At 45.4% G+C, this 127,895-nt stretch overlaps 1 protein-coding gene across 2 annotated transcripts; it reads left to right on the top strand.

The window, feature by feature from the left end:
• The first annotated feature begins 24,240 nt into the window (after positions 1-24,240).
• On the top strand, positions 24,241-89,306 carry LOC126535310 (sulfotransferase ssu-1-like). 2 transcript variants are annotated; one of them, XM_050182206.2, is made up of 4 exons: positions 24,246-24,344; positions 76,337-76,452; positions 79,545-79,793; positions 88,379-89,306. In XM_050182206.2, exons 3-4 carry the CDS (start codon positions 79,551-79,553, stop codon positions 89,090-89,092), a joined length of 957 nt encoding a protein of 318 aa, XP_050038163.1. In that variant the 5' UTR covers positions 24,246-24,344; positions 76,337-76,452; positions 79,545-79,550; the 3' UTR covers positions 89,093-89,306. The 2 variants fall into 2 exon arrangements, with proteins under 2 accessions (XP_050038162.1, XP_050038163.1); XM_050182205.3 differs by lacking the exon at positions 76,337-76,452 and having other exon boundaries at positions 24,241-24,344.
• The last annotated feature ends 38,589 nt before the right edge of the window (positions 89,307-127,895 follow it).

Consider the following 127,895-nt stretch of genomic DNA (forward strand, 5'->3'; position numbering starts at 1 on the left):
TGGAGCGGCTCGCATTCTTCCTGCTCTCCCTTCGCACCCTCCCTGATCCTCTCAGTCATCTCGCAGTTGGACGTTCCAAGAGACAGAATGACAGCAGGATAGCGACGTGTTCAGTGAAAATGCGCCTGTAGTGTCCGTATAATTGCTATGAGAATAAAATTGCACACTGAACATGATTTAACACAGACAATTTCCAAGTACGCAATGCCAATAAAAAGGGTAAGTAAGTTAAACTGTGCAAACAATTTCAGCAAGATCATCATTGTCGGCCATCAGGACAGGTCCAGCTCTGTCATTGTTCTCATTTACATATGCGCATTACATAATAAATACACGTATTTCATATTTCCAGTTTACATTAGAATCACCTCTCATCGCTAGGCCCGAAACACGCTATAGCTCCGGGTAAAGATGTTCTTTGAGAAATACTACTGTCTGCCAGTCTAAATTGAGGGCAGATCATCGACGTTCGAGGTTGCATACACTTTAAAAAAAATTGACTCACAGTTGTCACCAGACAAACTGATATAGATATTTTTTTTTACTTTTTGTATTCGCGATTGGCATTTCATAAATTGAATTGGATGTTCGCTAACAGGCACACTAATCATTTCACCAGTCCTACCAACAGTGCCAATTAGCTTCTTGAGCGGTTCTTTTGCGGAAGGCCCGTAATCTAAACTTAGAGCTGGTTTAGCGCAAAGCAAACGGCCACGCATGCAAATACGCAAGGAACGAGTGCAACACGTAGATCAACACTTTTTCCGACGATATCTATGGCAGATTCGGTGTATTCCTGCGGGAGCCGTGTACTTCGGTGGTGGTGCGATCAATAAGGAAAGCCTTGACAAAATGGAAAAGCCGCTGCCCTGTCCGATAGCCCCCGTAGAATGAAAGACTGTCCAATTTTATCGAAAGCTTTTTCCACATCAAGTTCAATTATTGCCTTAGTATTCCTTGTCCGCCGGTCAAGAAGCTGATGCTTAATCCTGATCATAGCATTCTGAGTCGAGAGGCCGGGCCAAAATGCTATCATCGTGTGCTCAACATAACGCGTTAGCCTATTTAAAATCACATGCTCAGAGACTTTCCCCAAACATGATGTCAGGGAAATGGGCCTCAGATTTTCAAGCCATATGGTCCTCCCCTGTTTGGGTATCAGAACAGTAGTTGCAAGTTTCCACTGTTCCGGGAAAGAGCCTTCCTTCCATCGGCTATTGACCTCCCGCGTAAGGAACTCAATTGACCCTCGTCTAAATTCCGTAACATTTTATCCGTAATGCCATCCGCCCCTGATACCGATCGACCATTAGGATTCTGCAGCGCCATCTTTATATCACTTTCAGTAAATTCTTCATCCATAACTGTATTTTCGTCCCCACTATATTCCAAAATCACGTCAGGTGTTTCGTGCCAGGTCTGCAGCGGAAGGCATCTCAGCCAAATCCTTCAGCAACTCCTGATCCGTGAAGTCCCGACATGCCTGATGGACCAGCTTACCTATCACAGTCCTCTGGTTAGGTTTAGTGTTTGTCTCATCTAGTAAATGTGTGAGCAAACACCAGGCGCCTCCCCTCTTATTGCGACCATCAATAGAATTCCATACTTCATCCCACTGCTGCTTGCACATGACCCGACAATTTAATTGTCTTCAATTTCCTGATTAACCACTGCTATTCGCTTTCTAAGTCTTCTATTAAATCTCTGGCCGTTTCATCTCGCTAACATAGACAGCTTCGCTTCCAACAAATGGGCCAGGCGACTATCCATATGTTCTGTGTCAATATCATCTGAACCTCTTCAGTAGACGCGTCAACGTCACGTTTAGGCTGACTAGTCCACTGTTCCAAGGTCAACTTATTTCCTTCATTTTCGATTCTCTGTGCTCTTCGTTTCCTAAAGGCATCCCAGTCAACCATCCTGAATATGCGCTTGTTACGTTTCGCCTACGACGCGCGGTATAGCCGGCGCGGATGCAACGGACGCCGGGGCTTCGTTCAAAGCGGCGGACATTTTGGCCCGTTCAGCGCCGCCGATACGCCTCCCCGCCACTTTCTTCTTCTGAGTTTTTGCCAGGCTTTTGTTAGTGTCAGAAACAGAGCTGGTAATTGCGGTTGTCGTTGCTGCCGGGTTAGTTTGCGGCAAGACAATAAATAGTAGGCAGTAGAGAAAGCAGCATTCAGAGCTGCCATGGATTTGAAGTCGTTGCGCAACCCGAAATTGCTGGAGCTTGCAAGAGAGTTGGGTCTGGATGTCTCAGACAAACTCAGAAAGCCAGAACTGCTAAGGGCTATTCTGGAGTTAGAAGCTGAGGATGATGAGCTGTCGGAATGCCTTGAGACCATTGAGGAGAGGGAGACGGCAAAAAGACAGGGGTGCGAACTTAAAGAGCAATAAGAGGAACAGGAGCGCGAACGAAAAGAACAAAAAGAGAAAGAAAAAGAAGAGCGCGACCGCGCTTTGGAAATGAAGCGTCTCGAGGTAGAGATGGAACGCGCTCGTAATGGAAGTCAGGCACACGGTGCAGGAGAACGAGTATTGTTCAAAATGACTGATCTGATGCGGCAGTTTAAGCTTGGAGAGGACATTGGTTTGTTCCTGGTTAACTTTGAGCGAACGTGCGAGAAGCAGGGGTTCTCTCGGGAAACGTGGCCACAGCGCTTGCTCACTTTGTCACCCGGTGAGGCGGCCGACGTAGTCGCTCGCTTGAAGAGAGAGGAGGCAGATGATTTCGACAAAGTGAAATCGAGTCTGCTAAAAAAGTACAGGCTGTCAGCGGAGGCGTTCCGTCGGAAGTTTCGGGAAAATGAGAAAGGCAAAAGTGAGTCATATACAGAGTTTGCCTACAGGCTTATGTCAAACATGCAGGAGTGGCTCAAAGAAGAGAAAGCGTTTGGTGACCACGAGAAAGTTCTGCAGTGTTTCGGGCTGGAACAATTTTATAGTCGGTTACCTGAGAACGTGCGGTACTGGGTCTTGGATAGGCCAGACGTTAGTACGGTGGCTAGAGCCGCTGAGCTAGCCGAGGAGTTTGTGACACGTCGGGCTCGCGGAGCTAAGGACGGTCAAAAGGGTGAATTTGGCTCCAAGTTTGAGAGGCCGAAGTTCACACCCATGAGAGCAAAGGGGGACACACGTAGTGCGGATGCGAAAGAAAGCAGTCCGACCAGTCCGACCAGTCCGACCAGCAGTCCAGTAAGGAGACGGCGGCAGCCGAAGCCGAACGCAGAAAGCGGTTCGAGATGAGGCAAGCGCGCGTGTGTTATACGTGTCAGAAGCCGGGTCACTTTTCGGCGCAGTGTCCGGAAACAAAAACAAAAGTCGTGTTTTTGTCATTATGCAGCACTGACGAGAACATGAAGCTTCTCGAGCCTTACATGCGAGACCTCCTCGTGAACGGGAAAGAGTGCCGAGTGCTTCGCGATTCCGCAGCTACAATGGATGTAGTTCACCCTTCTTACGTAGAACCCGATATGTTCACGGGCGAGTGCGCTTGGATCAAGCAAGCCGTGGAAGCTCATAGCGTGTGTCTGCCCGTAGCAAAAGTGCTTATTCAAGGACCTTTCGGAGCGCTTGAGACGAAGGCCGCAGTGTCATCTATGCTGCCCCCCCCCCCCCCAGTACCCGTACCTATTTTCGAACAGGTCCGATCACCTCCTGCGCGAGAAGGGGCTTTTGTTTGGTGAGCCTAGCGTTCAGGCCTTAACCAGATCGAAAGTTCGGGAGCTCGCTGCAAAGGCGGTAGTTGCGGGGCCGACGTTGTCGAACAATGAGAAAGGGTCAGAGGCGCAGCAAGCTGATATTCTGAGCACGTCCGAACTGAATACAATTGAGTCTGTAGCGTTGAAGGCACCAGATACTGGAGAGGAAATGCCCGACACGGGAAAGTTAGAAGAGCTATCTGCAGATTTGCTCATCGCGCCTACGTCAGACGGACTTAATAGGTTGCTAAAAGTCAGCAGGTCGGCTTTGATAGCCGAGCAAAAAAAGGATGGTAGCCTAGATAACATACGCTGCAATGTCAAGGAAGCTATCGCCAAGAAAAATGCTCGCTTTGTGGAAAGAGGTGGGGTCCTGTACCGGAAGTATCTAGACCGCAGGGGAGTGGAGTTCGATCAGCTGATCGTGCCTCAGTGCGACCGTCAGGATCTGTTGCGCTTGTCGCATGGGGGTTCGTGGTCCGGACACCTAGGAGTTAAAAAAACTAAGGACCGTCTCTTGCAAGAGTACTATTGGCCAGGGTGTTTTCGGGACGCAGACCACTTTGTGAGGACATGTGACACCTGTCAGCGGGTGGGCAAACCAGGGGACAAATCGAGGGCGCCGTTGAAGTTGGTACCTATCATTACGGAGCCTTTTAGACGGCTCGTTATTGATACAGTGGGACCTCTGCCGGTAACAGCCACGGGGTACAGACACATTTTGACTGTGATCTGCCCAGCGACAAAGTTCCCTGAAGCAGTGCCGCTTAAAGAACTCAGCTCAGTTGAGATAGTCAATGCACTACTGTCCATATTTGCGCGAGTTGGTTTTCCTGCGGAAATCCAGTCAGATCAGGGCACGGTGTTTACGAGCGCTTTGACGACAGCCTTTCTCGAAAGGTGCGGGGTAAAGCTGTTACACAGCTCAGTGTACCACCCACAGTCGAATTCCGTTGAGAAGCTCCACTCCGTCATGAAGCGCGTGTTGAGAGCATTGTGTTTTGAACAACAAACTGACTGGGAGCTGTGTCTGCCTGGCGTGATGTTTGCATTAAGGACCGCGCCGCATGCGGCTACGGGGTTTTCGCCAGCTGAACTGGTGTACGGTCGCTCGCTGCGGTCTCCGCTCCGCATGCTTCGAGAATCGTGGGAAGGCAGGGGCGACGACCCAGTCGTGGTGGAGTACGTGCTTAGGCTCCTCGAACGCTTAAGAAGGGCACAGGAGTTGTCAGGTGAAGCAATGGCAAAGGCCCAGCAGAGGGCCAAAGTTTATTATGATCGGACAGCCAGGGCCCGTCGTTTTGAGGTGGGCGATGAGGTCATGATATTGCGCACGTCGCTACAGAACAAACTCGACGTGCAGTGGGGGGGGGGCCCACCACGGATTGTTCAAAAACTGTCGGACGTTAACTACGTGGTGAGTCTGCCAGGAAAGCGGAAAGCACAGCAAGTTTACCACTGTAATCTGCTCAAACTCTATAAACAACGGGAAGCAGTGGTGTGCATGATGGTAAACGTTCCCGAAGAGCTTCCGGTCGAGCTTCCGGGACTAGGCTCAGTGACGAACAGGAAAGACACCGATCAAGTCATTAGTGACTTAATCAGTAAAGCATCGCTGTCGCCTGAGCAGAAAACCGAACTACACCAGCTCTTACAAGAGTTTCAAGGTCAGTTCTCTGAGAGGCCTGGTAGGACTTCTGTCCTTACTCATGATATAGAACTTACCTCCCCAGAGCCAGTACGATCCAAGGCGTATCGGGTGTCCCCCCGCCAGCACGATATTATGGAGGCTGAGGTAAAGAAAATGCTACAGCTCGGTGTTATTGAGGCGGGTGAGAGTGATTATACCTCCCCTTTAATTTTAGTTGAGGTGCCGGGCAAGGAACCTCGTCCTTGCGTCGACTACCGCAGGCTTAATTCCATCACTAGGGATCAAATTTATCCGATCCCTAACATCGAGGAGCGCATTGAAAAAGTTAGTAACGCTCAGTTTATTTCCACCCTAGATCTTGTCAGGGCTTATTGGCAGGTTCCACTTACAGAAGAGGCTAGTAGGTATGCGGCGTTCATTTCACCAATGGGAACGTTCCGTCCTAAAGTTTTGAGTTTTGGTTTGAAGAACGCGCCATACTGCTTTTCAAGCCTCATGGATAAAGTGTTGCGGGGACAGCAAGAATTCGCTTTACCGTATCTAGACGACGTAGCGATATTCTCCGCATCCTGGTCTGAGCATATGGCACACTTGCGGGCAGTGCTAACCCGCCTGCGCGAAGCGGGCTTCACAGTCAAGGCTCCCATGTGCCAGTTAGCACAGGCCGAGGTTGTCTACCTCGGTCACGTGATTGGACGGGGTCGTCGCCGCCCCTCTGAAATAAAGGTGGCCGCTGTGCGAGACTTCCCGCAACCGCGCACGAAGACCGATATTCGGTCGTTCTTAGGTGTCGCCGGCTACTATCAGAGGTACATCCCCAGGTACTCTGATATCGCGGCTCCCCTGACGGATGCTCTAAGAAAAACAGAGCCCCAAACAGTCGTCTGGGACGAGACAAAGGAAAGAGCTTTTAGCGCCCTAAAGAGCGCCCTAACAAGCCAGCCTGTGTTACGATCGCCAGACTACACAAAAGGGTTCGTTGTTCAGTGCGATGCTAGTGAGCGAGGCATGGGCGTTGTACTGTGCCAACGGGAAAATGGAGAAGTGGAACACCCCGTCCTGTATGCTAGTCGTAAGCTGACCAGTCGTGAGCAGGCGTATAGCGCCACCGAGAAAGAGTGTGCGTGTCTCGTGTGGGCCGTTCAGAAATTGTCATGCTACCTAGCCGGCTCGAGGTTTATCATTGAGACGGATCACTGCCCTCTCCAATGGCTGAAGACCATCTCTCCCAAAAATGGCCGCCTCCTGCGCTGGAGCCTCGCTTTGCAACAATATTCCTTTGAGGTGCGTTACAAGAAGGGGAGTCTCAACGGTAACGCCGATGGCTTAAGTCGAAACCCCTAACGTAGGAATCAGCCTCAAAGTTGTTTGTTACTGATGTTTTTCTTCCTGAGGCAGGATTTTTAACATATTGCTTTTGTTTAGTGTTTCAAAGTGATGACGTGCTTTCTAGTGCAATTTTCCAATTTGTGGACGCGTTCTGAATGCTGCTAGACTACTGTAAGGAACTAGGCAGTGGTATAAAAGGGGAAAGAGCCTGGCATGGCTTAGTGAGGGTTGTGTCGTGCTTGCTGACTGAGCGGTTGAGTTTCGGCGTAGTTCTAACGCTTGCCGGGAACGAGAACAAAAATGTCAACTCTCCCGAAGTCACTTTGCAGTGTCCTGTGTGAACCTGAACGAGAGAACGAGGACTTCTCTGTGCGCTGCGCTGAAGAAACGCCGAAGGACGCCCGACTTCGTTTATGAGCATCATCGAGCGACATCCCTCCGGAGAGCGGATGCAGTCCCCTGACCATCGGGATCTCCTTCCCCCGGCGGGGCGGTCTGTTACGTTTCGCCTACGACGCGCGGTATAGCCGGCGCGGATGCAACGGACGCCGGGGCTTCGTTCAAAGCGGCGGACATTTTGGCCCGTTCAGCGTCGCCGATACGCCTCCCCGCCAAGCGCGTCCAGGCATGTTTCAATGCCACGTGTCTTCAAGTGTGCGTGTGTGTGTGTGTGTGTGCATGTTGGTGCCCACGCTTGTCAAAGCGCGGCAGCCGGGGGGAGGAGCTCCCCAAGTGTGAAGCGAGGAGGTCTGACCGGCGCCGGCCCGGCGGATGCGTCACTACACTCGTCTCAACCTGTCTCTCAGCGTGTCCGTGCCCAGTCACGTGCGCATTTGACGAGACGTTCCTCCTTGCCCTCAACTGCTAGAGTATAAAAGCAGCTGCCCCCGGACGCCAAGAGAGAGGCTCCGATTTCTTCCGTTGAGTTACGTGCTCTCCCGTCTCTCCACTTCGGTCGACCTGACCGGCCGCTCTTTTGCGATGCTAGAATAAACAAGTTGTTCTGTTAGCAGTCGACTCATGCTTTGCTCGGACCTTCGGATGCTTCCAGTTGTGCCCCAGGCCGCCAGGCCAACGCTACCCTTGGGGCTTGCGACCCATTTGCAACAACTCGTGCCAGCGGTGCGATTGCAATAACGGGAGTCAGCGCTGAGATTCCAACAATATGCGCTACTTTTATTAGCCACAACCAAAGTAATCATGAGTATGTAATGATCGCCACCAAAATCTATATTAGAATTAGACCAGGACGAATCCACCCCCCGAACAAATTTGAGATCAGGTGTCGAATCTCTACATGTCGACGTGCCACATTGGGTGGGATGCGCAGGATCTGTAATCAGTGTTAAATTCAAGTCTAGTGCCTGCTGCAATAGCCTCTTCCCCTTAATAGTGCTATAAACATACTTCCACGCATGATAGGGTGCATTTAACTACACTCCAATAAGCAACGGCGCATCCTTAGCCAGATTGGTTGCCTTGGTCAAGTGAGATTTGCAACTCTGCTTCGTGTCCCGGGGGCTACTGTACAGGTTAAGCAGGTAAATGTTCCTCTGACATGACCTTTGCCGACCTAAAATTACCTTCACTATAATATATTCTATCTTGCAATCCGCCATGTGAAGATCATGTCTAATATACTTCAACCTCCTATTAATGAGAGTAGGAAGTCCTCTGCCCTGTTCATCATCTTTAACCTCCGCTTCGAAATCCGTTAAAGTTATGTTAGACGTCAGTGTTTCCTGTAATATGATAACTTGAGGTTTCACACCATGCGCTCTAACAAACTGCTGCAGAGACGCCTTCTTACGATTGAAGCTCCCACAATTCCACTGCGAAATACTAAATCAACTATTTAATAGAGCCATCTTGACCACGGAAATTCGGTGAACTAGTTTTGAGCTCAAGTCCACTCGGCGACATACCTTGCTGGGCTAGCGGCCGAGTGCACTGCCTCTCCATAACACGGACCACCGTCTCGTTTAGATATATTTCAATTTTGCCTTATTTCTGATCCGTGATATTTTGCCGCTCTTCTCTCCGCTCCAGTCTACTAATGATCTGATTTACACTTTATTGCAATGTCGCCATCATTGTTTGAACTGGCTTTGCCCTTAATCCGCACCGTCGAGGATAGGGCCCTATTTTTCGGGGCAGGCGTCTCCTCCTCAGCCATGTTCTTTTTTGCGACCTCCACAGACCTCGATACCTCAACCGAGTCATCATGTCTCCTAGCGTGTCCTAAGCTACCGTAGTTACCGGAAGGTAAGCCGTTCCTAAGCTCAGCCATCTCTTTGATAAGCCCGTCAATGGCTGCTTTTAAGCTACGATTCTCTCTCTCCAATTGCGCAATCCTATCCCTATCCTTATTACCATCCACATGCTCCTGGCGCTGCTTACGCGCTCGGCCGGCGCTGATGCCGCCCTTGACCTTGCCAGCCAAGGTGGTCTGGCCTCATGCTGCGCCGCCGCCTCCATCAGCCGCGGGAAAGCGCACCCGCGCCTCCCTAGAAACGGAGCGGCTCCTGGTGGTTGAAATCCCAGACGATGGCCCCTGCCTCGGCCTGGAACGCGAGCGCCCCTTAGAGCATTGGCGGGCATCCACCAGCTGCACCATCTCGGCTGCCTCCTGTTCCGCCGTTAGCTCCGCCCTGGCTCTCTCCTGCCGTTTAACACGCACGACGGAGGGAAGCTGGTATCGTTGTCTGCGTTGTTTATCCGTGGTCAATCGTCGTCCGCCACAAGGCTTGCAACAAGGCACACAGTTGTGATCCTCTTCAGGGTTCCGAGCCCCACATCCTCGGCATTAAAAACTAGCTTGACACAAACAAAGAAACATCCTAGTGCTTTTGATACAGGAAACACCAGACCAGGGTTGGCCCATATCTGACAAAATTGCGCATTTTGAAAGGGCCCCTGAAACGGTTCGGACAAATTTTGTTGACGCGTAGGGTACAACTTAAGTAGAACATTCGCACCACAATTTAAGTGAAGCGTTACTATTAATGGAGCTACAAGCGATTAGAAGTTACCCTCCTCCCTAGCCATGCTTTTCCTCAACTCGTTCGCTGAGCGATCGGGGCTAAGCTCCGCCTTCACTGGTTATGCGTCACGATGCGACGTCACATCGTCCACTTCCGCTTGCTTTGGAGCCCGCCCCCGCCCGCGCGAAACCTCTCCGCTAGCCGCTTGGCCGTCGACCCCAAGCTAGAGCTATCGAAGCAGCGTGCATTCCGAGCATTCTGTCCTAGCGCCGAACGTGTCTGGTATTCCGGTAACCACAGGCAAGCTGGTCATTTCGGCAAATGACTGGAGGCATAAACTCAAGCTGAGGAAGGAACCTTAGCATGGACGTACGTGAGCGACCTGATCGGTCTGCACGGTCCAGCCACTTGGCGCAGCGCTTAACCAGCCAAACAAAGCGCTAATGTTGCTCTAACCAAGAGTGAAACATTTTAAACAATTATAAAAACAACGTATTGATGATTACACTTCTGCGACAAATACACACCAGCAGCAAAGAAGAATACACTTCGTTACTGCTACTGTGTATGGTTGAGCTCTGTGCCACCAGGTGGCTGCACCGTGCAGACCATTCAGATTTGCGCCTCTGCTCATCTCACGGCTCATCCCGTTACGGCACAGTCAAGCGGCCAGACCCTGTCCCCTTGCGCTTGCGTTTGCCCTAATACCGGACTCGCGAAACGCTATTGCGTTAGTAATCTTCCAGTGTAAAGTGATCACTACAAACGCGCAAATCCTGGTGCCGATCGGATAGCGTCAGTCCGATGCGCAGCAGCCAGTTCGCTCGTATGCTGCCTTGCAGAGGGACACGATGTCACAGCTTGACATATTGCCAGTCGCTACGTTTGCAGTCTACAAGGCAACAAAGTCGAATCATAGTGCTCGCGAAAAGACTGAGACCGACTCTGACCGCGGAGCTCTCGTCAAAATGGAGTACTTTGTAACACAAGCAGACGACACTTGCTGTGTGCCGGAAGTGCTTAAGTGTACTGAAAAGTTGTTCTTGTGCATTCTCTTTATGTTACTTTCTTTATACAGAACCAAATGGACTAACATTCCAACTATTAGGAAGATCCTTTGTTTACCATAAGTAGCACAAGGTCGCGGGATCGAATCCCGGCCACGGCGGCCGCATTTCGATGGGGGCGAAATGGCAAAACACCCGTGTACTTAGATTTAGGTGCATGTTAAAGAACCCCAGGTGGTCAAAATTTTCGGAGTCCACCGCTACGGCGTGCCTCATAATCAGAAAGTGGTTTTGGCACGTTAAACCCCATAATTAAAAAGAAATTGTTTACCATAAGTTGGAAAACTTATCGATCACGCGCCCTGGTCAGCCAATCGGATAGCTCGCCCCACTGACGTCATATGGGTGATTTTTGTCATATAGGTAGGGGCGGCTTCAAATTCCGCCGAGCAGTGTGCTGCGATCGGCAGCGATGCGCAATTCAAAAACCTTATAGTAAATTACACGCTCTACGCGGAGCACTTAGATGTGTCAATTAATGATCAGGAGCACCTACTCTAACGACTCAGTACGTTTGTAGAAAATCGTCAAAATCGTTTCAGGCGCCCTGTAACCCGTCGAAAACAATGATAACTGATCCTCTGTTCTTAAGTCGTTTGACCGCCACAGCCAGCAGATTGCTTAAGTGTCGCTGGGCCACCCATAATGTCTACATTGCGAATGACCCGTTTACACGTAGTGTGTTGGGCCGTCTCGTAGGTACTCACTTCAAAATCCTTGCCCGCCACTCTGATTGACCTGTTTCACATGTTGTTCAGCCTTGCTGCTTTCTGGTGCACTAGCCACTAAGATATTTTGCACAAAGTTAGGGCAAATAACATCTTCCCTAATCTGCTCAATGCTGAGGCCTGCTGCCTCAACAATCGCCTTGCCCACCGCTGTAGGGCTAACTTTCTCCAAATTCAGTCCAACCCGTGGGCGAATGACTATTTTGATGTGTTCTTGTGGCATTGGTGGCATGCGCGACGCCTTCGAAATGCGAGTCTTGATTACCAAGCCTCCGCGCCGTTCACCTACGCCCCATCGATCAGGCATCCCACTTTGTGAACCTCCATCACCCAATCCAGGCCTCTTCATAACTCTAGATTTTCGGCTGGGCACTGTCCGCCATCCCAGGTCTGCAGGAAAATCCTCCGCCAGGAGCACTTCCCATTCAACGTACATTGCTGCCATGCCGCGCTAGGTCTACCAGACGCTAGCTGTCGGCCAGCGTGGCGTGAGCACAAAAGTTCCAATAAAGTCCAAAAAACGTGCATCGTACGTACATGACATTCATACACAAATTCAGTGACCGCCACTTTTTTTCTGTTTTGACAACTATTTTTGTTAAAAGTAACTAAACAAGCGCTAATTCCACACCATGACGACTCCGAATGTATCGCGTGCACTACAATTTGGTACGCACCATTTGTCAAGCGCGTGTCACAAGGTCTTGTTGTGAATGATTGTAAATAACACGTTTACGATCGAATGCCAATATCCTGGCCTCAGTAAGCCTCAGTAGCTTAAGTTATCCACGCCGTCCTTACCGCGTGAACTCGAGGCGCGTATCAGCTATGACGCACAAAGGCTGCCAGAGGGCGCCAACAATGGCTGCTCTTAAGGTTCGATAGAGTATTACAAGCTACAGTGCCACCAATGCGCGTGCTTCCTAAGATTCTAAGCGAACGCAAAGCTTCAGAGGTGAGTGGTGGTGCTATTATGTTTGCCGTGCCTCAAAGTTGACAGAAATACGCACGGCCGATCATCAAGTAGGGACTGTGCGTACATGGAAAATGCAGTCAGTTTTTTAGCATTCGTTCTCAAAGCGGGTACGTGGTATCAGCACTTCACTCAGTCTCAAACAAGAGCATAGTGAGTTTACGTTGAATAAATTCTTTTTTGAGGCTAGTGACTCATCACAATCAGCATTTTATCGTGCGTTAGCTGGCCCATTTACCAAATGACGTACTTCTGCCGAACCGATTTGCACTAAGGTGCATGTATTGAGGACAGTTGCGCTCGCTCCGAAATGGTATTTGCAAGATATGACTTTAGTGAAGGGATGAACGCATGAAGAATCGCCGCGCTACGACGCGGCCGAAGCTGCGGTAAGTGAAATGATGCAATAGATGATATTTAGGCACCACTTGTCACGTTACGTAACTAAACGCACCAGCCTTAGTGGCCTACACCAAGTGCGTTTCAGAGATCTAGTAGCCATACCAACTAATAGTAGAACGAACGAGCAAGCCAACGACTCAACGAACGAGCAAATGACTAAACCTACCAGCAAGCGAGCGGGCAAACGCACGCTTTTTCCTACGAGTTCTCCACCGTCGCATCTTAACCTTAACACATCTTAAAGCCGACGCTTATTAGCACGTATATCTCAGAGACCTATGATACTATCGTTGCGCGACGAACGCACCCCGTAACTTGGTTTTGGGAGACCACATACGATTTTCATCTGTGCCTTGGTATCGCAAATCCACCGGGCGACCACCAACAACGAACAGGAGCAAAAGAGACAAAGCTATTGATGTCAAACAGGGTAGTAAGTAGCCACAAAAGGCGGAAAGTTGCTTTGCTAAGATGAGTTTTCTCACTCGAGCCCCACATTTTGTCAAAACGACTGCGCTGAATCTTTAAAGTTTCGAAATTTTCACGCGCAGCCTCGCGTGCGAGCTGATTCAAGCCGGTTGGCGTATAAAAAGGATTTCACGCACCAAATAGGATCACGTAGTGCTTACGTAAGCAAAGTACCCGTCACGTAGAAATCGTGTTAAAGCTTGCAAACAAACGACAACATGTTCAGTGAACTGTGCTACTACGTCATAGCGCGCAATAAGTTACTCAAGCCTGACACATACAATACTATGAGAGACTCGTCCCTTACCTCGCATAGACCTGTGAAGGATGTTGGCTTGAAATTCCTTCTTCCATTTCGATGAACCCAAATGTTTCTTCTGAACCTCTCGCGCTTACCGGACGTTATCGAGAAGATCTTCCTGCCTTTACAGCAACTATTTTGACATACGAAGGTGCAGCAGGTCATGGTGATGGAAAATGCCGTGAAGCGATGTCGAAGTTGCTACAAAATTTAGTTCAAGGCGTTCGCAAACGAAAACAACACAGAAGAACAACGGCACCAACATGTGGTCCTTGCCAGTCGGCAACGCTTCTCAAGGTCCTTGCCAGTCGGCGCGAGGGCCCGCGTGATGTCATTAGGCTACTGGCGACGCGGCGTTGGCCTCTGCCAGGGTGCCTGAGAAGGAAGCGGGATTCTTCAAAGCGTGTCGCTACTTTACGAAGTTTGAGGGGCAAATAATTGACGGCCCAGATTACGTCATCTATAATTTTTATATCATTATGGTGGATAAATGTTGTTCGTATTATCTGGAATGTTGGTTTATTTGCTTCCATAAACAATAAGTAAGAGAAACAGAATACACAGCGACAATTAATCACAACGCTCAGGCACTCCGACATAGCAAGTGTCGTCTGCTCTGCTTCTCTTACAAAGGTGTCCATATTGATAAGAGCTTCACGTTTAGTCATGGTCTCGTGCTTTCTTTTTGCGAACACCTTTAAAAGCCCTTGTTTCGTCGTGGGCTGCAAATATAACAATGAGTGACATGTTAAGCTGCGACATCATGTTCCTGTGCAAGACAAAATGCGAACGGAGTAGCTGCAGCGCATTCGGTATCAGGTATTCGATTGGCACTACCATCTACAAACGTGCGACCACCATTTCCCGCAGAAGGAATATTGTCAAAATAGAGATCAGTGTTCGGTATTGAAAACGCAAGTATACTAGGCGTTTAAAGGGATGAGCGAAGGCGCTAACGTGGCCAGCCTGCACGGTGCAGCCACCTAGTAGCCCAGAGATCAACAAAACACAGAGCTAATATATCAGTAACCAAGCGTATTCTGCTTTGCTGCTGGTGCCAATTTTCTACAGAAGCGTAATCGTGAATATGTCGTCCTGTTAAATGTTTTACACTCGGTTATAGAAATATTCGTTCTCTATTTGGCTGGTTATGCTCTGCACCACGCCGTCGCTGGACTGTGATTGGCCCCTCAGGTACGTATTGGCCCCTATGATTGGCCGCTCACAGCGGTAGTAGGATAGAGGGGCTTTCGCTTACGCCTCCACCCATCCATCAAAACGCCCAGCTCAACTGTGCCACTAGTTATGTGCCGCTCTTCAATAACACTCTTTACCGCAAACTTTCACGCTCTCTCCTCAGTGATAAAAAAATTTTGGAGGAAGCGTAAGCTTCGCCTTCAAGAGTGGAACGCGACAACGTTCAAGGATCCCTGACTGCTTCTCATGCTTCTCGGCAACAGCTGCTGATGTAGCCGTAATATTTTCCGAGAAATGATGGCGGCGAACACTGAGCACGAAGACGGGCTTTGTGTTTTTTTATGTATCTTCATTTTATAGTGTTGCAAGGAACCGAGTGGATCGCGCCAATAAGAGAGACCTAAAGCTGCAGCTGGAAAAAGCTATCGCGGTAAAAAGGGTTTTTGTTTGAGTTTCCGCGTAACAGAGGTATATTTTCTTGTATATTCAAATTACAGTCTTACGTTATCATGTCTCTAGGTTGCGTGTAAGTATGGCTTTAAGAATTTTCGGAAGCATTTCACCTTGCGAAATTCACTTAGTTGAGTAACGCCTTTGTTCCACACAGAGGGCCTTTGTGGATAGGGATGATTGGTTCGAGATGACTTACTTTCGGCCGGTGACGCGGTCGCCGGCGCCAACACCGGATTTTCTGCGACAGGGGTCCTTTAAACCTGTCGTGTTAAAAGATCCTTTAAAACTTCTACGGTGCTTGGCAGAATTGAACTTGCGTTCGGTATGGACTTCGCGGCGGAGCTACTACATCGTGCAGCTCGTGCAGCTTGGAGTGTGAGAAAGGAGCCTCGCTGCATGCACGCTTCGGCGTTTGCTGTAAGGTGTGTCGCAACATAGCTACAATGCTAATCGCACTGATGTCGAAATTCTTCACGAGATGCGTTCAGCATAAATTGTGTTCTTCAATGTCCTTTGCAACAAACGTGGAAACATCGCATCTTGATAACGGATGAACTAACTCTGCTATGTCCAAGACACGCAAAGCGTGCCATTTACAGAAGACACAATAATAACTGTGATGGATCTCAAAGTTACGGATACCATGATAGAGAACCAGAGGCATCGGAGGAAACAATTGATTGCGGGAAGGCAGTACGTATAAGATCCTGCTGGTATAATGATGTCTAGGTGGACGTGTTGGAAGTGTTCTGCGGGATGGTAGACTGTTCGGAGTGGCGAAATGACGTACCGAGTAATTTTGGAACTATGGCGTTAATTCAGTTGCGCGCCCAGGTACAACAGTCACGCTGTATGAACAGCCGAACATAGCGGTCGAGCTGCTTGAGAAGACGTAAGAAATGCATTGAAGGCACGGAAGCTACGTTGTCCAGTGGATATTTCGTTGTGGACAGTAGCTCCTGACTAAGGGACGGGAAGTTGCTGTAGCTTCTACAAAGAGCCGCCGTTGAGCATCTGCTGCAGTTCGGCGTCAGTTGTCACAGCTTCGCCGAGTACGTCATTAGTGGCGGGCGAAGAATTGATAGTGCAGGCAATGGGCATAGCGTCACTGATAACATTAGAAAAACTGAAAACTAGGCGAGTTGCCATCTATTCATAATCATTATTTGCGTAGCGCCCGGTATACTCGGACGAAGGCAAGAACCAGACAACAAGAGCTCTCAACTGGTTTACTAAAGGAACGTTATTTATTCCGGATGCCACTAATTTTTATATAGGGAGAAAGAATGCGCCTATCTTCTCAGCTTGTGTCCGGGTACCAATTGATAGCAAATGGAGCCAACCTTTGTTTTCAATGTTTAGAATATCCGTTCTTTGTTTGGTGTTTTCTACGCCCAAGTGGTGCTTCCAGGGTACTTTAAACATTACCTCTACAGTAAAATAACCAGCTGAGTGTTCGCGCTCGGTTCGTCTTTTCCTTCGTCCGTTTGTTGCTTCTATATGCAATCTAAACTACGAAAATAACTGATAATATTATTTTGCCCGCTGAATGATGTCGGCAGTAAACTGGGCGGCAAACGACAGCGAATCCATCTGTACCAGCGGAAGTGTAACGTGGCGTTGACAAAAGGCACAATTGGGCAGTTCTTTCTTGGTATAGATGGGGCACTTCTGTGCTTCGAGAATATGGCGAAAATGTTTAACTTCCTTTTAGATGAATAGGAGCTCTCGGTAGTAGAATGACAGTTCCTCTACGTTGGTGTCATAGTTGTGTCGGTGGAACTGGCGGTGGTAGAGGCTGCCTTCCGGTTGGCGAATTGCATATCATCATCACAACATCATCAGCCTGGTTAGGCACATTACAGGGCAAAGGCCTTTCCCATACTTCTCCAACAACCCCGGTCATGTACTACTTGTGGCCATGTCGGCCCTACAAACTTCTTAATCTCATCCGCCCACCTAAGTTTCTGCCGCCCCCTGCTACGCTTCCCTTCCTTTGGAATCCAGTCCGTAACCCTTAATGACCATCGGTTATCTTCCCTCCTCATTAAACGTCCTGCCCATGCCCATTTCGTTTTCTTGATTTCAACTGAGGTGTCATTAACTCGCGTTCGTTCCCATACCCAGTCTGCTCTTTTCTTATCCCTTAACGTTACACCCGTCATTCTTCTTTCCATAGCTCGTTGCGTCGTCCTCAATTTAAGTAGAGCCCTTTTCGTAAGCCTCCAGGTTTCTGCCCCGTAGGTGAGTAATGGTAAGACACAGCTATTACACACTTTTCTCTTGAGGGATAAGGGCAACCTGCTGTTCATGATCTGAGAATGCCTGCCAAACGCACCCCAGCTCATTCTTATTCTTCTGGTTATTTCCATTTCATGATCCGGATCTGCCGTCACTACCTGCCCTAAGTTGATGTATACCCTTACCACTTCCAGTGCCTCGCTACCTATTGTAAATTGCTGTTCTTTTCCGAGACTGTTAAACATTACTTTAGTTTTCTGCAGATTAAGTTTTAGACCCACTCTTCTGCTTTGCCTCTCCAGGTCAGTGAGCATGCATTGCAATTGGTCCCCTGAGTTACTAAGCAAGGCAATATCATCAGCGAATCGCAAGTTACTAAGGTATTCTCCATTAACTTTTATCCCCAATTCTTCCCAATCCAGGTCTCTGAATACCTCCTGTAAACACGCTGTGAATAGCATAGGAGAGATGATATAAAATTTCATATAGAAGAATGCCAAGTGCTCCAGGTTGTCCACGCGTTGCCTTGGGGTTGCTCCTACGGCGGTGCTTGAGGCATCTGGGACGAGTCACACGGGACGCCGTCCTGGATGAGACATAGCGGCAGCGCAGAGACGATCTTCGCACTCCTGAAATTCTTGCGTGACAAGTGGTTTCAAGGCAACGAACTGGTCACCTCGGAGACCAGCCAAGGCCGCATGAATAGAATCCTGATAGACAGATGCTTTAGGAACGCACGCTGGTAGAAGTTAAGCATGACAATTAAGCGGCGCAAATCTGTGGCTTTGTTGGGCTGAGCATAATCTCGTAGGGCCAAGCTGCGATGCCGGCAAAAATTCAGGTCATTCTGCTCAGACATGGCAGCTCATAAAAGGTAACGACAGGTGCGCGAAGCGTAGTTTTCTGTACATAGATCAGTAAGCTGTGGTCAGCAATATTGACACGTGTACTTGTTTGTCTTCATCGGGCGACCCGTTTCACCGCCTAACAAATGTTATTGCACATTGCGGGACGCGCCTGCATGTATCGGAAGTTTCAGGAATGTTATCGATGCTTCCATCCGCTGTCTGTCACCGAACCTTGTGGAAACTGATCGCATGTGTGCCCGACGCGAATTATGTAGAACATCATGGAGGGAACGCGGGTCCCAGCGATTACTCTAGGACATTCGACGACTGATGTATAAAATTCACGCGCTTGACCCGCTGATCAGATTTTCAACGATCGCCGACTGTGTTCGCCGCTATTGTTGTTCTTGGAGCGTAGCCTGTTTTTGAGGGCACAAGTTCGCCCAATATAACGCTAGTTTTGTCTTTCCCAGTTTGGATGCTTCCTTCACCGGCACTACCACGTGACAATATGGTTGGAAAGTAGAGGAAGATACTGGTAGTGGCCATCATCGCTCCAAGACAAAACGAGTATGTGGTCAAGACAGAAAAAGAAATTATGAGGTTGTACGTGACAAAACCACTTTCTGATTATGAGGCGCGCCGTAGCGGAGGACTCCGGAAATTTTGACCACCTGGGGTTCTTTAACGTGCACCTAAATCTAAGTACACGGGTGTTTTCGCATTTCGCCCTCATGGAAATGCGGCCGCCGTGGCCGGGATTCGATCCCGCAACCTCGTGCTCAGCAGCCCAACACCATAGCCACTGAGCAACCAAGGCGGGTAGTCAAGACAGACGAAGTAGAAGTCGAGTTGAAAATAAAACGTCGTGGGAACCTGGTATGTTGTGGGTGAAGTATTGTATGTGACAAACGGGATAGCTGTCCAGAACAGTGCGGCATTCAGGGAACGACAATACCGTGAAGGTCGCCAGCCAGCCGTTGTCGTTGGTAGCAGGGGAAGCGCCGGGTGATTTATTTTTAAAGCAGATATTTGTACACAGCTTCGGGGATGCGCAGTTGTTCTGTAGCTAGGTAAGGATGCGGAAGGAAGGCGGAAGTTCTGAAGCGGTCCAGGTGTAATGTAGTATTATGCCTGCTTAAAGCCTGCTTGGGCTATTGAGGTCAGGAACTTTGGCAAGGAAGGCGTGATAAGGCGATGGATTTTTACGGAAAGTTCCTAATTGCTTAAAAGATTGGTAGCTTTACGCTAGGCTGGAGATGAAAGACGCTGGGGCGTCGGTGACGCGCTCGTTGCGACACTGAGGAATAAGATTTAAGCACTGAAGGAAATCGAAACTGATTATTGGCAAAGAGATCTCGGTAATGACAAATTCCAGCTAAAAGCATAGCATATGTTTTAAGGTTGGATGCACAGATCCAGCAAGCGGTCTTCATGGTATAGAGGTTCGATGCATTCAGCGAGAAAGATGCTGACGGACGGTTATCGTGTAAGTGGGCTCGTTGATAACAGCAAATGTCGGAGCCCCAAATTATTAGGAACCGCTGTCTTGTTATTTGGGAGAAAGATGCGTTGAACTGACTTGGCACTTTCACGCCGCAGTTGTGAATTGACGTCAGCTTCCTTGACGTGCAGCAGAAAAGCACGCTTAAAATTCGTGGACTCTATTCCAAAAGCGTCGAAGGTTGTGACAGCGGCCACTCTTATCTGGCTGTGATGAGTCAAGGTCAAGATCACAGGATTGAGGATGATAATGGGCGTTGCAGGCATTTATACACTCGCGGAATTCGCCAAGCTGCGCCATTCGTACGCAGTTTGTTAGCCAAAGAGTTCTTTAGCTGAGGGGCAACGTCCTTGTATTGACGTGCGCTACAGCACCGACAAGCCTCACCGCGCTCGCCTGTTCATTGCACGGCTGTGAAAGGAATGATAGCCGATGTGTCCCGCATTGTCCTCAAATTTCGGCGAGACACATGATTGATAGACATGTGGTGACATACTTGGCGCAGGAAGAGACGCTCACGTGAAGCAGTTGTCGACCAGGTATGCCAGGCTAACGCAGTCTGTAGCAACATTCCCATCACTGCTGCCACCCCATTACCGATACTTCATAGGGAAAGAAAAAAAACTTACCTGCGTAATAAAAATTGGGCATAGACACCTAAGACTGATTACGTTCGGGAATGCGAAAGCATTATAGCCTCTTTTGTGAAATGTATTTTTCTGCGCGTTCCTTTTCCACGCAAGCTCTCCCGGCGTTATAACTGCACCTTGGTAAGGCCAAATAAACAAGCGCCAAGCGTCTCAGGGCACTCGCTTGCCTGCGAAGGGTTCAGAGCTGCAACGACGCTCAGCGGCATTCAATGGGATATTAATGCTTTTATTTTATACACTCATGACATGGCGCCGCCTCCTATCCTACCCATTGGTTGCGCCGTCAGGAGCCCAACGACGCACGCACTACGGGACACCTTTAGTGACCCGTATGGCTGGGACGTGACGCGCGCAATGACTTACACACTAGGCTCACATTTAGTCAACCAGAACCCTGGAGCCCCCGTTGCGTCGGGGAAGCGTGCTCATCTTGCACTCCGGAGGCTTGAGCTTAATCCGCACCCATACCGAACTTCACGTAATTTTCTTATCAAAGGCTGAACTTTGTTCCAAGGAAGCTCGCTGCGGAATTTCACGTCAATTATAGTATTTCTTGATACTTCTTTTCTTTTCTCGAGAAAGAAATACCGAAATTTGGCGTCGGCCATTTTCGGCACCGACATTCGGTCACGCTGCCAACTACAACGCCGGTTTTAACCTAATGGGGCATGTAATGTATTCGTATTAAAATAGTTGAAATGGCCTCAAGTCAAAGCCAGCAGCACCCGTACCTCCATCTGGATGACATGTGATCACGCTTCACAGAGTTGCAGGTGCGGTTCTAAAGGCGCTCAGAGGATCAATATTTGCACTCTCGCTAGCCAGTACCGTATAAGGCGCTGATTGATTATGTCGTCGAGTGCCAACCGACCACGAAATGCGCACTCCCTTTGCATAGTATCCCTGCCAAAGGAACATGAGCTATGAAAACAGCCATGAATAACAGATATGCATCTGTACATGCATGTTTAACTGTCTAGCCCAGTTTGAGGTCGTATCGGACTTCATCACTTCTTGCCTTTTTCTTGGCTGAGAAAATATGATGATTCCTCGCACTAAATCAAGAGTGCGTTTTGAAAGTTCGGGCGGCCGCATCTCGAAAGAAGTGAAATTCACAAAGGCATGCACGGCAATTTCGGAGCTTGGCAATAAATCATAGTTTGGTGATGTGTAGTGTATACATTTAAGATGAAAAGGTATACAGTCGCCCTCGACACAAGCTGAGATTTGGTACGTTTTTTTCGTAAATCCTTAAATTTAGCAGAAAGACATGCAATGGTAATTGTAGGGGACTTTAATGCACCCCACGCGGCTTGGGGATACCGTTTGGAGGATGTCAAGGGTCGTAATCTATGGTTAGACGCTCAGCAGGAGGGTCTTACTCTCGTAACGGATCCACAGGAGCCCACTAGAATGGGTAACAGCGTGAGCAATGACACCACACCAGATCTAGCATTTACAAATAACACACCCGATGCAAAATGGATAAACACACAAGAAAACCTACATAGTGATCACTTCATTGTAGCAACAACTGTACACGCAGGCCCATCAAGAAAGAAAGGCAGGAAAATAACGATTCTCGAATGGGATCCTTCCGCAAAATGCGGGAGGAGGAAGCTGATGAAGTCATACACGACATCGAGATCTGGACTGAAAAACTTCATCGAAGTGTGAAACGAGCCACCAAGAATATTCCGGAAAAACCGGGGATAGAGGAGGCAGACCGCAAACTCCTAGATATGTGGGAGGCAAAAAGAAGCATGCAGAGAAGCTGGAAACAGCAATAACCTAATAGAAACCGGAGAAGGAAAATCGCCATGCTCCATAAGGAAATAGAGGACTATGCGAGCAGATTAAGCCGTCAATATTGGGAGGCCACGTGCAACACCATGCAGAGACAACTAGGGCTACCTAAAATCTGGGATCTTCTACGTTACTTTTTAGACCTGAAAAACAGCAAGTCCATCCAACGACATTGCCTGCACAAAACAATTCACAGATACAAAGGCACGGAAAAAGAACTTTCACAGGAATGACAAAGGCTATACGTAGAAAATACAACCAAAGAACAACACCATCAGTATACTGGTAAGGAAAACCCGGATCTTCACAGTCCCATAACCGAGGCTGAAGTTCGAGTGGAGCTCATCAGGCTCAACATGAAATCCACGCCAGGCCCGGATGGAATCACTAGCAAGATCCTGCGAAATCTCGATGATGAGTCTATCTCGACCCTCACCAAGCATATTAACAACTGCTGGGAACAGCGTAATATTCTACGCCAATGTAAAACCGTCCACGTTATAATGATTCCAAAGCCGGGAAAGGGGATGGCGAGCGACGCGAAGGAAATTCTTGTAGGTCAGCACGAGCATACGGTTGGGGTGAAGAGTGGCGTATTGGCGAAAGGGCTGGCTGCCGTACTGGAAGGGCCGAGAGGCGTCGCCGAACGCTTGAGGGCGACGGCGGCTATATCGGGCGACGTGTGCGGGAGTGCAGCAAAAATAACAAATGGGACGATTGTCAGGCGTCCTCCAAGGATTAGCTCTCGGGGTGGTCCAAGATGGAACATGGGCTTCCGGTGGCACCGGTTGGGACTGGGTCGCGAAAGACGCCGGCGGAGGCCTGCGTACTACTGCCTGCGCGTACGTAAAAGGCGCGGCCACAGGCAGGACTGGCTTCGCATAGGTGAAAGGCGTGGCGACAGGCTGCACTGCCAGCACAGAGTTCAGATTCGCGGCTGCAGGCGGCTGATGGTGTGCGGAATGGACAACTTGAGCGACCTCTTCAGAAATAAGAGTGCGGATCGTGTTTGGAAGACGGGAGGTGGGCTCCTGAGTGAAGGGTACTAAAGAAAATTGGCGGGCAAACTTCCTCACGCACGAAGTCCTTGACCCGCTGAAAGAATGAGGATGGGTCGTGCATGTTGTGAAGGCTCGCCAACGAGTCGTCGCGTCCCAGAGCACGTCGAGTCGAAGCGCGTTACTTCCTTAACTCAACGTAACTTTGGCAAAGGCTGACGACTTCGTACACAGTGCGCGGATTCCTGGCTAGGAGCATCTGGAATGCGCCGTTATCGATGCTTTTCAGTATATGGTGAATTTGCTCAGCTTCGGGCACTGCGACCTTTACTCGTTTAAAAAGATCCACGACGTCTTCAATGTAGCTCGTGAACGTTTTTGCCGTCTGCTGTGACCGGGCGCGCAGCTTGTGAATAGCGGATCGGCCGAACATTTCCGTAAAGGTTGTCTTCAAGATTGATCATATAGGTACGTCACTTTCATGGTTGTGAAACCAGAGTTGGGGAACACCAGCCAGATAAAAGATGACGTGTGTTAACTTCGCTCGATCATCCCACTAGTTGTGCGCGCTCACCCGTTCCTATGACGCGAACCAGTCTTCTACGTCTTCGTCGTCGGCACCGCTAAAGATCTCGGGGTCCCGTTGTCGTGAAACTCCGGTTCAGGTGACGGACTGTGGCGTCGGCGCCGTTTGGGATGAGCTGTCGGTCATGGCGGGTGGCAGCGTTCTTGATCGCAGCTCCAGGGTTTTAAGGAACGGGGTTTGAGTCCCAGCCCCCCCCCCCCCCCCCCCGCCAATTGAGAAGAGGTTTATTGGTGGCTGCAAAGGCACAGCGACCGGGAACGGCGAGACAGCCCGAAGCACTGTCCAAAAAGACGCCAGCAATCAACAGCGCGAGCCGAGCCGAGCCGCGCATTGGCGATGCGGGTGTGCCGCGAGACGCTTCTTCTTCACACTGTTCACCCAGCCCAATACTACTGCCACCAGGCGACGCCGCGGCTGGGTCCTTCTGCAGCCTGCTCCTGAAAGATCATCAAAAACGGTGAGTACACCCTTTCATATCCTCTTTTCAACTATTGGAAGTCGTTCGTGAATGTTCCAAGACAAAAAGCATCCATAAATCATCTGCGTAGCACCTACAGTCTCTTAATTACACCTGTTTTAATTACTACCACGTGGGAGCCACACGGTCAATATCACAACTATAAAAAAACTTCCATTTAAATCCCTTCCCATCTGAAGAAATTTACACCAATCTGAAATAACAACTATCGGAACATAATCTTTGAACCCCGGGCTACCTAAGTGCAACATTATTTTAGAGCTATATTGCTTAATTAGCTGTATTTTTACAAATTAGCAAACCCCTTCAAACAGGCCACTTGACACACCTCGAGCGCACGGTCACACAATCCGAACCCATCCAGCTTAATCACTCGTAATAAATAAATAATCTCCTGATCAGTATACCCGCTGAGACCCCGGCCAACGTAACCGCTAATAAGTTCACCGCTATTTTTGGTGGAAGAGCGATAATTTGCATTTTGAAAAGCCTTCACAAAGTGCTCAGTCAGCAGCCATCGGGGCAGCCATTTTTAACACAGAACCCCTCCATATGCGCGCTAGGCTCCATCAACCTACACAAAGCGAGTCAACACCGACTGCCGTCCAGCAGAATACAGATAACTTTTGTGTTATAGTGGCGAAGCCACCCTCACAGGAGAAATTCAGAAAATGTTTTCCAACGAGTGGAAAAACAAGCTCGAAAACGTCAAAATTGGGAAATCATACAAATCAAGAGCATGCAAATCACTAAGCCCCATATGAGAAACAATGGAGAGCCTCGAATGGCCAGCAATAAAAGGGAAGACCTGTGCAAAGGGACACTGAAACCAACCCCTAAACAACCCCCGAGCAAAGCAGACTTTTTCAAAAGCGCAAGCACTAAAAAAATCACCTGAATCATCACTCCCCAACACCAACTACCATCAAGATACATGGGGCGACCATGATGATTGGGACTCCACAAGAGAAGACCCTACTGAAAGTGAATGCGAACAAGTAGTGTTTGCCGGAAAGCATCACTACAAAAAATGCAAGAATCCGGCTCTAAGCAGCCCACTTGATTCAGACTCTGAAGAAGCAAGCTCTGACAGTAGAGTGACTAACAAACAACCAGAACACACTGCTGTTAGCGACGTACCCCAACGACAGACAGACAACTGCGGTATCATCCATCTAAACGGCGATAACGCTGATGTATCACGACCGAGAACCAGACAAGTCGTAATAGACATTCATGCTCACGAAGTAAACTTCTATAAGGCGCTTATTGAAGCCCAACAAGAAGGAGCACAACCCGACACATGTTCTGAACTGATGAAAGCCTTCCAAGAAGTTAAAACTTTGTTGTTTGACTCTGCATTACAAAAAGAAGCTCTCAAAGCAGAAGTTCAGCTGCTTAGGGACAAAAACCAGTCCCCGCGGGACACTCGATCCTGCGCGCAAGTGGTCAAACAACCTCATTCTGCTGGAGCGATCCAAACCGCTAATACCAAATTCCAATCATCTATCTTGCTGACAAGTTCAGACAACGCACTCACCTCAAGACAAATCATCGAAGCCGTGGCAAAGACCATTGACCCAGCCTCGATTAACCTTGCCAATGCTCAAATCAAAGCACACGGCCTTCGGGTTCGCATCACATCGACCAACAAAACCGCAATTGAGGCTCTTCAAGGAGAGATAAAGCGGCTTCCCGAAGCCTCCAAAATAGAAATCCATGTTAGTATATTTACTTCAAGTATCTTCTTCCAGTACTTGCTAAGCATGCATGACTCGAATAGGCATTGCCAACTAGAAAGTTATCCAGAGCAACCTAGTCTATAAGAGTGTGAACGTTTTCGCAAGAGAAGTGCACCCTGAACCATTTATTTTAACTCTACTGTCTTGTGATATGCTTCATCGTTAGCTTTGTTCGTTTAAATCAGTAGATGTCTAAGTCCTTAGCATTGCACAAAAGGAAAAGCTTTGATACTCTGTACATTGCGTGGCACAATTAAGAGGAAGCTTTAGCTCGGGCCCAACTCCGACGCGGCCTATTCAAATACATGTAAAATGCAAAAACGTTTTTATCAGATAACCCCTGGACCGATTTTGATAAAATTTGTTGCACTTGAGAGAGAAAGTGAAATTCTAGTGACTGTCGGAAGCGGAATTTTGATTTAGGGCTTGAGTTTTGTTAAAAGGATTTTCAAAAATTCAGAAGTTCGAAAAAAATAGAAGCACGAAGTTTACAAACTAATAGCTCTGCATCAAAAACAGATATCGCGATTCTGTAAACGGCATCTATTAGACCATTCAAAGCGGACAAATTTGATATGTCATTTTACATCTTACCTGAATTTTTTACGTTATTTACGAGGGTTCTGCAAAAGTTGTAATAACACATTGACACATTTTTTGAGGTTCATGTGTAACATATCAATTTTGTCCGCTTTAGATGTGCTATAAGATACAATTCACAGAATCGCGATATAATTTTTTTCTTGCCGGGTTACGGAGTTGTAAACTTGATAGTTTCGTTTTCTGAAAATTTGCGGTTTTTGCCAATTTTTTATAAAAATTTGACAACCTAAATCGAAAATTCGAAACTAACAGTCACTAGATTTTATGTTTTTCTTTTAAAAGCAACAAACCTCGTCAAATTTGGTGCAGTGGTTGCCGAGAAAACGCATTCTCTTTTTACATGTATTTAGATAGGAGCACCCGAGCTAAAGCTTCCTCTTAAGTTGTGATGTCATCGCGTAAGTACATGATGCTTTGTATTATATAGTGTCAATTTCAAGTGTATCGAAATACTCTTAAACTTGGAATACGAACTCAATACTACACACTAGCTATTCATGTTCGAAAATGAACTATTTGGTATATTCAAATATTTCACAACCACTGAATGTTACCTTCTGGTTACTGTTGTCCGTCTGCTAAAGAAAACATCAAAAATAATTAGAAGTTAGAACACAAGTGTTATCAAGCAATACAGAAACAAAATGAGCAATGCAAGTTTTTTTCACGATTTCGAAAAAAACCACAGCTTGTAATTTTTGCTTCTAATGTTGTTAAATGTCAGTTGATCTTTTTTTATAACAGCCTAGTTATATAGCAGTTTTATCTTTTAATGCTACAACACGGGATATTTTCTTTGCGAAGGGTCGTTTTTTATGGGTCTACAGTGTAGAAATCTTTCAGCAGCATTTTCTCCCAATATGATCTTTTTTCAGCAACCATTTATTTATATTTGTAGCTAGTCATACAGCAACCACTCTATTATGAAGAGCTTGTTTGCGCGTATGCCTTAACTTGTTGAGAGGCATGCATACTAGCTATTCACACCATTTTGTCTCACTTTTGGCTCTGTTTTTAGGTGACATCAGCATTATTGGTAAAATATTTTTACACAATATTCAACTGCTGTTTGCGAGACTATTTCACCTTAATCATTTTTATACTCTGTTTTCTGCAACATACTATGTTCGTGTTATTACTTTATGTGTGATCTAACGTTCTGTTTCTTTGAGACTTGGCTTATATTCATATTACGTACATCAAAGTGGGGCACAACTTGTACTATGACATCAAGCGCTGCTTTGTGTCTGGTTACAAGGTCTCTCTCTAGCTGCAGTAAACTCGGCTAATCATTCCACGATTGTATAGGAGAAAATAAAAGGAATTCTATTAGAAGATGGCTCTGTTGGCTAAAAGGTAACGAATATTGACGCATGGCAAGAAGATATAAGCTTGTTTTAGAAAGAAGTGTTCAATCTTTGCATCATACCAGTAATAAAATACCAGTAGGCTTCAGCATTTTTAATTGAAACTGAAAAAAATTACACCGACTCTTTTTTAGAATTCAGTCTTACTGAAAAAAGGTCAGAGAGCAAATTTACTCCCTAACTATAACAGTGATAAGTGCGCAGCGGGGATCCTAAACATGTTCTTGATGCAGGAAACCTGCCAAAGTCAACGTCATGTGCCAGCTTGCCTCAAAAGCAACCTTTAGTCCTTTCGTTGCATTTGTTTTGCCCGTTGCTTTAACGAAATAGATAGGGGGCTACATGAAGGAGTCGTGAGGGCCCTGGCCCAAGTTTTGTAGTCATTGCGCTGTGGGGGACAAACTAATGGAAATGCGGGTCATTATACGTAGTGATTTTTTTCTGTATTTGTTGGAGCTCTGTTGCTGCATAATTTCACTAATAAAGTGTTTTTTTTTCAATATCAAACATAGTCAGTGATCCGTAGATAGTCCCAACTTCACATGGTTTGTTCAATCTGAATTTGAATTTATTACCCTTAAACAAAACATACTAGGAGTAGCCAAAAATAGCTGCTGAGCTCAAGCTTGGCAGAGTGACTTACCCTTTACATGGCAGCTAGAGCGTACTCTTTTTACACACAACTGCGGAGAATGAAATCACAAGGTAAATAATGTGTTTTACTTAAAGCAGTGTTTTACTTAAAAGGAAAATCAGGGATAAATCTGTGTTCGTTGCTTGTAAGCCCAAAATGAAGGATTTTTCTCGCTAATATCACGAACAATTAGTACACGCAATGTCCTCTTTCTGAACACAAACATACTTAAACAAGTGAAATTACTCACGTCTAAATGTAATGGAAAAGAGCTGTTTGTAATTGATGGGATGAACTCCTTACACAAATTCTTGTTGGCAAGCACTATTTGCATACTAAAAGAGCCACGTATGGACGAACAATTAGACACGTTTGGCAAAGTGAAAGTAATTTTTCATGACAGCAATCTCATACAGGAGTATCCCAAACAGCAACAACAACGGACACATCAGCATAAGCAATACTACCTAAACGGTTCTTGGTCTTAATTTCCTCGCAGAATAACAGCGCGATGCGCATATTCTCCTGCAATATATTTTGCATTGGCATCGCAACATCTACGACCTCAATAAACTTAGGCATATATGTAAGAATGAAAATATTAAATTTGTTGTTTTACATGTCAAAACCATGATATAATTATGAGGCATGCTGTAGTGGGTGAGGGATTCTGGATTTATTTTACGACCTCAAGTACGTGTACGTAAATCAAAGTACACGAGTGCTCTTGCTCTCGCAGCTCCCCTATTAAAATGTGGCGGCTGGGGCTGGGAACCGAACCCACTTCTCGATCTAAGCAGCGCGACGCTTTGCCTCCTAAATTACCACGGCGTGTTGCACGTAAACATTATGCGGCTTCTTGTGTAATTGAAGCGTTTTTTCCTCGGCAATAGTATGTTTATTATCAGGGATATGCCAACTAAACAAACTTGGAAGTATGCTGCTCGACACCGACTTACTTGAATGGATGACAGGAGAGCGCTTTATTTGAACAATCAAAGGATCTCCTGATTTCTATGTTCAAAGGCGGCACTATACTACCGCCACGACCGAGCGTCACCACAAAGTCTCTGTAGCGCCTGCAGTGCTGCTTGCGTACGTACGTCCTTGCACTTTAGACGTCACCTTTTGCCAGCAAAGCATAATTTTAAACTACATCAAAACCAGCAGGATTTTGACTTCTGGCTCACAGTTATGAAACGGTGGATTCAGTTAAGATTTTCACAAGAGAGAGATGTAAATGAGGGAAAGAGTGGGAGGGTAACCAGAGTTAAAGCCTCCGCTTTACTACCGTGCACCAGTGGAAAGGAAAGGGTAATTGAAGTTGGCAAGAAGAGCGGGGACAAAAAGCAAAGCATGAAAAAAGGGGAAGGGGGATCATAGCCTTTCTAATACGCTAATAGGCCACTGCCACATAAATAGGTCAACAAAGTTATGACCGACTTTTGGTGCGACGACAGTTCATGTCGGCATTCCAAGACTGTTTGTTCTGAAAGTGGCATGTCGTCCATGCGCGCCATTACGGCTGCCAGCGACAGCCGGTGCGCACTGTATCCAGGACAGTGGCAAAGTACGAGTTCTATAGTCTCTTCGCCTCCACATTCACTGCAAGCTGCGCTCTCGCCCGTAACGACTCGAAAGGCAAAAGATCTTGTGAAAGCGACACCAAGACACAATGGGCAAAGTACGGTTGTATCGAGTCGAGGGAGTCCAGATAGGGGTGCCTCATAATCTGATCGTGGTTATCGCCGGTAAAACCCCATAATTTAATTTTTTCCAGAGGGTCGTCGACGTCGAAGGCACGGGTCCAATCGGTGCAGACGTGTGTGCTTCAAGCTTGGTGTGTTCCATAAAGATCTTATGGCTTCATTTGCAAGCACAATAATCTTCTATTGCTGCGTCTGTTCTTAAGATTGGTAAAGGTTTGCAGAACCTTATATCAGAAAGTATTGATGTCGACAGACTTAAAATACCTCCTATTACAGTGAAGATTTGGTCAAGGGCCCTGTCATTTCCCAAGGCAATAGTTTCTTGAGTGCTTTGAATACCTTCATTTTCTGGATCGCTCTTTCAACGTGAACACGTGCGCTAGCAATTTTCAGTGTTTTGCTTGCACCTGCAGCTGAGAATTGCTGCAGAGAACGCAAGAAAGGGTTGTATAACACCCAGCCCTAGCTTTGTGCACATTTCATCTACATTAAGTACCTTATCAACTATTACGTCATCCTGAAAGCTTGTCAACTTCAAAAAACGTCTGTGATTTCAATAGCAAGCTTTGTCGGATGCCATATACCAAAAGCACTCGTTACAAACGTTATGAGACCTGCAGGCGATGCACCCACATGGAATTTAGCACTATGTGTTCCCTTGTAGTGCGCGTACGTAAGTGTTCTACTTGAAGCACAGTGACTCTTTTCTATGTCAACCTCTGTGCAGTCGAGAATGACATGCACCTGTGAGAAATATGAAAAGCAAATGGCATGTTTTTTTCTTTATTTCTTCTGTTGTGGACCAAGAAATGGCACTTTCCAAGACTGCAGCAAGGCTGCGCAATGTGCAGTGAAAGAGCCTGTGCGCGGTTGTTTTGCTGATATTAAATAAGGCACCCGATTTTTTTTCGCACGCGCATAAAATGGCTACGCGAAATGCATTACTACGACCGAGGTAACTAAATTATAAATGGGACTGGTATTCTTCGTCTTCTTCGGGCTGTTTGAATCTATCTACCTATCTAACCTTCAGTTTACGACGACGCACTCATTGGTACTTTCCTCCAGCTTGTGCTATTATGTGCTAGTGGTCGCTGCATCTTCGTCATTCAACCGTCGCCATCGGACGCTCGTCGTGCCTTCTTGGTCTAGCCATTGTCCTAGTACAGTCACTCTCATCTCACCATTGCCATGCCCTCGTCATCTTGTTGTCGTGTGTCGCAGTCGCTGTCATCGCTACCATCGTTGTCATTTCAGAAATTTCACACCAATGTCTTCATGCTGTCGCAGTCATAACGCCTTCGTCGTTTCATCGATGTAATTCCTTCTTTTTCTTAATTCCAGCGTGATTATGCTGTCGTCATTCGTTTGTGAATGTCATCGTTGTATAGCCACCCTCGATATTGGACCACGGTCATGATACTGTCATACCGTAATCCTGATGCCTTCTAATCAGTCACTTGTCGTCAATCAGCCTCGTCTTCAGGTTCTGCTCATACAGTAATTCGTACCGCCGTCGTCGCCAAATACTGCTGTTCATACCACTGTCATAGTGTCACTGTCGTGACGGTGTCCTGTTTATTTATTTATTTATCTATTTATTTATTTATTTATTTATTACAGATAGTGTCAATTTAAGACCATAGTAGGTGGGATTATGATTGTATGATGTATAATTTATACAATGTATACAATGTAGAGAAATATACAATATGCATAAAAATACCACAATGTGCACGTTTACTAAGTATGTTCAACGCACATATTTATAACAATGTTCGTGCCCACAAGCTGTAAATGAAAAATATAAACTACAATATACCGCCATCAAACCACTTTCGCCGTTCCATCAACGCCATTTTTACTTCCTGATTCTGTAGTTGTCACTGCATTATAGTCACGCGCAATGGTCATGGACGACCCTGCCGAGTGTGGCTCACAGCATAGTGGATCTGTCTATGAGACAGTTTCTGTCGCATGAAACGAAGCAATGAAAATTTCAAAGTAGCCTCTACAGATGTTAAACAAAGGTGTCTTCAGCAGTAAGGTCTGTCCCTACACTGCTTGAATACTTATCGTAATGAAGTCGACTGAAATCGTGAGCTAGTTTTCTGTATAATTGTTTTGAAGTGAACCTTCTTTACCTCAGTGCAGATATCTGGGCTTGTTGGTGTAACATTTTGAAGTGTTTATTGTAGCGCAAAAAACACGAGGACGCAGAAGAGTAAACAGGCACACACAAGTACTTTGTTTTTCTGTTTACGCCTCTGCGTCCTCATGTTTTTTTTGCGCTCCAAGAAAAACTTCATTATACTCTACCTCATGTCCACACATTGCAGATATTGCTTGCTGCAGCCTTGCCGCGTAAAAGATTGAGGTCATTGCATAGGTAATTGCCACTGGCCCCATATCACTCGCATGTGCCCAACGAGCGGAACAAAACGCTAAAAGTGAAGAAATTGACAGCACAAGCTGGAATATTTGGCTACAGAAGTAGTGATGAAGAAACCGACAACAGAAGCATCTGAATATCGAGAAACAAGTGAAGTGGTCAAATCCAGGTCAGAGCGTTAGCCTGAGCGAGGATGGGTGAGCTACAGAGTCGGGATGGAGTCGGTTTAGGATAATTTAAGTAGGCTTCAGAGAAGTGCGTAAATTTAATTATACCTGCGTCGTTTCAAGAGAAAAGCTTCGTAATTACTGCTGCGTTTGCATCTTGATATCGTTTGGATTGACATTTGAGCAAAACATAAATACTTCACTTAACGCTGATTACCACCTAAAGGTGAGATCTGTCGAAATATGTTTTCCAGTGCACTCTTGCGACCTATATGAAATCATGGATCTTCGCACGTGCTTTCGCATGGCTTCTAATTATCGGCTGAGGAGTGTGTGACAAGATTACAGTTTGGCAGCTGAGGACTTAATGCGCCTCTTATACAAAATTGCAGGCCGAGTAATTATAAGCTAATGGTATCTTGAATGTGCATGCAAAGTTATGATCAACTCAGTTACCTACCACAGATGGCCTTTTGCACTGAGCCAAATAGACGTCTCAGGATGGAGCCCATATCTGCACTCATTTGGCAGTATTTTTTTTAAACTACCGTGTAGCAGAAATCTGCGTGCGCAATAAAAAATAACAATGATTTTGCACACAGACGGCCAAATTATATGACTGGTCTCAAGACGCAGATGCCACCTTAGTTTCTACTATTGATAGTAGATTTCATTTTGAAAGTTATTTACAATTCCTAGACGGGCGTCGTTTTAGGATGTTACACAAAGAACGCCAGCACAATTACGTCATCATGAAACACTGAACGTCTCAATAGAACCATTTATAATGGTTTTATGCAATTTACTGTAGCTCTGTAATTTCTTTGTAACAGATTGAAAATATTCTAGCGTTATCAGCCCAAGATGGCGGCGCGTCAATGCTTCGGTAAAGTCACCTATCAAAAGTGCGCTCGAATATAGTTATTTTGCAGTGTTCTTGCTTGTTCAGCTACATTCAAGCTACCAGCGTGAAGTGCCTTTTATCATACCACAAACTTGCTGTACCACTTTTTTTATTACCGCTGCAATTTTTCTGTAGGCAGGCATGCTGATACTTGTTTAAGAATGTACTATTTTTGTATCCGTTATTCAAGAGCGATGGATGTGCAGCGTTTGCAACAACACTCTAAGTGGACCTCCATTTACTTGTGTTGATGGAGATATGCAGCCTTTGAGCTAGTGGCGGAGAATATATCAGCAGATATTGGGCAGTGTTCCGCCGCTTTGTTGTCGCTTTACTGCCTGCGTTAGGTTGAAGGGTTCATTCTTCTTTGACGAGGTACAGGTTACAATCTTTTCTCTGATTGTGAGGCTGAATTTATATAAATGTTTTTCAGTTTGAACGTACACCAGGTGTTTGGCGGTTTTTATCCACCCCAGACAATGCGATAACTTTTTTTAATTGGGCCTCTCTTTTTTGAGCATCACATTCCTTGTGTCATAAACAGGCGCATGAACTGCATCAAGCACACATACCAGTTAACCGCGAATACGAAAATGTGCCAGATTTTATTTATGACTCTGCGCTCGCTATACCTGGACAAAATTGCGTAGGCATATTTTGTTCCTTTATTATTCACACGAGATTGCAGATATCCGAATGTCACATTAGGCCTGTTTCACATGCTGCGAATGGAGAAATATAAATAAAGAAATATCTATGCAATCGCACGCGTAGGAATGCATTCTTTAGACAGCTGGTGTGGCGCCCAGAGTTGCTTGCTGCCATGCATCGTGACAGACGCCACAAAATTATTTTAATGGAGTGAGAAAAACGTGTACGTTACAATACTATTGACCTGTCTTGATTAGGAGCAAATAATAGGCTTGTGATTTAAAAACGTTTTGAAGTTTAAATTTGTATAGGAGCGCGCAACCAGTGTTGGGCAGTACGAAAAATGCATGTGTCTTAAAATATTATCTTAGATACTGTTTGGATATCTTCTATCTGTATCATGATTGGTCCGGAAAGACGTGTATCAGTATCTGTATTTGCGATACATGAAAGTATGTATCGTGTATCTTAAGATACGAGGTACTGCTATCGTAGCATTTCCGCGCGAAACTATAAATCTTGGCTCAACTCCTCAAGCTGATACTGCTGCCTCTAAGTCCCCTGAATAAAACCAAAGGTAGCAACAATTTATCTTTCCCCCAGAGCCCTCCAGAGAGGGCAAGCGATAAGGACTGCGCGTTCCTATTAGTCGATAAGAATCACGTGCTGGCGCACGCGCCACGTCGACAAAAGCAAGCGCACGAACGTCTGCGCGCAGCCGGCCTTTTATTTTCTCGATTCCTCTTTTGTTTTGTTTTTGCTGGATTCGGTACCATGAACTTACGGTACCATGACACTTACTTGTAGCAACAATACTGTACCGCATACGCCAATGCGTGCGGCGTCTTTCGCACAAATTCTGATGCCGCTATAGTATCGTTATCGAAGTTTCTCTTGCGTGGTGCTTTAGTACAAAGTCTGGAGAATGCTAGATGTTAGGAAGGAGATTAGAGAAAGATTGTAATACCGAATACTGCGTTCTCATCAGCATCCACAAGAGCAGGTTGAATGTACTTTCCACAGGCATTAAATTTTCTATTGTCTGATTTTTTGAACACGTAAGTTGACACTTCTTCATTCTTATTTCATAACTAGTAGTTGTGCCGCCTGTATCGTGTTTCTACGTATTCATTGTGATTGTGTGATACGGAACAACCGTTCTATTTTACTGAAATATATGTTTTGTTTTTTTAGCTCACCTTCAAATTTCTTAACGTTACAAGTCACCAGGTAGTCGGAGTTGTAAGTGGTAGTAATGTAAATAGCAGCAGTATGCTGCAACGCTTTATGCCAATGCATCACATATGAAACGTTTCTGGTCTCCACACGTTTTCTCATCGAAGCAAAATCATAAAAGGGTTGCACTTAATGAGCAGTCGCTAACGAAAGCTCTACGCAAGTAGGTAAGTAGAATATGAAAGGTCATTCCAGCTTTATGTGCTCTGTATAAACGATGCGTCACAAAAAAAATGTCACTACCCTCGTTGCTGATGCTATACACCGTTCCGGTGACCCGGTATTGCATAAGTAGTAATACTGCTAGGGTAATATTCCTCTAGAGCGGCGTCGATGAAGAACACGCCTTTGATCTGGCGCGCGCATTCGACCACATGGTTCAGTGTTTGCTCTCCTTGTAAATATATTATAAATACGTCTCCCTGTTGTATCTGCCTTCACGTAACACCTCGGTGAAAGTGCTGGGGATCTGACGCAAGATGGAGCTCCGCAGTGGTCGCCAAGTCACCAGTCTAGACTAGTCTTCCGGCGGTGAAACTACCTCAGCGGCGGCCGCCATTCCAGCCATCGTGCTGGCTGCACCATGTGGTCCTGGCACCTTTTCTGGCGCTGATGGCGACGACGTCGACGATTGGATTCGACTCTGAGTGCGTAAGCGCACATTACACGTGGTACTCGAGCTTGCTGCTGGCGAACCTAATGTTTTACCCAAACGAAACTGCGGAGGCCTAGTTTGATAACACTGAAGATGAGCTCACAAGCTGGAGCGTATGTAAGGCCAAACTTCGCGAGTTGTTTGGCCAAGCTGCAGGCTGCCAGCAAGCCGTCAAGAATGAACTTGCCTCACATGTGAAGACTTCTACCGAGTCGTACCTGACATACATTCAGGATGGGCTGGCCTTTTGCCGAAAAGGTTACGTCACGATGCCAGAAGCCGATGAGGTCGCGCACGTTCTGAAAGGAATCGCGGACGTTGCGTTTAACCTGACCGTGTTTAAAGACTCCTTGATGGTCAACGAAATTACTACTGAATGTTGACGCTACGATGATGCTAAAAGCCGATGCACGCCCACGACTTGACCCGCCTTCCAAACACGGGAGCGACATCAACGTGTGAGGATGTTCGTATCACGTTTCACGGATATAAGAACAGGCTGTTTGCCAGCTTTTGACATCGTTGCATGAGTTTTAGTTGACGTTGCGGTAGGGTGCGTTGTCACTCTGCCACTATAGCAAGTCAATAATGGTATGTAACTGTATAGGTAATTACCGTTCAAAACAAGGTATAATACAGGTGCTGTAAGGGTACAAAATGCGCAACATATTTAAGGCTTATTGGTTTCTGTGTTGGCAAAAAGAAATTCTTCATCGAAGAAGAGATGCAATATAACGTGTATGAAATATTGGAAAACAAGTTGACGATGCTGCTTATTGAAGTGACGGATTGAAATATGCAATCGTTGACAATTCATTACGATAGCCGGCATGTTAAGCATATCAAACTTAATGAGTAGGTTAGGCTTGATAACACCATTGTCCTGCTCCCAGTCATCACGATTCGAATGCGTGGAGAACGCCTGACATGCCAATTTGCTTCCGATGAGGAGGTCTCTACACATTTCACCGTATTGCCGAAGTCCTTGGCCCACGACTTCTCGAACAAGCTTGTGCTGCTTGCACTATCTACCCCGAAACCATCACCAGGTGCTAACCCAAGGTGAACCAGAAACATCTTCCGCGAACACTACAACCGTGGCTCGGTACTGTCGCTCGCTCTGACCACGTCGCCGAGCTTCTCGTTCACCTTCGCCACGCCGTTCCTCGTCCCCGTCCTACTCCCGTCGTTCTTCTTCGGGGAACTGACGGCTGCAGGTCCTGGAGGTGACGCTGCTATTACTACCTGCCCTCAAATTCATCTGTTGACTCTCCCTACCAATCAAAACCTTCCATAATAATATTCTCATTCAGTTACCCTGACAAACAGTTTGATATCTTTACCAAACAAAGCAGCTCGCCTTATTCTTCTAGCAAAATAATTTACACTCTGGGGTATTACGACCCAGAACCACAATCTGATTATTATAATAAGATTATGACTCCAGAATAATTTTGACAACCTGGAGTTTTTTGACGTGCAATTGATGCACAGTGCACGAGTGCTTTTTCGGTATCCTTCCATTAAAATATGACCGCGGCGGCAGGGACCGCGACTTGGCTTAGCAGCGCAACGCCATAACCTCTAAGCCTCCACAACGGATACCGTTTTATCTTTTCCTTTTACATCGGGCAAGGCCCTATCTGATGTAAAGGAGGCTGTTTCTACAAGATATTGCTAATAGGTACTCTCTTCGTTCTTGCATAAGCGGTATTCACAATGCCCTCTATAAAAGTTACTGCTGCTTACCGCACCCTCATTTCTCGCATAAGAAACAACTCTTGCAAAATATTTTCTTTCTGCAGTGTACATGGTGTAGTGTGAGCATTCATGTCTTTTGACATATATAGATCTGTAGAACCAACTACGTGATGGAGTACTTACTATGCATTATCATGCTTATTTGTGCAGCGCTGTTGAAGAATGCATATTGACGCAGTGAATATTTTCCACATTCCATGTCTCGGAAAGGTGCTTCTGTTACAATTCGGCCCTTCGCTTTAATTTGTTGTATTGCGTCCTACAGTTTGCACAAGCATGACCCCCAAGAGCCTTTGGAAGTTGAAGGCTTCAATGAAAGATGAGAAACTAAATAAATGTGCAAGAGTGTTTTTTTTTTCTTGTGAACCTCATCGAAATGCCACAGTCACGGCTAGTAATTCAACCATCCATCTGGTGTTAGCAGCAGAATGACATAGCGACAGTAGCAGGCGAATAAACTAAAAAACAATTCGTTGTTGAAATAGTTTTTTCTTGTCGGTGTGAAGGCGAGAATTGCAATCAATGAGTGTGTCATTAAAAAAAAAAGCTATGTGTGGCCCTTTATTGGATCAACTGCATATTGTGTATACCTGAAATGCAAAAATCTTTTTCAAAATATCAGAGTGCATCCGTCTTCCAAGTGGCATGGTACTTTACTACTTATAAAGGTAGTAATCACAGAAGAGTATCCTTATATGGGTGTACACAATAAATATGTGGTCATAAATTTATTAGAAACAATATTTCTGCACACTTGATAAGCTGTAGACGTGCAAATAACTTTTATACAATCATTTAGATACAATCATTCACAGAAAGGGATGCAACTGGCTTGCTTCAGTGCATAGTTTTAATGTTTTTTTTTTCTTTAACGTATGGCCTTCTGCTGTTTCAGGGATATAAAAACAGGCTGTTGACGTTGCGGTAGGGTGCGTTGTCACTCTGCCGCTATAGCAAGCCAATAATGTTATGTAACGGCATAGGTAATTACCGTTCAAAGCAAGGGATAATACAGGTGCTTTAAGGATACAAAGTCGGCAGCATATATAAGGTTTATTGGTATCTGTGTTGGCAAGAAGAAGTTCTTCATCGGAGAAGAGATACAATCTAACGTGCACGAAATATTCGAAAACAAGTTGACGATGCTGCTTATTGAAGTGACGGATTGAAATATGCAATGGTTGACAATTCATTACGATACCTGGCACGTTTAGCATGTCAGATTTAATGAGAAGGTTAGGTTTGTAATCCTTTCAAGATGCATCGGGAAAATTACGCGCGACAGGAAAAACTATACAAGAAGAATGCAACTCAACCCTAGGGTGTTCACCGCAACGTTCACACTTTGGGTACATTGCTGTCTTTTCGTACGACATTGCACAGGTTGGCATTACTTAAACTGCTCTGTACGCGCAATTTTCCGGTACCGCTAAAGGGGAGCCACTCCTCAAAAAAAAAAATTGCATTAAATATTTGTACTGGAGATTTGAAAATCCACCCGGTTATAGAGCACTACAAGCAGCTTTCACATGTCATTAGTTTGGGTGTAGCCTCTGTAGTTCTTGAGTTATGTCATACACAATGACAAAATAGAGCAATTTTGTGGGCAATTTATTATGTGATACATTTTAGCAAAATCTTTGTGCTGTAGCTTATTTAGCTCTTTGCAGATCGCGAAGTGCCGATATCTATTCAAACAGCATCTAGAATTACTGCAACGATGAAGAAATAATTAGGACACATCAACAAATTTTTTTCAGTGACATGAAAATAACCTTGTACATTTATGATTGTCAGATACTAAGAAGATTTACCATATGTACTCTTGAAGATATGTACAGTGCTGATACGTACTTGAAATTGCAATATCGGCCAGTAGTAGTTGTGAGAGTAGAAATTTATATTTAAGATAATCGTGAAAAAAAATTGTTGAAATGCTCGAATATTGTTCTATATTTCCAGTAGTCGTACACGCTGTTTCGCTAGATATCGGCTCTTTGCGATCTACACGGAGCTGAACAACCAGCAGCACAGTAATGTCTGTGAAAATTTAGTACATTTTGCCATTGTTCATAAAATAACTGAACAACTATAACAGCTACACAAAAAGTAGTGAAGCAAGTTAAATCTGCTTTGACAACTCTATAAATAGCTTAAATTTGAAACCTCTAGTAAAAGTAACAAAAAAGTATTACGAGGAGCATCTCTCCTTAATAATTAACAGAATTGTGACGACCACAAAACGCCATTTCGTCTCGTGGGGATCGAATGCCTCGTTGCAATGGGAACTCGAAAAGGTGCGTAGTAAGCACTAGGTCTGTAGCATACAAAGCAAACGTGAACATGCACCCTATTTGCAACGTAGTATGTCAACGAACGCTTAGAAATGGGAGAACGGAGTATGCAGTACAAGCTTTTTTTTTTATTCTCGCTTCGCGTGTTGGTGCTACGTACCGGATTCGACAATTCACGTATCCGCCCATTGAACTTGTTAAGTGAGATGCCATTTCCCGAAACAAGCAGCGAAATAGCTCATGGTGCCATTTCGTCGAAAAATCGCAGCCGGTGTGACGTGTGACCGGTTGGTCGCAGTCGAAAACTGTAGGGGGGTATCGACATTGTGACGGCTATTTCCGCCGCATGCGGCAGAAACTGCACTTCCTGTGCGATGAAAATCCCACCATGTGCAACAGTCTTTAGCTACGCTCTCCATATGACAAAGAAATTAAAGGAGAAAAAGTGAGCAAAAATAAAGTATGAAAAGAACCGAAGCAAAAAGAAATTACCAGCCCTGCTGCCTATCGCTTATTTGTCTTTACGCTCGCGTTGTTAATCGGGTATATTGTAGCCTCGTCCTGATGGCAGGTAGAGGTTGTGCCTCTTTCTCTTTCCTTTCTCCTACAGCTGTAGCTATTTGTTTCACCCAACGCGTATTTGAAGCTATGCGGCGCTCTTCTGTGCCCCTTCCACGGCTTAAGTAAGCATTCGTGGCAAGTTGCGTGTAAAGGAAGCTTCTGCCTATCACTTTGAGACCGGGAATCTGCGCAGCAAAGCGTCGTTCGGCTGTCTCTAAAAGACAGGTACAGTTTCTCACTGAATGCATTTGAATTTTCTGGCCTACACGTTGTTTATTGCGTTCTCTGCACTTACTCATGGCCAATTGCAGTAAGCACTTTTGTTGCGCAGGAAAATTTAGGTATATATAGGTCCACAACTAGCTAGTTTTCTTCCTCAGTTTGCATTACCCAGATAACCCTTTCCCTGGCCAGTTTACTTACACTACACGTGTTTGTATACTGGCGGCATTAGGTGTCCAAATAATGGACTTCCTTTTCATTTCTTGGGGGTGGCAATTGTGGGTGAACCGCCTATTGCGTTGTACTTCAACGCATTTCATGGTGTGTTGAATGTGCATATTTTCTGGGAGGAAGCACAGACTTCAAGCTAGTTTGCGCTCCTAAAGTAGACAAAATCGAAGAATTCAAATGGACACAATTAAATTTTAATAAATTCGTTATGATTTGATTTATTCGACAGGATTGATACATGTACTTATTTCTTGCCGGGCACTCCATTTCACGCGCATGCAACTAAAAGCTAGTCCAATCGCTCCATGCAAGACGCGCCTCCATGATTTGGAATGGACTCAAATGTTATCCTTGATTCTATCTGTTATCTTCTAGTGGAGCTCTATGTAATCATACGGCATGTGCTGTACGAATTATGTAGTGCTTTCTGGAAGGCTCGTGGCCACGAGTGATTATGCTGGAACGTTTGACGAGTCATCTATAAATTCCCACGCACTTGTCCCGCACATCATATTCGGACGATCGCCCACTCTGCTAGCCGCTATCGTTGTGTTTTGAGTGCCACTTGTTTTGCTGAGCACAGGTTCGCCAAATAAAGAGTTAACGTTTTGAAGTGATACTGATGCCAGTGTGTTATTGTACGCCGCCATGGCTCCGTGACGTCTGGTGGAGGTGCTTCTGCGTTCCTTTACCGGACGCCCCACGAAGCCATAATGCAAGGGTAAACCTTGCAGACATCGTCCACGACATATCAGCGCGGATTTGTGAGCTAGACCAACTCTACAATTGCTACCGGTGCACGGGATTCTACACCAGACCCGTAAGCTCACGCAGTTAGCAGCCACAATGACAGCCGTAAGTTAGCAGCCACAATGACAGCCTCAGCGTCGTCTGCGCCTGTGATGCTACCGCAACCAAGGTAACCACGGATCAATGACGGAACACCCATATACCTGGCTGCATACATACAAAAGGGACGCGACGTTCAATAACTTCAACCCCGGCGGCACGTTACGGCATGTCTATTTCTCTGTTGACGCTCCTCGGACGTGGTTCTAGAACCGGGAGACCACTCTAACATCGAACGAGCTCTTTCGAAGCAACTTCGTGAAGACCGTTACGAGCGTCGTTATAAGAGAAAGGGCTGAACTTCTGCTGCAATCCCGAGCGCAGCTGCCCAAAGATAATATCACCACCGTCGCGGAAGGAATGACCCGTCTTTTCCACCACGCTGACACCGACCATGATCAAGAAAAAAAAAAGGTCCACTTTTTTGATGCACGACATTAAAGAAATATTCACCGGACTGAATAGAAACATGGCCAATCACCGTCGCGCAATTTCTGACACAAGCCACGACCATCAAATAGACGCTGGAAATGCGCAATAGGCAATATGACCGCCAAGTGCTCACGCTCAAGTTAGAAGTGCAAGAATTATATTCCGTCAACTTCTGAGAGACTATTAGGGCAATGGTGCGCGAAGAACTGCGTGAAATGATCTTGCATCGCAGCCTCAAATGGTCTTTGTCTCCGACATCGTCCGTGATGAAATCCATCTGTCGCTGGCATTTCCTGAAACGCCACAACTTCAGCTGGAATTGATAAGCTACGCTACTGCTGTGCGCCGCCATGTTCCTTCCCACAGCCACGCCAAGACCCCGTCACGCCACATTCTCGTCGTCCGCCGCCGCCACCACGCGCGCCCATCGCCTGGCGCAGCTATACTAGGGAATTGGACGTATGAGGCACTACAGGCCACTGACCGCTTTGTAATCACCGTGGAGAAGCCGGCCATGCCTATCACCGATGTCCATACCGTGACTTGAGACTACGAGGGTTCACCGTCAACGCTCCGTGCCCACAGGAAAGCGTACGGCCTTGATATCACGCCGACTACCTCGCTGCCACGCAATGAAGACCCTGGTGACATTCTCGTTCGCCGTCGAAAAAACGCTACCTGTCGGCGCACCGCCAACCACACACTAGCCGAGCCTGGGGCCGGCCCGGAAGCCCATAACCGAGAAACTAGAAGCAGCAACCGATAGAGGTGCGGTTGCTGTTCGTCGAAATGCCAGAGATCCTCCTCCTCCTCCTTCTCCTGCTCCTCCGACGATGACGACGACGTGGCAGGAGCCACCTCGACGATGCCGCAGCGAAACGCCGCCATTCAAATGTCGCCTCGAAGCCAAGCAGATGCCGCCTCAAGGAAGCTCGACGATGCAAAGTCACAGTACCGGGTCAACACGACGCAGCCATGATACGGCGCCATGGCCTGGCCAAAATGGAAGGCCCGCAAACACCGACCTCGACCTTCCTATAAATGGCCAGAACTTCAACATCCCAGAAGACACAGGCGCCAACTTCTGTCGTCAGAGGAAACTTCGCCGCCAAGTCAATTGAGTAAAGTAAAGATGGCCTGGGCAGTCCTTCCAACTCCGCATGGCTCGAGGACACCTGGTAACGCCGACTTAAATCTGCAGTACTAGAATGACCGTTCATGACCGGACCTAACCTGCGAGTTTCCTTATCCTCCAAGAGTGCTCACGTGACTTAATTCACGGTATCGACTTCGTGAACCAACACGGCGATATCATCGACCACAAGTGCCAGCCGATAACGCCTTCTGATGATCAAGTGATACCGCCGGAGACCTCTCGCTGCCACCATGCCTTGATTTGGCTCGAAGATCAAGGCGGCCTCACATTCAGCGTTTTCCCGGGATTCCGCCACCCGGCGTCGCTCGCTGTCGAGGCTGAGGGTGGCGCGCTCAAGAGACACGAGACCTCGCCGCTGCCGCCGGAAGCAATTCGATGAGCGCAGACCAATGATAAATCGTCCGCGTGTCGTTCGTGTGGCTGGGCGCTCTTTCTGGCGGCGTTCATGCGACGATGCCGAGTGACGCAACACCAGAAAATGCCGGTAGAAGCGATGAATATGGGGTGGCCTTTATCATTATTTACGACGGCACCAAAATACGTGCAGATGTAGAAGGCGTCGTCGAGGGTGACCAACTTCCAATGCTCGACCTTCAAGTTTCTGCGCAAGAGCAATCGCTCGACTGCTAGGGGGAAAGACGAAAGAAAGGATGTCAACCTTCAGTGACGAATTTAAACACCCGAACACGGGCACAAAAATTGCCTGCGTGGAAGGAGGGACAGCAGTCGACATTCCTCTCGTATTGAGCCGAACCTAAAACGACTGTCCGCGTTATTGAACCAGCCTCCGGTATAATTCCGAGTCTTCCAAGGCATAAGCAAGCACAGCTCAAACAAGTCCTGAAGGAATACAGACTTATTTTCATCGCCATACCCACATACAACAGTTGCTAAGCATCGCATAAAATTCGAGAACGCCCTCACCGAGTTTCCGCACGAGAACGAGAAGCTATAATGAACGAACTTGACGAAATGCTGCCCTACGTCACCATTCCGCCGTCGAAAATCCCGTGGGCTTCTTCTACTCTTGTTGAAGAAAAAAATGATGGAACTGTGCCTTTCTGTGTCGATTGGCGTCACCAGAACAAAATCATGAAGAAGGACGTGTACCCCTTCCCGCGGAAAGACGACTCATTGGACGGGCTCTGCAATACACAGTATATTTTGTCGATGGACCTTAAGACAGGGTACAGGCAAAATGAAGTCGACCAGAAGGACAGCGAGAAGATTGCCTTTGTCACGCCAAACAGCCTCTGTGAATCAAAGGCATGCCATTTGTTCTTTACTCGGCACCAGCAAATTTCCAGCGCGAAATGGATACGGTATTGGCCGTCTTGAAATTGATTTTTTTGCTTGAAGATATGGCGCGTACCAACGTTGAAGATTGGCAAAAAGAGAGTGATTCAGAAGCACACCCAACAAACTATGAAACATGTTAAAGACAAGAATTGAAAACTAAGCATTAGACAAGTACGTGTATTAATTAATTAATGTGTTTATTAATTAGTTAAATAATTTATTTATTTATTTTCACTATTGCGATACCTTGTGAGATTTTCCAGGGTGGTCGTATTCACAACACTAAAAATAATATATACAAACCACATACAAAGAGCGCAACATAGCTCTTCATAAAAATAAATAAACACGCAATTCAAATCTAACCATAAGTGATTCTAACTTCTTTTCTAAAATCTCGAGCGAGTTTTTACCGTCAAATATTTGTGAATTTAATTTTTGCACCCTAATATAGTATTGATTGGAAATGAATGTAAACATTAACTCTAGGCACATAAGATCCAAAAGCATATGCTTTACATTAGCGGGGTGACACTCTGCAGGGACGCCGCAAGTAGAGTTCAGGGTTTATATTTAGCTTGTCATTGATCAGCTGATAAAAAACATTTTGCCAAGGTATTTTCATGCGTGAACCAAGTTTGGGGAGGTTTGTCCTAACAAGCAACGCGGCAAATGATTCAGTCTTAGAAAGCGAAAATGAATGCTCCCACACGCCCACAGAGAGGTTATGATAAGAAGAGTGTCGCTCGCTTTTGTAGTTTTATATCTACTATTAATTGGGCTGACGTATGCAATTAAGCTGACGCATCTCGTGCGTACGATATATTTATTAAAGAAGTATTAGAATGCTATGACACTGCATTTCTGACACAAATATATCAAAAACCATAGGGAGGCCAGAAAAGAATAGATGACAGGTGCACTTTTCAAAAGCATTGAACAAAAAAATAAAATATCTCTGTCACGTACTTCAACAGATTGAGTCGTTAGAATCATTAATGCCTTTAGGAACACGTGCTCACCTGGAGAGGATGAAATTGCTGTCGTCCCTATTAAATGTGTTGTTAATATTGTTGCTGGCCCACTTACCCATATATTGAATAGAATGGTGCTCACTGGAGTATTCGCAGACAAAATGAAAGTGGCGCGTGTTACCGTTTTGTTCAATGCAGGCAGCAAACACGACCCGAGTATTTATCGTCCGATTCCACAACTTCCAATATTCTTAAAAGTAGCTGACGGCGTAATCTTTAATCGGCTAAACAATATCATGCAAGTTAAAAATTCAATTTTTCAACAGCAGTATTGTTTTCAATCAGGCAAATTGATTCAGCATTATGAAACATATCACAATCACAACCAACTAGCCCAGCTGTCCATACTTAGCGAAATCGATTCAGACAGCATTGTTAGCTATCAAAAATACCATTATTAACAATATTGAAAATAGATATTTGTAAAGCCTTAGGCTCTGTGAAGCATTCAATACTACTAAAAGAATTAGGTATTTACGGAATTCGCGGAGTTGTAAATGCACTTGTGAAGAGTTTATATAACTGGACGGCCACAGTATACACAGATGTAGGGTGTAAAATCTAATTTCGGTATGGTGAATTTTGGTTTCCGACAGGGTTCAATTCTGGGACCTCTTTTATTTACTGCATATATTAATGACATGTCAACGTTCCATTAACTGCCAACATCGTGCTGTATGCTGATGATACGAATGTATTTCTTTTCTGGTTCTAATGTTAATGTATTCGAGCAGCAGTGTAATGCCTGGTTGAACAAGCTATTCATTTGGCTTTCTGTCAAGCAGCTTCAAGTGAATGTCAAAAAAACGAAGTTTACGATCTTTCATCGAAAAACCAAACCATTAAGTTATCATATCCCATTACAATTCTATAACCCGTGTATTGAACAAGTGCATAGTTGCCGGTTTCTGGTTGTATGCTTCCGCGGAGACCTAGAGCGGACAGATTATGTGAACTATATTAGCATGAAAATGGCCAGATCTATTTGTTTAATCTATCGTATCAGGCATTTTCTTCCATAAGAAGTAACGAAACAATAAGTTTTTGCTCTCGTTTATTCCCATGTTGTATACTGTAACCTAGAATGGGGTACGTGCAATAAAACTGATTCCTTTAAATTATTTTCTCTTCGAAAAAGAGCCCTACGAGCGTTGTGTGCATGCCCAGCAGTCAAAGCAAATGTTTTCGAGACTTGTCATGTTCTCAATCTGTTTTTTTTAATTTTTATAACTTGAGTTTGGCAGTTTACATTTTCCATAAAATCAAGCAATATTTTGATACTCTCAGTAACACTTATTTGTCGAGGGATATAAGATATGATTTGCGTGCTGTCTCGTTTCCCACCACTATATCTAGTACCAATTATGGAAAACAATGTTTACATTACCAAATCGCAACCTTGTGAAATACGTACCAATCGATTGTGGAACTAGCTGTAGAAAGTATTAGTGTATCGATGTTTAAGAAAAGTGTAAAGATGCTTTTTCCTTCTGTATAATTTTGAAACACATCAGTTGGCATCAATTGGTTTGTTCTATCTTTACTGATTTAGTAATGAGGTTTTTGTTTTCGCCGCAGCGTTTTCAGTTTTTCATTCAGTGCTAAATATTTTGTGGAGTTCTTTATCATTAGTGTTGGTGTACATTTTTTTTCTTTTTGTGGTATTAATTTTAGTGAGCCACGACAGGTAATTCGGGGACAAGGCCTTGTCAGGTGGCATGATTTATCTGCTTCCTTTAACCTCTTCTCGGGGGCATATTGTATAATATGGCCCAACTAAATACTACTACTACGTATTTAGGAAAAAAAAGCGCACAGCAAGACGCTGTACTCGTTCGATTTTACTTATTAACGTTAGTCCGTACGGGCCCCACACTATACTTGCGTACTGCAAGGCAGGTCGCACAAGTGCAGTTTAAACCTTGAATATCATGTCACGAGACGCCTGTTACAATTTACGCCAAAGCATTTGGATTTCGCTGTGCAGTTCCGCAAATGCCTTGGTAGAATTCCTTTGTTTCCATTTTGTAATAGTATTCTAATGGTGATGTTTTAGATGAAACACTCCTGCAGAATGACTTATGAAAGTTAATTTCCATGTCGTGAGTTCCAGCAACAATGAAAAAATATTTAACGACTCATATAGCAAAATATGGACATGAACGCTTTTCACTTCACAAAATAAAAAAGAAAATAAAAACAAAAAGAGACATTCGTCTACGAGAAGGCGAATCTTCAGCTGTGGATGCACATCTTTAGCAAAATTATTTATATACAGAGGAAATAGCTGGGTTCCTAACGCACATTGTCGGGGCACCTAAGAAGTAGCAGGCAATGCAGCTAAGCGCTCATTGGTTATTTCTACAAACTGCGATCTGATATAGAAGTGTGCCTCAATCCATTTTACTACCATGGGACTGACCCCACACCTTTTCAGTTTTTGATAAGTGTTACGCGGCATATTTTACCAGATAATTTTGAGAAATTCAAAGCAGTAACATCAACTTCGTCGCCCTGGTGAAAAGAATTGAAGTGTAGCATTTTACGGGCATAAACCACGATGTGATTATGAGGCACGCTGTAGTGGGGACTCCTTTAACGTGCACCTATATATAAGTGCACGATTGTTGCTTCAATTCGCCCCCTTATATATGCACCTGCCGTGGCCGGGACTCGACCGCGGCCTCGGGCTTAGCAGTACAACATCAAAGCCGCTAAGACACACGGCACGTTCTCCTTCTGGTTAAATACTTCTGCGAAATTGCTGCGAAATGCTGAACCGCATCAAAACGTCGAGTGACTGTTGACAAGCGCCTATGGAAACAATGCTGCTTAGAATAGAATAAGTTATCATTTTCAACCTACTGGATCAAACATCTGCTAACTGCATGTTCAAGCAGTTTGCATAGGGCGCATGTTATTGAGGCGCCATGCTAGTTACCTATTTTTAACTTATCTCTAGCGGGACGAGTGCTACCACTTGCAAGTAACCAATCATCAGGCAAAGCACACATGTCGAGCGAAGTAGTAATCGTTTGAAAAAGGAATTTGGAAACCCATTCACAGTAACATGTTAAAAATTAGTTGGGTATTTTATCTGGGCACAACATTTTCTAACGTCTAAACTTAGCAGTAGCGCCACAATTCCTTCATTATAAATGATGACGTCACACTTGCGTACCTTATTTCATCTCGTATCTTCTACAGGATATCTTTTCTGTGAGGAAAATATTGTGACAAAGTAGATAAAGGCTTCAGCTCTTCTTACCGGTACGGAGCAAGCGGTTTGCTTGACTACAATGCTGTGTATTTTTGTCTCTGAACCAGACAAGTGTTTAAACATTTTTTTTGGGGGGCTGTGCACCATGTCATCAGCCAGCACGGTCGAAAAATCCGTTCAGGCATCTTTTCCCACTTCTCGTGCCTGCGTGCTAAGCCGTGAAATGGTCACAGTTTTACTTGGAATCATTTTTTGCGCACGTTGAAGTCGGCGCTTTAAATGAAAGGTATTGCGGGTTACCCGCCGGCTACCCCTTTCTATTTGTTTTACTTTCCTCGGAACAATGGAAGATTAGCAGTTCAACACAAGAAAGTGGAAGTGTTCTCAGAATTTATTCCCATCGTGTCAAACTTCCAAAGCATCCACATTTGACGAGTCCATCAGGTGGTTGAAAATTTTGCACGTAGGTTATTTCAGTTTTCGGCAGGATCCCATCTTCAACACTGATATCAGGGCTGAAGGCTTTATCAACAAGTCTCCGAATGGACTGGTAATTGTAATGGGTCCGTGTTGTGAAATCGAGTACTTATACTAGGCTGTGGTTTGCCACTATTCCTAGCATTACGTTGGCGTGCGAGCGATTCAAGGCACCTGAAATTCGGCTATGCCAATCAATAGATTGAGATCGCCCATTAGTATTATTCTCCTGCGTATATTTCTGATTGCCTTTAGACGAGCATCGTATTTTTTTTTCAGGAATCTCAAGGGAACTAGTTGATTCTCTGTGAAGGTGCCAATCATTAATCTACTCTCACCTAGAAATATTGTGCAGCAAGCATTTGCATGATCATTGATGTTTGGAGTGATTCACATTTTAATGTTCTTTCTAATCAGTAGGGCAACACCACCGCACCTGCTTATCATGTCCTTCCGGATAACGTTGTAGTAGTTAGAAAAGACCTCATCCTTCTAAATGTCACTTGGAATCAAGTTTCCGTTATTCCTATGAAATATGGATCCTACAACAATGACATAGTAGTCGTAGTAATAGTAGTAGTAGTAGTAGCAGCAGTATAAGACTTTATTCAGCCTAAAATTACAGGCCGACTGCCTAGGCGGCAAGTCGACGCTGTTCTTCTTCCCCTTGAGCCCCAAGGCACTCGAGCAAGGTGGCGATGGAAACGTAAGTGGGAGAATAGGAAACATTGCTGAGAAGCCGAGCAGTAGGATATGCAATGTGATAGGTCCGCATATGTAGATGGGCAGTTGGGACAGGAGGGGTCGGATCGATAGCGACAGAGAAAGAGGCGGGAGGGGGTAATCAATGTCTTCATTTGGATGTGCCGCAAAAGGTGCACCTCTGGCGCAGTGAGTGATGGATGAGGGGGATGATAGGAGCGCTTGTCGAGAGGGAGCTTGAAGTAAACGTTCTTGATGTTGCGGTGCAGGGAGAGTCTGTCATAGTCCTCCGAGGACTCGGGCCAGTTAATCAATAATGCCTAGTTAAAAGTGTCGTGGCCGAGCTGATGAGCCAGCTCATTGCCGTCAATCCTGGAATGTCTTGGGATCCAGTGGAGGAAAACGGTGGAAGCCTGCAGTGCAGAGACCGCTCGTTCGACCATCTATCAGAGCAAATATGGGACGGTGCGTTTCTGTATGTAGAGGATGGCGGCTTGGGAATCGCGGTATATTATATATTTTGGGAGAGAGGGAGGAAAAGGAAATGATTGTAGGGCATGGGCAATGGCTAAGACCTCGATAGAGAGTGCATCTGAATGGCGTAGGTGCGGCCCGCTGGTGTGCGTTTCAGGGGCGGGAGGGTGGATAGTAGCTAGCGTAACTGCAGGGGTCTTAAGGAGCTACGACAGCGGCATTTCTGTAGGCTACTCCAGGGGTAGTAAAGGGGGTTAATGTTACTGCAAAGCCGCGTGACGACGGCGGGCATGAGGCGAGTTACAGATTGGCAGATCATGACAGCGCGGTGGAGGGCTTGCATATTCTAGGCTGCAGCCATAAAGAAGCGAAGAAGTTTGTATCGGGATACGATAGAATTAGGAGAGCCTGAAAATAGAGGGAGATAAGCGAGTTGTAGGAGCGCTGCTATGAGGAGCGGTTAAAAATTAGAAGCCAGGATTCCTCCGGAGCAGAGAAAAGGCCATCAGTGGTGAGAAAGGAATGGGGTCTAGGCTGCGTTTCAGGGCCTCCTATACGTGACTGAGAGAGCCAGACAAATACCAGAGATTTGCCGTAGCTTCTGATGTCAGTCATTGTCACGCGATGCAGAAGCAGAGTCTTTAAGCCCTTTTACACGAGTTTGGGCGTGCTAATCTATATGTAGTTCATAGTAGTCGATTGATAAAACGTCTAGCGTTAACGAGCTTGACTTTTCCGTCAGCATTTCAATATGATTGCACTTAACAAAAGAGTTCTTCCCTTTTTTGCTGCGATTCACGTGACTAGTCTTGTGAAGTAGTTGTGTCTGCTTCTTTTTCATGTTTCAAATATCGCTTCCTTTTGCGGTTACAAACCTTACAAAGATCGCTTCCATCTGTGGTTACCTTTTTTTGTTACAAACCATCAACAGGTCTATCTGGATTTCTCTTCTGTTGTCCCAGCCGGTGAATCCTTTCTACTGACGTCACTTCCACATCGAAGTGATCTGAAAAAATACCCTTCCCAAATGTATTTTGAGTTCCTTCCTTGGTTTTATTCGGGCTTCACGAGACCCCATAAACAATTACGTTGTTCCACGTAGCCCTGGCTTCCAGTTCAACTGTTTTCTTGTCATGTTGCTTAACTGTGGGTTCCTGATTGCGTACAGCTGTTTCCAGGCCTTCCGATTTCGCGCACGTCTCCGCGACTTTATCAAGCTTTTGTTCTAGCGATGAAAGCATAAAATTCATCTGTGCTTGTTTCTCAAAAAGAAGCTGAAGCAGTTCAGCAGTAGGAGGAACGGGATCTACCTCCACATCCCCACAAAGTCCGTGTTTCGTATCATACCACAAGCTGATCATATCACTACAGTTCTGTGGGAGTGGCAGAAAAATTAGGCACAGAAAGTTGGTTTTAAATGAAACAGGAGAATAATAACGAACCTGTAACTGAAGCCATGCGAATTTAGGTGAGATGGCTGCTGTGCTCCTGCCGCTCCCACTGACAAAGCCATGATGCGGTGAAAGCTTTAGAAGCTCCGAAAAGTAACACGATGTGCCTTCGTTTGCCGAATCTCAGTTGCCTGGCCATGTGACGTCATCCTCTTCCAATCGCAAAAATGAAAAGTATGTGTGAGAAACGCGGCATGGTAGCTCAATTGGTTAGAGCATCGCAGGCGTAATGCGAAGACGTGGGATCGTTCCCCACCTGTGGCACGTTGTGTTTTCATCTACTTTCATTGCCATTAATTTATCATTTCTTCAATTCACTTGCCAAGTAAAATTTCCCCTATGTTTTCCTTTGTGTCTTTGTTTGTTGGCTTTTCGTGATATATATAATAAAATATCGGGCCCCTCGGTTAACCTTCTTTCTTCTCGTTCTAGCTTAGGGACTGTGCTTTATAAGAAGGGGGCATTGATACGTTTACTTACATATCATTTTTCCCGCCACTGCATTTTACTAGCTAAGAATTGAAATTTATCGCAGAGCCCAAGACGTGCTTGCACGATTGGAAACTTAATCGAATGTTATCGTTGATTGTACCTGTCGTGCATGTTCTCCACGAACTATGCGTAATTTAATTGTAATCCCGACGCGAATTGTTTAGCATTTTCTAAACACATGAGTAGCCCATGATTTACGCTGGGATATTTGACGAGTCATGTATAAAAGCCGACAAGCTTGACCCGCACCTCAAGTTTGGACGATTGCTGATTGTTGTCACCGCGAATGTTGTGCTTTGAGTGCTGCTTGCATTGCTGAGCACTAGCCCGCTTGATAAAAAGTTGAAGTATTGTAGTGTCGCTTCTGCAAAACATTATACTACGCCGTCACAACAACGTCAGAATATTGGAGATGTATGCGCTGGGTAAAAACTTACTTAAAGAGGTCGCTTAGCTCAAGGCTTACTTGAGACCTCTGTGAACTGGTACATAACATACTACACGAGGAACTGCTCTTTATGGAGCAATACAACATAATTCGATTATCAGAGCGTGGGCGCGGTTTTCCTTATATTCCATCTACTTTTTTTGAAAGGATAGAACAAGAAAATTCAAGTTTTTCTTTTTTTTTTAATACACAGGCACAGGTAATATCATGTCAAAAACATACAGTTGATCCCTGTTTCATAGGAACTGGTAGAATACAAAGCGAAACGTGTCTTCACAGCACCTGTGGCATGTTTGCTTCGTGATCTCACGGTAGGCTGCAGCGAAAGGAGCACGGCTTGCGGGTAGGCGACCATGCTGCTGGTTTGCTTAGCGCACCGCGTCTTTTTGTCGCGCGGCGTCCTGATACCGAGTTGCTTTGTCGGAGGTGCGAGCATTATGGTGCGGCTACGTAGTGTCTTGCGCAGCCAGTTGAGCTGCATCGCGCTCTGCTTCAGGAATGCGAGTGGCAGAGTTGGCAACGAGCGCGCGAAGGCGTTCTGCTTCGCGCAAGCATGTCGTTCGCCGGACCAAAGCGAAATTCACCCGTCGACGTCGTTTCCTTTCTGCGCCGCGTAGCGGAGCAGTTTTATTAGTTGATGCCATCGCGAGCGAAGCTTTGGGTGGCGTGTAAGCACTGCTCATGCATGTTGAAGCCGCACTCCGTAGGCGACGAGGCGTGGCAGGCTAACAGAACGCGTAAGACAAACCATGTGCGGAAGCAGTGCTCTCACATCAGCAGAAGGCCTATACCGTCTACTAAGCCTAAACCGCATTGGAGCCTCCGCTGCGCTGAGACTACCGAAGCGCTCTCCGTCGGTGCTTCGGTACTTCGCTTCACCTTCTCTAGATGATGGTCGCATCCCTGTCAAAAGCGAGTATATCTTACTCGTTCGTGCCAATGTCACATACGTTAGAGGAAGTTGATGGTCGAGCCCGCATAACACTTTCGTGTTAACATGCACCGACGATTACGTTACTCCCTAATTTCAGCGCATTCCTCTACGTGTTTTCATTTCGCGACATATTGAGGCATCGCACCGATCACAACACTGACTCGCAGAGCCGCGATGCGCGGAGCTATGTACTGGCTGGCCACACAGTTACCCCTTAATGGCGCCTGTGCCTTATGTAACCTTAATATTTACCGGAGCAGGCTTGCAGTAAACGCTATGCGCGGAGGCGAGCTTCCTTTTTCATTTCCTCCGGACGGCCGGCGCCATTGCGGACCTGAGCTTCAAGCTGACTTCCTCCGCTTTCCTCCTCACGTTCTCTTCGCTATCGCAGTTTTCTTATTTTCTCCAAAACCGTTAGCCTTACTCTCCTCCTTCGCTTTCGGCTTCATGCTTGTACTGCAGCTTAAACAAGGAAAGATCGCTAAAAAGACGAAGGACAAGAAGGGGAACACACAGCTCGGCTGTCTGACGACTCAATTACTTATTAAGAAGGAGCACACATATATACCCAAACAAAACAAAGGTGCATCACTGTAGCCTCCTCCTCCGCTTTCCTATCCGCGCTCTCTTCGCTATCGCCTTCTTTCAGTCCCCGCTGCGCTTCACGTTCGCTCGGCTTCAGCGAGGGAGCAAGAGGCACGCGGACGCTCAACGCAGGAACGGACGCCTAAGAGGCGCGCTATAGAATCGTCTTGAGTTGGCGATAATAGAGAGCTATTGCACATGTAATATTAAAGTGAACCGCCCATAGGACAAGTTTTTATATGGCACCATGGAATATCTTCTTTAATGCACTTCTGTAATACATAGTATTTATATCCAGTTATACGGGAGTGCCATAAGGAGTGAAGACCCAAGAACACAATTTTGCAGAAAAAACACTGTCATTATTGGTCGCTAGGTTCGTTGTTTGAGGTTCTAACGAAAATTCTCTTTTATTTATTTATTTATTTATTTATTTATTTATTTATTTATTTATTTATTTATCATACCCTCAGGGCCATTACGGCATTATAGAGGGGAGTGGTTACAAGCAAAACGGGTAAATTCAACAAACAGGAGTTACTTGTGCAGAAAATTATGTATATGTATAAATATGTAAAAACAAAACTATTTAACAAATGACACCTAGATATACAATGTTAGCTAAGGCATTTGTGAGTACAGGTTGAACAGTATGAAAAAATAGGTTCCTAGTTATACAGTGCTAGCTATGGCATTCTTGAATAATTGGTGATCTGCGATAGTGGCTATCGAGGCGGGGAGGTGATTCCACTCATTTTAAGTGCGTGGTACAAATGACTGCAAAAAAGCGTTGGATCTGCAAAATGAAATGCTGACCTTATGAATGTGGTCTAGTCTGGGTGATACATACGGAGGCGGAGAAATAAGTTTGTTGCGTAGCAGCGGATGATGAAATAATTTATGAAAAAGGCACAAACGGAACAATTTTCTACGTGATGACAAGGACGGTAGGTTAAGACTAGATTTCATGGCACTGATACTCGCGGTTCTATTATAGTAAGAAAGAATGAAACGAGTAGAGTTATTCTGAACCACGCGTCTTCTGTAGTACATCTAAAAAAATACCCTTTCCCAACAAAAAGTGCAGTGTGCTTCCTATGCCCCAGTAAACCCACTTTCGTTAGAAAAGTTCTCACTGGTAGATTCCCTGCATCGAACATAATTAAAGTCGTAGTTGCTCCCGCTACCACGTGCATTTTGTTAAGACTCAATGAAGTGCTAACTTAGGCCGGTTGGCGCATGCATCAAAAAACAAGTAACAATAAAATGCATAGGACATAAAAGGAGACGCGCACTGCTGACTCTCAGCATATTTTATTGCGCGCACAGCATAAATACAGGGTGTTTCAGCGGCCACCTTCAATTTTTTTTGCTTGGCTGTGGCAGATCGCACAATTTTAGTCCATGAGCGAGTCTGCTTGAAGAGACAGACATTACTGCAGAAAAAATTTAAATGCATAATCATATAATTGCGAAAAATGTAATAATTATACTTTCAAACTAATTCTCTGATGTTTTATCTTTGATGCGTTTGATTTAAAGCCAAGAAAGAATGTATAGTTATAATTTATGAACACATGTTCTCAAAAACTCCAAACATCGAGCTGAGAGGGTAGCCTTGACGCACAGAATGCTGAACTTTATTAGGAGCTCCCAAGCCTTTACTAAGCATTATTTGTGTTTCTGCAATTCTAGTACACTGCGGCTACTCTCTCTCTCTGAATATGTACCCAAGGTAATGCAATAACGAACATCGTACAAAAGGACATGGAGCACATTCAAACGCGTTCGAAAAGTCGATCTGGAGAACAGCTACGGCAGTTTAGATAGCTTCGCAGCACTCAAGCTTGCAAAGAATTGATGAATCTTTAGTGAATTGCTCCGCCTTTTCATGCCACACGTTTCTTGTGGGGGGGGGGGGGAGGGGGAGGCATCAATGACTCTTACAACTAACTCAACTTTTCTTGCAAGGACCTTCACTAAAATTTTCTAGTGAACATTAATAAGTGATTGGGGCCTGTATGATGTCACATGTCAAAAATGTTTATGCTGTTGGAATTCGGCATGTGTACCATATAGTATACTTTGAATGACAATTGCGTCGCTTTCTTCTCATAATCTTCAATAAAATGGGCAGTGTGAAATGGACAAAATTGTTTTAACGTTTGGTAATATAGTGTGTTTAGACCAGGGGGTGCGGGTGATTTACGGGGGTTCAAACTATCGATGGCACATTCCATTTCAAGAGCCGTTATTGGCATTTCTAATCAAATTTTAGATGCCTCGCTGAGCCGTAGCTTCTTTCAAAAAAGCTTTGAATACATCCATGGGAATGGGTCTAAGACGCTTGGAGTTCTCATAGAACACACGCTCTGTACTGTGAGCGTCTCTCACTACAAGCCCATCATTCTCGATCACGCCTATAGAAACCCTGCAGATGTAACTGAAGCTCCTACGAGAGCGCTCCTAGTGGTGGCTCGAATATACGATGAGATTAGAAGCCGCGGCAGAGACGGCATGTTTATACATTGTCCAGCCACGATCGTGGTTACGTTTCTTTTTTTTTATCATTTGCATGTCAGCTGAAGGCCGACGTTCTCGACGATTACAGCAATAAGCCCGCTTCGAAACCACAAGAACTCCTGTGCTATGAGGGGCACAAGTGGTTACATCAATGCCCCAGGTGCGAGGATTATTAAAGAGTAGCAGTAACGCAGTAGCCTTTTTCAATGGAGATAGAAAAGCTTCAAAAATGTCCCTGTTTTTCTGCGTGATGAATTTGCGCAGCACCCGTGCTTGCGCGAGAAACGCCTTGCATGCTGGCTTTTACGAGCAACGGCCAATGTGGTTGGCTAAATGACCACCGCCACTTAGTCAAGCAGCGTCCGTGCGATGCCCTAGCAAGTGTTAACTGAGACAGTGCCCGGTGTGGCCAATATAACATATCCCACAAACGAGGGGAATGCTATACGCCAGACCAACTTCAGATTGAAGGCGGGATTTGGTGTGCTTTAGTTTGCAGGCTGGCTTCTCCTTGTGATCGTTCACTAGGCGGCACATTCGCCCCAGCTTTTCCGGGGCGGGCTGAAAGCGCAACTCATACCGCGTACTTGTCACCGACTTTCTTGAGGTGGTGTGAAACCTGATGCCAGTAAGGCACAACGACAGGTCGCTGTGCCGGGCGTACGTATTCCCCAGTCGGAGCTTCCTGCCAAACGTTACCTTGCGAATCTGGCTTTTTACCACTGTGGCTACAATTTCTCTATGAAAAACAGCTTCGTTAAGACGCCTTAGGTGGGCGTGGATGCTATCATAAACTGGATGCTCGCAGGATCTGGCCAGAGCATAGTGGATGAAGTTTTCAGCTATATCTCTTTTTACGACCTTGGAATGGGCCGATTGATAATTGAGAATTTTCTTTTCGACCGTAGCATGTACTTCCAGTCCACACGCGTTTCGTAAAAAACGTCAAGTTCGTGATAGTATCCACGCTCAACTAAAACGTCTTGAGAAATCTAGTTCCCATAGAGAAATTGTGGCCTGAGTGGTAGAAAGCGAGATTCGCGAAGTACCTCCGACCCGGTACTGCCAGGTAAACGTTGGGCAGCACGGCATCCACTGCTCGGAAGTAAGGAGCTGACTCAGTTCCGGAGGAGGCGGGTTCTCGGAGCAATTCGAAACTATATGATTTGATTTGGCTCTATTGCCAAAACTAATGCAGGAGGGAGAGTACTGACCAGGGTATATGTGAGATTATACCGCCGGGTTGGGGAAATAGTGGGTCTGTAACCGACAACAGATGATTTCCTGCGTCTTGTGAGGCGGTGGGTAGAGTTGCCTATTAAGGTTATATCGGTTATTTATATCGTGAAATGAGACCTGCTTGTCTCTCGCAAAGTTCAGGCAGGAGACATCCACGGCCCGGCTAACGAATCCTTGGGCTCTGGGCTGCCTAGTTCCCCGGGTTGAAGGAGTGGGCTGGTAGCCAGGTCAGTTAAATCCCTCGGAGAGTACATAAGGTGCGAAGAAGAAGGTGGAGGGTGATTGAGGATATGTGGCGCTTCGCAATATAGCGTATGATGGCTTCCGAGTCGCTCAAAATCGTATTGGCGGTGGTGTTAGTATAGCTAGAATGATGACGCCTCAACCGCACTTTCGGATGAGGTTGAGTGTTGGGGCGAGTACTTACGGAGTCGCCATCTACCGGAAGTGCCTCGTATGCGTAGTACGTGGCGCCATCCTCATTCGTTTAGCTGTCGGCGCTGAGGAAAAACACTATGCGGGAGCCCTCTTAGACCCTACGTACGTACTTTCGAACCGAGGGAAGTTTTTACTATCAAACTAGTAACCTTGGCCCAGCAGGAAGCACAGAACGGTTTACAGACGTTATCCTTTTACTAAATATGTAGTGAACGACCATGGAGCGCGCTCGCCGCGATGGAGTCCAACGAATCAGCTTCTTGCGCTAAACGTAGGTAATCACTGAGAGAAAACTATGTGAAGTGTGGGCTTATAGTAAGCTGTCTCTATACTAAATGGAGCGTAAGAGAATGAAGCCTCAATGTAGCTATCGCACAGGTTCGTAGCAGCCGTCTGCGCTTCTTCATTTATGTCCGCGCATAATGTATTGCTTTCGCGGGCAGCCCATTTTCGCACCGCGGTCAATTTAGGCCGCGGAATATGAGCATTTGATACTACACAAGCAACCGTTGTTGCGTTCACGCTATCAGAGCTGTTGAAAAATAATTTTGTTATAACAATATGGGCTCCGACACCTACCGCGACTCCTGATGTGCCGTCATGACGATTCAACTTTTCTTTTAATCTAAATTCTTGGACGTTTCAGTATCATTTCTCAAGTTGCGTCGCTCTGCACATTTGTCGGTCTTCTCAGCGAGCAACTTCCCACTGCTTCTATTTCTCAATCCAGCACATTCATTGTTTGTATGAACACAAACATCAGCATGTGCAATTACTTTTATTTGATGTGCTTGTTACCGTACCCTTTTCATTCCAGTGAACTTGTCAATATCTAGTATCACCAGGTCCATAGACAAGAGTTTCATGACATTAGCCGGGCAGCACGCGCGTGCAAGCATCCCAGTGTGCATTTTCTGCTACTCTGCGCGAACATCGCAGCCCCGACTCCGTAGCAGAAATCGTCCCCGCGGAAGTGCTTGCTGCCCACACACAATTTGTAGCCGATTTCTGGTCGCCAGTTGTAAGTTTCGTGATCCAAGCTTCACGCAGCTCCTTGTTCTGCCGCTACGTATGAAGGCTGACAGCGGGCCCCGTTGCGCACGTCCGGCACTGCAGCATTGAGCAGTAGCCCACCGTGACGGACGCCTTGAAAGGCAGCCACGGCCTATTATAGCGCTTTGACGTGTTGTCCAGCAGACGCCCGGAGCGGGAAAACCTCCCCACTTAATCAGAACCGCAGCGCAAGTGGGACTTCGAAATTTCGTTTTCAGCTCATTTCGGCGCTTCCCAAGCAGCCGACGCGGAAGCTGTGTCCACGTGATCCATCATACCATGTCGCGCCGACCGTGGCGGTAGCTTGTCCAGTGGTGGAGCTCACCCCCAGTATGGTTGCAGCGTCGAGAAAGGTGCCGGTCCCACTTACCGCTGTCAGCGCGAACGCCTCGTAGGTATAAAATTCGGTTACATTGACGGAGTTCGAGTACTGGCCGTATTTGTCACGGAGGACACCTGCTCAAACCGTATGGCGTCCCTTATCATGGATGAGGGGCATATTTCTAACGCGTTGTGAATGTGTGGTGGTAGTTGAACAGGGCCCGGGTCGAAGCCTCGATGCCCATTTCAAGGCGGTGGAAGACAGCCCTGCCCGATCGAGTGCGAGTGAGGCGATTGTACTGGGAGGTGAGGCGGGCTTCGCACAGTCCGATAAGAGTGTTGTGGATTCCTACAATGAGCAGCTTTGCTGCGGAGGTTGTCAGTGGGAGATGTAGCGCCGACTTATATGCTTGACCAATGAGACCATCTACCTTTAGCTGCTCGGCTGGACTAAGGTACACATAAGGTAGGGTAGGGTAGGGTAGGGCTAGCTTTTATTTACGTATTTAATAATTTGCTTGCTTAGGTATTTATTGTACCCTCAAGGGCGAAGCATTACAGAGGGGAGTGGTAAAAAAGAAATAAAGAAAATTCTGTGAAAAAATCCACCAGTAAAAATCATCAAACTATAAAACATTGTAAACTCACAAGAACATCATACAGGTAAGCACAAGCAAAGAAATAGAAACAATGAACACGAGTTAAAAAACTATTTAGTTATTCTTAAAACTTTCTTGAAACGTTGATGGTCTGTAATGTCTGCAGTGACGGCAGGAAGAAAGTTCCTCTCCTCACAAGTCCTGCAGAAAAATGAATATTGAAAAGTAAAGCCCTACAAGATTGAATGACAACATGATGTCAGTGATAAATGCATGATGATAAATACGGCGGAGGAAAGCTGAAACCATCGTGTAGTGAACGATGTGAAATATGCGGTAAAATATGTCAAATTACAGTTCAAGATTCGATTTCATATTAGCCACATTTGCAGTTCTAGCATAATGAGATATAATAAAACATGCAGAGCTATTTTGAGCCATTAGAAGTGCGTAGATTAGATTTTCATGAAAGAGGTCCCAAAAATAGGCGGCGCATTCCACCTTTCAACGAATTAGTGTTTCATAAAGTAAAAGTTTAAAAACCTGAGGAGCGTGTGAGAAATTCCGATGAAGTTATGCAAGTGTTTTGTTGGCGCTGGCAATTATGGATTCAATGTGATCACTCCAGCTAAATTTTGAAAATATAGTGAAGGCAAGATATCTGTATGACCACACTACCTTCAAATGAAGATTGCCAAGATGGTATGAAACCAATGTATTTGTAGATGCGCGGGATCAAGCAAATGTCGCAACAAATGGCACGACTTTTTAGAGCCTGGCAGTCTGTTCATGCTGTCGCTTATCTGCCCCACTGCTGTTGCGCAACACCGAGGCTATAATCAATCCTAGGTCAGGCGCTCGAGTTTCCTGATCCTGCGACGCAGCTGCTGGTTGTGCCATTGATCATTCTAGCGTTTAAGAAGGTTGGCGTGCGCTTCCCACATGTGGAAGAGTTTGGCATGTGTTTCAGAGTTTGAATCAAAAGCTACCTTGTCTTGTTGTAGCTGAAATATCTTCTTTGAGCGTGTCCACCCACTAGTGGAGGTCATTAATTTGTGTCGGTGCGGTTTGGTCGCTTAGGCTTCTGAACTTGTCGCAATCTGTGACTTGGGTAAGGAGCGAGAGAGGTTTGTGAGTTGTGGTGTCGAAGGTAGAGAAAATAATATAGTGGTCACTGCCGAGAGTGCTACCACTGTTATTAGTTTTCTTCAATGTAAAGTCACTCTTCATCAGTGTTCCCGTGCATCTGGCAGCGGTGGTGTGCTCAGCTGCCTTACTCTCCGAAGATAAACTCAGCGACAGATCTACGACAGACGCGCCCACTCTTAAACTACTGAAGTTCTACCTTTAAAACACAAAGTTTGTGTTTAGGTATGTGATCTACAACCAAGTGTCTGAAATCGGGATGGGTGCTCCAATTTCAGTTACGGCTGCTAACCTCGCCATGGATGCTGGGTGAGGAGACATGGGCTTTGACTTCATTCGACCGCCCCCCAAACATTTTTCTGCGCTATAATGACTGTTTTTGCATCATGAAGAAGGAATCTCTGGATGCGTTGTCCGCGCATCTGAACAGGATAGAGACATCCATTCAGTTTTATCTGAAATTGACGTCGTATTCATTTTATAGACGTGCCGGTAGAGGGAAAAAATGGCCGCCTTTAATTTAGGGTCTTTAGGAAGGAGACGCACACCGGTCGCGACTTGCGTTACGAGTCTCATCAACCGGCCTGCGACAAACGCTTAGTTCCCTCTTCCCTGTTACAAAGAGCGCATAGGATTTGCTCCAGTGGAGGTGACCGTGCATCTGACCTGTCGAAGGTGCACTGAGAACTTTCCGGTTGCGGGTACCCTGTCAATTTTATTCGTTCCGTAGAATAGCGCGTACGCAACGGTGCTTCGTCGCGCGCGGCGCCACACTGGGCCCAGGCAGCCGTCTCCCATGTGCCAGGGGTCAGTTACGCGTTGGCATGGGTTCTGGGAACATTTGACGTAGTCGTGGTCTAAGCTCCCGCCAGTAAGCTAAAGCATGAACCGGTGAACGTAAAAGATCAGCTCAAGACAGAAAAGATTCCAGGCGTTGTTTATAGAATTCCTTGTGCAGAGTATGTTTATATCGAAGAGAGCGGAAATTGAGAAGGACGACTGAAAGATCGTATGCATAACGTCAGAAAGAATAATGTTCACTACAACGCACTTGCAGAAGACGCGGCAACTTCTAGTGTTGAGGTTCTTATCCAGACAACGAAAAAAAGAAAACGCTAGGCAGGTATGATGGCAATATTCAATAACGGGCCTTAGCGGAGCAAGTGCTCTTCTTTACTGGGCCTTAGTGTTCGCCATAAAAAGTTCTCTTCCTCCTCCTTCCTCCCCCTGCGCACGCTAGGCCCTTCAGTCACGTACTAAAACGGACATAAGCTCGCCTCCTGCAGCCGCTTTTCTGTGAACAATGCTTCGGTAAGGAAGCCGAAACGTCTTGAAAGCTTTAAACGCTTTTAGTTTTGGTCTGCGTTTTTCTGTTTTACTATTTCATTATAACATGGCTCTAAGTTCATTGTAGACGTTTGTGGAGGTCTTCGCTGAGGGTAGATATGTAGCTTTCCAGGGGAATTCAGACAATGCCTTTCAATGTGGTTCATTGGATTCAACCCATCTGAACGCCTTCATTCACTTTCAGTTATTTATTTTAATGAAGAAAATGGTTTGCTATGCAAGGAATGCACAGACGAGCGTAGCCAAGAATTATTAATGCACAGACAAACGCATATATTTAGTAGCCCAGCTCGCACACAGACATAAATAAACATGACTGTATGGTAACTAATAAGCATGAACACTGCGCCATTCAATCAGTGCGTTATTCAGAAGTGCAGGTCACATAAAACTAGAAAGGCTAATGCATGCACTATATGTAAAGAAACTATGATGTACCTATGCGAATTATTCCCACGGGGCTTTTAGTGTGCTTAAGCTCCTGACAGGGTGGCCATTTTCCAAAGTTTCTCTTTGATGAATCTAATTTTTCGCTGACAAGAACGCATAGGAAAAAGAAACAGAACACAGGACCATATTGTTGCTTTTATTTTCATGTTCATGTTATTTATTGCGTAATGTTTATTTTTCAAACAAGTGCAGCAGTGAAACTCTGTGTATTTTCGAAGTAGCCGAAATAACACTCGCAAGAAAAGACCCGATTCACGATTTCTACGCTCCAACAAAACGCTTGCTCGTCATTGTAGAAGGCACCTGTATATAACAAAATGGAAATCGACTTCAAAGAACAGTATGGCATTGCTGGTAGTTGACGAGTGTGCACGAAATGATCTTCAAGGGGAGTTAACTGTGATACTGCTGTATCAACCAGTAACCAGCCGCTTCCAGTCTTGCTTTCTTGGTTGTCTCGTTGTTGAACTGCAGTACCATCTTCTTCACGAGCTTTCGCGCCACCTTTTGCCTGGGGCATTTCACCCGCTCCCCTGCGACGTGCTTTGCGTTGAGACTAAATGATGTTCTACTGTTTGTAACCGCGCCAGCGAGCAATCACCGTGACTGTGTGAAGGTTTCGTAGACACGAGAATCATTGTGGCCATCTCGTGGTCTCGTGGGTCCATTTGCTTGCAACATGCAACGTTTACTACATGTTGAAAGCACGGCGGTGTATTTTTGTCGACGAGCAGTATTGATTTTACCTGCTCACCCGATATGTACACTGACACCCCCTAGTCCCATCTCGAGGATTTTAAATACCGCCAGTGATGTCTATACTGAGCATAATATTTACCCTAGCCCAAAAAATTCATCTCCGCACTATGCCGTCCCTTAAAATGTTGCCGCTAAAGTCCAGTACACCGCACAAGTTGCCCTACCGGAGATGAGCAGGCGGTGCAACTGCAAATCAATCACACCCGTGCGCACTTACCTTAGTAGAGACGAGCGGCGTCATTGAGCAGCATTTCTTTACCTCGGACTACATTCTGCATTTTGCTCTCATATGCGATGCCAATCACGTAGAGGACCGTACCATGTTCGAGGAGCCGCAATACTTGTCGCGGTAAATATATGAGACCTAAGGCGGGAGTATTGCAACATGGGAGCAATGCGAAAATGTTCTACCACTACGGTAGCCACGTCGCTAGCTCATTGCGCTGCTGAGCTCGAGGACACGGGTTGTGTCCTGGCAGCGGCGACCTCTTTTTTAGTGGGACGACTTGCCAAAACGCTCCCGCACTTGAATTCGTGTGCAGTGTAAGAACCACAGGCAGTCAAACGCCGTAGTCTTCCGCTAGGACGTGCCCCATAATAAAATTGCAGTTTGGCCACGATGAACTCCAGACTGTCTTAGTTCGTGCAAAAAACGTTCGTCTACCAATCTTTAAGCACGTTAGGGGAATGGTTTACTAGAAGGACCACCTCTTTGAGGCCAGTGCGTTGCTTAGGGACGTTATACCTGATGATTTATTTCTCGTAATGAGGTATGTAACAAAAGAAGTAATTCACTATAGCATTAACAGATTCACTCTGTAGCGCGGTACGACACTGCGTTGCACTTACGCTTCGTCAATGGAACGAGCATTCAGTGTTTCATGTGTTGCACGGAGCTTGCGGGTCCAGGATCCCGGTTGTGCACCGGCTACCTGATTACCCCACTTCACGCGGCGCCGGACGGTGGACGTGTGGATACGGGACACCAGTCGGTACGACGCGGTCATGCAGACAACAACGGCACCATGGAGCGGCGCTGCCGCGCCGGCGTGAGTAGTGCTCCTGTATATGGGAGCATATACAGGAACACAGGGCGTGAGAGCGCCGTATGCGGGGTAAAATTTCAACCAGCGGGTGTACGCCTGTCGGATCTCTCCTACACGCCGCCGTTTTTGCCTGCGGCACGGCACGAATTCGCCCAGGTTTCGCACCGCGCGCGCGTGAGCCTGTGTGTGGACGTCTCATTCGGAGGGCATGTGCACGATGCGCTCGCTTCATCTGCCTTTAAGAAGATGTGTGCGGTTGACGACTGTTTTCGTGGCTGCAATGTGGCGAAAGGGCAGCGTCTACTTAGCCATGTAGGAGACGCTGAGCACTTAATCTGAAACGACATCCCATGTGCCGCCGGAAAAGTCGTCGGCACAAACGATGCGTGTTGTCGAAAGTCATTTTTGCAGTTTCCCACACAATTACTGCTACAAATTCGGGTTGTCTCTGTTGGCGACCACGTACTTCCATCGGCACTGTGCGGACATATTTATTTATTTATTTATTTATTTATTTATTTATTTATTTATTTATTTATTTATTTATTAAGGAACCCACAGCGCCAAGGCATTACAGTAGGAGGGGGGGGGGGGGTTCAGGAAGAAATACATACGACACCTCTGCTCCTGGACAGCGGTGAAAATTGTAACAAAAGAGGAAAAATGAAAAAAAAAACACTAAATACACAAAATATACAAAATATATCACCGCGTAGCGCAAATACAACGTGCGTACACAACTTTAACTAGTACATACCCTACAATGTAGGCTAGAGGCAGGAGCGTAAATAGTTTGGTAATTTTTTAACAGTGGTCAAGAGACGCATGTTGAAACCATTAGTAAGCATGTCTGCTTCAGCAATACCGGCGCGACCAAGACGCGAGCCTGTATCTTCGAGCAACTCGAGCGATCGGTGCAGCGGTGATGCAGGAGTGAACTACGGTCATGTTCAATGCATCGCATACATATTCGATTCCTCGGTACGCGTAAACTGCGACCACTGATAGCGCATGCAAGAGAAGTTTCTATTGTTGGGCAGCGCACACACAAACTAAACACGATAAAGAAGACAGCACAACGCTGGTTCAACAACTGAAAGCTTTTATTTGAAGAAAGAGATCATGTACCCAGTAATCACGAAATCCTTGTGGATTACATGTAAAATCATCATATGCTCACGAGCGATCATTGAACGAGATCTCTTCGTTTGTCAGTTGTTTAATACGTTTTTCAGGGCTCCGCACTAATCCAGGTCTATCGCCTGGCTTTTTCGTACCATTTTCTTAGGAATCGGTAGCACTTCACTGGTGGTATTAACCTTATGGCGTTTACATTGCTGTTGCAGCAGTTAACAACACATCAATTTAGAGCCTTCCGATGAGGCGCCACAGCAAACAAGAGACGTTTCGCACGCAGCGCGAGTTAAGCGAGAGCGCGACCTTGAAGGGAAGCACCGGAAACCTACACCGTGTGAGGTGAAATCTTCCGCCAGGGGAGAAACGAGCGCTGGCGCCTACGATGAAACTTGACGTGCGGTCGTCAGAGCGCGTGGCGATGTCTGGAAGAGTCGTCTTAGGTAGAGCGCTGGGGACGGACGCGTCGGAGTGGCGTGCCTAAGGGACGTAAGTGCCTACCGTTCTTTCTAGCATTATAATTTTACCGATAGTCCAAACCCTTTAGCGATAAAGGAAGCCTGAGTAAGCATTCACAAACTTATGCATTCTTAGAAAGCGTCTTAAGTGTTGAACGTTTGCTTGACTTTTTCTACTGATATGCTTTGAGATTGTTCGCTTAAATTGTCTCGATATCGTCACCTTCGTGATGGCTCAATGCATTGCGCAAGATTGGGTCAGAGCAAAAAATACTACAGCTCCTTTTTACTTTATATCCTAAATATTCTGAAATATTTTTACGTTACAAAGCCCTGTTATTTATTTATTCGCTCATATCTTTGTTTGATCCCTGCCAGAAGAGCTCACGTGTCTCTTTAACGGCGGTGCCGATATCTTGTGGCTCATACGCAAAACGTGCCGAATATACCGGTGAACGCGACAACCAGCAATCCAGCAAATTTTCCAGTAGTTTCAGGAGGACAGACTGTTTTATACTGCATTATAGTTATGGTAGATTAGCGCAAACCGCTTAGCCACTGTTTCACAATTGTTGTGACGAGTAGCTTCCTTCACGACCTTCAAGACGGTGAGTCTATGGAACATGTAACTTAGTGTGTGAGAGTGTAGCTACTATGATCCGGCGTCTTCATGCCAAACAAGCGAAAATCAGCGTGCAAGAGTAACAGCACCGTCTAAACGGCACCTCCCATCACATGCTCTTACATCCGTGAGACCGCTTTGGACTTCCTGCTGTGAGAGATGAGTGTGGCGACATTTTCAATCCGTCCCCACGGAGGCCTTGAGGTTATCCCTGCAATAGAAACGATTCTTACTGCTACTGAGTTGCCTTGCAACTGAAATAATACGGCGTGACGATTGCAAACTGGTTTGGTGCACTTTGATGGATCATGTTCGTAAAGCGTTTTCCTCAGCTTCACATTATCGTAAGACTTCTTATGTGTCCTACTCAGCGTGAAAAGCGTCGAAAGGAAACAGGGAAGAATGCCCTGTTCAGGTGCGAAATTCCTTATAGAAGACTAACGACTGAGCAAATGGCGGGTTTCTGCATCTTCGCAAGTTAGGTTGTCAATGCACAATGTTTAGGACGTAAGAGAGATCGCTTTTTTTGGTAGCGAATGCAAGAATGCAGGTCTTCTACTGTTGAACTTTACAAACCCATTGGCTATAGCGTACTCTATTTGCACCAAGTCGCAGGTGTCATTCTTATTTGTGGATTCTGGTTCGTACGAAAAGCGGCATGGCATACCCCCCCCCCCCCCCCCCCCCCACATTCGGAGATTTCGGTGCACAGTAAAGTATAACCCCGCATGGTGCAACACGATACTCAGGTATGGAGAGGTGGGCAAGTTCATACGACTCCTAATTTTTACAAAGCGCGGAATGACAAGACTTACTAAGACTAAAAAAGCAACAGGACAAGCGCCTTTTCCGTGGGAAGTGTTGTCTTTGTGTACTGTGTTTTCCCACTGTTGTTAAAAAAAGCCGTCATTTATTATGTCCAGCCTTCACAATGGCATCACAGTACAAGAAGTGAGATGGAGAAGACTACAGACAGAAACATAGATCGTATTATGCAACATACCTGGGTATACATCATAGTGAGTGCGAATTCTGCACATACACACCGAACACCCAGTACCACATCGTATGGCGGGGCGGGGGGGCGGGGTGCACGAACAACCCGAAGGCACCGCAAGTGCAGCCACCATGATAAGACAAGTGGGAAGCTCTACCAACGTGCCCGGGCCCTTCAAGCCCGCTTCTGCTGGCCAAAAGGTACAAGCCTACGGCAGAGTGGCATGGTTTCGTGGTGTAAAGAGCGTACCCACCTAAGCCAAGACGATCCTCGACATAATGAAGTTTATTCCATCCATTACTTCGCAGACGATTAAAATTCCAATCACAGATCATTCCACCACATGTTATGTGCGTGTCCTGGATAATGTATGTCGGGTACAATTGACTGCCTGAACAATAACAAAATAGTCTCCAAGCATGTGTAACATAGACATTAACTAGACGCAACAACCTTTACACATGATATGTGACAAGATATACGCAGGTGTGAAACGATTATCCGATGTACATAATAAATGGGAAGTACATTGCATACTTTATGATGTGGCTTAAATAAAACCAGTTTTATGTATTTCTTTCGGTTTATAATACTTCGCTCATTTAGCTATTCTGATGAAGGCAACCTTCGTGCATGTGTAAATTATTGTTTCCGCAAGCAGAAGTGCAAAATACAATAAGTACCGGACCCTGGTACGGCATTGCAGAATAACGGCTCGATTTCCAGCCAAGTTGACCATTTCGACCATTTTCGGCAAGAAACATTGCTATTAGTAATTTATACGCACAATTTCAAAAGTTACCCGCATATTACTTGCCCGATGAGGCATACCGAGCATATAGCGCTTTCGGGTAGTTTATGAAAGATGTAAACCAAAGCCCGAATTTGACATTCATACCGTTACCTTCTAATGCACTGTGATAATGTCGCCCCTGTTTTCACCATGTTTCATCTCGGTGGCACTTTCTATGTTGCTAGCTAGTTCCTTTAACGTTACTGCTGCACGACTGAGGAACCCTTGCAAAAGTAATTAAGTGCAAGGTGTATTATTATCAACATGCCTTTTTGCTTGCTCCCTACTCTTAGCATGGCCCCTCTTTCTAGAAAACATGTATGTGCCTCATTCAGCTCACAAAGTACACCGTAGGTTCTTTTGTAAAAGGCATGAAAGCAGGGACAAAAAGCAGGGTAGGGAATTATTTGCATACCCAACAAATGAGTCAGAAACGTACAAGTTTCTTCACACATTACACATACGATGCCAGTGGCGTACCAACTTTGCTTCGAGGGAGGGAAGTAGCAGTCATCTCTCTCTCTCTCTCTCTATATATATATTTGAGGGCACTCAATGACGACAGCCGGACCACGGCCGAGACGTCAACTAAACGGAATCGTTCCGTACATTCATTTGTTCCTTTTGTGTGATTTTAAAAGGTCTGGATCATCCAGAGCAACGTTCAGCTGTCACATATTGACACGTGCATCTGCTCATCTTCATCGCCTGATGTACCGCGTTTCACCGCCTAATAAATGTTATCGTACAGCGCAGGACGAGCTTGCATGTATCGGAAGTTTCTCGAAAGTTATCGATGGTTCTATGCGCTGTCTGTTGTCATCGAACCTTGTGCAATCTGATTTCATCGCGCGACAGGAATGGTGTAGAACTTTCCGGAAGACGCGCACGTCCGAGCGATTACTTTCGAACCTTCGATGACTGATGTATAAATGCCAACGCGCTTGACCCGCTGATCAGATTTTCGACGATCGCCGACTTTGTTCGCCGCTGTCGTTGTTCTTTGAGTGTAGCTTGGTTTTGAGGGCACGAATTCGCCCACTAAAACACTAGTTTCGTCAATCAAAGTTTCGCTACCTTCTTTACCATCACTGCTACGTGACATCTGGTGGAGGTGCACTATGTTCATGTACCGAACGCCCTCACAAAGCCGCGATCCAAGCCCGGAACCCGAATACAACACCAAGGTTGCCCAAGACCAGTGAGCTAGCGGCAGACTGCAAGGACTGGCCCTGGAGCACAGACTTCTGCCTGATACGAGCACGAAGAACGTGGCTAGCTCGACAGCCACAATGACACCTCCAGCATCCCCATCGTGATTCGACAACCCAGGGAGCCCCCTACCTTCCGTGGAGCTTCGTCGGAGGATCCATAAACCTGGCTTGAAAGGTTCGAACCGATCTCGGTCTTGAAAAACTGGACCTCTGAGGACAAGCTGCCCCACGTGTACTTCTCCTCGGGAGATAGCGCGATGACATAGTTCGAGAGCCGGAATCCACCCCTACAGCGTTGTAGTTGTTCCGAAGTAACTTCCTGAGAACCTTCACAACCATCGTGCAGAGAGAAAGGGCAGAAATTCTATTGGAAGCCCGTGTGCAGCTACCGAACGAGAACGCTGCCATATTTACGGAAAAAGTATGCCGTCTATTCCGCCATGCCAACCTAGAAATGTCTGACGAGAAGAAAGTCCACCTACTCATGCGTGGTATGAAGGAAGAACTTTTCGGCAGAATGATACGAAGCCCACCAATGACCGTCGACGAGTTTCTCAGCAAGGCCAGAAGCTTCGAGAAGACACTCGAAATGCGGAACCGGCAATTCAACCGCCCCACAAACTCAGCAAACTACGCCAGATTTCAATACCTGGTTACCGACGGTCTGCGCGAGGCTATCAGAGCCTTCCTGCGGGAAGAGCTCCAGAAGTTATGCACAAGGTCGCTGCCTCCAGTGGCCTCAATCGCCGAAATTGTCGGAGGTTCAGCGATCGCTCGAACTTCCTGAGGTGCAACCACAATCATCGCGGCCCTAGCCAGAAGCGATGATCTAAGCCGCCGTCGCCCTCCCTCAAGGTCCCCCTCCGCGACCGCACCAGGGCCCTTTAACGCCGAAATTCTGTCGTTTAACGCCACCACCGCTAGCACACCCACCCGTTGCCCAGCAGCGCAGCTACGCGAGGTGAAGACAAGCATTTGGAGGGCCCCTGACCACCGGCCACTCTACTACCACTGCGGGGAAGCCGGCCATGTGTACCGCCGATGTCCATACCGCGCCTTGGGACTACGAGGGTTCGCCGTCAACGCACCGCCCCCTCGGGAAAGTGAACGCCCTCGTGACATCGCAGTCTACCTCGCCGCTACTCAGTGCAGCCCTCGACGACCGTCCCGTTCGCCGTCACTAGGCCGCTACCTGTCGCCCAGCCCGGGGCTGGTCTGCAAGCCCATATACAGAAAACTAAAAGCAGGAACCGAAGGAGGTGTAGTTGCTGTTCGTCGAAATGACGAAGGTCATCCGCAGCCGACAAGACGCCGACGGGAATATCTCGACGACATGATAATGACACGCTGCCTTCACGAGGAAGCCTGGATGCGCAGAAAGCACCAACCAAGGCCCTGATGCCACGACGTAGCAGCCACACATCAACGCGACGCAGCCGCGATCCGACGCCGAGACCTAACTGCAACGCTAGACAACGAACCACCGACCTCGACGTGCTTCTCTATATTCATGCAGTCACCGCCTCAGCGGATGCAGGAGCCGACTACTCCGTGGTGAGTGGACCTCTTGCTATCCAGTTGAAGAAAGTTCATGACCGTACTTACCCTGCCACCTGCGTTATTCTCCAACAATTTTCACGAGACGTCATTTTCGGCATGGACTTCGTGAACCGACACGGCGCAATCATCGACATGATGTCGATAACGCTGCCGGATGATCAAGCGATACCGCCGGAGAGCTGTTGTGGTCACCGCGCCTGGAGTGTACTCGAGGGTCAAGTCAGCACTCCGCCCCACTCCAGCATTGTTATTACTGTCGGCATCAAAAGACCTGCAGACGTAGAAGGCGTCATCGAGGGCGACCAACGGCTACTGCTTGACCGTGAAATTTGCGTTGCAAGAGGGATCGCTCGACTGAACGGAGCAAAACGAAAGTGATGCTGACAAATTTCAGCCTGGAGTTCAAGCACACCAAGAAGGGCACAAAGATCGCATACTTCGAGTAAATTCTGGAAACAAACAATGCGCTTGTCCTTTCGGATTCTGCCGCATCTACCCCGACGACCGTAGTTCCCGAACCAGACTTCGATATAAAGGGCGAAGTCTCCCCATGATTAAACAGCAACAGCCCAGAAGTCTGCTCAGATGACACAAAGACTGCTTTTCGACGTCATCAAGGATTCGGCAAACACCAGTCGCAAAGTATCTCTTAATAACCGAAGTGTGGGCTCGACCACTCCGCCAGAGCCCCTACGGATTGTCGACGCGAGAATGTGAAGCTTTAAGAAACCAAATCGATGAAATGCTACGCACGACGACATCGTCCAGATGACGAAAAGCGCGTCGGCATCTCGTGTTGTCTTGGTGAAGAAAAAGGACGGAAGGCTACGTTTCTGCGTCGATTATGGTCGACTGAACAATATCAATAAGAAGGACGTATACCTCCTCCCACGGATAGACAACGCATTGGATGGGCTCTGCAAAGCTAGATACTTCTCGTAGTTGGATCTCAAGTCTGGCCACTGGCAAATGGAATTCGACGAGAGAGATTGCGAAAAGACGGCGATCATCACGCCAGACGGCCTATACGAGTTCAAGGTCATGCCATTCGGACTGTGCTCGGCTCCTGCAACGTTCCAGCGCGTCATGGACACGGTGTTAGCAGGACTGAAGTGGCAGACCTGTCTTCTTTACTTAAAATAGTTACATTACAAAAGACGCTTTTCCGACACGTTGCAAATATTGAAGCCCGATCAACAACAAAAACCTTGTCACAAACATACCAAATCACATGGGTAGATGGATACTACGAATATCGTCTTTTACAAATATTTTATTTTGCAAGGAAAGAATGGAGATATTTTCTTACATCACTAGCGACCTTGCAACACCATGACATAGCTGTGCATCTCAGAAACCCTGAACCTTGGCTTGTACCGCGCTTTCGCACGGAGTATGAGTTACAATCTATTAAACACAATTTGCCGAAAATTCTAAATAACCATGTTCACGCTAATAAATTCTCTCGTAAAGAGTTGAAGATGTATTTCGTTAACGTATAACACGTATATTCATGTATAACGATCCATATAAATGACCATGTTTTTCTTTTTTTGTGCCTTTTTTGTTTTAATTGTACAAAATTGTCTTGTTGATTCTTACATATCCTGTCATAAGCATGTATCTGAGTTTTCAAATTTATGTTTAGTTTATGTTTAGTAAAAGTCTGCTTAAGTTTATTGTACAAAAAAGGTTTTCTGTCATCGCACTGCCATGTATAACGCCTCCTGGGTCCAGTCAAGCTGCTGATGGCAGCTTTTAGCCCGGGAGGATGTGTCTAGTCTGTACTAGAAGAAGAATAAACTTGAACTTGAACTAACTTGAATGAAGTCCTCGCCCTGGCCCGAAATTTTGATGATCACCTTAGGTAGCTTGCGACAGTACCAGAGGCCATCGAGTCATTGGGGCTTACTTTCAAGCCGGAAAAATGGCTTTTCGCTTACGATGAGCTGCTGTTCCTTGGCCACGTCATTAGCAAATCTGGAGTCCGCCCCTACCCGCGCAAGACAGCTGCCGTGGCAAAGTTCCCGCACCCCATCGACAAGAAGGCAGTGCGTAGATTCCTTGGCATGTGTGCATGCAACAGGCGCGCTGCCAGGAACATTTCACGCATCCATTAGCCGGTGACACATCTAACTAAATGTCAAGGCCAGTGTAAGTGGGAATCGCCGCAGGCGGACGCATTGAAGAGGTAAAACGATGAAGATGAAGAAGGCTGACGTGGCCCACAAGGATCGAGGTGGCAAACGGTAGAACACTGCTAGAGGAGAAGAAAGAAGGAGTCAGCTAAAGCACTGGACGAAGAAGGCGCTGAACCAAGGACGTCGAGATCGATGAGTTGAGCTGGAGGAGGACACGGGTGGTTCTGCACCAGCCAGGTTCAATCCTCCACGACTGCGGCTGTGCACCATGGTCGCCAGCAAAGGCTTGGTCCGAGGACAACGGTCCCGTCTTATGCTACGGATACAGCCTTGCCCTCACCGACGACAACGCTCGAGAAGTCCGACCTGTTCTGAGTAGACGGCCCTCAGCAGAGATGCCAGTGGTGCACTGAGCAATGCGGAGGAGCTGCACGGACTCGTACATACACAGGCATATTACCCACTACACGACCCATGCAGTCGCCGCCGGTCCATGCGCACTTCGACGAGGACGCCGATACCAAAATCCAGACTGACGCCAGTAGCCAAGGCCTTGGTGCCGTCCTAGTCCAAAGGAAAGATGGACTTGAATCGGTGATAGCTTACGCTAGCCGGTCGCTGTCCAAAGGGGAAGGTAATTATTCTACGACCGAAAAGGAGTGCCTCGCCATCGCTTGGGTTACAGCAAAATTTCGCCCTTACCTACATGGCAGGCCGTTCAAAGTCTTAAGCGATGATCACGCGTTCTGTTGGCTAGCGAACTTAAAGGATCCTTCAGGACGGCTGGCCAGGACGGCTGCCCTCTGTCTTGTCAAGGGCACACAAATACGTCATTCGCATTTTCTTTTCTGTTTCCACAAATTTTGCTTTTTCTTCGACTATTTGCTTTGCATTTCTGCAAATTTGGTCGCACAGCAGCCCGTCACTATTGGAAAGCTTGTTTGCCACCACGCTTTAACGGTGTCAAGTGGCTTTTCGTACAGTTCTTTTCATGACGGTTGTAGTGACCTTGTTTTTAAAACGACCCTAATTGCCTTCGATAGTTGAATGTCTATACAGTGCGAGCGCTTTCCTAATAATGTCGAAATAAATATGCCTGCTCTAAACATGAGCGCCTGCGCTTGTTTAGTTGATATTCAATACTCGCTATTCGTTCTCGATTCGTATTCCAGAAGGTCGATATTCGATTGCTTACATTAAGTATTTACATGACGGATAATGGAAGCTTATATTCTTTATTACGTACAGATTGGAGGGTTACAAATACAGCACGATTCAAAAGAACACACACAACGCTGTATTCCTAGCATCAAGATGCACCTAATCTATATGATATTAATAAATTTTCTTGCGGCTCTCGAAATTCGTGGTAGCAGAAATAGGTTCTGCGGAACGCGCTTAGCCGCGTGTTGTCAACACGGCGATGACAATTACCCGTCCTTTTTACAGGTCTGATACAACATTTCCGCCTTGATCCACCTGAAAGCCGCCGTGAAGCACTGATTGGTCCGCAAGCCGTGGGAAACGGACGCGATCTCTTCAGGGGCACGCAGAAGGACTCAACCGTTCGTATATATAGGCCTTTTTTACGCAGTCGACATGTCTTGTTCACCTGCTGTGTTCTAAATCTGAAGACAAAATTTATTTCATTTGGTTTTGGTAAATTAGCGCTCTGACACGCTTTTGCACTTCTTTTTTTTTTATTCAGATACCCTAAAGGCCCTTTCGGGTATTACATAGCGGGTGGGGGGGGGGGGGGGGGGGATAACAACAAGATATTTCAAACACAATTGCAGGGCTAAGACAATATAGAACACCGTAGTATACTTTATCGAACACAACAAAAAATAAAGAAGGAAGAAGAAGAAAGAAATGCATACAACATGAAAAAAAAAACTCGGTACAAAGAATGTAAATGCACTTACAGTGGATCAAAAGCACAACATTCTGTGTTTACCCGACATCCGTATTGAAACTGCGTTTCATATGGCTTACAAGCGAGTCATGATAATGTATAGAAGTAACATCTTTTGGCAGCTTGTTCCAGTGATAAATAGCAAGAAATAGCGGTGATTGTCGAAGGCGATTCGTACGCGCAAACATGGGACGCACTTTGAAGGGATGGTCAAGGCGGGGGAAAATTCTTCGCGGGGGTTTGATATGGGATGCTGTAAAAGATGACGGGGTATGATACAATCTGTGGAAGTGGGAACGCAGTGCTAACAGTCGTGGTTTTTCTAGAGAGGGAAATTGGAGCGACTATTCGGTAGCCGTGATTCTGGATGTTCTAGAGTAGGTCTTAGTGGTGAAACGTGCTGCTTTATTTTGTCGATTCAAGCTTGTTTAATAGGTATGCCTGATTTGGATTCCAAATAATGGAAGCGTATTCCATCTTTGAACGAACTATTGCTGTGTAAGCTAATAGTTGAATGATTTGCTAAATACAAATTTCGCCTAATGAATCCAAGTGTTTTATTTGCTTTCGAAATTATTTCATCAATGTGATCATTCCATGTAAGGTTAGAAGTTCAATGACGCCCAAATATTTTAACGTAGACACATTCTGTATGCACATATTGCTCATAAAATATGAACTTAACGTTACTGGCTCCGGTAAATGTCATTGTTTTTGTTTTAGAAACATTTTTTTCCATTTGCCATGGCTCTGACCACAGTAAAATTATGTTTAGGTCTGTCTCTAAAATATTAGTATGTTCAGAGGTAATAATTTGTCTGTAAAGAACGTAGTCGTCTGCAAACAATCGAAATGTTGAAGTCATGTTGTTACTGATGTCATTAATATAAATTAAGAATAACATTAGTCCAAGTATGGAGCCCTGAGGAACGCCAGATTTGACTTGCGCTAAATTGGAAAACTGATCACTTATGGAAACAAATTGGTAGCGATTGGTGAACAAACTTCAGATCCAATTAACGATTTTACCAAGTATAATAAGCCAGATAAGTTTCATCATTAGGCAAAAATAGGGAACATTATCGAATGCTTCCTAAAGTCAATAAATATGGCACCGATTTTTATGCAATCATGAACAGCTTGATGAAGGTCAACTATGAGTTCAAATAATTGTGTTTCACAAGAGCGTCCTTACTGAAATCCATGCTGAAACCATGCTTCTACCAAACCAATGGATTAAGTGACACTGCCCAACCCGTAACGTTTAAGCGCATTCAAACAGGTTTTTCCTGTTTAGTAAAGAAACTTCGATTTTGTAAACAGTCTGAACATGCCCGTTTTTTGACGAAATATACATCGAATGTGTCTTGTAGTTCATTCGGAGGGCTGGAAAACAGTGAATAGCGGCTGTATCGCGTCTTCGAGCACTCCCTGAAAGATTGCTGCGCAACATCTGTATATTATCTACACACGTCACTTTGCCTGCACATCCGCACTTATATTCCACCTGTATTTAGTAAATTTTATTTCGGTTACAATTAGTTGCGCATAGCAGTTTGTAGTTGAGAATCACGCTTATAACACTCCAGAGCGATTAGATACAAAGGTCCCAATTATCCCAAGAACTTTTAATCTTCCTTTTACGTCACTTTTATCTAACCTTATACGTAACAAATATACCTAAGGTTAATGGCTTAGCTCGACTCTGACATCGTGGATGCCTACTACGAAGCTCACATGATGGGTGGAATTTTCAGAAAACGCGTATTTAGAATTATATAAGACGATCAGTATTAGGTTTAAAAGGTGAAATTTACTACACACAGCTTCTCTAAGTTGGCCCGCATGCCCGCAATATGTTCTACACGTCGGTAAAACAGCGCAGGTAAGAGTGCACATGACAGACGGCTTCCGAGCGCGTGTTTAATGCGTTTTTTTTTTTCTCGAAGCGCTTACTTCACTGCTGCACTTGAAACCTTCTCGTAACCACACATTGCTCATAAGGTACCTCGCTTAATATATTACTGTCTGGTTCATATTTACTATTTAAAAACGAGGTACAGCGCTTCTATGAGCTTTCTTTCTTTTTTTGCAGAAGCTGTAATAGCTCATTTTCTCCTCGTGATGTGCACTAGAAATTCGTAACAGAGCCGATTTTCTCACAATATAAGATTGCGTGTAATAGTGTTTCCGCAGACCAGCGGGAAACGTAAAAAAAAAAATATTAGAGCAACTCGAAACAGGGAGGAAACAAGTGCCTGCTTATACCGGAGGTGCTAATGCAAATAGACTTTAAGCGTTATTTGCGTGTTTTCACAGTGCCCTGAAAATAACATTGTTCATTTTCCGTTTTTGTGTGTATAGGAAAGAAGGAACTCTTTGAGTTAATGTGAACACAAATTTTACTGTATTTAATTTATTTAGGCGGTGATTAACATTTCTTACCAATTTTAATTATACCCTAAATAACTTTGATAGTGCAAAATTCGTCTGCACATCAACCCGAAGAGTCGCTCCCACATTTTCTGTAGATACAATCACACTAAATGAAATGGGAATTTTTTTTTCAGGACACTGTCAAAACACGTATATGGCAGTGTAAAATGATTCTAGTACCACTAGTACCTTCTGTGTAATATACTCTTGTTGTAAGGAGCTAGTAGATTATCACACATCTTATAGAAAGACTGATTCTCTTTATCTTTGTTTGGTGCCATCTGAACTAACACCTTTGTCTTGCAGTAAGCCATGCCAGGGAACAGTAACCCAGAGGGCGAGATCAGTGCCTTCATTAGCAAATTCTACCCGGATGAGAATGTACGCTCGGCGCTGTCCTACCAGCCTCAAGCCGACGACATCTTCGTCGTGACACATTTTCCCTTCTGCGGAGGCACCTGGGTGCAACTGATAATCTACCACATTCTCCACAAGAGGGCGCCACCATCTCCTCTTATGGAACGGGCCGCGCACCTACCCCACCTCGAATTGCAGGTAGGCTTGACATTACTGTAGTCGCAAAAAGAAGGCGATGAATGTGTTCTTCGTAATATGAGGCATGTTATGCATGTGGGTTTTAAACGATTTGTGTGATAGTCCACAGTAAGGTTGGTTTCGTGAGCACTCATCAATTATCCTACACCAGAGAAACGTACTGTAACGAAAACTTGTATACTACTTCATAATAATATAAGTCGCTCAAATAGCTCCTTTTCGGGCAAACTAGTCCAACCTCCTGTTAGTACAGCGTATCATTGAACAGAAGCGTCTGAACTTGAGCTTGTTGAAACAACTAAATGATGTGAAAACAGCCACAAAATTGGGACCAGACTTATTCCAAAATCTTCGTCTATCCAATAGATTCTCCTCGCTTACGTCACGTCATTCCATTTGCACTTGCGGATCTAACTCTGTTCGCAACTGTTCAAGTCCGCGTTTCGTATACCTATCAACTTAGCGTGAAAATGCTTTATGGTGTACTCTTGAATCGAGCGCTCGGCCAAAGCAATGGTTACAGGGATTCTGATGGCACTCTTTAATTTCGTATGTGACAAATTAACTTGGTTCATTGCTCGAAATGGCTCAGGGCATCTGAAAAAATTAATAAGTTGACACGGTATGAGTCCTTTAGTAAAAGATGGAAATAAGCCGGGATTTAACGAAGGAAGTAAAGAACGCAAAGGCGGAATATAGGAGACACATATCATAGATGTTAGGTTCCCAGTGAGGCTTTGTATTCTATTATTTTAGCTAGAAACGCTACGTATCGTAACGCAGCCCGTTCTCGAATCTATTATGTGGGCGAACTTTTCCCTTGATGAGATCTGTGCTCCGATCGTGAAGCCCGAAATAAGCTAGCTGTGGAGTTACCCCGCGAACTGAGCTAGACAAAACTAGTGAGCTTACTTCTGGACAAGTCATAGGCGCGTAGTGCTGTACTTCACCGAAGGAATTACGTAAAGGTTGCCCTGCGCTTGGAGAACCTGGATGACCTAGTTGTTGAACCGGTGCATCAAAAGCATTCCGTCTGGGACGAAAGAGGTGAGGATCTTTATCAAAGCTTTCGAGATACAAGCTACGGCAAATTGTGCAAAAGAACCAACTGGCGACTCCGCTGATTAGGTCCCTGAGTGCTTAAAAGATCACAAATAAACTTGTGCAGCCCGGTGCGTTGGCCAGCAGGTCATCAAGTACGAACATGTGGCTTGCATTTTTTAAATATGTCGCTGGCAAGAAGGCGCACTCTGATGGAGACAATATTGCTAACATACCTGTTTACGTCAAATGTGTTTCACAAAAGTGGTAGCAGCTCACATTATAGAAGAAGCAGGCAACGCTTGGAAACAGTGGGCGGAACAATTCCTGGCGACAATCCCGAGCAACCTAGTAAATGATGGAACATCACTAGTAGCTCGATTTTCAGGCACTAAGAATGTAGGTTTTCGGCGCATAAGACAGGCACGTAAAGCCTCATTTTAGGCAATATAGGGGCAGAAATAGGCAGTATAAGCTGTTCTCAAGCAACGATCTGTTTTACTTTATAAATGCGTGTGGGCCATTTTCATGGTGTGAAACTGACCAAGCGTTCACTTGTCAGATCTAAAGATAGCATCCATCGATACCAGGATTTAGCTGAAAAGACGAGACACTGCTTTTGTGTCAATTGGCATACTGCAGCCAACAAGTGCGATCCATTTGTTCTCGCACTATGAGCAAGTTCTCACAATTAACTTGTTATGACACCATGGGCATTAACTCGCACCTGCTGCATAAAGCGGGCGGCCACGATCTCATCGCGCTTACACTTTATATGGAACCTTACGGTGACATTGACGTCAGTGCCGGCGAAGAAAATTGGCTGGCAGTGTTTCTTTAATTGGTATCGCGATAACAAAATGTCCCCAAAAAAGCACTTTTGTTGCTGAAAGCAAAAATATGTACATACAGGCGCAAATGATGTAAATAGGCAGTTATAAGCACTACAAAACTAATCATAGGCTGCTCATTAACCCATGATTTCTGCTCATACACCAAAATGGTGGGTACTTGGCGCGCGGCCATAAACATGAATTTACCAAAAATCTGGTCTCAGACACCTTTACTTTAGGTTCAGAGTTTGCTCGTCGACAACTTTTTAGAATAACGCGGCCTGTTCATGCTAGCTGGGCCTACTCGTTCCATTTCTGAAGTGGTAGCCTTCCTGATGCATAGACTGCATTCTCCTGCCCTGAAGTGATCCCCTGAATTTATAGGTGGCATACAGTGGCTTCAGAAGAACCATGTACTTGATGGTATCAAATCAAGACTAACTCGAGCAATCGCTTAAGATGGACTGACGCGAACTGGTGCAGCCGTAATCAGGCAGAACCAAGCAACCGTAGAAGTCACACAGACAACTTGATGTGCTACAGCCAATCGGGTGAATAACCTAGGCAACGATGCCCAAGGCCTCCCGTGCACAAAAACTAACAAACGAGAATGATCGTACCGATCCGGTGAAATAAACACGACAGTTTAACTTCCTCTAGCTTGTTTCGCATCTTCATCAAAGTGGAATGAAGACATGTGGTAGATTTGATAGACGGCGGCATTTCTGAGTCTGTAATAAATTCCAAGATGCTAAGCAGATCTCACCCACCTATACTCGCCAACAACTTTCTGTGGCAATGAAGTGAAAGCTACGGGCACGTGCCTGCTGCACATGTGCTACCACTCCAAGTAGTCCGGCAGCGTTTGACAGTGCTTTTGGTTGCTTGGAACAGTCGCTTAATTGATGCAGCTTCCACGTGCCATGGTATCGCGTTTTCCTAGACGCGGAAGGGAAAAGCCGCAAAATAAGTAACCATTTACACTAAGTGGTGTATTCTGTCTTATTTAACTATTGCTAATAAAAAGTTTGTTTTCTCTACTACTGCCTAATGACGTGGATTAAAACGTGGGACTCTTCGGAAGCGCTGTCACTTGTGCACACTTTGCCTCGGTAGCTTTCCCTTCATTGCCACCGAAAGTTGTCCACGAGTATAGTTAAATGAGCTAGGTATTCAAGGTTACAAGGCGAAAGTGGTATCCTCTAAACAGTTGGTGTTTAACGCCGACTTCTGCTTTAACCAAGTTAATACTCAGGTACTGGCTATCCTGTTTATGACTTAAAACTTCGGTCTCCACGAGTTACAAATAGGCATGAGATATATAATGTATATTGAGATGCCGCGGTCTTATTCAAACGACTACCAAGGCAAAAAGCACTGCTGAGTAGACAAGTGCCTTTGCGGATTTTCAAGTGTGTGGGGGATACTTCAACTAAGTGTACTGAATTTGTAAAATTTGCAAGTTATCAAAGAGAATGAAGCCTCACAAGGTTCCACAAGGCCTGCATCCGAAAACCCCCTTACATCACGTCTAAAGAGCGATGTATATGGTTCAAGAAAGCTGCGCTGATGATGGTGGATGTTGATATGATCCGACCTTCACTGTCACCCTTGGATTCTTCCATAACATTCGCGCCTCGGAAGAGTCTCAGGGTGCGCATTGAATACTGGGTTCTTAATCGTCACGCAGAACTTTTACCGTTACTCAAGCCGGAGTTTAACGCGGCCGTAAATAAAAGTTGTTAATGTCGACATTTTCACGCATTCACTTATTCAAAGATTTCTCACAGATCACGATGGTCAAAGAGACAAAAATGAACCCAGCTAGTGTCAACTCTTTCATTCTATGCTAGTAGAATTGACTTCTGTTCAGTTAGAACTTCCCAACTTGGTTTTAAAATACCACAAATGACGTAGAAGCCTTGCCTGTATGTATGTGGTCAGGTAGACATTGTGATCCTTTGCTTTGAAAGAGCGGATGAGCATCGGTTCACCTGTTTCAGGTAATAAATGCCATGAGCTTAGCCCACCGCAAAGTAAATTCCAGGAAAGCATCCTTCTTTTAAAGAAAATTGGTATTTCTTGGCAGTATATCGCGGGACAAATAAATGCGCAAAACAAAAGCCAGTCAATATGATATCCTCAATGGGAAAAATCAGATGACGTCCACTCAGTGCACACCTTTTGAGGGACTAGCAGACCATTAAAAGTTTTTCTTTGAATGTTCAGTGTTAAAACCATATGCCTAACACAGAAAAAAGTTTGGTTTGAGCATACCGCGATTAAGTGCGTAAAATATAGGCTGACTCAAGCAATCTCCGCTGACTGCACCTTATTTCGCACATCACAGGTTTCACTTTAACCTTTCAATTCGATACCCGCACCTCTTGCTATCCAAGTGGTGTAGTTTTGCCTTATCGTTCTTATTCGGTGACAAAGATAGTTGCCTGAAGATGAACATTGCGGGCTGTTCGGTATATCGGTGAAGGAGAGGTCTAAAAAAAGATATCTGGGAAGCTGAAATAGTATAGTCCGACCAACAAACGACGAAGAAACCCAAGAGCTAGGGGAATGTAAAAAGGCAAACGACAGTAGAATAAAGCAGAGATAGCGTGCAAAACAGGGGAGAGAGCAGCACAAAAATAAATGGTCATGTAAGCTGTCACCGAGTGTTACTCTGACAAATGAGATATTTCGGCAAGCGTTCTTTCTAAGAGAATGCATTACCTAGTGCAGCGTTCCTAGAGGGGGGGGGGGGGGGGCATAGGCGTCCCTTTTGTATGCCGTAGTTATGGGCTACCAAATTCAGCACTACTCTACTCGCAGCGTAAAAATCACAGCAAATGGCGTCTAGGGCTGCAAACAAACATTCCACGTTATAGCGGTGCTGATAAAGTAGGCCGAACCAACGAGCCCTTGAGCTCATTCTTCACTCCAGACACTTTTTAATCGTAAATGGCAGTGTATAATAATCCTGCTAGGTGAATCGCACAGTCACGTGACAAGTACTCAACAGTACGTATCGAGGGCGGTAAATGGGTTCTTTGCGAGGCAGGTGGAGCTTTCGCAATATGGCTATTTGGCATGATTTTCTTTTTGTGATTGTATTTGTGCACGTGCATGTGGCAGGTTGGCGTGCCCACGCGTGGAATGCACTCTGCTACGCTACAATGCGCATAATGCTTCGCCACGTCATCATCACAAGTAAATTTGCTCAACTTATACATGCAACAATTCCAGTAACATAGCACGAACTATTTATGAAATATGTGTACTGACTGCGGCACATACGAACCCTCTGTTTGTTTCGTTTCATGAACCGTGTCTTTGTTCTCTTTTCACTGTGTGTCTTGACTATTTCTACAGCGCCGACCACTGCACTTGTTAGGTAAAACAATCAATCTCCTTTATATACATAATTAATAGGGTGTGCATTACCACGTATGGTACCAGCAATACACAAAACTAATTTTATTCGGGTGAATTACAGAGAAATAACAGAAAACCTGCCATAGTTGTTTTAAATAAAACTTTAATATTAGCACTGTGCTACGAATGAAAACTGGGACCAGTGCGTGAACAATACTTTTGTAGCCCCCCCAAAAATACACCGCAGAACCGCAGTTTGGGCACGGAATATTAGCGATCACGCAGCTTAAGAATATTACACACCTAGTAGCCAGGTAGGTTTAGCAGACGCTCCCAACTCGCAGGTTTACACACTAAAATATTTCTTTTACTACGCACCCAAATGACTTTTGTCAAATTGTGGTCTATTCAGGTAAAGTATCAGGTTGATGCCGAATTCCTATTCATCAGTCTAGTTCGCAAGGTTATCCCGTTTTACTGCTGAATTTATTTGGTTTTCAGCGTCTTGCCATGCATTTTCTATAAAACCTTGCGGCACGTTGACCACGGGTTAATGTTCATCAGCAACACTTTTTGTGCAGCGTGGAACCTAATATGGACTTAGTAAAGCAATGAAGGGGGCTAGTTGGTGAACGTTCATGGTTGTTTTGCGCTCAGTTTTACACAGACGATATTAAGGAAGGACAGGACGTGGACGGATGTTGCGCTACGTCCGTCCACGTCCTGTCCTTGAACTGAGCGCAAAACAACCATGAACGTAATATGAACGCAAGAAGGCATATATAAAAACAAAAGAAACAGCGCTACAATCAATAGCAATGTTTATTATGAAGACAAGACCGCATGTACACTACAGGTGCCGTAGCAGACATACATCACATGGAAGCACTAACAAACACGCGTGATGAAAGTCAACTATCGAATCATATTTATGGCCAGCGACAACCTACCAGAACAAATTGCTACCACTGACGCAGGAAAACTAATTTCTTAGGAGTCAACGCTCTCGACGACTTCTAACGCACAAATCACCAAGTGCGTCTATATGCTCTGCCTCAAGTATTAGGAGGATGAAATCTTTATATCGACCAACAATGATGGTTTTATCAAGCAAAGGTCGGGAACGAGATGCTTGCGTATGGAGGCCGAGAAACTCGTCAGGCGGCAGCTTTTTGTTTTTGTTGTTGTTTTCTTGTTGTGCTTGCTCATCCGCTGATGTATAAACCTACTGGTTTGGTCGATGAATTGTTTCCCAGAATAGAGGGGAATACGATAAATCACAAATGACTTGCAATCTACGAACTCGTTTCTATGCCTTTTGAGCACTCAAATTTTTCTGTCCTTGAAGTGTTCCTCTTCGCACAGATCCTTCCAAGGTCATCGGCTACTGGAAAAAGCATCCGAATGCTATCGCGGAGTGCCAGCTTCTTGAGATTATATGAAAGTTAGTTAATACAGGAAATTACGGCTTTGATTCTCGTTCGTGCACTTTGCCGGTGTTGAGTGTCAAACCGGCCTGAACTTCCGCGAATTATTTTGAGGTGCTTCTGGTCTCGAAAGGTCTAGATAGACCATCCTTAAGTATGAAGTCTGGTTCGTGAAGCTATGCTTTATTAAGTGAGCGCCAGATTTTTATTGACTGCTCATGGGAAAGCTTTCAAAACAAAATCAAGCAAGTGTTGAATGTGTTCCGCGATTGTCTTAATACTCTTGAAGTGGCACTTCAATGGCCGGTTGAAGGATGCATTAGATTTGCGGGCTTGAAACTCGTTTGCTCCGACAACCAGTTGCGCTGGTGCCAAGATCCAGGGCAAAAAAGGAATGTTGCCTTTTCGCTTTAACCACCCAAAACTAACCAAGAAAGGCATTGTGACAATGTGCCGCAGCACCTTATTAAGGAAATCGTGCCCTCACCTAATAAAGTACAGCTTCCAGAATCAGACTTCAAGCTTGAATGAAGCTTGCTATCCAGACCATGCTTTAGCGCCTGTAGCAGAGAAGCAGCTGAAATACAATCGCTGAAGTTCAGGCGAATCTGACACTTATTACGGTGCAAGTACAGGAACGAGAAGCACAGCCGTGATTCCCTATACTCACCAACTTTCACATAATCTCAAGGAGGTGGCACTCAACGATAACATTAGGGTGGTTTTTGGTACTCAGTAGGCCTAAAAGGTACGGTGTGAAGAGAAATGTTTCTATGACAAAAAAAAGTTCAGAGCGCAAAAACGAATGAAAAGTACTTCATAGATTGCGAGGCATTTGTAATTTGTAGTATTCCGCTGTCCTCGGGGAAACCATTCGTTGCCTAAAGCAGTAGGTTCATAAATGAGTGGTTGAGAGAGCACAATAACAAACCAAAAGGTTGCCGCGTAATAAGCTTACCGACCTCTATACGCATGCATGTCGTTGCCAACCTTTGTTTGATAAAGGCGTCATTGTTGGTGGATATGAAGAAGATTTCGCCTGAATAATTATTGAGGCAGAGCGTATAGACACACTTGGTGACTTGTGCATTAGGAGCCGTCGATAGCGTTGTCTCCGATGAAGTTAGTTTTTTCTGCGTCAGTGCTGACAATTGGTTTTGGTACGTTAACTCTGGTCACAAATATGATTCGATAGTTGACTTTAATCGCGCACGTTTCTTAGTGCTCCGACGTGATGTATGCCTGCTACGGCGCCTGTAGTGTATATTCGGTCTTGTCTCCATAATAAACATTGTTATTGCTTTTAGCGCTGTTCTTTTCGTTCTTTAAGTGCCTTCTTGCGTCCGTATTATGTTTCATGCTGCATAAAAAGTGTTCCTGACGATTCACCGACAAGCCACCATTTCTACCCTTCTTGAAGTGCACATACTTTAGCCCCGCTACTAATGTTTACCCCCCCCCCCCCCCGCCCCTGCTGCCATGAACAGGTTGTTACTGGTATACTGTGGTATAAAGGTTATAAACAGGATGAGGTGCCTCAGAAAGGCTGGCGAACGTTTCGATAGGAGGACTTACCTTCAGCTTTGACGACGATAAGTCCTCCTATGGAAACGTTGGCCAGCCTTTCTGAGGCACCTTATTCCTGTTTATAACCTGTATACCACACAGTGTGCTATTCCATCTGTCAGCCCGTTTCTTGATTTTGGATTTCTTGCTGGTGTAATAAGAGTTGAGCGCCGTATGCACAACTGTGCCATTATTGAAGTTACCTCTCCGCGTCCCTGCCATTCAATTAAGAATGTGTTCAGTACGTCAGTCGCTCTACTGGACACTACCATTTTTAATGTTTATTTGTTTCTCCAAATGTTTTACGCTTAGTAATCTACGGCATTCTTATATTCCAACACTGTCGCAGGGCTCCGATGCTGTCCAGGCCATGCCGAGACCCGGAAGCATACGCACCCACCTTCCTTTCCACCTTGTTCCTCAAGCAGACTGCGCAAAGTACATCTACGTCGCGAGAAACCCGTACGACTGCTGCGCGCAATTCTTTGAACAGATTTCCAGCAGCCAAGGGAAGAGCGTGGACGAGGCATTCAAGACGTTCCCCTCGTTTTTTGATCAGTTCGTCGAGGGCCGAGCCTTCTGTGGTGATTACCTCACCGACCTTGTGTCCTGGTACAAACGAAGGTTCGACGACAACGTCCTATTTCTCACTTACGAAGATTTGAAAAATGATAACATGACAACACTTTTGAGGATTGCCGACTTCCTGGACGAGGAAGGCCAGTATGGTGAGTGGCTGAGGCGGAACAGAAAGTTCTTGAGGAAGATCTGCGCCGAGACTCAATACGAGGGTGTTTGGGAGTGTGTGGAGGAGCACACGAAGCTGAAGATGAAGGAGGCAGCCGCCTTGCCTGATGAAGGCAAACCAGACTGGGTGAAGCAACTGCAGAAAGTCTCAGGGACCTTCGGACGGCTGTTCGGCATGAAGTGTGATGAAGGCAAAATCCGGCTAAGCCGAGAAGACATGTTTACACCTGACATGACCAAGAAGCTCGAAGAGCGCCTAAATATTGCGGCTGGAGGCAGCAACCACATCATGACCTTGTGGACGAGCATTGAGTAATACCTTCTGAATACCTGGCGTTGGTGCGGCCCGCTTATGCGATCTATAGGAGAAGAGTTCCTTGATGAAAATTTTCTAGAACGTAGTATGATCATTCAAAATTATACGTCGCCCACATAAATGTTGACTCATTATTTAACAGCCATGTATTAAGAAACCTGAGCACAAGAAAACAGAAGCAGTATTAATAAAGAAAAGGCGATGAAAAATTGAACGGAAGCTATTTATTCTGCTTTCATTGAAATACGCTTTTTACCCGGGAATAGTATACTTGCAGTAAAAAGGTAAGCACCACCGGAAAAAAATCGTATATCGAAGGTACAATCCAACTTGAATAGCACTCGCAGCATGTTTTAGTGAAGTGAAGTCGTGACTGGCGCTATTTTTCCTTTTTCCCTTTAAGTAGAAATAGAGGTCCCTGTGATGTCTGCCAAAGAGGCTTCCGGAGAACAGGCCGCACGCGATTGCATAAGCATGAACTTTTCATTACAATGATTTTGGAAACAATGCCTCTTGCGCTTCTAAACAAAACCATAGATAGCATCCCGAGCTTAGTCGCCACCACTAGAAAGAATTTATTCTTATGAAAGACGACGTGGCGTGTTGACTTCCTTCATGACTATTAATGGAAACGATAGCACCTGTTATTGTCTGCATTGACAGAAGCTGCTGGCAGCACGATCCACACATATTATTTCTTTCTACATAATGGACTTCTGCACATTGATTTAGAGCAATCATATGATTGGGTGGGAACAAATATAGAAACATTTCTAACGCCGGACTTCTTTACGATCTCAATTGCACGGTGAAATCGTGACTGCTCCTTTGTGAAAATTTTTTCGCTGAGACTCGTTCCCCACCTTGCTTACTTGGGGGAAATCAGCTCGAGTTAGCACAGGAGCATTTTTCATGTGATTCTGAGTTTTTCTAGGCCCATTGAGGAGAACAAGTCCTATTGCAAAAACCAGCACCTTCCAGTACCTTCCATGTAAAACCAGCGCGTTTTTGACAATGAATCGCAGAGGTTACGTTGGCGCTCGTTGGTAATCACGGGGACATCGGTGAAGTAACTGGAAAAAAGCAGGGTCACACTGGCCGAGGCGCTAGTTTCGCTGCTATTATGCTTGGATGCACTGGTATATGTTGCTAACGCGCTGGTTTTCTCTGGATTTGGCTGGCTCGAACTGGAAAGTGCGCTGGTTGCGTTGGTACTGCAATGTTACCAGTTCTAAAGGGGTGTAGGTGCTTCCGAGTAATAAACACTTCATACATTTGTATCAGGAGATATAGCCCCTTGTCTAAGTTAACGCTATATGTCGAGGTCATAAATCTCTGTTTCGTGTCTAATGTAAAGCTGCGTTAGCTGCTCCTTTTATCCATGCACTTTTTTTTATCCATGCACTTTTTTTATCCATGCACTTTTATCCATGCACTTACTTTTTCTTTCGTGCATTTCTCTGTTGATTGTGCGGATAGCTACGTTCTCGAACGAAAATTCGGAAGCGCAGATAACGCATCGCCTTTTAGTAGTTTGTATTTCGTTATATTGTTTTGCACCGGGTACTAAATTGGGGCTTATTCCTCATGAACAGTGCATCTTTAATTTCGTGCACGTTCACCGCACTTCTTATGTGTCTGTAACGTAATCTTGTAAAGGTTTTATATTTGTTTATAAGCAATAATGAAACCGATGGCTGTGAGTTGTCGCAGTGTTGTGTAGATGACCCGAAATAAAGAAATAAAGGTCGCTGAGACGCGTCCGAAGGACACCAGGAAGCCTGCCGCTAATTACTGTTAACGCGCCGATAAAAAATATGATGCACATCGTGCTATTTAGCTATTGTACTTAAACTTCCGGGTCGCCATCGCGACCCGGAAAACTGGATGTCCAGCGAACCTGTTGAAGGACACCACTACAACTACTCGGCGATGTATGCAGCGCTTTGTTTCTTTAGAATAACTGTAGACGGACGGACGGACGGACGGACGGACGGACGGACGGACGGACGGACGGACGGACGGACAGGCAAACAGACAGACGGACAGATAGATAGATAGTTTATTCGTGGCTGTTGGAAATGCAATAAAAATCAGGCCTACCAAAGCCTCAAAGGGAAGAACTGGCAGCACCTCGCAGATAGCGAACAATGAAAGAAATATACAAAAAAGAAAAGACAGACAGACGGCGTAGAGAACGTTCGAAAATGACTTAAATAGCACAGAAAATCAACAACAGAAAATATGTACAGAGACGAAACAGCTGCACTATAAAAAGAAATGAGGGCATTTTCGAATGATACCAATAACGGCAGATGAAAACACTTATTTATTTACACAATACTGCAGGCCCGAAAGAGGACCCAAGCAGAAGCGGCAAAAATACATAAAAATGAATCCAAGCAACGCGTACAAATAATAGCCTACAACACGATCATACACCTACAAAGAGGAGTAGTAATTGTAAAAGCGGAAAAATGAAAAAAAAAAGGCACGAACCCTACAACCATTAGCAAATAGCAACATGAAGTGCCGGGCGATGAAGTGTAGCGCACAATGATGAGTTTTATTACGCACTTAAAACACAACGTAATTGTCAAAATCATGTCACGCACGGAGATACGCAAAAAAAAAATTACGAGGCCGTTACTGCACGCCAACGAGACACAGGGTAACAGAACACAATAAAACAGATAAGTGCAGATATAAATCCGCAGCACATTAATGCTAGTGATGTTAAAGACTTGTATTTTCTAAAAAATCAGCATTAGATAACTGTGAAAAAGGTAGGTTGTTCGAATCGGTTATAGTGCGTGGAAAGAAAGAATATTTGAAAAGGTTAGTTCGGGTGATATAAGGTGTTAAAGAGTCAGCATGACGATGTCTTGTTTGACATGCTGTTAGTGGTTTTAAATAAGGATTTGGGCTTACAGACGAGAGATTCGAAAGAGTAATTTTAGTCTGTATTTCGTAACTGTATAGTCAATGCTATGCTGCGTCATTAGACTAGAGAGGGGAGTCACTTGTACGATATTTAGAATAAATGAACCTGACACCTTTGCGCTGTATCATTTCCAGAGAATCGATGTTCGTTTTTGTATGGGGATCCCAGAGAATGCTGGCGTATTCGAGTTTAGGTCGAATTATATATGTCTAAGCCGTTAACCTAGTTCTAGGAGGTGCATGTTTTAGCTCATCTCAGAGAAGCAGTTCCTGAACGAAGAGTTGAATATGTTAGAGATGTGAGAACTCCAGCTAAGGTTGTTGGCTATTGTGATTCCCAAGTATGCCCAACTCGCTGACTTCCGTAAGCAGTTCGGAACCTAGTTTGTTGACAAACGGCAGTTCTTTTTTCTTTTCTTTTTGGTTATTGACAGTTATACTGTATTACTCGTATTTAATTTCATGCTCCATTGACAACAGCATGAAAGAATGCTTTCGAGATAAGAGTTTAGTACTAATTGATCTTCCAGGCAGTTAATTTCATTATAAAGTACACAATCGTCGCAGATAATCTAATTTGAACCGGGGATTTAATTTCATTTGTAATGTCATTAATGTATATCAAGGATAGTAAAGGGCCCAGTACGCTACCCTGGGGCACTCCAGATGATACTGGAAGTTCGTTGGATGAGTCATCATTAATTGAAACAAACTGCATGCGGTTATTCAGACAAGTAGCCACCCAATTCACTAAGTAGGGTGGAAGGTTAATTGATTCTAGTTTATTAATCAGTCTGCTATGTGATACGAGATCGAACGCCTTTCTGAAATCTAAAAATATTACATCAATTTGACCGATCCTATCAAAAACACTAGCAAAATTGTGGATAACTGTTGTTAATTGTGTTCATGTAGAAAAACCTTTCCGAAAACCATGTTGGCAAGAATAAAGTAGGTTGTTATCCCCTACAAACTTATTAACTTCCTTAGCTATGACATGCTCAAGTTGTTTGCAACATCATCAAGTTAGTGATATAGGACGATAACTTGTTAATAGTGTGGCGTCACCTTTCTTCAGTACAGGTGCAGCACGTGCCAAGAGCCAATCTCTAGGCAGGGTAGCTGAAGACAATGACACTTGAAATATAATAACCATAAAAGGTGCTAATGCTTCGGCATACCTCCACAAAAAAACATTGGGTAAGTCATCTGGGCCTTGGGAGGATTTAGCTTTTTGTTGAGTAGCATTGAAACAACACCTCGTAATGACACAATACAGGCGCAGAGTTGCATCGAGTACAGTTATGAAGTTTAGTAGTGTCACAGATAGAAAAAACACTGTGGAAGTATTCATTAAAATATTGCGCAATATTGTGCTTTTTATTCATGATAATCTCCTCGTGTACAATATGGCAAATTACTTTGTTCTTTTTATTAGATAGACCAAAGATATTTTTCGGTGCGAAGCGAATAAAATTTGGCAGTGCATGTGGAAAGTACCGACGCTTAGCATGCCCCAACTTTTGTTTTAAGTTATTCTGGATTTCTTGGAATGCGTCACGTGGCCCACATCGCTGTCTTAAGCACTTAGCTCTTCTTTTAAGGTTTAAGATCTGTAATCCAGCCAGTAACTTTAGAGGTTCGCTTAGTTCTGCTCGGAATAAGATTGTTGAGGCAATGATTAACATTTTTTTAATGTGTCCCAAAGTACAGTAATATTATGCCCTCAGAAATTGTCATGGCACATTTCAAGGTAATCTAGAACGCTTTCATCATTGGCTCGAGAGAAGTCTTTAATAGTAATTGTCCTAATTTTGCTGACTTGACACGAGTTCAACGAGCATGTGAAATACACGCGTTCGTGGTCAGAAATGCCAGGTTCAACGGACAGGGAAAAAATTTTAATGGGTCGACTTACAAAAACAAGATCAAGGACCGTTGCAGACGTGTCGTGAACAAGTGTCGGATGTTTGACAACCTGTTGCAAGTTATGACAAAGCATAATATTGCAAAGGTAGTTCACGTGTAAGTTAGACTCGGTGAATGGATACATTCTCCCAATCAATGTGTGGGTGATTAAAATCGCCTATAAGCAGCACATTATCACTTGTAAACGATGCAATATGTTCACAAAGATCACCAAGGAATTGCGCAGGTGAGTCAGGGGCTCGATAAACGGCAAACAATAGAAATGTTTTACCACAGCGAGAAAGTTTCAATGTAACAGCTTCTAGGTTACTGGCTTGACGTTAAGGAACAGCAGTAATGTTGTTGCTTACCCGAATTGCTACTCCGTAACCCCGCGATGACCTATCATGACGATAGGCCTGATAAGACTGGGGAACAAGAACTGTCATCAATAGCGTCATGCAGCCACGTTTGGGTTAACACAAATACATGGGGATTGTAACTCAACATAACCGATTCAAGTTTCTCAGTTTTCTTAAGAATGCTGCGAGAATGAGGGTTTCGAACCTGTAATTCTTTGACTGCAACTGTAGTGCGTCAGTCATTCTTTGGAGCATCTTGATTACCACGAATTGGTGTTCTTGAATTTTTTTTGGTTTATACCAAACAAAGAACTTATTATCCTCTCGCACTCTGTCATTAATTAAGCTCACTTTCTTTCTCTGTTCCTTGTCAGCTTTTGCGCTGTTCCATAAAAGTCTTCACTTACTCGGAGTACTGAATAGTCATTCTGGACCGATATTCTGGTGCTTTTTAATTTGTAAGCGTTTTTCAACACAAGCTGTTTTCATGAAAATCCTGGAAATAAATTCTGACTGGTCTTTGTTTGCCCGGCCTTCCAAGGCGATGAATTCTACCAACGGAGGTACATTGAATGTCAAGCTTTGCCGCAAAAAGTTTGTCGAGAACTTTATTTTTTAGGATCGATTCTGTCTCATCCGGACCTTCAGGAATACCGAAGACCACCATGTTTGAGCCCCTAGTCCTATCTTCTAGGTCAGTTAATTTTGCTTCCAAAGATTTTGCTGTTCGTTCAAGGTCGTCGACACGTGAAACTCCTTTTTTCTAACTCAGCAAACCTGGTTCCGGGATCAACCACAACTTTTTCCATGCTAGTCTCTTGTTTCATCAGTGCTGTTACATCCGCTTAGAGTTTGTTTTGACCTGCCTATAATTCCTTGAGCATGGATTCAATGGGAGAGTTACTGTCGCCAGAAGGGCCGGGATTTATCTCAACATCTCCGCACAGTATTAGCAAACACACACAACACACATTTTTGCCAACAGAGATGCACAGTTGGCGGCATGGCAAGACCACAAGACCACGATAATCGCTCTTAATTGTGCTATAGTAATCACTAACCTGCATGAAGCAGAAGAATGGCTTATAAATCCACATGCTTGTTGGTCTGCGTGCCCACTGAAATTGCGCAGCTGGGGTCGACACTTTTTAAGGCAGCGCGCCAACGTCACGTGACGGGCAGGTGGCTCAGTGAAGGGGTGCCGTCACGAAGGCTGTGATGCGGCACCAATGGCACCGGTGAAGCAGTTGTGACCCGGGGGCCCACTTGACAGCTCAACAAATACGGCTTGTGCAATCCCGCGCTGGCTGTATGTACTTGCAGAATTCATGTGGCCAGACCAATATTGTACACCTGCATGAAGCAAAAGAATGGCTTATAAATCCACATGCTTGTTGATGGTACGCCGTGCCCACACCAAGAGGGACCGGGGCAGGAAACGACGCAGAGATGAATTGCAAGATTTTTTCAGGCCGTATTTAGGGTTAATGCGGAACACCCTAGGCGGTAGGCTGTGCAAACGAAATGCCACTTAGTATTCACGTGTGCGTTTTCGGTAACGGGTTGAGGTGCGAGGAATGCAATAGCGATATTTTTGCTTTAACGTGGAGGAACATATGGAATACTGAACAAGCTTTACCGAAAGTATTTTAATGCACCCGTTTCTATTAACATAGCCATAATGTTTGGAAGCACTATTTTCCTAAAAATGTCAAAGTCATAGCCAATGGGCAGGTCGCAGGCAATTTACTTTAGAATAGAAAGCAGAAGTGAATTCACTCATTGTCGCGAACGAACTGTGCAGTGACCATAAACACTGATACCATACCTAAGCACACTATACGTTATGACATGTACGACACATTTACGTAGGGAAAAAGGGTATGAAATGTCTAATGTTATATTGTCACCAAGCTATTACAACTAGAACAGTTTACCACCGACAGATTGACAAAAAAACGTCTGCCTTTTTCGATGGCTGGTCCTCGGAGAGAGCGCGCGAAACCACGAGCTTCGTTGTTCTTGCCTTAAGGGTCCCGTGTCATCACGTGCAAACTTCTTTTGTGTTATTGCTCCGCTCTCAAAAGCGACCGGCACGGTCGCTGCAAGAGTGCCAACATGAAAAGACAAAAAAAAACATACAGGAATGTACATAATGCTGAAGCGGTTTGTGAGGGTTGCTTATCCCTCGCGTGCGTAGTACGGCTCCATCCGTACTACGTGGACGACTTCAGCACGGGGACGGCGTCGGTTCGAACCAGGATCAGAGCTTTGAGGCACCACCTCGTAGTTCACATCAGTGAGGCCGCGTTCAACTTCATAGGGGCCGAAATAGCGGCGCAACAATTTCTCTGAGAGCCCACGGTGTCGGATAGGTGTCCACACCCACACGCCGTCGCCTGGTAAGTACTGGACATTCCGTCGGAACCGGTTGTAACGGTAGGCGTCGGTATCCTGCTGGGTGCGGTTGCGATTCCGAGCAAGCTGACGAGCTTCCTCGGCTTTCTCGACGAAATCCTCAGTGGTGTCATTCCTTGCGGCTCCGCGGTCTACCTGGAGCATGGCGTCTAAGGGGGTTCTAACGCGAGCGACGTCCGTAAAGAAGCTCCAGTGCTGTAAACTCGGTGGTCTCCTGCACAGCGGTATTGTAAGCAAACGTGACGTATGGCAAAATTTCATCCCATGTTTTGCGTTCCACATCAATGTACATGGGGAGCATGTCGGCTAATGTTCTGTTTAGGCGCTCTGTTAAGCCGTTAGTTTGGGGATGATAGGCTGTGGTCTTTCGGTGGTCGGTGTGCGTCATTGTGACGACTTGTTGCAATAACTCCGCTGTAAACGCGGCACCGCGGTCAATAATGAGTACAGCGGGTGCACCGTGACGAAGCACGATGTTGTGGACGAAGAAGCTAGCGACTTCAGCAGCAGTTCCCCGCGGCACAGCTTTAGTCTCCGCATAGTGAGTTAAATAGTCAGTTGCCACGATTATCCACTTATTTTACAAGGATGACGTGGGGAACGGCTCAAGAAGGTCCATTCCCACTTGCTGGAACGGCGCCGGAGGCGGATCCAAAGGCTGAAGGAGGCCGGCAGGCTTGACGGGTGGAACTTTACGCCTCTGACCGTCACGGCACGTTCGCACAGGCAGGCAGTAAGACGTCAATCCTCGTGAAAGTGGGCGTGGGACAAGAACGTCAGCTCGCTCGAGACATCGGATGACTGGAAGCAGCTCAGAGTCTGCACGTTGATAGTCAGCCATGCGCACCACGTCGACGACACCAAGAAACGGCAAATCTAGCTCCAAGTCGGAGGATGTCAAGGGAATAGGAGAACGTGACAAGCAGTCAGCGTCGCTAGGCTTATGGGCGGATCTGTAGACAACAGTTACGTCGTATTCCTGGATTGGCAAGCCAGCAGAGCGAGTGTTGATCACTGATCGCTCGAAATGGACCGGCCGTATAAGTATGGTCGGAACTTGCTGACAGCCCGCACGACTGCTAAGCATTCTTTTTCGGTCGTTGAATAATTAGCTTCTGCTTTTGTCAGACTACGACTCGCATACGCAATTACACCTTCTGCGCCATCTTGCCATTGAACCATAATGGCCCCGAGTCCTACGTTGCTGGCGTCGGTAGCTATTTCAGTTGCCGCGGTGTCATCAACATGCGCCAGCACTGGAGCGTATTGAAGGCGTTTACGCAATTCGGTGAAGGCCTGCTCTTGGTGTTCCGTCAACGCAAAGGGCACATCTTGTCGCGTCAGTCTCATGAGCGGTTCAGCAATCCTTGAGAAGCCTTCAACGAAACGACGGTAGTAAGCGCAGAGGCCCAGGAACCGCTGAACAACCTTTTTGTCTATAAGACAAGGAAACTCGGCAACGGCAGCGAGTTTTTCTGGGTCTGGTCGTACTCCTTGGGAACTGACCACGTGGCCTAGAAACTTGAGTTCCTGGAAACCAAAATAACATTTTTCAGGCTTGATCGTGAGGTTGGCCTTGCCTATTGCGGTTAGGACACTTCGTAGTCGGGTGAGATGTTCATCGAACGTGCTGGAAAACACAACAACGTCGTCTAGGTACCCTAGACACGTCTGCCACTTTAGTCCAACGAGTACAGTGTCCATCGTTCGTTGAAACGTAGCAGGAGCGGAACAGAGACCAAAAGGCAGCACTTCAAATTCGTACAGCCCATCGGGAGTCACGAAGGCGGTTTTTTCACGGTCATGCTCGTCCACTTCGATTTGCCAGTAGCCTGACTTTAGGTCTAACGAAGTAAAGAACTGAGCATGACGCAGACGGTCCAAAGCGTCATCGATCCGTGGCAGGGGATAAATAAACGTGGTGTTTGGTGAGTCGGTTAAGCCGTCTTTAGTCAACGCAGAAGCGGAGTGTGTTGTCTTTCTTTTTTACTAGTACGACAGGCGATGCCCAATGATTTGTCGACGGCTGAAGGACGTCATCATTTAGCATTTCTTGAACTTGACGCTTAATCGCCTCCCGCTCCATAGGTGACACGCGATACGGATGCTGACGAACAGGCCGCGCCGAATCCTCTGTAACGATCCGGTGTTGCGTAACGGAAGTGCGCTGGACTTTGGATTCCGTGGAAAAACAGCCGGAGAAATCTGTCAGTAGGCCCAGCAGCTGATCTTTCTTTACATCTGATAAGTCAGCATTAGTGTGGACGCGGGTATTCAGGCTGGCGTGAGTTGTTGCATCCGGTGAAGTCACTGGTATGTGCCGATGTCTGAGAAGTCAGCAATGTCGTTCGGGAATGCCACAGCTGTACCTTGAGGGACGTGCTGATACTCATGGCTGAAGTTTGTCAACAAAACTTGCGAGCACTTATGCTGTATTCGAACAAGGCCCCGGGCGATGCAGATGTTTCTTTCGAGCAGCAGCGGGATATTTGCCTCGGCAATACCCTTATAGCCGTCGAATGCGTCCCAGGTGACGAGGGTCAATACGCTGCTCCTTGGCGGCACCGTGACGTTCTCGTGAACAATCCTCAAGGTGTTGACATACGTGTCGTCAGTGCTGCTCCCTGCTAAGACCTCCGCTGTCGAAAATGTTACTCATGACTTTTGTAACTTAATCGCAGGTCCATTAGCCTGCAGAAAGTCCATTCCCAGAATTAGGTCCCTCGAACGGCTTGGGAGGATTACGAAATCTCCGAGGTACGTAAACCCACGAATGATCACTCGCGCTGTGCATCTTCCTACCAGGGTTAGCAGATGGCCTCCTGCAGTGCGAATCTGCGACCCAGTCCACTCGGTAGAAACTTATTTCAGCTTGCAGGCAAGGTCCATACTCATAACTGAGGTGTCCGCTCCAGTGTCGATTAACGCCGTTATTTTTTCGTCGTCTATGGTGACGGGAATGTTCGACGTTACTACCTCTCGTAAGTGTTTGACTCCGTCTGTACGTCTGCGTCGTTCTGTTTTCGTCAGGGTCGTCGTAGTGGAGGATCTTGCGTACGGTCGTCGTCAGCGGCCTCACCTCCGGAGGCCGCTGAACTCAGTTTTCCCGACCCGCCGGGATAGGCGAGCGGCGTCTCAGAGCGCCGCGAATAGAGGCTTGGCTTGGTGATGGTGACGTGTAACCAGCAGGAGACGACGAGCGGGGCTCCTGCCATCGCTGATCAACATTGCGACGATTCGCGGCGAACTTTCTATTTCCGGCGGCGGCTCACCAGGTCGTGGACGAGGTGCATTCGGCGAGAATCGACGGAGCCCCACATGACGATAAGGACACATTCTGTAGTTGTGTGCGGTTTCGCCGCAATGAAAACAAAGGGGCTTGAAGTCTGTGGTGCGCCAGACGTCGCTCTTCCTAGTCCTTGCTTCGGCGATGTGCGGTGGGCTGCGAGGCGGCCTGAAGCTTACGTCCATTTGTTGAGTGGGGTGTACCATGCTGCACCTACTTGAGGGTGGCGGACGGCGTACTGTTTCAGCGTAACTCATTTCGGCGTGCGGTCCCTGCTGTGGTGCCTCGTACTGTCCAGGAATATGGACGGCCTGTTGGACCTCGGCGCGCACCATTTCTGCAATGGAAAGTTGTCCCACAGGGGCAGTGGTCGTCTGCATCTTCTGCAGTTCCTCCTTGACGACAGCCCTGATGAGTTCTCACAAGGCGCCAACGTCGTTACCGAGAGTAACGGCAGAGCGCTCCCTTGAAATCATGGCGTCGCGGTTGTTTTGCCTGGCCCGCCCGCTGTTGAAGGGCCTTTTCCATAGTAGTGGCTTTGTCATGGAAATCTGTAAGTGTCGTCGGCGGATTTCGAATGAGGCCAGCAAAGATTTCCTCTTTGACGCCGCGCATGAGATGGCGCACCTTCTTTGTTTCAGTCATAGAAGGGTCCGCACGTCTGAAAAGCCGATTCATGTCTTCTACGTACGTACGCTGTCACTCGCTCATTCGGGCCTTGAATTCTTGCCTCCAACGCTAACTCTGCCCTCTCCTTCATGCCTGCCCTGGCGAAGGCATTGAGGAACTGTCTACGAAATTCTTCCGATGACGTCAGTGTCGCCTCGTGGTTCTCAAACCATGTTTTCGCGGAATCCTCAAGAGCGAAGTACACGTAGCGTAGCTTACGCTCGTGGTTCCAGTCGTTGAGGTTGGCAACCCCGTCAAAATGGTCAAGCCATTCATCGGCGTCCTCTGAAGCACTTCCGTGGAACAGATTCGGTGTCCGGATGTGATTGACGACAACGTGCGATGCTGCAAGAGTGGCAGGAGGTCGTTGCTTCGTCATTCTAGTTCATTCGGGTAGCAGACCGTGCTGTGGCTGGAGTGCCTGGAGACGTCGGCTGGCAGGTACGTGCACAGGGGCAAGCTCGGCTGAGCTACTCGCCGGATTTAGGTCTGGGGTATGCTCCGCAGCTGGTGAGGCACTGGAAGTGGTAAGGGAATACATATACTTAGGACAGGTAGTGACTGCGGATCTGGATCATGAGGCTGAAATAATCAGAAGAATAAGAATGGGCTGGGGTGCGTTTGGCAGGCATTCTCTGATCATGAACAGCAGGTTGCCATTATCCCTCAAGAGAAAAGTTTATAACAGCTTTGTCTTACCAGCACTTACGTACGGGGCAGAAACCTGGAGGCTTACGATAAGGGTTCTACTTAAATTGAGGACGACGAAACGAGCTATGGAAAGAAGAATGATAGGTGAAACGTTAAGGGATAAGAAAAGAGCAGATTGGGTGAGGGAACAAACCCGAGAGAATGACATCTTAGTTGAATTCAAGAGAAAGAAATGGGCATGGGCAGGACACGTAATGAGGAGGGAAGATAACCAATGGTCATTAAGAGTTACGGAATGGATTCCAAGGGAAGTAAAGCGTAGCAGAGGGCGGCAGAAGTTAGGTGGGTGGATGAGAATTAGAAGTTTGCAGGGACAACATGGCCACAATTAGTACATGACCGGGGTAGTTGAAGAAGTATGGGAGAGGCCTTTGCCCTGCAGTGGGCATAACAAGGCTGATGGTGATGATGATGCTCCGGAGATCTGAACATCGACCATACCCCGCGCCTCCGCCAGAAATGTCACCCAGCTATTACAACTAAAACAGTTTACCCCCAACAGATTGGCAAAGAAACGTCTGCCTTTTTCGGTGGCTGGTCCTCGGAGAGAGCACCCGCAACCACGAACGTCGTGGTTCTCGCCTTAAGGGTCCCGTGTCATCGCGTGCAAACTTATTTTGCGTCAATATAGCATATAAAATACCGCACGAAGTCTCTGGCATACAAAGGAAAGGTGCGCGTTCGAAGAAAGATCTCAGTCAAAGATGAGGTCAAGATATTTATTAGATTGCGCATAATTCACTGGTGCACGGTTGCACTGAAAACAAAGGCAAATCTGCAAATAAAGAGAGTAACTCAATTAAACTTGTTTTAAATGGTTATGAAAGCATATAAGCTGCGTTTTAGACTTATTAACAATAGTAATGCTATAATTAAACCAGTTGGCGGCTTCAATAGCTGCCTTTTGTCATGCTCTAAGTGCATCTATGTACTTTCTTACTCGTGAAACAATAACACTGTCGTCAGCATATTGGAATAATTCAACAGGCACAGTATTAAGAAGATCAGTAACATATAAGTTAAATAACAAAGAATTCAATATGGAACTTTGCGGGACACCAGATTTAAGTGCCGTGAAATCGCTATGAAATCCTGAAGTCGACACATTCTGACGCCCACCATCTAGAAAGTTACTAAAATATTGCGAAAATAAACCGCGAAACGCCAGTGCTGCAAGTTTATCACGCAAAAGAATCTGGCAGATGCTATCCAAGGCGTTGCTTACGTAAAACAAAGTGAGACACTACTTGATTGTCGTCAAAAGCAGAATTTAGCATATCGGAGATTTGTTCAAGAAGGTCTGCCTTCACTTTTCCTCGTATAAGGCTGTACTGACAAGGTGACAGCAGGCTGTGAACATTGCAAAAATTTGTCATAGTAAGTAGTAAGTGCTTTTTGAAAATTGGGCCAATGCATGGCAGGATTGAGACTGGTCTATAATTAGTCATAATGTTTGTGAAGCCTCCCTTTTACTGAGGTATAACTAACTATTTTCATTGAAGTCGGTAATAAACCCCCCGGAGAATACACTGTTTAAAATATCTGGCAGGACATAATATTTTGATTCAAATTTCCCCCATAAGTCTGAAACTGTGATGCCATCATGAGCAGGAGATTTCCTACGTTTAGGACTAGAAAGAATAAACTTCAGATTAAATTCCGTCACACCAGCGAGGAAGGCAGATTCCAAAACACTGAGAGGGATAAGATAGAAGATGGAGTCCGAGGTACAGCAAACACAAGAGAAAAGAGGCTATTAAAATCGCTTGCTTTGTGCTGTACCTCATTACAAACATGTGAGGTAAAACATGTAATATCAATAATATCACAGCTAATTCCTTTCTGATTATTGACAAGCGACCATATTTTCTTGCTGTTAAAACGTGCATCAATAAATTCACTCTGCAAGTTGCCGTGCTTAGCCAGGCGCATCATGGCCTTCACATGATTTCGTTCCTGTTTAAATTTCAATTGTAGGGCAGAGCAGTCTGGGGTATGTCTTGATAGGCCCCAAAGCAGAGGTTGCTATTTAATGGCCTCTAGTGATACGGGTGACATGCACTTATTGCCTAAATTTCGTCGCTTAACAAATACCATACGTGAAAACTCAGTTTTGTGTGAACGAAAAACATCGACGAAGCGGTCATATAAGTCAGCAGGAGACACAGGAGAACTAAAGAATTCAAGTCATGCTTTGCTATTCGCTCATCTAGCCGCTTATGATCAAGTACTGTTATGCGCATAGAAGCCTAGTGGCTAGATCTGTCCATTATCGAGCAGCAAACGAAACAGTGATCTGCAAGCTTAACCGCAGCCACAGTACACCGCATGTTTATGTGATCAATGCAAGACACGACGAGTTGCCCAGATAAGAATTCCTCATATGTTCGGCTGTGAATTTTCGCCTCCAGTCCCCATATTGATAAGTTAACCAAATAATATTGCGACCATGGTGGAGTGTAGAATATCGGTATCTATATCGCCGATTGTGCACAAATGTGCTTCGAGGGCGAATGATGACGTTGCGAAGTCAAGGTCAGCCAAAGCAAATCCTTTGTTTTAACACGGAGCGGGGTAAATTGTGAGAACAACAAACAAGCAAGGTGAGGTCTGGTGCATCGAAACTACTTCAGCATCAGTAAGATGAATACTAATTTCCGAAGTGGTACACGTGTTTTTAAGAAACACTGCAATTCCTCCACTTCTTCCTTGTGGACCAGTGTAAGAAAAACTTTGGTAACGTGGTAGCAGGAAATGAGATAAATCATCTGATGTACCGTTCGCTTCCGTGCGAGCAACTAAATCAAGAATTCAATGAAAAGGGGACAGTTACTGCAAAAAAATGGCGAAATGTTTCCGCACGCTGGTAATATTAACATAAGTGTACTGCAAGGAACTGCCTTTGTTTTTGTTGGAAGAACCTTGGAGCTTCAGAAAAATCCAAGCATTTCATGAAACCTGTATCAGACATTATTATGTTAGTTTTTCAAGGTACGAAAACATATTGATGCGAATGAGAGGTGCGCCTTCGGACGTCTTCGCTGGGAGTTGCCCATTTTTCGCGCAGACGAGCTTGAATCCTTATTTTTTGAAGCGAGACTTTGCCAATCGGGACAACTAACGATTAACGCGAGAGAGGTTATCGTTCAAAATGAGCCGAGGACCTTTTTAATCGTGCACAAAATCAGGAAGCCCCTTCCGAGCCCACACCCATTTCTGTTCAACTGCAGATATCTGAGTTTGAACTAAAATAGGTGAAATATGGTCACCTCTGGATGGCAGTCGATGTACTGCTGAGGTATCTGCCCACTTACATTCTGTCATGTTTAGCTTGCCGGCTAGATTACATAATAAGGAGGGCACTTGTTCACCAGGTTTGACCGAAATACCGTGAATCTCGTAGTTAGATTATCTTCTATATTGTTGCAGGAAGAAAGCAGGCCCACGAGTGTAAAATAACGTACACTTACAACTGGCGTATATGGCGTTCAGGCCACTGCCAGACTTCGTCTTCGTCTAGTCCAATCCAACTTCTTTGTTCCCTTCACCGTAACATCACCCTCCCGGTGGAGTAGCTCCGTCCCGGTGCAAATTATAGAGCCTCACTTAATGGGGGGACATAGGGCTTAAGGCTGGCGACGTGAACAACATCGCTGGTGACGTTGCGATGCACTGAAGGCTGACCGACTGGGGCGATCTCGTAGGTAACGTCGGACGGTTGGCGTAAGACTTGGTACGGACCAGAATACCGGGAAAGTAGTTTTTCCGACAAGCCGACGCGACGTGAAGGCGTCCAGAGAAGGACAACGGAACCAGGTGAAAAATGGTAGTCTCGATGCCGAAGGTCGTAGCGTCGCTTTTGAGAAGCTTGCGAGACTGTGAGGCGATGAGGGGCGACATCTCGTGCCTGGGTGGCAAAGTCAATAGCATCGCGAGCGTACCAGTGCTGGGTGATTGTACTGCGGAGGGTAGCAACGTGTCAAACGGCAAGGTGGGGTCGCGGCCATACAAAAGGTAAAATGGTCAAAATCCGGCAGAGTCGTGCCGGGACGAGTTGTATGCGAAAGTGATGTATGGTAAAGCGACGTCCCAGTCACGGTGATCGTCGGAAACGTACATGACCAGCATATCAGTTAGCGTACGGTTGAGTCGCTCGGTGAGGCCGTTCGTTTGAGGGTGGTACGCGGTAGCAATCTGGTGTTCTGTTGCGCAGGAGTGGAGCAGGCCATCGACGACCTTCGATAAAAAGTAGCGGCCGCGTTCCGTCAGCAACTGGCGAGGGGCGCCGTGGCGCAGGATGACGTCTTTTAGTAACAAGTCGGCGACATTGGTAGCGCAGCTCGTTGGCAGCGCTCGTGCGATGGCATATCTCGTGGCATCATCGGTTGCTAAAGCAATCCATTTGTTTCCTTTGATGGAAATTGGAAAGGGGCCAAGGGGGTCGAGGCCCACACGGACGAAGGGCTCTGTAGGTATATCAGTTGGTTGAAGCAAACCAGCGGGAGGCATAGCAGGGGTCTTCCAGAGCTGACACAGGTCGCAAGAAGCGACATAACAGCGCACAGAGCGATAAGTGCCGAGCCAGAAGAAGTGGCGCCGCAGGTGGTCGTAAGTACTACGAGTGATGCCCAGATGTCCAGCGGTAGGAGCGTCGTGAAGTTGCGGGAGCACGGCGAGTCGAAGGTGCTTGGGGACGACTAGGGGGAGCTCCGGGCCGTCAGGACGAACGCTACGACGGTATAAAGTTCCATCGCGTAAGGTGAATATCCGGAGGGACGGGTCATTCAGCGAGGAGCTTAGGCGTAGCATAAGTGTTCGAAGAACAGGATATTTGCGCTGCTCGTCGCCAATATGAAGGAAGCCGGAGAGAGATAGAACACTGATGTCCAAATCTGCATCGGAATCGTCCGGTTGATCCACGGGATTGCGGGACAGGCAGTCAGCGTCCTTATGCAGGCGCCCTGAGTTATACATAATAGAAAATGTAAATTCTTGTAGACGCAATGCCCAACGTGCAAGTCGTCCAGTTGGGTGCTTCAACGAGGAGAGCCAGCAGAGGGCGTGGTGATCGGTTACGACGCAGAAGCTCCGAACGAAAAGGTACGGTCGAAATTTCGCGTCCGCCCATACGAGCGCGAGACATTCTCTCTCAGTAATGGAGTAATTTCGCTCGGGCGTGGAAAGAAGGCGGCTAGCGTAAGCGGTGACACGGTCTTGGCCCTGATGGTGCTGAGCGACGACAGCGCCGATGCCATAACCACTCGCGTTAGTTCGTACTTCAGTGGGCACAGAAGGGTCAAAGTGTGAGAGAATCGGGGAAGTTGTAAGCCGCTCAATCAGGGTAGAGAAGGCTTTCTCCTGTAGTGGTCCCCAAGGGAAAAAGGCGTCTTTCTTAAGAAGGTCAGTGAGAGGGTGAGCGATGTCGGAAAATATTTTCACTATTCGCAAGAAATAAGGGCATAAGCCCAGAAAACTGCGGACATCATTTGTTGAACAAGGTACAGGAAAATTTCGCACGGCGTGAACTTTCTGTGGATCAGGTTAGATTCCGGCGGCGTTTACGAGATGGTCAAGCATGTTAATTTCACGGTGACCGAAATGGCACTTGGAGGAGTTTAGCTGAAGACTAGCCCTGCGAAACACGGAGAGTATGGTTGTGAGGCGCCGGAGGTGGCTCTCAAAGTTCGGCGAAAACAAAATCACGTCGTAGAGGTAACACAGGCATGTAGACTACTTCAAGCCGCGCAAGAGAGAGTCGATCATGCGCTCGAATGTAGCTGGCGCATTGCATAATCCAAAGGGCATGACTTTAAATTGGTACAGACCGTCCGGTGTGACGAAGGCGGTTATCTCGCGGTCCATCTCATCGACGCTAATCTGCCAATAGCCGGAGCGGAGGTGAATTGATGAAAAGCATTGGGATCCGTGAAGGCAGTCAAGAGCGTCATCAATGCGAGGCAGAGGATAAACATACTTCTTTGTTATCCGGTTGAGGTGACGGTAGTCAACGGAGAAGCGCCATGAGTTGTCTTTTTTCTTTACTAAGACAACCGGTGGTGCCCACGGGCTATTGGACGGTTCAATGATGTCCTTGTCCATCATCCTGTCTACCTCTTTCTTTATGATGGCCTTTTCTGTTTTGGAGACACGATATGGCCGCCTATGAATGTGCCTGTCGTCAGCGGTGTTGATGCGATGCGTGACAACAGATGTCTGGCTAAGTGGACGGTCGTCCAAATCAAACGTTTCCTGATAAGATGACAGGAGGTGACGAAGAGCTGTTATTTGCTCGGAAGGAAGGGCAGGGGCGATCGTCTTAGAAACATCGTCCGCAGGCGTCGAGTACGAAGGAGTGGGTGACAAAGGTCCGTTCATACTGAGGAATGATTCAGAGGTCAAGAAAGAAATCTGAAATTCTTCCAAAGGGGTGATATGCGCTATGGCGATACCGTGTGGTAGCACATGCAACGAAAATCCAAAATTGAGGATCGGCACACTAGCGCAGTTTTCGCGGTTCCGGAATAAGGTGTTCGGTAGGGCAATATTACGCGACAAAACCACGTCAGTAAGCGGCGACACGACGTACTCGCCATCAGGTACGGTAGGACAGGGCGTGAGGAGGACATTTGTAGCCGCCGGTGGAGACCGATTTGCAAATTCAGCAGAACATAAGCGGTGTGAAGCACAAGTGGTTGCGTTGGCAGGAAGCGGCAGATCCAACAGTACAACACCTGCGGAGCAGTCAATTTGGGCAGAGTGTTTCGAAAGGAAGGCGAGGCCGAGGATTATGTCATGTGGACAGTGTACAAGGACGAGAAATAGAACAACGGCATAATGGCCCCCAATGGTCACACGTGCTATGCACACACCAAGGAGAGGTGAAGTACTCCCATCGGCGACTCGCACAGTGCAGGGTACGGCGGGTATCATAACTTTTTTGAGCCTTCGGCGGAGAGCAGCGCTCATAACTGAAAGCTGCGCTCTTGTGTCAACGAGAGATCTAACAGGAATGCCATCATCTTCAATGTCCAGTAGGTTACCACATGTAGGCAGGGTCAACAGAGGATTTGTGGGCCGGGTCGGAGTTGCAGCTTCACCTCCGGGAGTTGCACCGCCTAGTTTCCCGAAGCGAAGCGAACGGTTGCACAAGGGGACGAAGAGCGGTGAACGAGAGGCGAACGGGACTTACGATCTTGCGGAGACGGGGAGCGGCTGGATCTTGGTGGAGAACTGTCGGCGTTGATGTTCCTAGTCGGCGTATAGGGCGAGAAAGTACGATTCTCTGGTACTTGGCGGTCGGTAGTGACTCGTAGACGACCACCGAGGAGGCGACGACCAATGGTTGCGGCAATGACGAGCGATGTGCTCAGTATCGGAACAATTAAAACAGATAGGTTTATCATGCGCTGTGCGCCAGTGAGCTGGGTTGCGACGAGGGGGCGGAAAGCTTTGCGTCTGGGAGCGAGCGGCCGGAGAAATCTGGTAGGTGTTTGTATGGCGGACCGAGCAGAGAGATGGAATGCCCAAACTTGCTATTTCCTCCCGAACGACCGCTTGTATAAGGGAGATAGCGGGCACGCTTTCCCGACAGTCAGAACGGACTGGAGCCGGAGCCATGGCCTCAAGCTCACGGCAAACGATGCGCGTGATTTCTTCCGGTCCTGTGGGCTGAACGAAGCGCGGCGGGTCTTCGCGAGATGATGTCGCGGCGGTATTGGGCAATCGGTCGAAAGTCTGAGCGACGCGGCGGCCCTTCGGTTGTTCGAAGCGCCGGCACTCCTTTATAATTGCATCCACAGTGGCACAATCCTTGCACATCAGGAGATTGAAGGCATCGTCTGCAATACCTTTCCATATGTAACCAATCTTGTCTGCCTTGGTGATGTTGTTATCAGCCTTGCGACAGAGGGCCAGCACATCCTGTATGTAGACGACATAGGATTCTGTGGACGTTTTAGCGTGACACACAAGTTCTTTTTTTGCCGCCAGCTGACGACCGACAGGTCTGCCAAACAGGTCTCGAATTTTTTCTTTGCAGACATCCCAGCTCGTTAGGTCAGCTTCGTGTGTGTCGTACCATTGCCTCGCAGTTCCCGTTAGGTATAATATCACGTTTGCTAGCATCATTGTTGGATCCCACCTGTTGTTGTCGCACACTCGTTCGTACATCGTAAGCCAGTCCTTGACGTCGGCGTTATCTGTGCCACAATATGTCCCTGGGTCCCGCGGATGAGTGACGATGACCGTTGGCACGGGCTGCTTAGGCGTTGTCGCTTTTGTCGGTTGATTTGCCATTGTGGCGGCAGGTAGATGACGTCCGCTGTAAAGTTGCGTGATTGTACCCCGCACCTCCACCAAAATGTTGCAGGAAGAAAGCAGGCCAGCGAGTGTAAAATAACCTATATTTACAACTGGCGTCAATGGCGTTCAGGCCACTGCCAGACTTCGTCTTCGTCTAGTCCAATCCAACTTCTTCGTTCCCTTCACCGTAACAATATTCTTCGAGATCATTTATGTCTCCGGTCATTCTGTCAATCACTTGTATCTGGGAAACGACAGCTGACGAGAGCGATTCAACCCGTGAACGTAGATGGGCAAGCTCAGCCTGATTAGCGGTCAGTGTAGAAAGAACCAAGCCATACCGCGGCGAAAGAAAACAGTAGAGGACTGTATGCCCTGGACAACTGAAGCAACCCTTTCGATAGTTTCATTCACCGACAATAGATTATAAATTTTCACCATCCCTGCTGAAACAGTTGGCGTCAGAGAATCAAGTTTCACAATTACAGCAAACCATTTTCTGAAAAAAAATAATCAACTGGGCTGAATGCTGAGCCAGATTGCTCAACCGACTCAGCATTGCATAAAGTACACTTCAACGTTTCGCATTTTGTTTTACTCATCTTTGTAAAGGCGATATCTGTAACTGACGATCAGTTTCTCCCCAGGTGAAATCCGCCCTGCAGGTATGTACAAGTCAGAAATATCCCATCTAACGGCATGGGTTTTGAGCAAGTAGTACAAGGAGAAGAGATGGTGCAATCAGTGGCAAAAGCGAAATAGTGAGAGAACAGCAGGCGCAGCCTACACTGACCAGCCAAATGCGAAAGAAAGGTTTAGTACGGGACAAAAGTTGACGAAGTTGACGGTCTTTAAGTAACCTCTGACCGGAGCGTGGGGGGCATCTTTGGCATCTTCAGAGCCAACGAAATCAGAGATGGCTTGATACGAGAAAACTACAGCTACCCGTAGTCCGCATGCGTAGATGAGTTTTCAGCATAGTTGCGAAAGTGATAGCGCCGTTGGAGATAGGAGCGTCCTTACCTCTTGATGCTGTCGCATGGTCTGGAGGACCTGACAAATGCAAAGGAAACGTTTAGTCCGGGACTAAAATTTAGCGTATCGGTACATTACTGGTATTTTGAGAGAATCGAATCGTGGTCCTGGTAATCTTTCTTTGTTATCAGGAGCGCCTTATCATCAATTATGGGGTTCTGATGCTTGTTTAGTGTTTGTTCTTTCCTGAAGCGACAGCTGTTCTGTATGTTGTATGCGTGTTTCCAAAGAACATATGCACTTTTCATTCATTTTTCTGAGTGTTTGAAGCCTGCTTCCCCTCCACCGCGGGTCGGCCCAGTATTCTACTACCTCTGGGACCGGCCCACATTTTTACCCACGGACATGTTTGTTTTTGGTACTCTCAGCTCATGATGGGTCATTACAAGAGTAAAACAGCTACACAAAGAACATGCAAAAGCGTTACATGCCTTGCCAGGAAGTGGAAAAAACAACTGTACAGATGAAGCATCGTACATCAAGGTTGATTTTCTAGTTGTAAGAATATTCTAAGAGTCGAAAACTTACTAAATACAGAAGTTCCTAGGTATACAAAATCAAAGAAAAGTGTTTTATACAAAGGCACACGAAATTGGCATAGAAAAGTGTTGCATAGACAGACATACAAGCTGTTCCAAACCCTAGCAAAAGGAACAAGTGGTATGGATTGAAACCGTGGTACATCTATTACTCTTTCCATAGTTGAACGAATATGCAATATGCATAGTTGAACCAATTGTACAATACTTTTTCTGTCACCCAAATCGTTAAGAAACCAACAAGAATAACCACGTCTGTTTCCAATACACTGGACCTTGTTTTTATTGCCCGACCCGATCTTATTTCCGACCTAAAATGCTTGCCACGTATCAGCGATCATTGCCTACTTTCATTTAAAGTTGGCATGGAGCGACCTAGACCGATTAAAAAGATCAAGACATTAAGAAATTATAACAAGACTGACTTTCTTTCAATTAATAATGAACTCGCAGTGTTCCTTGATGAATACCTGCGTGAATTTTAATGCTGTAATGTTCAGTCAAACTGGAGAATTTTGTTAATAAAGTGACTGAATTAACAGATAGGCACGTCCCGCTTTACTCGATCATTTCTAATCTACAAAAATCATGGCATAATCGTCAGCTAAAACGCTTGTCTAAGATAAGAAGCGCCTGTTTAAATTAGCTGAACTAAGCCGTGCCAATGCTCGTCGGTCAGCCTACAAACAGAGTGCCGATGATTACACGCAGGCCCTAAAAGACGCCAAAGATAACGTCCTAAGGAGCTCATTAGCTTCTATGAATAAAACTAGCCCTAAACAATGTTGGCGCATGGTTAATTATAAAGACAATAATATAATAGCGCTCAGTCACCTTAATGGTAACGCTATACCGGCCAACCAGTGTCCCGGAGTACTAACTGAAGTTTTTGCAAAATATTTTTTGTTACTGAGCAATTCCACTCCGCCACACCTACGACCACATGACCTTGATGCAATGTTTCCTCTCATTATCAGCTATGATGGTGTCGCAAGCATCATTAGATCACTAAAACCATCCTCTGCGCCGCGCAGTGATCACATTATTGTGAAATTCCTTCAAAGCACAGTTTCTTACATATCAATCATCTTGAGTAAATTTTTCCAGCAATCATTGCACGATGGTTTTCTTCCATCCGAGTGGATAGCCGGGAAAGTAATTCCAATTCATAAATCAGTCAATAAGCATTCTCTTCTAAATTACAGACCTATTTCGCTAACAAGTACACCTTGTAAGATACTATAGCATATCTTGGCTTCTCATCTTGCAACATTTTTGGAGTCGCATTCATTTTTCGCACCATCACAGCATGGATTTCGCAAATCATACTCGTATGAAACTCAACCAACACTTTTTGTACACAAACTAAACACCATACTGGACAATGGTCCTTGGCTGACTGCATTTTTCTTGACTTTGCTAAAGCCTTTGACAAAGTGTGTCACAAACTGCTCATCTATAAATTACGACTACTTAAGCTCGATCCCTGCATTTTAATCTGGATTCAAAGTTTTCTTGCTAACTGTTCTGAATTTGTGTCAGCTAATGGCGCGGATTCTGAAGAATGCACAGTCCATTCTGGTGTACCGCAGGGCTCGTTCCTCAGTCCTCTTCTTTTCCTCGTTTATATTAACGACTTACCATCCTGCGTTTCCTCATCCGTTCATTTGTTTGCCGATGATTGCGTAATTTTCCGAGAAATAACAAGTCCAAACGACGTCGCTCTTCTTCAAGCTGACATTAATGCAGTTTTTCAGTGGTGTAATACATGGCTTATGGAACTATACATTAAAAAATGCAATTTCATTCGAGTGTCTAGAAAGATTACTAGTTTACCCATTGATCACTTAAATAATTCACTACTCGACAGCGTATCTTCATATAAGTGCCTCGGAGTTCACATCAGTAGCAATCTAACATGGGATACTCACATCTCTCATTTTGTCTTCAACACTAATTGCATGCTCGGATATCTTCGTCATAACTTTGCAAAATCACCTTCGTCTCTCAAACTAATGCTATATAAATCACTCATTCGCCCTAAGTTAGAGTATGCCGCTTCCGTTTGGCATCCGCACTATAATAATTTGGTATATTCGCTTGAAATGGTGCAAATAATTAGATCCATTTTATACTCTCTAATTACAATCAAATCGCGAGCATCACGGTAATGAAAACTAACCTTCACCTACCTACGCTTGCTTCACGACGTGCGATGATTCGCTTACCCGATCTACTAATACTTCCTCCCCATTACGTTTCGCACCGTCTGGATCATGCTTATAAAGTTGGCATTCCATTGTGCAAAACAGAATCATTCCTACAGTCCTACATACCACGCACATCAAATGATTGGAATGGCCTTCCCAAATTGGTAGTCACAATTTCAGATCATGAAAAAGTTGTGACTTCATTAACCGATGCTCTGTAACATCTTGTTGTGTTCTGCCTCTTTATAGCTATTATTGTATAATTAGAGCAACGGGACTGCTTCCTTATATATATATATATATATATATATATATATATATATATATATATATATATATATATATATATATATATATATATGTATGATTTTCTTGTAACATGTATTTTGCCTCTTAACAACTACAATCGCATAATTAAAAACATTGTGCATCTTCTTGTAGTTAATTTTTGTTTTTTTTTCTGTATTTTGTACCACTCCCCTGTGTAATGTCTGCTGACCCTGAGGCTGTCATAAATAAATAAATAAATAAATAAATAAATAAATATCCTAACGGACGCACACTTAACTGAAAAAGGCACTGCAGAGGCACACTTATGAACGATAAAGGTCACAGGCGTCAAATTATGTAAAACATATAGACATAACTTTTTCTTGCACTTCACATATTCATGATAATTTCACTATAATGTCTGGTAGCCTGTTCCATTCACCGATGACCGGGGAATAAATCAATTTTAGGCAATCAACAAAGGCAGAGGGAAGGGAAATGTACATACCATGTCTGTGCCTCCAATAGGTGTGTGGTTGGATGTTAAAGTATTGGTATTTACTTATGCCAACGAGATCATAACTCATCATGACTGATCATGACTCATTTTAATATTTCAAGGGAAGTGCTAGATTCTATAGAAGGTAGATTGGCAATTTTGTTAAGCTCTGAAGGGCAGTCATGCCCCCGATACCTTTAAAAGATGCTTTATTCAAGGCGTTGACTTTTATCAAGTTCTTCATGGTTATATTGCGCTTAGTTTTACACAGACGATATTAAGAGGACAGGATGTGGACGTAAGCACAAAGTTAAGAGTTTTTATTTATTTGTTGCCGTGCAAGGGTACCATATAACTTTGGCGTACTCCAATGTAGGTATTTATGCTTTGTATGCCAGAATTTCCATTTCAGCAGTTGCGTAGTGATTGCGTGTTCTGAAGGGCCATAGCGCATGGCGTGACTTAGTACACGCTATCAATATGAAATTCCATATTAGGTCGGAGGTAATAGCAACACCAAGATATTTATGAGCGGAAACCCTTGTTAAGGAAATGTTGGCAATGGAATGTGTGACAGTTTTTCCTTGTGTTTAATACCATGTGTCATGTGTCACACCTGGTTTTATTTGTTTATTTTAATTTGAGAAAGGTCTGGTCATCGGGATTTTCTCCTTTCCTAAACAAGAAAAGTATAACGTTAAACAAGTATAACGTGTGAAAATTCCTTTATAGTTCAGCTTCTGGAACAGTGCTTTGAAATAAAGATTTTTTTCGTATCAAAAGTGTAATCACAAGAAGCGATGAGTGCCAATGTGACCCGTGTTATAAGCATACGTATGCGTAGTGTTGCCGAAGGATGCTACAACCCCACTAACCGACGCACCTCTAACGGAGATGTGTGGTTACTCCCGCATGCTGACTGAGGAGGCATTGTTGAACTAAGACAATGTTGCAGTTCCATTGCGTGAATAACAAGAGACGACTATCAAAATCGTCCGCAACAGCCTCTATACCGTCGTGGTTCGGTGATTCATTTAAGGCGATTTAATGCGTATGCATTCCTTGGCGAGTTCCCCAGCCTCGTCACACGAAGAGTGTAATGCCTCGTATCTGCAGAAATATGCATAATTTGCAAAGTTAAAAATTTTATTCGTTATTATGGTGTAATTCTAAATGATTGGTAGCTTTATTAGCAATAAGGAACAATATAAAGAAAAAAATAAAAAAAACGCCCATCGACACACATAGGGTTCCTTAGAAAAAACCATGCGGAAATTGATAATAGGGGTAGGCCAACTCAAATTTGAAGTTGGGTCATCTTGAACTTTGGATGTGGGCCAACTTAAATTGGACGGCGCGGAAACCTGAAATTTGGGACTGGGCCAATATAAACTTGAAGGGCCAACGTAAAATTTCGGGGATGGGCCAACTTGAATTTAAGCACACACCAAATAAAATTTAATGGTGTGCCAACCTAAATTTGGGGGCTGGCTGACGTGAAATATTCAGGTGGACCAACTGAAATTTGGACGTGGGCAAAATGAAATTCGAGTGTGCGCCAACTCAAATTTCAGGCGGGCAACTTAAATTTGGGGATGAGCCAACTTGAAATATGGGGACAGGCCAATTGAATTTGGGTGTGGGCCAATTAAAATCTTAAGGTCATCATGATCAGCATGGCTACGCCCACTGCAGGGCAAAGGCCTCTCCCATACTTCTCCAACTACCCCGGTCATCCCCTAATTGTGGCCTTGTTGTACCTGCAAACTTCCTAATCTCATCCGCCCACAATAAATTTCTGCCGCCCCCTGCTTCGCTTCCCTTCCCTTGGAATCCAGTCCGTAACCCTTAATGACCATCGGTTATCTTCCCTCTTCATTACGTGCCCTGCCCATGCCCATTTTTTTTTCTTGATTTCAACTAAGATGTCATTACCTCACGTTTGTTCCCTCCGCCAATCAGCTCTCTTCTTATCTCCCCTTAATGTTTCGCCCATCATTCTTCTTTCCATAGCTCGTTGCGTCATCCTCAATTTATGTAGAACCCTTTCTGTAAGCTTCCAGGTTTCTGCCCCGTAGGTGAGTACTGGTAAGACACAGCTGTTGTGCACTTTTCTCTTTAGGGATAATGGGAAACCTGCTGTTCATGATCTGAGAATGCCTGCCAAACACACCCCAGCCCATTCTTATTCTTCTGATTATTTCAGTCTCATGATCCGTATCCGCAGTCACTACCTGTCCTAAGTAGATGTATTCCCTTACGACTTCCGGTGGTAACTACCTATTGTAAACTGCTGTTCCCTTCCAAGACAGTTAAACATTACTTTAGTTTTCTGAGATTAATTTTTAGACCCACCCTTCGGCTTTGCCTCTCCAGGTCAGTGAGCATGCATTGCAGTTTGTCCCCTGAGTTACTAAGCAAGGCAATATCATCAGCAAATCGCAAGTTACCAAGGTATTCTCCATTAAATCTTATCCCAAATTCTTCCCAATCCAGGTCTCTGAATACCTCCTGTAAACACGCTGTGAATAGCATCGGAGAGGTGGTATCTCCCTGCCTGACGCCTTTCTTTATTGGGATTTTGTTGCTTTCTTTATGGAGGACTACGGTGGCTGTGGAGCCGCTATGTATATCTTTCAGTATTTTTACATACGGCTCGTCTACACCTTGATTCCGCAATGCCTCCATGACTGCTGAGGTTTCGACTGAATCAAACGCTTTCTTGTAATCAACGAAATCTATATATAAAGGTTGGTTATATTCCGCACATTTTTCTATCACCTGATTGATAGTAAGAATATGGTCTGTTGTTGAGTAGCCTTTACGGAATCCTGCCTGGTCTTTTGGTTGATGGAAGTCTAAGGTGTTCCTGATTCTATTTGCAATTACCTTAGTAAATACTTTGTAGGCAACGGACAGTAAACTGATCGGTCTATAATTTTTCAAGTCCTTGGCGTCCCCTTTCTTATGTATTAGGAATATGTTAGCGTTTTTCCAAGATTCCGGTACGCTCGAAGTCATGAGGCATTGCGTATACAGGGTGGCCAGTTTCTCTAGAACGATCTGCCCACCATCCTTCAACAAATCTGCTGTTACCTGATCCTCCCCAGCTGTCTTCCCCCTTTGCATAGTTCCCAAGGCTTTCGTTACTTCTTCCGGTGTTACCTGTGGAATTTCGAATTCCTCTAGAATATTCTCTTTTCCATAAACGTCGTGGGTGCCACTGTTACTGTATAAATCTCTATAGAACACCTCAGCCACTTCAACTATCTCATCCATATTAGTAATGATATTGCCCGCTTTGTCTCTTAACGCATACATCTGATTCTTGCCAATTCCTAGTTTCTTCTTCACTGCTTTTAGGCTTCCTCCGTTCCTGAGAGCATGTTAAATTCTATCCATATTATACTTCCTTATGTCAGCTGTCTTACGCTTGTTGATTAACTTCGAAAGTTCTGCCAGTTCTATTCTAGCTTCAGGGTTCGAGGCTTTCATACATTGGCGTTTCTTGATCAGATCTTTCGTCTCCTGCGATAGCTGACTGGTATCCATTCTAATGGAGTTACCACCGACTTCTATTGCACACTCCTTAATGATGCCCACAAGATTGTCGTTCATTGCTTCAACACTAAGATCCTCTTCCTGAGTTAAAGCCGAATACCTGTTCTGCAGCTTGATCTGGAATTCCTCTATTTTCCCTCTTACCGCTAACTCATTGATTGACTTCTTGTGTACCAGTTGCTTCCGTTCCCTCCTCAGGTCTAGGCTAATACGAGCTCTTACCATCCTATGGTCACTGCAGCGCACCTTGCAGAGCACGTACACATCTTGTATGATGCCAGGGTTAGCGCAGAGTGTGAAGTCTATTTCATTTCTAGTCTCGCCGTTCGGGCTCCTCCACGTCCACTTTCGGCTATCTCGCTTGCGGAAGAAGGTATTCATTATCCCCATATTATTCTGTTCCGCAAACTCTACTAATAACTATCGCCTGCTATTCCTAGTGCCTATGCCATATTCGCCCACTACCTTGTCTCCAGCCTGCTGCTTGCCTACCTTGGCATTGAAGTCGCCCATCAGTATACTGTATTTTGTTTTGACTTTGCCCATCGCCGATTCCACGTCTTCATAGAAGCTTTCGACTTGCTGGTCATCATGATTGGATGTAGGGGCGTAGACCTGTACAACCTTCATTTTGTACCTCTTATTACGTTTCACAACAAGACCTGCCACCCTCTCGTTAGTGCTGTAGAATTCCTGTATGTTACCAGCTATGTTCTTATTAATCAGGAATCCGAATCCTAGTTCTCGTCTCTCCGCTAAGCCCCGGTAGCACAGGACGTGCCCGCTTTTTAGCACTGTATATGCTTCTTTTGACGTCCTAACTTCACTGAGCCCTATTATAGCCCGTTTACTGCCCTCTACTTCCTCCAATAGCACTGCTAGATTCACCTCACTAGATAACGTTCTAGCGTTAAACGTTGCCAGGTTCATATTCCAATGGCGGCCTGTCGTAATGACGGCCTGTCATAATCAATGAAAGCTATATATAAGGGTTGGTTATATTCTGCACATTTCTCCATCACCTTATTTATAGTGTGAATATCGACTCTTGTTGAGTAGCCTTTACGAAATCCTGCCTGGTCCTTTAGTTGACAGAATTCTAAGGTGTTCCTGATTCTAGTTGCGATTGCCTTAGTAAATACTTTGTAGACGACGGAGAGTAAGCTAATGGGTCTATAATTTTTCAAGCCTTTAGCGTCCCCTTTTCCTATGCATCAAGATTATGTTGGCATTCTTCCTAGATTCCGGTACATTCAAGGTCATGAGGCATTGCGTATACACGGTGGCCAGGTTTTCTAGAACAATCTGCCCACCATCTTTCAACAAATCTGCTGTTATCTGATCCTCGCCAGCTGCCTTCTCCCTTTGCATAACTCCCTAGGCTTTCTTTAGTTCTTCCGGCGTTACTTGTGGGATGCCAAATTCCTCTAGACTGTTCCCTCTTCCATTATCGTCGTTGGGTGCCACTGGTACAGTAGAAATCTCTATAGAGATCTAGGAATAGCTTAATTTCCATCTACTTGATGGAGGAGGCTGCAAGTAAAAGCTGCTCCAGTAGGCAGCTTGACGAGGCCCGCAGCCCCCTCTACAGAATATTCGGGAACAGCATACATGCAAACACATATGCATCATACATACATATATACACATACACATATACATATGTATACATACAAATATATACACATACTCGTATATACTCTCATGAACCCACATACTCGCATATACACATGCACAGCCATATCCATACATAGCCACTGGTGACTAAACCAAAAATACTTAGGGTAGCTTGTGTGGTTCTCACGGTGAATACAAATGAGACAAGAATACGCCTTTGAACATTATATACACACATATATATATACACACACATGCATTCATATACCCGTATATGCATACGCACTCGTATACATATCTACACACACACACATATACAGAAGCATATATACACACGTTATATACATACTAGCCGAGAGGATGTACGCTCAACCAGTAATTTAAAAATCCTGCATATACAAGTCTCTCAGTTGTTGGGCCGTTATTTGGGTGATATCAATGCCTAGATTATTATATTTATTTACAAGCATTGGCATTGTGTGCGACAGCTTTTTCCTTAACTAATTTGTTCTGGGTGTGACCACCCGCCATATCTCTTTATGACGGGTAACATAAAATTTGTCATTAAGTTCAAGGTTAGAAAGTTCTTGTAGAAAGGAGCAGTTAAGTTTTACTTCCCGCCTAAATGCAGTTGTTAACTCGTACTGGTACAACTTTAACACAGAAATTATGTCGGCTTCCTGAAATAAGTGTATAGTATGGGAGTTGTAGGGGACATTAAAGAGTAGCCGAACAAACTTCTTTTGCAAGACAAGTAGTTTATGCAAATTAACAAAGGTAGTTGTACCCCATACCAATAAGCAATAATAGAGGTACGAATAAAAAAGCGAGTTATAAATGAGAAGTTTAACTTTGAACGGCAATAGTGATTTACATTTCCACGTCATGCCAATGACCCTAGATAACTGGATTGTGACTGCGTCAATGTGTTCGTCCCAGAGCATGTTACTCGAAAACGTTACGCCGAGAGTTCTCATACTAGTAACCATTTCTATCGTTTTTTCCCCGTACATAATGTTAATATTTGAATTCACGGGCTTATTTTTAGGCCTAACGAGCACAGCTTTGGTTTTGTTTGTATTTATTTCTAATTGGTTCATTATTGACCAGTCCCTCAGCTTAGAGAGCATGAGGTTCGTTTCATACTCTGTATCTGTACAGTTTGTTCCTGATACAAATATACTGGCGTCATCAGCATACAGGACATATTTCGCGTTTAGGTAAATATTAGTTACATCATTGATATAGGCGTTAAACAGAAGGGGCCCCAAAACACTTCCCTGCGGAACTCCTTTTCAAATAGGCTTCATACTTGAACAATGCATATCTATCTGAACAAATTGCTGCTGCTTGCTAGGTAAGATTTAATTAGTGCTAAAGAATGACCTCGAATGTCATAGCTATGAAGTTTTTCAATCAATGTTAAATGGTGAATATTATCAAATGCTTTGCTAAAATCCACATAGACGCCAAGCACAAGTCTTCTTTCTTCGAATTTGGATAAGATGAATTCAATCCTCATAAGATGTATCCTCAGCCATTTGAACTATCTTATCCATATTAGTAATGATACTGTGGCTTTGTCTCTTAACCCATACACCTGCTTCTTGCCTATTCCTAGTTTCCTCCGTTGCTGAGAGTATGCTCAATTCTCAGGAACGGACGAAATTGTCAGGAAATCTTGACGCGGGCCAACTCAAATTTATGGGTGGAGTAACCTAACTTTTGGGTGGGCCAACTTGAAATTTGGGGGGGGCGACCTGAAATTTGGGGATATGCTCACGCACGCCTAGACAAATCCAGTAGAGCTTCTGCATTATTTTTTGAAGGCAAAATAGTAATTGTAAAAGAATATTAGGGGTGCGACACTTGAAGGTATACTATTCAATGGGACTAATAACTTGTTTTGTTGGATGGAGGCGCAGTATTTAGTTGCGAGGCAAAAGTGCTTCTAACATGTTGCGCGAGACATATAAGCACCAATTGAAACGGCGCCTGGGTGTTCACATGGTAAATTATTTATAAGTGAGCGTTTTCCGCCGTTGTGTATTGATAAATTACTGGGCTTGTAAGAGAATCAACTCCTGTTGGTCTTAATCGTTCTTACTTTTTCTCTTTTTTGTTGTAATAAAATGCTCTTCCCTTCTTTCTTTTTTTCGCTCTTTCTTTCTTTCGTTACTTCTTTCTGTATTTCAAGAAGTATATACGGTAGCCAGGTGCCGTATTTTTGTCGCTCTACAGCTACTTCTCGCACCAGTACCCAACACCTTCCAGTATTAAGCGCCAGTCCAACGCTCCAGTATCAAGCGCACGACAATCGCCCCGTAATCCGGCATGGCATTGGACACTGGGTGATGGATTTTTCAAAAGAGAGAGCCTTGTAACGTGCACTTTATCTGGTATAACTTGACTGGTTCCATTATGTGAAAAATTTAGTCACAAAGCTCTACGTTCGTTCGATATATGCTGATGTCCTTGCAGTGTACCGGACTGACATTGGTGCAGATGCCCAAATGTGCGGCATAATTTTTTTTAGATCATTTATCACCGCTAAGCAAGTCAGTCTAGCTGTCTAACAGGTAACTTGAAGGGTTCATGTATTTTGCATTCCGGCACGTGGAGAGTTCTTTTTGAAGTAGCGTCGACCGTGACTAGCGCTAAGGCTTGCGCATCTAATGTAGCACGGCTACCAGATTACTTCAGCCTTCAGAACAACAGGGCCAGGTGGTGCTGCTGACGCTGCTGAACAGCAACACTCGCAGGAGCGAACGAAAAACTCACCAGCGTGCTCAGTCGCGACAGCGTGTTGTGTAGACGAGTACGAGCTTTGAGATTCCGCACAGGCCTGCCGTTCTGTGCGGTAACAGCGTAGAAAACTCACAGGTCTGACGCACACCCAATAAGTTCTACGCATTTCCGGTAAGGTAGTCCAAAATAAAGATAAAAGTCGAGCGTGCCCCACTGCTTTTAGCAGTTAGCTATACTTGTTGGCTTTCTCGTGCCAAAGTGTTGTCCTTGTGTCATATTCAGGGGATGGATACTTTCCCGTGTGCTTAGGGTACATTAACGGGAATCAACACTGCTTAATGGCCTAGTTGGACTGTTGTATGCATGGTTACACGAATTCCGCGCAAACAAACGGACAATGAAGAAAATACATGTGGAAATGCGTTTGGGCTGAAATGTCGTGGCCATGATGCCAACATTCCAACAAGCCCAATTAGCTGTCTTGATTCACCAAATTTCTAGTCAACGCTTGTGTCATGCATTTTCTTCTTTTTCCTTCTGTTTCCGCTGAATTTTCCTAACCATGAATCCCGTAACAGAGTCGTAGGCAATGGCGTAGCCAGAAATTTTGTTCGGTGGGGTGGGGCGGGGCTTACGTTGCAGCTCGGCCTTCTTCTCATAGAATTTGTCGAAGGAGCAAATTCATTATGTATAACTGCATTGCAAATTTCCAAAGATGCTGCAAACGAATTTTTGAACACTATGCACTGCCAAGACAAGTAAAATATGTATTTTTTCATAACAGAACATTCTCGTGTGTCCCAAAAATTGTGCCCGAAGTAAGTGATATCAATACTTCCATTTTTTTTTGTCTATTTAATAAGTAAAGAAAATATCACAAAATGTAGACCTATATCAGTTCGAAACCAGCAAAGCAGTCCATGCCGCTGATATGGCAAATGTAAAGGCCGTGAAATTAAGAAGTTGAGGACAAATATTTTAATGAAAATTTCCCATTCAAGAACATTGTTTACACATCTGTACATATGCAACGGCCAGGGAAAAAGCTCAATGACGCTCTCCTTCGTTCCATTCTATTGCGCAGGAACAGCTGTCACCGGTCGTGTATTGTGAGTAAATGCACCAAAATTTAACCGAGTAATTACACCGAAAGTCGCAACACACAGCACATCCAAAATTAAGGAGTTCTGCAAAATATACGAGGGCGAGGTAAATGAATGTGAGCCGATGCGAATGTGTGACAAACAGGGCACTTTATTTAAAAGTAGTCTCCACGAGCATTGAGACATTTGCCGCACTGACTAACGAGTCGCGTGATGCCCGTCCCATAAAGCTCCTCAGGTTGCTGCTGCAAAAAGCCTGTAAGTTACTCCTTTACGTCATCGTCCGACGCCTATCTAGTTCCCTTGAGCTATTTTTTTCAATTAACCCAAATTGTCGAAGTCACAAGGCGACTGTTCTGGTCTGTATGGCGGATTTTGCCGCGTTTTGTCAAGCTTTGCCAGTTTTGTGATAACCGCGTCAACGACGTGGGGACGGGCATTGGTGTGGAGCAAAATGACCCCATTTAGTTTGTTCTTGATTGCAACACGCAGCAGATCCGGCGTTTCACAATACCGGAAATGATTGATAGTTTCTTCAGATTTAGCAAATTCGATCAGCAATGGCCCCTGGTGATCGAAAAAAAAAGTCAACAACACCTTTCTGGCAGAAATAACGGCCTTTGCTTCCTTTGGGGGCGGTGAATTCGAATGATTCCACTGTAAGCATTGCCGTCGTGTTCCTGGCTCGTAATAGTGGCACCATGATTCCTCCCCGGTGACAATTGCAGACAAGAAGATGTCACCCAAATTGTGATCCTCCATCATATGAGTCAAGGCAGCAGCGAACCTCTCGGTATTCTGGCGATCGTTTAAAATCTTGAGCATCCATTGAGCACACAAGAGCCGATAACCGAGATGTTTATGAAATATGGTGTGAACCGAACCATGACTGATGTTCACACGCTCTACCATTTCGTCAATGGTTATCATCCGCTCATGTGTATTCAGCTCATCAGCCTTTGCAATTGCGTTGGGGGGGGGGGGGGGGGAGGATATTGCACGGTTGCGTTGGCCCGGTTTTTGGATCGTCTTTGCAACTTCCACGTCCTTCTTTAACCCCTTTGCTCCAACGCTCCACAGTGGCTAATGAAATACATTGTTCAATGTACACGGCAGCCATACGGCGACTAATTTCTTTTTGAGAAACACCTTCGGCTGTCAAAAACTTCACGACACCACGCTGTTAATTTTTTGGAGCATGCATTATGTCATGTAACCATGTTCAACCCCGTGTATGAAAGCATTAAAGAAAATTTATCCTCACGCCTGCGTGTCACGATCATAGAGACATAAATATGTACAGGCTCTAACAGAATATTCATGCCCATAATGACACATTCGTGTACTCTCATTTCCCCCTCGTGATAAAGGAATGGAATCGCCTCGATGCTTCAGTCATTCCTGCAGACTCATTACCTCAGTTCACATCACGGTTAGAATCCATATCAAGCAATCAATAACGCAGTATTATTCGCATAATATGATTTGTAACTCTTCTAAGCCGTGCTGGTTTTCGTGTAGGTGTTTACGGTCATTTTTTTTTCCCGTTTTCTGTCCTTTCATGAACTATTGTCTGTTTTGCTGCGCATCCCAGTTGAAAAACACAACAGGAAATTTTCACAGTCTGTCGTATTTTGGGACGTTGTTTCTGTAGTTCTGTTGTCTGTAGTTCTGTTGTTTGTAGTGTGATGTCCTGTAGTAGAAAGTTCTGTAGTTCTTGATCAATATTTAATTAAACATTGACAGAGACCTCCTTAAGGCTATGTAAATTTGTTAGTACAAAAAAGAAAAATATAAAAGTAAAAAAAAATAAAAAAATAACGTGGCCGCCTAGGATTCGAACTTGCGACCTCACGATTCCGAGCACGGCATCTTACCACTGCACCACTCCTGACATTTTTTTTCTTTATTGCATGGAAATATTGGTAGTGTCAAATCAATGCAGTTACATTACATATGAACATACACGCATACAAAACAAATTCACACACAGTATGCAGTCCAATGACAGTTCAAAATTCTGGCAAACAAACACAAGCGTCCAGACGCGAAATCCATTCAGGTACGGGATCATATGTAGCAACCACACTACGTACTTGAGCAGTCTCTTCACGGAAGATAGACCTTGTCGAGCGAGGGGGCTCGGCATGTCTGTCGATAATTCGACTTCTCCATAATGAATAAAGTCCTAATAACATAAACAAATCGTATGGTGTATTACTGGCTGTCTTTTTGAAAGGAAGCAACCGGATACCATAACGTGTGAGAGGAAAGTCTTTTTTGAGAGTTCTTTGTAGAATGTCCCAAAAATGAAATGCGTCACGACAAAGTATAAAGCAATGCTCTATTGTCTCGGGTTGATTGCAAAGTCTACAATTTGTATTCCAGGGTACGAACAGTCCTTTTTCCTGAAGCCACGTTTTAACTGGCAGTGTGGAGGTGTGCAGCTTGAAGAAAAACGTTTTCGCTGCAGGCGCAATGCACATTCTACGGACACGGCAAAGAACATCTTGGCCATATAGAGACAGATACGGCTTTCGATACAGAGGTTCAGGGAAAAGGTTATCTATAAGTGCTACATTTAGCGACGTGCGATTAACGGTAAACAAATATTCAAGGGTGAACCTGGCTTTTAAGAAGGAAATAGTGTCGACAAGTTCCTTTAGGAAGCCCCATAACGGTAGTTCTTGAGCAAAGTTTGTCGTGACATAAAGAAAAGGGAGGTGTGACGCAAGACGTGCTCGATTAACTGCGAGCAAGAATGGATGACGGACATTTTTAAGGTAAAATAAGCGCATGACCAATTGTCGCACAAACAAATGCACAAGACCCAGGCCTCCCTTTTCAAGCGGGAGAAAAAGGTTGTCCCTTCTCATGGCTTCCCATGATGAATGCCAAATAAAACATGCAAATATTCTATGAAATGCCTGGACATGGACACGTGAGCAGTGTAAGACCTGCAGAACATAAAGAAGCTTCGAAGCGAGAAATGTATTGCATGCCTTAGCTCTCGCAAAAATGGAGAGGTCACGTCCCTGCCAGGTTGTCACCTTTCGACGAATAGTGGTTATCGTGGACGTCCAATGAGGTCCACTATTACGGAAGTTATCGAGAGGTACTCCAAGATATCGCAACGGAGACTGATTCCAATGAATATTCGCGAATATAGAGGGAGTGAGTGCCCACATGCCTAGCCAAAAGCCTCTACTTTTTTCAAAATTTACAGTAGCTCCTGCAGTCTCACAGAAACGCAGGGTAGCGTCTATTGCCTTGGCAATGCTTGGCTTATCGACGCAAAAGAAGGCAATGTCATCTGCATAAGCTAGCACTTTAATTTCCTCATCGGCATACCTGTATCCTTTAATGCTCGAGTCGCAAAGCACGCTTAAGCAAAGCGGTTCTAAGTATATGGCGAAGAGTAAAGGCGAGAGAGGACAACCCTGACGAACGGATGACTGTACCTGTATTATATCCGAGAGGGTACGGTTCACAATTAACTTTGTAGTGCAATGTTTATAACAAAGTGTTATACCATTGTATAATACATCCCCTAACTGAAGATGTCGCAGTAGTTGGAACAAAAATTTGTGTTGAACCTTATCAAAAGCTTTGGCGAGGTCAATCTGGAGAAGAGCTACTTGATCCGTACTACCCTCTATGCACTCAAGGACTGAACGTGCGATATGAACATTTGTCTGTATAGAGCGGCCTCGAATTCCGCATGTTTGATGATCACCTACTAATTTAGTAATGACTGTTTGCAATCTATTTGTCAGTACTTTTGCAAATATCTTGTAATCCACGTTACACAACGATATCGGCCTATATCCGTTTACCCTCTTTATTATTTCATCATCAGTGCTCTTTGGTATCAAGGTTGTGTGGCACTGATAGAAAGATGGAGGAAGCTCACCATATTGATAGGCTTCCTCGAAAAGCTGCTCAAGAAAAGGACACAGGAATTCCTGAAATTTTATATAAAATTCCGCACTAAGGCCATCAGGGCCAGGCGTCTTGTTTTTCTGAAGCGTTTCGATGGCAAAATTTATTTCTTCTCGAGTGATTGGCCCATCAACGCTGAGGCGATCGTCTTCTTCTAAGTGTGGCATAAGCGAAATAAACTGATCAGCGTTTTCTTCGTATCCATTCTGAGACTTAATTGCAGTGAAAAGATCTTTATAATGAGCTTCAAATAGGTTTATTATTTGGGACGTTTCTGTGTATATAGACCCACCAGACTCAATTTCCAATATTTGCTTGGAAAGCGCATATCGCTTTTCATCACCGAGAGCCCTTTTTGCGGGCTGCTCTTCTGTGAAGCGAGTTGTGCGTGAACGTACCATTGCTCCTTTGTACACTTCCGTCTCATATTTCTGTATTTGTGCGCGAACTGCATTTATTTCATCACTGTACAATCCTGGTTCCTGGCTTTCAAAAGCGTGCAGCTTGTGCAGTAGATCATGAAGGTAATGCTTTTCAGCTTTTTTTCTTTGAGACAGCTCACATGAAATGGCAATCGCCTCATTTTTCACTCTATTTTTGAACATTTCCCATTGAGCAAACAATGGAAGCTGTTGACATTGTGTTATTTCTAGCCATAATTCTTTCACTTTGTTTACGAAA

Source organism: Dermacentor andersoni, chromosome 7, assembly GCF_023375885.2.
Source record: "Dermacentor andersoni chromosome 7, qqDerAnde1_hic_scaffold, whole genome shotgun sequence".
NCBI lineage: Eukaryota > Metazoa > Arthropoda > Arachnida > Ixodida > Ixodidae > Dermacentor > Dermacentor andersoni.

Bases quoted from the DNA above. Each gene is read 5' to 3' on its own strand.
- LOC126535310 (XM_050182205.3), top strand. From the start codon at position 79,551: ATGCCAGGGAACAGTAACCCAGAGGGCGAGATCAGTGCCTTCATTAGC. The intron at 79,794-88,378 runs GTAGGCTTGACA...ACACTGTCGCAG, and splicing joins TACCCCACCTCGAATTGCAG to GGCTCCGATGCTGTCCAGGC.